Below are 144,179 nucleotides of genomic sequence, written 5' to 3'. Positions count from 1 at the left end.
GAGTTATCTCCTCACTTATACCATTGAAATATTGTGATAGGGTACACTCATCCTGGCAATTCAGGGAAGTCAATACTTGGTACCTGCAATCTAAATAAAATTCACACGTGTACATACACATATATTCTAAACTAAATAGGCAATGGCAAGAAGTGGTACATCATGTAGATCCTAACTAGCAAGTGACTATGAATCCCTTCCTTAACCATATCAGAAACATCAAACATAAAGAAAACATACACATACACCATACACATTTAAGTATGGGATAAGTAACCATAGAACTGCATATAAATCATTCCTCTAACTAACATCATGAAGTAACTAAAATCATTGTATGAACATACATACATCATCATTAAAATAATCATGAACATATGAAATAACTGAATAACTCAAGTAGCTCATTACATAAATCAACTGAGTATGAAATGACATATAATCAAATCCAGTTACTAAGTACTGATAATCATAGAACACAATCAAAAAATTGACCTAAAAGAATCTATCAATACAACAAGAAAAGTCAACTAGGGGTAGACATTACAAGAGGTCACACCAATGCATTTGTTTGCCTAAAAACTTTCCAACTTGTAGAGCAAATAGTAAGAGCCTAAAAACCCTTAAATTCGCTCAACTTGAGTTAGGGTATTGTATGGATGATGATGACGCCAAGGCCCCAAAAATCATTGAGAGGTTAGCATATGATCCAAGAATCCCAAGAAAATTTATAGGGTTTCTTTGAAATGATTGGGAGAAAATCCCTATTTTCTCAGAGTAACAGACCTAATTGGGGCTAGTAGCCTTTTAGGCATGTTTATGAAGAATTGGTGAAATCGGATGAAGATTTGAATAAAGTGGGACTCCTAAGACCCCTAGTTGGTTGAATTGAAGTACTTGGAGATTCATCTACACCTCTATAAGGATAAGTACAAGATTTGGAGGTTAAGAGGCTTTAAGGTGGTTTAAGGGCTATGGTTAGTGAAGCAAGGATGTATCAAGTTTGATTGGTGAATCTTTCTAGGTAGTTGGTTTGGCTAAAGAGACCACAGGATCCTTAAACAATAAAGATCCTATAGGTGACAAGTGGTATGGTGAAGACACCCTAATAGTCTTCCAAGAAGACTAATAGCATGAACCTTTGATTGGTTCATCCAACCTCCCTATTAGAGTCAGAAGCTTACACAAGTGGAGCATCCATATTCCATTTATGAAAAAGAGATGTTAGTCATCATGCATGAACTAACCAAATTATGGCAGTATCTGGTAGGTGTCAAGTTTTTTGTTCATACTAATCATAATAGTTTGAGATATTTTTTGGAGCAACGAGATCCAAACAAGAGGAAACAAAAATGGTAAGAAAGTTTCAGGATTTTGATTTTGACATTGAATATGTGAAGGGAAAGAACAATGTGGTTGTAGATGCCATGTCAAGAAAACTCTCTATATGTTTACTATCTCAGATTTCAGCTGATTGGAAAGCACAATTATTGGGGGAATATTCCAAAAACACATTTGCATGTAAGCTAATGGACGGTGACACTGGAGATGAAAAATACAAGGTGGTGGATGACATAATTTACTATAAGTATCAGATATACTTGGTGCCTAAATCCAAACTAAAGAAGAAAATCTTAAAGGAAATACATGCCTCACCCTTGGCTGGACACCCAAGTTTTCTCAAAACCTATAGACAATTCAAGGAGAGGTTTTCATGGAAGGGACTTAAAAGTGATGTATTGCAGTATGTACAAGAATGTGCAATCTATCAAGAAAACAAATCTAAACAGACTTTACCTCTCAAGTTACTGCAACCCTTGCCTATACCAGAACAGAAGTGGGAAAGTGTCTCTATAGAATTCATCACCAAACTTCCTAAAGTAAATAGAAGGATTATATCTTTATGGCAGTTGACAAATTGACAAAGTATGCACACTTCTTCACCATCTCCTTAGATTTCCAAGCCGCACAGGTAGTCGACTTATTTTTTAAAGAAGTTTTTCGTCTGCATGGGTTGCCCTGAAACATTGTTCATGATAGGGATGCTCAGTTTCTCATTATTTTTTGGACAAAAAAATTTTGGCTAGAAGGAACATAATTGTCACCAAGTACTACATATCACCCTCAAATAGATGGACAGATGGAGATTGTGAACAAGTGGCTAGAAGGCTACCTCTAGAACTACGTTTTGACACAACAATGAGCATGGGCCAAATGGATGCATTTGGGGGAATACCTATGACAATACCACTTATCACATGTCCATTGAGATTGAACCCTTCAAAGCACTATACAAGTATGAACCCCTTTCATTTATTGACATGATACTAGGTGATAGTTGCACACCAAGAGCAAGGGACTAGCTTTGGGATGGGAAAGACATCCTGAGATTCTTGAAGAACTTACAAAGGTCATAGAATCAACAAAATATCTACACCAAAAAACACTAGATGAAGAGAATTTTTGAAGTGGGAGACTTGGTCTATCTCAGACTCCAACCATACAGGCAGTCCTAATTGAAGGAAAAAGGGAAAGAAAAATTGAAGCCATATTTTTATGGTCCTTATCATGTAGCTCGCTGCATCAATGAAATTTCCTATGAACTGGAACTTCTAGAAGGAAGCCACATCCATAACATCTTACATGTTTGTTTAATGAAGAGAGTTGTGGGACAGAACATCGCAGTAACCACAAATCTTTCACCACTCAATGAAGAAGGAAAGCTCATGTTAGAAATGGTCGAGATCATTGATGTATGGGTGAAGACTTTGTAGAACCATACCCTAAGGGAATACTTGGTACGCTAGAAACACTTTTCATTGGATGATGCAAATTGGAAATGTGAATGCATTCTATAGCATTTGGCATTGCATTTTCTTAAGGACAGAAAAATTTTGGGATGGGAGGACTATAATGTTCTCATGATAAAATAATTAATTAATGAAATCATTGTTGATGGGTCGATTGATTTAGTATATCTTAGACCCATTTTTATTTAATTATTTTTGTAGGTGTGATCATCGGCTATCTTTGTAAACCCTCAGGGAATTCCTCTATAGGATATTTAAGCATGGCATGTAGGTAGTAGTTGGTATGTGAATTGGGATTATTTCTTTGTACTATTGATTCATGTTGGAGTTAAGTATTGTTTTCCCATTTTAGAAGTGAAATATCTTCCCTTCTTAGCTATTCTAGTTTCGGTGGGATTCAACCCTCACCCTACTTTGTCTTTGTATTACTTGCTCAGATCTAGAAAAATTTTGCACCATCTTGTTTACAAATATAATTACTATTTGGAGATTAAATGCATATAATTGTGATCTTTCTCTCTCTTATGTACCAAGTTGTCTATGTTCAATATATCATATACAATTCACTATGTGTTGGTGTCACTGAATTTCATCACATATCTTTTGTCATTGGAAAACTCCCTCAAGCGTACAAATCATACATCTCCACTTGCTACACTCATCATACAGACAACTCCTATCCATCATATGATCACCATTCTAGCACTGAAACCAGATGGCTACATCCTCTACATCTATCATGCACCTTCAGCCCCTCACCGTATGACCTTTTTCCCATTACCATACGACCACTCAATCATAGTTGTATGACCTGTCCTATGACAACTGTGTAAGAATTTGATATAGATCTGATACCATGAAAGAATTTTCCTTAGGGAAAAATGACATACCAAAATCAAGAGGCTCATTAGATAGCACGAGAGACTAATGATGATCAAATGGTAATGGATATCTGATGATTAGGTATGATAAGATTGGATGAATACATCATAAAAGTGCCTCGTATATAAAGGCAACTAATATGACTAGGAGTCAGCAAAGAGATAAGGATTACAACTCAACACATGTCCACCAAAGGTGGATTATCCTCTATTAAGCACAAGAGTTTGTGTGACGATGAGAGGATAAGTTTACATAAGTGTATCTCATAAAGAGATGTTGTAGACACCATGTGCTCAAATAAGTTTCCAACTCTTGTGTTGTCAACAAGACAACTCATATGACTATGCATATTCCTAAGTGTCTCCATGACAACTAATATAAAAATGCATTATCCTAAGTAAACTTAAGTAAAGTGTAATAATAATTAATTATTTACACTAACACCCCACCTTAAGTGAAACGTAGGGGAATGCACTTAAGCTCACAAAGCTATATGCAAGATGCAATGTGGGTCTCAGCTACTAGGCCATGTTAGGTACCCATGTACAAATGCAATGCTCTACGTACAATGTTATGCAATGCAATCTCTCTAAAAATGGAAAAAGAGGAAAAACCTCATGGGGAAAACCTCCTTCAAAAAGAGAGATGAAGAAATACAAGATGCATGCAAGGATGGAGTAATCAAGACCCCCCTAGTATGATATACATCATGCATGTACAAGCATATACCCCCCATAAGAAAAAATACATAATGGTATCCTCCCATATTGAATAATCTTCTGCAAGGATGTCATGAAGACAAAAAAGTATCCAATGCCTACAAATGGTATTTCTCCCTTCAGGAAGAAGATACAGCAAGTATAGGTGCAAATATACTTCCCATTATGGATAGCAAGATGGATGAGGAATTCATATGTAGTCTGTTATGGATGATGCCTCTGAAGTCTGCTCATATGTTGACAAGTCCTTGATGAATGTTGATGCCACAAGCCAATCTGGTGGATGCCCAAAAAAAGGTGGCAAACAAGGTAACATGTCCATGTATGAAAGTGAATCAAACTCAAAACACAAGGAATCATACTTATAGGAGGATATGGGAAGAGAAAAAATGTAGCCTCCCTTCAATGATGAATGCACACCCATGAAAGAAGCTCCTTGATGACTGAAGAAGTTGCACCATGAAAACTAAATGATCTTCCTCCTTGTAGGAAGAAGTGGTGTCATAGGTGTAGTAGAGAATGCTCTCCAAATAGTAGGAAGAATCCTCAAAAGATATGATGTCTAATGAAATTGGAGTACAATCTCCAAAGACTGATATTTATCCTTTGAATTAAAAGAGTCCTCCTCCAACTTCAAAGAAGTATCCACAATCATGTCAGTCTCAAAGGAAAGATCAAGTGGTTGAGGATCAGAGTGTTCCCTCACAACAAGTGAAGAAGAATTATCCTCAACAAAGAGAAGATGGATGTCATCAATAATGTCTCCCACATCTTCAATGTAAGACTCCACAAACAACACTGCAATGTCTGGAATGAAGTCATCCCATGAAGCTAAAATAGGAAGACATGGTGTTTCCTACTGCACTGAATCAAGAGCATTTGTGGCTAGAACTGGATTAGTAGAAGAAATAGGAGCATCAGGAGGTATGATCTCAACTAGAGTTGTAGGTACCACAACTAGAGTGATTGGAGGTAGAATTTCCTCTGGTAATGAAGGGACTCGCGGATCTCCATATGCTTCCCAAAGACACATCCAAACATCATGAGGACTACTTGTTTTACTAAGAGGAGAAAAGGATTCATTACTCATACTGTTATACATAAAGCCAAGAAGAAGAGAAATATGTCCTCAATTAGTATTAGGTGGAAATAACTTTGAATATACATAAGAAAACACTTCCTTATGTTATCTTAGATGATGAATCATCAAAGCACTTCATTTTTGATAGTTCCTTTTTGTCAATTTGAATCTTAAACCAAAGTGACACTTTTGACATGACTAATGTATGAATGCCCAAAATGCAAAAAAAAATCAAAGAAACCCCCCCTAATGCATGATTTGGCACTTTATATTTAGTGTGATTACAATGGCCACTTGCCAATTTAGGGCCTAAGTGGACTTCTGATTTTGCTAATTACAACAACAAATATGAAGCTATATCGAACTCAACAAGATAAGATACAAGACCTCTCAAGGATCTAATTAATTACAAGTACCAATAGGCTAAAATGAGATCAAAATTTGAAAGTACTATTTCTACTTAGAATTACTCTAAACTGGTACTAGATCTGGGAAGTAGACATAAAATCATGCACTTTTTTAAAAATTAGCACCGAATATGTGTCCAAATGAGACCAAACTAAGCCTTTGAAGTTGCAAAAATCAAGATTTGTGATTTGCAAAAAAATCCAAGAACAGAGATCTCAAACATCTTGCATCAATGTATAGATCATGAAATTCTATCCCAAAACGAAAAAAAAATTGCTCGAAAAAAGGAGTCTGTATGAGGGAGATATCGTTGTTTGAAAATCACATCTGTAATTATTTTTCCTGAATTGTCACCGTCATACCTAGTCAAAAATCAAATGAGTCTAGATTTCACCTTAGATGTCTAATTTTGATGAAACAAAAGTCAATTTGTGGGTTTTTTGACCTTTTGAATGTGATACCAATATTTGATTTACTCCAGCAAGCTCTAATCTTGACCTAGAAAAAAAAATCTCTCCAATGGCTATGCAATGAAGCTCTCGTGGCTCTGATACTATGTAAGAATCTGGTACAGCTCTGATACCATGTAAGAATTTGGTATAGTTCTAATACCATGAAATAATTTACCTTAGGGAAAAATGATGCACCAAGATCAAGAAGCTCAATAGATAGCATAAGAGAGACTAATGATGATCAAATGATAATGGATATCCAATGATTGGATATGAGATGATTAGATGCATACATCATAGAAGTGTCTTGTATATAAAGGAAACCGATATGACTAGGAGTCAACAAAGAGATAAGGATTACAACTTAGCACATGTCCACCAAAGGTGGATTATCCTCCATTGAGCACAGGAATTTGTGCGATGATGAAAGGATAAGTTTACATAGGTTTATCTCATAAAGAGATGTTGTAGACACCATGTGCTCAAATAAGTTGCTAACTCATGTGTTCTCAACAAGACAACTCATATGACTATGCATATTCTTAAGTGTCTACATTACAACGAATATAAAAATGCATTATCCTAAGTAAACTTAAGTAACATATAATAATAATTAATTATTTACACTAACAAACTGTATGACCCTTCAGCTTTCACCTCATTGCCTTTTCTCCACCACTACCATACGACCCTTTTCCATTGTGTATTATCTACTTCAACAATATTGTATGGCCTCCCTATTGTGCACAGAACACTACTCTATGGCCAACTTATCTTGTTGGAAATTACGTCAGGAATGAAACATTACAAAAGTGCAAGGGTGCACTTTAATTAATCCCTTAGATTTTGATCCCTTGACAAACATATGTGAACTAGCATGGTTCATTAATGCTAGCATTTAAAATATAGTAAGAAATAGTTGTCATTATATTATTGGATTATATCTTTACTAAAAACCTAGATGAGTCTAGTCCTAAAAAGTTAGTACCAATTAATTTGGAAGCTCTAAAGGACTATTAGGCCCATTTTAGTGTTCTTCATGATTTTGAATGCATTTTACTTGATTTTCCCTCTCATTTTTTCATTTTCCTCTAAAATTTAAGTGCTTCTAAATCGTACAAAATTTACCTTAATAATTAGCCCTTTTAGGTACAAATCAACTTGGATCGGCCTATGCTAGTAGAGGTCAAACTTAATTCAACCTACACCTCAGGAATTTAATTTTGGTGAGTTTTGAAGGCTGATCCAAAGCATTTTCTTTTCCCCAAACCTAGTGAAGCCAACCTTTGCAAAAACTAATCTTGAAATCACTATAAAAGGATGTATCTTCATCTCATGTATATACACAAGTACTAGATCTCAAGAAATCTATCCTCAACTAAGTTATTGTGAATTCAAGGAGTTCAAGAAAGAAAGAAAGAGAACATTCATTAAAGGCAATCCATCTATCCGTCCATTAAGAATTTCCTCCCATAGATCTAGCTTCTTTCTTTATAGTAGACAAAAGATTTGGCAATTGAGAGAGGAGAACTACATTAATTCTTATTCTTATCCATTAAAGAATATGAAGTACACATATATCTATGATCTATGATTTGGGAAAGTGTTGATCTATTGTGTAAGTGGAGACATCCCACATTCTACATTCCAAAGTTCAGCATACATCAAGAAAAGCATACATCTTTGTGATATAACAGATCTTGATGCATCTACAAGAGTTCGTCAAGAAAGGTAATACTTACAATTTATCTTTCTTACATGATTTACTTATCTAATTTTAAGGTTAATTCCTATATAGGGGATTGACCAAGGCAAGCCCCTTCCTCCCAAAAATTTTCCCTTATCTTGTATGTAGGTCCATATTCATGGAGTTTTATATAGAAGTGTAGACATGGAAGTGTAGTTACAGTTGCAGTCCCAAGACCTTTGGATTCAAACCTCTTAGGTATAGGTCAAACCACATTCAACCTATGTTGGCATAGGTTAAACCAGGTTTAACTTGTTCCTACAACACCCAATTTTTATAGCAGAAAGGTTCATCTCTCAAGTTTCTAGATCCTATTTTCCAGTTTAAGTATAGATAACAAGGTTTCTAGAGATTTTAAATTGCTTCCTCTACTATCCATTAAGGTGAGTATACATTATTTCCCCTTCTTTCATAGCACTTACTTTGATACACTAGATCTATTATCTTTTTGTCTATCATTTCATAAGTGTTTTCTTTACCTTTCTTTACTTGCATATACACTTCTACCTATCTACACATTTATTTCTATATATTAAATAGGAAAAAACACAAGGGGGTCCTAGATTTGTAAGAAAACTTGCAACCAATAAAACTACAATATCAACATGGCCCATAATAGATTTGTGTCAAATAAACTCTTGGAATCCACATTAAAGAGAATAGACAACATACCCATAAAATGTGGCACAAGATATACCATGGGAACCCTCATTGAGAGCAAAATCTAGCCTCTAAAAGTATCAGTCACCATGTATTATTCATCAAAAAACCATGCAATTCAACCATGGAAGCCTTCAAATTCATAGCCACAACCAAGAAATCCATGTGAACAAGCATAAATCTACACATCCCATGTCATGCTTCCAACCTTCACAAATGATAGTTTGGCTATCACATGTCTCATCAACAACCAACCCTGTGGTTTCTTTTATAGAAGAAAACTCCCACAAAACCATCAAGTGGTTTACATAAACCATGTGCTACCAAATCCCCCATTGACCTACATTTCTTATTGGGAATTTAATTTATTTTCTCTATTATTAAATAATTATATCAAATTTTATCACTACAACTCATCAAGAATATTCTATGAAATTATCTCCATATTGCACATCCATCTAGGTACAACATATACATAATAAAATAAAAAAATACAACATAAATTATACAATGTGTGCAACACACCTAATCTCAAAAATCTCACACTTGTATACATTGTATAGGGTCAATTTGTAGAATATAAATTAAAAAAAGAATTATCCCTCCTAGCACATCCACTATCATGGATCAAAGTACACCATGTGCTCCATCCAGGTACTTGTAAAAAATAAAATTATCCAGCATCTCAAACATGAATGATCCAACCTTCTATTATACCACTTCCACCAAACATATATAGAATCCATCCAAAGAGAAATCCACCCAACCTATCACATAAGAATGATAAAATCATGTACCAATTTAAATGTCAAGAATAAAGACCTAATCCAAAGGTAATTACATGTACCCATAGCTATCAAAACCATAGCTGAAATAGAGCCCATAGCAAGTGCTAACCCATCCAACTATTGATACCTCCAAAGGTATACTGAGTGAATCTCACAACATCAACATATCCAACATGTAACCTACAACCACAAGCCTCAAGAGAAATACCTTCCACATATACACCAAGAAGCTTTAACTGCAAAATGTAATGTCAAATCTATAACCAATCCACTCACAATATCTCATAGAAGTGAATTCATGTATTATCAAGGAAATCTACAAACGATAAACCAATAACTTGCAAGATCAACTATCATAACAAGTCATCTCTCCTATGACATACATGAACACAAAATAGCGATCATGAGATCTAGTCAATCCCAAATACAATACAAGTGAAACTAAACATCTAGGAAGATAACCAAGACCAAGGAGAAACCATGAAAATCAAAACCTATATCATTCTACACACCTTTAGATGTAAATTGTGCCAAGTAAGATCTCCTCTGTAAAACCCCAATCAAGAAGCCAAAACAACATCCAATCCATACCATATAACCAATCATGGATGTAGGCCTCTCACAATAAGATCGAACTCATAACCATTCCTAAATGTTTGAATATGATAAATAAAGCCATCTCCTAAACTCAACCATAATGAGAGCACACCATATGCATAAGAATATAACCAATGATAAGTCATCTCTCAAAAGAACCCTTCAGAACTAACTCATATTGTATCTCAAGACCCATATCTATGAAGGAAAAGCATAAACATAATGCACCTAAGAGAAAAACTAGGTAATACCTCTCACATAATAAACCACTGAGTAGACCAAGAGTGAGGAATGAGAATTCTCATTAAGATATCCAGGTCTCCAACTAACACTCGTATAAGAAACATCTCCTCTCAAGTCCATATTAGGTGAATACCCCTCGTACTTCATGTTGAAAATATTTATTGTCCCAACAAATACATCTTTAATCCAATAGAAATCAACATCACCACCATTTTGAAGTATCCATAAGAACCTATAAATGATCAATCCATGCCAACTCCAAATGTAACATAGAAATCTCAAGATGTATCCCACAAATGATCAATGAGATCAATGGAAAGAAACTAAACAAATACCAATGTCAAAGTTTCAACCATGGCCTCAAAAACATAAACATGACAAAATGATCCAACCATCTCAACCAAAGAGATAATATGCTCCATATGAACATACCAGAACATGTCAAACCTTTAAATGTGTATCAAGAGTATACCATGACATAATGATGAAACCATCCTAATGCTAAGGATAACATGTCAAATGAAATCATAAACTAGACCTCTATCAAGAACCTCATGAGTACCATGCAAATTTAAAAGACACTTATATAGAAACAGGATCTAAGACATCCTCCAACATCTACAAAACTCAATACATGTTGTTTCCAACAACTCCCACTCAACCAGCATTGTACTGAGTCACCCATGTCATCATTATATCCATCTTGTACATGAAGATCCTCCAAGTCTACACACACACAATCAAAGCATCGGTACTTAGTGAAACTGAGATCTCCAAAGCAAGACGATACAAATTAAACCAAGGAAAGATTCTACACTACTACATCATCACTATTGCATCCTCCTGCTAAACCATGTAGCCAATCTATACATGAAATCATGATAAAAACCATCCTCTAACCATGAGAATAAAAACCATCAAAGAACTCAAAGTGCACATCATGAGCTCTTCAAAATAAATAAAATAACCATGATCCTTAACTAAGAAGACACACTGTGATAACCAAATCAAAAATCCAAACCGATTAGCATCAATGAATTGCTTATATATCTAAACATGTCATTCCAAAATCCATGGCACCATGATCACATCCATAAATTGATCATTTAGCACTTAAAGTGTCCAACTTGTTAGCATAAAATAGTCAATCACAATTAGGTCCATTATAATCGTACCTAGTAAGAACATCATATCCCTTCTAAATGAAGAAAAATTAACAAATCATGCAATTTTTTCAAAGGGCGTAGACAAGCCTAATCCAAAAAATCAATGTAAATATGCTTGCATAATAAAAGCTCAATGGGAAAAGACAAACCATTTCCAATCCATAACTGCAACCTGTAAGAATAGACCTCTTACAACACTACACAACTTGTAGACCCAACAAGTCATCATACATATTCAAATCAAACACTGATAACCATGTCAAAATAAACCAATATAAAATACAACACAAGTATACAATGACATCACAATCCAAATCTTCAAAATATACATGTCATAAACTCACAATGTTACCATAGTCAATATAAATCATAAATAATTCAGATCAAAATATCACATAATAAACCATGACAAACCTACACTAAATCTAAACCAATATGTAGAGCTCTCTAATAACTTTTTGTTGACTATTTGAAGTTCAAAATATGACTCTCTATACCCAAATTATGTTCCAAACTATACAAAAAACATCATCTGACTTTTGAGCTTATAAAATATGACATGTGAAAATCACATAATCAAACCTATACTAAATTGTAGTGCTCTGAATTCACTTTTCAATAACTATAAGAAATCTGAAATCTAACATCCTAAGTGAATTTCATGTCCATTTGAACAAGACAACCTATTTTCTTATATAAATCAATTTTTTTAATTTTTTAAGTGACAAAAAAAATATGATGGTCTTCATGACCTGTAACTATTTTTTTTGCATTTTCTCTCAACATGGATAAACTAGGTAAATTATATATCAAAATTCAAGAAAAGACCAACCTGAATCCAATGGTGAGGTTTGCTTTTGTTTAGGAAGTCATTTCAGCAAGCCCCATTTAAACTTAGCATGAAAAAGAAAGCCTTTTGAGCAACAATTGTACATGCCCAAAATCTGTCAATAGTCCATCATAAAAGCAAATAGAAAACAATTATATCTACAAAAATAACAAAAAAAACTCATATATCTTGCAAAATATTTCAACCTTTCATGCATTCTCATAATTCAACCTAGCATTACAACTACAAAACCATAGCTCTAATACCACTTCCAAGGAAACTTTTGGATAATAAAACTATAATTTCTACATAACTCATAATAGATCTTAACCAAATAAACTCTTAGAATCCACATGCAAGAGAATAGACAACATTCCTACAAATTGTGACACAAGATATACCTTGAAAAACCCTCATTGAAGGAAAAAAACCAACCTCCAAAAGCACCCATCACCATTAATTATTCAACAAAACATCATTGCAATACAACCATGGAAGCCTTCAAAGCCATAGCAACAACCAAGAAATCCATGTGAACAAACATGAATCCATGCATCTCATGCCATGCTTCCAACCTTCAAAAATACTTCCTTGGATAACCTATCTCTCATCAAATATACCCTTGTGGTTACTTTTATAGAAGAAAACTCCCAAGAGGTTTACATAAATCATGTGCTACCCAAAACCCCATTGACCCACATTTAATATTGGGCATTTAATTTATTTGTCTCTATATTAAATAATTACATAAAATATTATCACTACAACTCATCAAGAATACTTCATGGGAATATCTCCATGTTACACGTCCATCTAGGTACAACATATACATAATAAAATAAAATAATTTAATTTAAACAATATTATACAATGCATTGCAACACATATAATCTCTACAATAATTAACACTTTACATTAGGTGTGGATCTTGCATTAACATATCTACATATACTTGGGTTTCGTTAATCTAATTTTCACCTAAAATGGGGCTATATTTTAGGATCCCCCTTTCTTTTCCAAATGTATTAGGTGTATAATGGGGGTCTATCATTGATAAAATAAATTACACTTTTTTACAGGTAAAATAGAAGCTTCAATAAGATATGTAGATATAGGATCTCCACTTGTCACTAACATTCAATACAAGACAAAGAAGGGGCTTCCAAACATAGCTCTCAATATAACCCAAGTTATATTAACAAAACCCAAAAGGATAAAGAGATGTTAGTGCTAAACTCAAATTATATCATGGAAGTATGCAAGAAAGTCCTCTTTCATGCATTGTAGGATTTGATTATAGATATGTAAATATAAATGTACAGTTGAGCTAATTGATTTAGTGAGAAGTGTAAGATAGGTCTAGGTGCTAAATGAAAGCAATAAATTGAATTAAGATATAAAAATAGTGATGGGGACACAACCCAAGAACAGAATGGACACAATAGAAAAAGGGAAATTGTATTAACTGAAAAATAAGCTAGTAAATTCAGTACAGAGAAAATAAACTTCAAAACATGCCCTAAGGGCTTACAATAGCATAAATGTGGAGATAATTTCTCTTTTCAGTACCTCCTCTCAAACTCCACTCCGAACTACCTTTTACAATGCCAAAAATCTCCTTAAATAGACCCCAGAGGGTTAAGGACTAGGAGTACATTCTAGAAAGTGCTAGTAGGCATCCACCGACCAAATAGAAGGTTCTAGAAGCTGCGTTAGAAGTCGACGCAAATCTAGAAGAATCTAGAAATGGTAATCGAACTTTCGGGAGGCATAACTTTTGAACCGTAACTCCGATTGACGAACCGTTCACATTTTTGAAAAGCTCTCAAAGTGCTCTATATCCCTGTGGACCAGCTTCACTCATCCCCCTTTTTTAGCCCTTTTTGAGGTCATTTAATGCCCCTAATATGACTTTGAAGCATTCTTAGGAGGTCTCCACAACCCGAAAAACTACAATAACTTTTAAACCGTGGGACCTTTTGACCTGATTCCTTTTCTAGAATGCTCTAAATTAATATTACATTCATCTACCCAATTTACACTTCCTAGTTCACCAAAATGATGGCTCAATTACATACTCCTATTTTTTTGAGATTTACACAAACATTGATAGTGGAACTGTGAGAGTTGGAACCTTTATTTGACCCAAATGGGTATCCAAAAATGAAAACACATGAAATAGAAACTAAGTCTAAGTTTTTTTTTTTTTGGGTGACACAAGATTGCCCTTATACCTCTGGATGCTCCTACATCAGACACCCAAGGTAGATTGAAAATTGACCCTATCACTTTATGAATGGTAGAGGAAATCCCAAATGGGAAACCTCAACTGCTAAAATCCAAGTTGAGTCCTCGATCGATCGTCCTTTCCATTTGACCAAATACTCTTCATACTGCCTATTTCTGGTACTCCTACCCACACGATGATCTAGAATGTCTTCTATCTCCTAAGAAGCAGGAATTGGACATGGCTCTAACACCAGCTCCTCATCTGCACCATCATCATGATACTCTGTTAAATCTGCAATGTTGAAAATGGGAGAAATGTGAATACCATCTGGCAGCTCCACTTCATATGCATTTCCTGAGTCATGTTTCTTCAAAATTTTGCAGGGGCCAAATTTCTTCATTTTCAGCTTGTTGTAAGTACCGGCTGGAAATATTTCTTTTCGTAAGTGCACCATGACTAGATCCCCTACTTGGAATTCCTTATGTCTTCTCCTTTGATCAGCCCTAGCTTTATACTCTTGATTCATCTTGGTAATGTGTTCATGAAACTCCTCATGTAGATCCTTGATATGTTCAGAAAATCCTTCCACTTCAGCACTTGTCCTCTCCCCTTGCTCTATCTTCCTCAATTCTGGTGCAGTCCTTGGGCTATTCCCATATACAATTTGGAATGGTGATTTTCCAGTACTCCTATTTATAGAGTTATTGTAAGAAAACTCTGCTTGTGGTAGAATCAAATCCCATCCCTTGGGCTTATCCCCAACTAAACATCTCAGCAAATTGCTCAAACTTCTATTTACCACTTGTGTTTGGCCATCAGTTTGTGGGTGATGCATGGAACTGAATCTCAAGTCAGTTCTTAACTTTTTCCATAATTTCCTCTAGAAATACCCCACAAATTTAGTATCTCTGTCAAAAACTATGCTCCTTGGAAGACCATGTAGTCTTACCACCTCTTTGAAAAACAAGTTTGCAATATGGACAACATCATGAGTTTTGTGGCATGGAATGAAATGTGCCATTTTGGAGAACCTATCAACCACCACGAATACTGAGTCATTACCCCTTTGTGTCCTTGGCAATCCAAAAACAAAATCCATACTTATGTCCTTCCATGGCCTTGATGGAATAGGCAATGGTTGATATAGGCTAGTATTGTGACTAAACCCCTTGGCAACTTGACAAACCTGGCAACTCTGTACAAACTTCTTCACATCCTATGAAATTTGAGGCCAAAAATAATATTCTCTAAGAATGGCAATGGTCTTATCTTGACCAAAATTTCCTGCCATCCCTCCACTGTGTTTCTCCTTAATCAGATTTTCCCTCATGGAACTCCTTGGAATGCACAATTGACTACCTTTGAACAACATGCCATCCTGAATCAAATAGTCTAACCACTTGGTTCTATCTACAGCAGCAGGTTCTTTACAAGCTTTCCATGCTTCAGCAAAATCAAGATCCTCGGGGTACAAATTCTTGAGTTCATCAAACCCAACTACTTCAACCTGCATTACTGTAAGCAACAACTGTCTCCTACTTAGTGCATTTGCAACCCTATTAGATTTTCCACTTCTATGCTTCAACACAAATGTATAACTCTGCAAGAACTCTACCCACTTCATATGCCTCTGATTCAATTTATCTTGGCTATTTAGGTACTATAATGCCTGATGAATAGTATACAAAAAAAATTCCTTTGGCAATAAATAATGCCTCCATTTCTTTAAGGCCTGAACTATCGCATAGAACTCTTGATCATAAAAAGAATAATTCTTTGCATCATTCAATTTTTCACTAAAATATGCAATAGGCTTACCTTCTTGGCTTAATACAGCCCTAATAGCACTGCCACTGGCATCACAATCCACCTGAAAAACCTATCTAAAATCTGGAAGTGCCAACACAGGCTGTTCTGTCACCTTCTTCTTTAGCAATTCAAAACTTCTCGCAGCTGTTGTAGTCCATTTGAACTCTTTTCTATCCCCTCTTATTGTATCAGTTAGGGGTGCACATATGCCACTGAAATTCTTAATAAACTTCTTGTAAAAACTAACCAAACCATGAAATGATCTTACCTCAGTAGTAGACCTTGGAGTAGGCCATTCCAAGATGGCTTTTACCTTCTCTGGATCCATTTTGAGACCTTCAGGTGATATAACAAACCCCAAATAGACTAACTCCCTTTTTGCAAAGATACACTTCTTCAAATTAATTAATAATTTCTCTTCCCTTAGCCTTTCAAGGACACTACGAATATGCAATAAATGTTCTTCCAAAGTCTTGCTAAAAATTAAAATATCATCCAAATAAACAATAACAAATTTTTCCAAGAACTTCTTAAGTACCTCATTCATGAGCTGCATGAAGGTGCTTGGGGTGTTTGTCAATCCAAAGGGCATGACTAACCACTCATAAAGACCCTCCTTGGTCTTGAAGGCTATTTTCCACTCATCTCCTTCTCGAATCCATATCTGGTGATAACCACTCTTCAGATCTATCTTTTTGAAGTACTGAGCTCCACTCAAGCAGTCCATAAGATCATCCATCCTTGGCAAAGGAAACCGGTACTTGATGGTTATCCTATTTATAGATCGAGAATCTTTACACATCCTCCACTCTCTATCCTTCTTTGGTGCAAGTACTACAGGTACTGCACATGGACTTAGGCTCTCTCGAATCAAGCCCTTCCTCAATAGCTCCTGAACCTATCTATTTAGCTCCTCTGTTTCAATAGGAGTCATCCTGTGAGCAACCTTGTTAGGAAAACTAGCTCCTGGAATCAGATCTATCTAATGACTAATTTGCCTTACTTGTGGCAATCCATTTGGAACATTATCAGAGATAATATCTCCAAACTGCCCTAGTAAATCTGAAACTTCAAGTGGTATTTCACTACTACCTTCTTTATCTTTCCTAGGAATCAAAGCATAGCACATATGTTGATGTTTCATGCCATCTAAAAACTTCCTTTCATCAACAAGACAAATCCTAGCACTGCTACATACCTTTTCACCTTCCTTTTTCATGGGCTCCAATTTGTGGCGGACTCCATCCTTTGTCAGAGAGTATGTGTTTGCATGTCCATCATGTACTACATGTCTATCAAATTGACATGGTCTACCCAACAATAGATGGCAAACATCCATCAAAATAACATCACAGAGAACTTCATCATGGTAACTCCTAATTTTGAATTTTACTAAATATTGTTCACTTACTAAGACCTTATGATCATCTTTTACCCAAGCAATCTGATAGGCCTGGGGATGTTTCTCTCTCTTGAGCTTCATCTTAGAGACCATCTCTTCTGATACCAAGTTATCAGTGCTACCACCATCAATGATCATGTCACAACATTTATCCTCATACTTTCATCTGGTACGGAACAGACTCCTCCGTTGTCCTGGTTCAATCTCACCACTTAGTAGGACTCTTTCATTTACCAATGTCTCTCCTCTTTCTGCATCCTTTGAATGTGATTATTGTACATCTTCATCCTCATGAGCAACCCTAGCTTGGCCCTCAACTCTCCTATCTGTCCTTCCTTATTATTGAGGGCAGTCAAAGGCACAATGACCTTCTTCATTGCAATAGAAACAGGTACCACAAAAGCCTCCTCTTCCTTGTCCATGTCCTCTACCTCTTCCTCTCTAATTTCCAAAGTCTTGATCATGGGAGCAGTTGAAACCCTCATTCTTCTAGTTCCTGCTAGTACCCACATCTTCATTTTTCTTTTGAGTTTCATTGTGGCCTCCAGATGATCTACCGCTTCCCCTTCCTCCTTGACTGTGCCCTCTTTGTCTTCCTTCAAACTTTTTATTCAGCTTCTCTTCAACTCGTAGGGCAAACTGGTATGCCTCTTCAACGCAGGTCATTCTTACCAGACTTAATTCCTCCTGGATGCTAGGTCGCAACCCACTGATATAATGAGCAACCTATTTCTTATTTGCTTCTGGATGCCCCACTCTAATCAAGAGTCAGTAAAATTCCTCTGTATATTCTTGGACTGATCTTCCTGCTTGCTTTAACCCATGCATCTTCTTAAACAAATCAAGCTCGTAGTCCACAGGAATGAATTGCTTCTTTAATTTGTCCACCATGCGATCCCATCTTGTGATATTCTCCTTTCCTCTTCTGTTTCTTTCAATTTGAACCTCTTGCCACCAAATTTTGGCATGGCCTTTTAGTTTGGCTTTTGCAAACTTGACCCTATCTGGGTCCCTGATATCCTCATACTCAAAGTATTCTTCCAGTTCATTGATCCAATCGATCAACTCATCTGGTTTCAAATTTTTTGAAAATACACCCACTTCAATTGTGGGTCTTTTCCCAAACTTAGTAATGGCCCTAAAAAGCCTTTCCTCTGCATGATTTAGAACTTCCCCATCAAATTCTCCGTCTGGTCCCATTTCATCTTCTTTGTTGTCATCTTCACTTTCATCACCTGCGGCCACAGTTGCTCCTCTACGGAGCTCCTCCTGCAATGCTTGTACCTACCTTTGGAGGGCTCTAACCTCCTCAGGATTAATAGCTCTAGCCCTTCTACCATGCTCTCTTCGTGGAGGCATCTTCTTAACTCAAACCCACAACCACACAGTCCTGGTGCAAACTGCCTCATAGTCAGCGCTCTGTCTACACACTCAAGAAAACTAGCTCTGATACCACTTGATGGGGAGACAACCCAAGAACAGAATGGACACAACAGAAAAAGGGAAATTTTATTAACTAAAAAATAAGCTAGTAAATTCAGTACAGAGAAAATAAACTTCAAAACATGCCCTAAGGGCTTACAATAGCATAAATGTGGAGATTATTTCTCCTTTCAGTACCTCCTCTCAAACTCCACTCCGAACTACCTTTTACAATGCCAAAAATCTCCTTAAATAGACCCGAGAGGGTTAAGGACTAGGAGTACATTCTAGAAAGTGCTATTAGGCATCCACCAACCAAATAGAAGGTTCCAGGAGCTGCGTTAGAAGTCGACGCAAATCTAGATGAATCCAGAAATGATAACCGAACTTTCGGGAGGCATAACTCTTGAACCGTAGCTTCGATTGACGAACCATTTACATTTTTGGAAAGCTCTCAAAGCGCTCTATAGCCCTATGGACCAGATTCACTCATCCCCCATTTTTTGGCCCTTTTTGAGGTCATTTAATGCCCCTAATTTGACTTTGAAGCATTCTTAAGAGGTCTCCACAACTCGAAAATTTGCAATAACTTTTAAACCGTCGAGCCTTTTGACCTGATTCTTTTTTTGGAATGCTCTAAATTATAATTTCATTCATCTAGCCAATTTACACCTCCTAGTTCACCAAAATCATGGCTCAATTACATACTCCTATTTTTTCAGGATTTACACGAACACTGATAGTGGAACTGTGAGAGTTGGAACCTTTATTTGACCCAAATGGGTATCCAAAAATGAAAGCACATGAAACAGAAACTAAGTCTAAGTATATTTTTTTTTGGGTGACACAGGATTGCCCTTATACCTCTGGATGCTCCTGCATCAAATAGGTATAGGCTAAAATAAGGATTAAATAATAAAGTACCCATCTTCAAATGTGTAGAGGAATATTTTTTTTCTTCTATGAAAATTTCATAACTAAACCTGTGAAGAAACTTCTAACTACATATTTGTGATCACAATAGAAAACTCAAAAAATGTTTTTTTTCCTAGGGCCTCAAGAAGACGTTGACCTGGTGGTAATGTGTCAAGATAATTTACAATAAATTCATTGTGTTTTTAGTACATTGTAAAATATTTTATCCAAGTTCTTTGAAAATGGTTTCATGAATTATTTTCAAATCTATTATTGCAATTATTTTATCATGCTTGTGCATACATAAAACTTGTTGTTTTTTTTTGGGTGGAAGAGGGTTGCCCTTGGTCAAGCCCCTGATTGAGGAATCAACCTTGAATTTGGAATGTAAATATGTAAAGGAAAGCAAGAAAAAATTAACTATTCACCTTGCTCACTACTACATTTGACCTCATTTTTCTACCAAAATTTTTGACCATCAACTAAAAAAGTTTAGGTTGGTCGGAATGTAGAAGGCAAATATTTCTTTTTTTTATATCTAAGCCCCGTTTGGTCAAAATTTTGACCAACACATGTTGGTCGTAAAGTGTTGGTCAAAATTTTGACCAACACGGGGCTTAGATGTAAAAAACAAAAACATTTTATGTTTGTTGTTTTTCACACACACAAGATCATTTGCATTTTGTTGGAGTTGGAAACTTGATGCGCCATCACCAGACAAAAAACTTGATGCCCTAGCTTGATTATAGTTGGAGTTGGAAACTTGATATTCTAAAGAGGAGGTGATCAGTCTTTTGGAAGTTTAGATTTGGAAACAACAAAGCCAAATGCATAAGGTAGGGATTCAATTGCTTTCTCTTTCTCATTCAATCACTTAACTTGGAAAATGGAAGGCAATTGAGGCCACTGGTGTATATTGATTCCATGAATGCAATTGTTGTTTGAATCATTTCTTTGGTTATGTATTTGAAGGGTTCTTCTAATCCCTTAGCACTTGCAACTTGTGCTTTGGATGTTTATGTTATATGCTTGAGCAATTTTGATGTTCCACATTCATATACAACACCATTGTAATTGCTAAAGTTGTAGTTGTATAGTGATTCCATGCTTGTAATGCTAATACATTTGGTGAATTTGGTCACTCGTAACCGATCTGCACTTGAATTCTCGATTCATGTATATGGGGGTTTGATCTTCTAAAGGGCTTCTTTATAAGGCCATGGCTTGCATCTCGCTTTGTATTTTTTTTTTTTTTCCTTGAATGCATGTGGGATTTTGTATAACCCATGGCCTTCATTATGAAGACTAGGACACCATTGTCTTGGTTGTAGATGCATTTCTTTATTGTGTTTCTTTGATCCCTCTCAAAGGCAATAGAGAGTGGCCTGCATAATTGTGTTTTACTTCATTTCTTCTTTGCTCATGGCTAGAGAATGCGTCGCAGCCTATATGAAGTTCGTGGAAGGCTTCAAAATTTGTCTTGCATCATGATGCATGCTTAATCTAGAGATCAATGATTTTTTGTTCTTTTCATGTTGTTGTAGCTTATGATTGCTTTGGACAAATGAAAATGCTTATTGCTTCAACATACATTTGAAGCTTTCCTGTAGATGTATCTATGCATTTGGATTACCTTTCTTGTTTCCTATCTACATATGGGACATGGGTTGTGTAATGCATTCATGCCCTTTTTTAGTAGGAAGCTTGTGATCTCTTTGGGTTGTTTAATCCTTGGCTTCATCGTACTCATAGTTCCATTGTATGGTGTTGCTGCACTTTTATTTCAGATTTACATGCTCACAATTTTGATGCATGAATAGAGGCTCTAATGCATGTCACAACCATATTTTTATGCAGAGATGTTTACTATGACTTATATGTTTTTCATGGCTTCAAATGCATGGCATTTGATGTGTTTAGCTTCTCATATGAATTTGGTGTTGTGTATGTGCATGAATGCACTTTACTTCACTACCCATAGCTACATGTTAAAATTTTTAGTTGCTTATCATGAATCCACTTACATTATTTTAATATTTCATGCTCAGATTGTAAGCCCAAGTGGTTAACACTATAGATCCACAATACTCCATTATTGCTTCAATTGAAACCCTAGGCTTACATATGTGATAGTATGCTTTCACCACTATTTTCACTATGATGCATGTTATTTAGCATTACTTTCCTTGAGATGCTAAATAGACTATTCTGATGATGGCCACAACCTATATGTGCATGCCTCCATTTTGTTGGCTCCATGATATTGGATGTATCCATATCTTGCTCTGTACTTTCAGCATTTTTCTTTATTCACCACCATGTTATTTGTGCTGATGAGGCAACAATATCATCATTATGAACATGCTTTAGTCTTTTAGGCATGCATATATGTATGCTTCTTCTGAAACTTGTGTATGTGCATGCATGTGTGAAGGTCTACAAGCATCATTTCCTTTGCATTCATAATAGCATGATGATTGGAAGCATCATTGGGGCTGATCTACTATGTTGTACTAAAAATGCAGCATTATGCTCTGTCTCTTTTCACAACATGGTAAAAGTATCTCATGGTATTGACTGATCCATCTTTACTATGCTAGAAGCTTGGTGCATTATGATTCCTTTTACTATATTGAAAACATAAAGTATGATGCATGCTGATCCACTTTACATAGCATACATTTCAGCCATCCAATAAAATTGATATTTTTGTGTACCTTGATTTGAAGTGCATCCCTCTGATGTTGGATTTGTCTTTGCATTCTTCTTCTTCCTGTAACATTTGGCTCATGATGAGATTTCTTCTATAGTTTTTTTTGTGATGATGTAGTACTTCTAAATGCATGATTGGTCCATTGTTTTCTATAATTGTGATCTCCCTAGGCTTGCTTCTCTGTCTCTAGTGTGATCATTCTGAAACTGTAAAAGTGAAAAATCTTTAGTGCTAGAGTCATCCTAGTAATTCCCAATGAAGGAGCTACCAGTCTACCTCACAGCACTAATGTGTAGCATTGAGAGGGACTTGGTACTTTCCCAAAAGTGTTCTTACCTAGTACATCCCAACATGAAAGGGAGCTCAAAAGAGACCCTCTTGCATTGTTGGATGACATTTTTTCTCCAGGTAGAGTTTCTTCATATTTTTGGTTCTTTTTGGTCCTCGAGTTCCCAAGGTCATATACAGTATGGAGAATATTGAAAGTGATGTTCTATCATTCTAGGTGAATAGATGAGTAACAAAGGAACATACAATTCCTTATTACAGTCAAATGTATGAAGATCACGACACTATCACCAAAAGGATACTTACCCTTGATCTAAAGGAAAGTTGGCTTTGTCATTCTTAAAGAGTCTAGGATAATGATTTTCAAACTAGTAAAGGTAGGCATATCAATGGAAGTAGAAATGTGTGTTTATGGATCAATATGAAGAACACCAGATGATTGTAGAATAGTGATGTAAACCCTTACAAAAAAACTATATGTAAACCCTTAAAATTAAACTGAGACACCAAGAGTGAAATGTAGAAAAATTCTTCTTAGTCACCATCTAGAGACCATGCATATTGACAAATATGTGAGAACACTAATAGCACCCACTTTATGAGATGGTTGTCAAATCCTACAATTGTAAAATTGAAATTTCTAAAATACATCATGAAATTGATACCAACATTATATGTATAGAAAGCTATGTCTACAAAGAGACCACATTTCTTTGAGGCATTCTATAAAATAGTTCACATGCCTTGCCTATGATTTGATATTTTGCATGCATCTTGCACTATGTCATCATGATGATGGATTACAGAGAGTGATCTAAAATGATGATGCTAAAAAACACACACAACCAAATCCAAAATGAACTTGCATTGCAAATGGATTGTGGAAATCTGATATTGTTAATTTTGCATGCATGTCCACTAGGACAATCACAACTTAAACATATATATAATCTCATTAAATCTATTTTGATGCATTTTTGGTAATCATAGCATGCCATGACCACACTTTGTTCATGAATTCTATCAAAAAATTCACATGCCTTGTCTATATATGCTTCCATTTTTCAAACATTTCTATCATGGCAATTGTGACTACAACATCTGACAAAAAATATTTTTGCTTTAATGCATGTCCATAGCTTATTCCAAAGCTCTTGTTTTGGCATAGGTAGCAATAATGTTGGCAAAGGTTGTGTGATTTAGCTTTATACCTACCAATTGCATTTTCTTGAATATAAACACACATGTTATATATGTGTTTAAACATATATACTTATGTGTACATATCTACATATGTATGTATGTATATATGTATGAATGCATATATATATGTGTATATATGTATAGCTACAATTTTGAAGATCTGAACCACAAAATGGCCATCAAGCTCAACTCCCCACTTCAATTGTAGAGTACTAACTAAATCTGTTGCAACAAAAATATGTTAGCTACTTTCAAAAAATGGTTTTTAACACCTTTTGTAGAAGTATCTACAGATGATTTTGTTCTTACCTAGACCACTGCATAAAGAAGCTGACCATTGACTACAATAGTAGCATTTCTAGGAATTGTCTAGGGGTTGTAGTCCAGATAGCCAAACCCAAACTAGGTAGAAGTCGTTTGAGCAAATCAACAGTTGTGTCTGCTACATTAACCACCTTGAAAATAGCATAAACACTTCTTGATATGTGTCCCTCTGGATACTCCAACTTAGCCTTAGCCAAAGCCATGCCAGATGAGGGACTCCAATGAATTAATTTCCAACCTCTATAAATGTGGTTCTAAAAAAACATTTTCCCAAATGCTTCAATATGTACAGCTTCATACTCTAGAGCAAGTGTTAGATAGGGATTGTCCCACTCTCCCCATATTTTGCATCTCCTAAATGATTTCCTTCTAGCATATAACTTGTTGTGCGTAGTTGTCGAGTTTGCTTATTGTATCAGGCATATTAATGAAGAAGCATATTAGTTACCAGGAAAATCACAACTTAGAAATATATATAATCTCATCAAATCTATTTTGATGCATTTCTGGAAATCATGCCACGCCATGACCACACTTTGTTTGTGAATTCTGTCAAAAAATTCACATGTCTTGTCTATGCTTTCATTTTTCAAACATGTCTACCATGGTAATTGTGACTACAACATCTGACAGAAATTATTTATGCTTTAATCCATGTCGACATAGCTTATTCCAAAGCTCTTATTTTGGCACAAGCATCAATAATACTAGCAAAGGTTGTGTGATTTAGCTTTATACCTGCCAATTGCATTTGCTTGAATATAAACACAGATGTTATATATGTGTTTAAACATATATAAGCACAAAATTTTCTTTGCAAATTGAGCAGCTTTCTTTCTTAGTTTCAATGGTGTGAGCTCTTTCCTTACCTCTTGGTCTATGGACTGCAAAACTTTGAGCTCAATGGGTAGCCCATGGCAATCCCAACCAAGCACATAGTGCACCTTATACCCTTCAAGCAGCATATATCTGTTGATAAAATATTTTAGTATCTTGTTTAAGGCATGCCCAATATGCAAATCTCCATTGGCATAAGGGGGACCATCTTGAAGAGTAAAAATATCCCCCATGTTCTTGTTTGCAACCCTATTTAATATCTATTTCTCATCCCACAACTTCTATATTTTTGGTTAATGTTTTGTTGAATTGGCTCTAAGGGTGAAGCTTGTCTGAGGTAAGTCAACTGTATGCTTGTTCCTTCATACTTTCGTATAGCTTCTATGTTGATTTATGCTGACTGGAAATGACTCAGCATATGACTGTCCATCAATTCAACAACACCTGATATTGAACTCATTGTTTTACATTTCTGCAATGCTAAGGAGAATAATAAATTGTTGTTCCTTTTTTTCTTTTGTCTGCCACTACTAATCATTGGTGCAAGTTAATCTCATATATATATATGTGTGTGTGTGTGTGTGTGTGTGTGTGTGTGTGTGTGTGTGTGTGTGTGTGTGTGTGTGTGTGTGTATTTGTGTGTGTGTGTGTATGTATATATATCTGTGTGTGTGTGTGTGCGTATGTGTGTGTGTGTGTGTGTGTGTGTGTGTATATATATATATATATATATATATATATATATATATATATATATATATATATATATATATATATATGTATATGTATGTATGTATGTATGTATGTATGTATGTATGTATGTGTGTGTGTGTGTGTGTGTGTATGTATATCTATGTATGTATATAAATATGTATATATATATATATATGTATGTATGTATATATGTATGTATGTATATATGTGTGTGTGTGTATGTATAGAGATTTATATATGTATATATGTATATATAAATTTATATTTATTTATTTATTTATTTATTTATATATTTATATATTTATATATATATATATATACAATTGTATTTATGTAGATATATATGTTTAAATGTATATTTCCATATATGTATATATGTATGTATGTCTATATATATATATATATATATATATATATATATATATATCCCATAAGTATATATACCTATATATGTATACATATGCAGATATGAATCATTCATACCTCTCCTCTATATATGTATATTTCTATTTGTGACCAAAGCTAGAAGTGTAAGGTGCTAAATAGTTTTACGGATTCCTATTTTGAGAATAGGTGACTTGTTTGATATTTTTTTTAGGAGGGTAAGACCTATTAACCCATTACCCCCCTTCTTTTCTTTGCCATGGAATATTTTTTTTTATTGTAGGTTATTCAAGGATTGCAACATTTACCTCTAGTGTCCACCATTTCTTTAACCAGACCAGAGATCTCCTCAAAATTTTGTTGCTCCAATTTCCTCCAACATTAATATTTGTAACCCTCTTAACTGTAGTTATTTTTAATCCCCAATATGTTGGGAAGGGAATCTGGCTGAGACGGATTTTGATCCAACCTTGTATTTTTTTTTGGAGGTTCTTCTATTAGAAATCCTCCCCTTGTATAAAAGGAAGTATGCCTTCTTAAAGACCCTTATAAAGGGCATCTATAATGTATACAGGACTCCAGTCCTAGGCTATACCAGGGGTTTTCTTTGCCCTGTTCTTTTTCCCCTAGTTCCTGCAGTTGAACAAGGCAAAACTTTTGTAAAATCTTCTGATAATATAATATAAAGTCTTGATTAGTATTGCATATTTAATGAATTTTATATCATATTAATGAATGTTATGTGATTGTATTGATTGAATGTTATAGTTCATAAATGGATGAATGAAATGAATGAAGTATGTAATTAGATGTTAATGGGGAATTTAGATTGATGTTAGGGGGAGGGGGGTGAGGCCAGATGAGCTTCCCCCTTCACATGGTTGGCCTTGTTAAGTAGAGAATATTAAAGTATTCTCGAAATGAAGTGAAGCTCAAACTAACATACCTTATTTCCTTTATTATTAATGTTTTTTTAGTTGTTCTCTTAATTTTGTATGAAAATAAAAATTATCATCTTCATCTTCAATTGGCTCTGAGGGTGAAGCTTGTTTGAGGTAAGTCAACCGTATGCTAAACTTGACACATCTTTTTGTTCCAATAAGTTATTGTTTCCTACTTGGATTCTATTCAAAATTTTCTAAATCTTTAGGCTCTCATGCATATGTATAGAGGACATTGTGAAGAAGGATGGTTTGGATAAGTACTATTTCTTATTCATAATGGACGATTGAAAGGTTTATGAAAGTGGAATGATGCTTTTCTCTTTGGTTTGGAGCATAGTAAATAACTAACATCATTCAATTCACATTGTAGGGCATATGGTAGTGGAAAGGAAGATAGTCCTTTGTGTGATGTCCCTAGATTTGAAAATGCACGCATGAAGCTTTTACGATATGTTTCATTTGTTGATTGCCCGATGTGTATAATAATAACTTATTTTAGTGATTTGTAATTTTTTTATGCAAATCTTCAGCATATTATTATTCTATAGGAAAAAATTGACCTAATCCAGGAGAGTGTAGCAAACAACCAGCACAAAGCAATTCAAAAATTTATTCAAGTAAGTTGAAATTCATTTTATGAATTTTAAATATATTTAATCTCAATGTTAAATGCATTGATGATTGTTACTAATTCTGATATCTGCATTTGTTTTTCCTTGTGACTCTAAGGTGTTGTAAATGTTTTGGTTCTATTAGGGTACCATTACTAATGGAGCTCTAGTTGTACCAATATCTGCACAACTGAAGTACAACATTGATGTTGTATGTGAATACATAACAAAGAAGATTCATATTCTTGAGCGTAATTCAGGTTTCTTTGTCATTAATATGTTTGTACACTTCTTCCATGATAATACATGAGTGTTCATCTAAGCTCTTGACAATTGCCACATTTTCATCACCCAAGACATCCAAACCAAAAAAATCCCCACTTTCTTCAGTAAACATTCCATTATCACCTACAAGAGATGATACTGGAAGCTTATATTTCATGCCAATCAAAAAATCTTCTTCGCCATGGCGTAGGGCAGTATGAACCAGCCCTATTCTATATTTTGTTGTTATGTAATCTCCACCCACAACAATAGGGCATTCCTATTTTCTAAGGGATGGATATAACTGCAATTTTTAAGATTTGAACAACAAAATGCTCCCAACACATCAAACTCAAGTACCCCCCACTTTAATTTTAGAGTACTAACAAAATCTGCTACAACAACAATATGTTGGTTGCTTTCAAAAATAGGCTTTTTAACACCTTCTGTAGCAATATCTACATATGATTTTGTTCTTACCTAGACCATTGCATAAAGAAGCTAACCATTGACTACAACAGTAGCATTTGTAGGAATTGTCCATGGCGTTGTAGTCCAGATAACCAAACCAAACTGGGTAGAATTCCTTTGAGAAAATCAGGAGCTATGTCAACTATGTTAACCACTTTGAAAATAACATAAACACTTCTTGATATGTGTCCCTCTGAATACTCCAACTCAGCCTCAGCCAAAACCATACTAGATGAGGGACTCCAATTTTCCCAAATACTTCAATTTGTGTAGCTTCATAGATACTCTAGAGCAAGTGTCAAATAGGGGGACCAGGCACATAGTGCACCTTATACCCTTCAAGCAGCTTATATCTATTGATAAAATCTTTTAGTATCTTGTTCAACACATGCCCAATATGAAAATTTCCATTGGCATAAGGGGGACCATCATGAAGAGTAAAAATATTCCCTGTGTTCTTGTTTGTAACCCTATTTAATATCTATTTCTCATCCCACAGCTTCTATATTTCTAGTTCATGCGTTGTTGAATTGGCTCTAAGGGTGAAGCTTGTTCGAGGTAAGTCAACCGTATACTTGTACTCATTTTCATCTTTAATTTTTCCTTGAGATGTTTTATGTGTTGCTTCCATGACAAAAACCTTCTCTCCAAATGAAAGAGTTGAGAAAGACCTATCATAAGCTAAAACAAGAAATGGGTTTTTTTTTTGTAGCAAATAGATGCATTGCCAAATCACTTGAGATTGGGGATGGATGTAGAGTTGTGTTTAAGAAAAACCCACAAAGAAGAAAGTGCAAGGCTAGAAGAAGCAACCAACAACCTATTTCTTCCTAGGGTTGTACATGTGACAGTTAAAGAGGATGCAATGCTACCCCTAATTAGGCATTGAAGAATTGCCCAGTTCATAGCCCTTAAATAAATAATGTTGACCTAGTTGAGATTAGAAACATTATTCAACACGCTTTCACTAATTTTTTTGCTTCGGCTTCTATATCAAAACTCACATAGGGGATAGGAGCCCACAACAAAGTTGAAGATTGTCAATCTATGGTGCAAGTTAATCAGTGAGGAGGAGGAGTTCTTAATCCATTTTTTGTGTATCCTGCAATCATGGCTTGCAAAGAGACCATATTTCTTTGAGGCATTCTATAAAATAGTTCACATGCCTTACCTATGATTTGACATTTTGCATGCATCCTACACTCTCTCATCCTAATGATGGATTATAGAGAGTGATCTAAAATGACGATGCTAAAAAATACACCCAATCAAATCCAAAATGAACTTGCATTACAAATGGATTGTGGAAATCTAATATTGTTAATTTTGCATGCATGTCTACCAGGACAATCACAACTTAAACATATAGATAATCTCATCAAATCTATTATTTGTGTGTGTGTGTGTGTGTGTGTGTGTGTGTGTGTGTGTGTGTGTGTGTGTGTGTGTGTGTGTGTTTAAGTTGTGATTGTCCACATAGACATGCATGCAAAATTAACAATATCATATTTCCACAATCCATTTGTAATGCAAGTTCGTTTTGGATTTGATTGTGTGTGTTTTTTAGCATCATCATTTCAGTTCACTCTCTGTAATCCATCATTGGGATGAGAGAGTGTAAGATGCATGCAAAATGTCAAATCATAGGCAAGGCATGTGAACTATTTTATAGAATTCTTGGAAGTTTTCGACCAAACATTGGTTAAAATTTTGGCCAATGCTTGGAATTTTTCTACCAAGCCTTGGTCAAAATTTTGACCAATGCCTGGTAGTTTTCAACCAAGAGAAATTACAATAGGGCTTTGGAAAGTTTTTGACCAACGAATTGGTCAAAATTTTGAACAACCAATAAGTTGGTCAAAATTTTGACAAGAAAAAATTCGACCAACCTGGGTCAAAATTTTGACCAATATTGGTCAAAAAATGATGTCAAATGTACTAGTGGCTTATAGAAACCCTTGTCAAGAAGAGTTTGTAATTCTTGTATATTGTAGATGTTGAATTTGTGATAAAGGATGAATGATGTAGGAAATCTCCACAAAAGAAATGGATCTACTAGAACCACATCATATAGCCATGGATGTGACTGTACATCACCGAAGAAGATGATGAGTTCCTCAATGTATATCTCCTCCCTTAAGGACAACAAAATGTTAGATCTTGAAGAGGAAAAATATCAAAAAGGATCCTTGAATCTAGAATGCTTGATGAATGCTTCAAATTTCTTAGGAAATATGCTAACTTAAGTGTTAGATTGCATGTTTAATAAAGCCTCATGTTATCTTTCATATCTTTTGATGTAACTATGAGGTGCCTGGACTTCCTTTTATACTAGATTTCCAGAGTGAAATCAAAACAAGCTATGAAATGTTTTCTTCAAGGGTTTATGCTCTAATAATTCTTAGAAAGTAATATCCACCAATATAATTGGGGGGAGGGGTGAATCAATTATGCACTTTAAATAATCTTTACCAAAACTTAAACATATAATCAATAGATATCAAAACCACAAGATGATAGCCATGCACAATGACACAAGATATGTTAACTAGGGAAACCCTTGATTAGAGTGGAAACACCGGTTGGAATGATGTGTACAAGATGATGTACTAATATAGAAAGCTCCTTGTGAAAGGATAAGACCTTGTTAGGAGTCAATCAAATACAATCTTTAAATATGAGTCCTTGTTAGGAGACTTTGAATCCCTACTAGAAGAATCCAACCCTACTAGGAGTTGTTTCAACCTTGTTAGGAGATGATAAGAAGTCAACTTAACCCACTATCCAAATCGCTTTAGAATTGTCCTCACTAAATAATTCATGATAACATATCCAAGAGTGAATTGACTGGAAAAAAAAACTTATCTTGCCAAAATAGTTCCTCTGATGTCCTCAAAATATCATCAATTGTTGGCAATGGGCCAGTGTCCCTGGCAAGATTTATAATGCCCCGCCAAGGAACCCAAAAGAAATTAACCTAAACTTTCACTAAGTTTTCCAAACATTTTTTTTAAAATATAATAACATATCAACAACAGGTATAAAATAGCAAAAGTAATAACATACACATAAACACATACCATACAATAGATTACAATTCTTAAGGGTCTCATGAAATTGAATCATATTTAAGTTCAATTAATATTAAATCTAACACGTAACAATTTCACATCATGAAATAGCTACAACTATGAATCCATTTTAAAAATATACAATTATCTCGAATGTCACTTGGCAATAATTAGAATGCACAATCATCCATTGTACAAGTCATGGGGTATGAAAGGCTAAAAGAATATACATCATAAAATAATATACATCTCATAATATCTTTGATAATCAAGTACAATACAATAGAGTATAACCATCTAACAAGAATACAAGATCAGACAAAAATGATCAATTGCATAGAAACATCTAGCAATGGCATCCAACAATGGGATCTCAATGGTATAAGAAAATGCACTACCACCCAACCTCATGAAACCCAAAAAGGTCCACTCCCACTGCACTGAGGAGATAAATTCAAGTCTCATACAAGTATCAAACTCCAAGATTAAAACCAACATCTAGGTCAAGGAAAACCTGAAAACAATCTAACTGAAAGGTACCAAGATATAAATGACATCTAAACCTAGAGTCAAAAAATACATGTAGGAAATCTACTATGTAAGTAGGCAAGTTTCATCGCATGAGCCAACTCTAAGGTTACCTGGCAGTCTTTAATACTCTGGCCCCCTAGTGTCTCTATGTGGCATCAGTATCCTTCCATACAGACAAAGCATACTAACAAGTCAGCTCTAAGGTTACCCTGGTAGTCTTTTAATACTCTAGCCCCCTAGTGACTTTTTGTGGTATCAATATGTTATTAATTTATTTTAAACTTATTTAATGAAATGTTATCACTTATTAAAATAACCTACAATGGGTTACCTGTCAGCCTCTTTAGGGCCTCAGCCTCCATTACAAGCCACTTCTCAACATGACATATAGAAAACCTACCCTAAGCTCAGCAAAAGAAAAAGATCCCAAATGACTATAAACCACACATTAGTTCTTAAACAAGCAATTGGAAAGAACTTAAATATCACTAATCATAACCATAGATTCTACCAATACGATCATCCTAACAAGACTGGTCCAAAATCAAGTACACATAAACCAAACCCATGTCATTACATGACATCACCAAAATAAATCATTTAATCACCTCAGTCCTATACAAGCATCTGGGAAGAAATCAAAAGATAATTAATCAAAGAATCAAAGGTTATATCAATAAAGACACATCATCCACCTCAGTTTTACACAAGAATTGGAAAGCACATCAAAACATCTGATCAAACTCATCATAGCACACAAATGATACATTACCATGGTCAGGTATAAAAGATCATAATCTAAACATCATCATAACATCATAGAACAAAACTCCCAAGCCTCTGGTAAAAATCTTGACTGGTCAAAGATCTAAGTCAATCCCAAACCCAACATACAAGAAAACATACAATAGGCAGTGTCGTTTCATAGTTTTGTTTGGTTTTAAAAACACACAGTTGAGTTAACATTAAGGTTCAAGTTTTCATTTCAATGAAATATTTTGATTCAATAAAGTTAATAAAATCCCCCTTACAACTTAACCCATATTCACTTTTAAATTTGATCACCCAATTACCACTAACTCACAAAATTATCATTTTTATTATGATCATATATTAAATAATTAACTAGTAATTATTTAAATTATTAAAAAAGAAAATAAATTTCATTAATCAATTTCCTTCTAGCATCCTCTTAAAAAATTAATTAATAAATAATTAAATTAATTGCTAATAACATATCTTTTTAAAGAAAACACTTAATAAATTAACATACTTTAATAATTAAAAGAAAACTACTAATAAAATATATCGATACTTAAATTAAAATTTGCATGAATTAAAATTTTAAATAGCTAAATTTTTAAATAATTTGAATTTTAAATAAAATATAAAATTAATTACAGCATATTTTAAGGTTCGTCGGCCTGCCATTAAAGGTCGTTGCAGTAGACAACTCTGCTGCAACTGCAGCAAAGTACTATTACATCAGCAACAGTACCTGTTTTGTGCGCAACAGTCTGTTTTCGCGAGCAGATATGGAGAGGGGGTGGGGATTTGGTGGTCCCAGCCCAAAACAATATTTTTTTTAATTTATTATTTTTTTTTGTAAAAACAAAACAACACAGCACCCCACCCCCACCCCCCGCATATTTAATTTTTCATATTTATATTTTTTAAATAATTGTGAACAATAGTCTTATAGGGAAACCTAGAAAAAAAGCATTCAAATTTACATTCAAGAATTTGATTTCTAATCCTGAACCCATTTGATTAAAATTTAAAAGAACAAGGGTTTCACAAACTCCATTTCTTAAACACAGATAACATTGAAATGAAAAATAAACTAAGATTCACAACAGGGTTTCATCAATGATATCAAACAAATCTACAAATTTCTGAGAATGGATTTATACAGACATGAAGCAGACAGAAGATTGGAAAATGAAAATCAATTGAGTAAATTAATCACAAGATTCTACCTGAATCTGATGCTAACACGCAAACACACAATCGCACGAAGAACGCAAGGAAACCCTTTTCTTTTGAAAACTTCCTGCTCTGAAAATTGCTTCTCCAAAACCTAGTCCTGTGCAAAATGAGTTCCAGATCTCTAATAAAGAGTTTGCCCCTAATTTGTGGCTTTGATTATGCAATCGTGCGAGAGAACTCACTGATCAATTTTTTAAATATTTTATTATCTTTTACATTTTCATGCACACTTTTTACAATTTGAAATATCTTTATTAAATTAATTTTCTTTCTCTCTTTAATTTAATATTCGAAGTGCTTTTGATAGAAATATTTATTAACTTAAGTAATAATAATATTTAGCATTTATTTAGAAATGATCTCCTAAATATATTATTATTAAATTAAATTAATATTATTACGCTCCAAAATTAGAACTATAACTTTATCTTTAAATTGAATTCTTTTATCTAATTGATTTCTCAATTAACTAAATATAATTAAATATTGAATTTTCTTAATAAAATTCTCATTATAATATTCTTTTAATTTTATTTAATTATAACAGAAAATGCACCAAAAACCCACAAGACTAAAATGAAAATCCATAATAAAGTACAGACAACTAGACCACACTCAAGGGTTATAATCACAAATTTACGTCACTTGATGAATTCAGAAGGGTAAACAACACAGGTACTTGTCCTACTTTTTAGGACAAATGGTTTAAGGATAGGATTTAGACTTGAGTTATCTCCCCTCTCTTACCATTGAGATATTGTGATAGGGTATGCTCATCCTAGCAATTCAGGGAAGTTGATACCCAATACCTGTAGTCTACATAAAATCCACACATGTACAAACACATATATTCTAAATTAAACAAGCAATGGCAGGAAGTGGTACATCATGTAGATCCTGACTAGCAGGTGACTATGACTCCCTTCCTCAACCACATTAGAAATGTCAAACATAAAGAAAAACAAAACATACACGTACACCATCCACATGAAAGTATGGGATAAGTATCCATAGAAAATGCATATAAATCCTTCATCTAACTAACATCATTAAATAACTGAAAGTCACTATATGAACATATATATCATCATCGAACAATCATGAGATAATTGAAATAACTAACTAGCTATATATATATATATATATATATATATATATATATATATATATATATATATATATATCAACTGAATATGAAACAATATCCAACAATCTGGAAAAAAAATGTCGCTGATCATCAAGCATAAACATAAAGCTGGCCTAAAAGAGTTCAACAATAAAATCAAAAAAGTTAAGTAGGGGTAGGCACTATAGGATTTGTGACATGGCTTAATTGCCTCATGTAGTTCTCTAAGACTATTGGTTGTATCAGGCATTGATAGGTCAATCTTTTGGTGCCATGGCAACCTTATCCTTTCTAATAATTGGTACCAGAGCTTGGTCATAGGTTCAAACCCTACAAGCCATGGCGAGTGATGCTAGGAGGGGGATTGTTGGCAATGGGCCAATGTCTCTCATAGGATTTGCGACATGGCTTAACCACCTCCTATGATTCTATAAGACTATTGGTTGTATTAGAATTGAAAGGTCGATCTTTTGGTGCAATAGTGACCCTGTCCTTTCTAACATCAATGTCATCCTCTTCTCCAACCTCATCAGTTTGCATCCAAATCTCACATACAATAATGATCATACATTACATCACATATAAAAACTTATAACCAAGGAAGACATCTTTCCTTTATACCAAGTCCTAAAATAACTAATTGAGTCATCCTTGAGGCTTCCTTAATATAAAATTAATAATATAGGACAATCATAAGATATTAAAATTATGTTCCATGCACTAAAATGCATATTACATCAACTTACAACACATGTCGACCTGACGGTGAACATATGACATGTTACACTTCAACAAACACCTCTAAATGATCCTATGATTCTGCTACCTTGAACACATAACCATGAACATGTCTCTAACCAAAATCCTAGTCCACTAAATAAACTTCAACCTTGCCAAAAAAATACAACTTAGTCTTCAACATATTGTTTCCTGCAAACTAACCTGCAACCAGTCTTCCGTAAAACTATTGTATCTGACTCAAATCTTCATAGTTCTTTTCACACACTTAGAGATATCCAACAACCCCCTACTAACCATGCTTAATACAACTATGCGTCCTTGAACCGCACTAAACAAAATTGTCTCTGCTACTTTGTATGTTCAAGTCAGAAGGCCAATATGTTGAGATCAATGACAAACCATGTCACGAACACACCACAAAAGCACTCAATCATCTCTCCAAACATGCTAATAGACGCCGCAAAGTAATGCCATCAACATTCATGCTAACATTATCTTATTTTTTATCAAATTTAAAAGGATCAAAAGTAGAAACTTATAAATCAAGGGGAGGCAAAGACACAAACATAATATGAATGATACCTTCCTTCATGTTGCTAGAGATATCATTGAAAAAAAATTTCCAACCTAGGTGATATGATCATTTTCATCTTTAATTCGACATCAAAATTCATCATCTAAGCCTTCTAATAACCAATTCAAAACAAGGACAATCTTGTTTTCATTTTACCCTTCTCCTTCAAGAGAGTTAAACAATTTTTCTCTCTATTGTACCTACATGTGTAATGGAAAAGGTTTCAATTTATTATATTTTCATGATAGTAACTCCTTGATGCCGATTTTGAATCCAAGGTACTGATGACTCTATCAGTGTTGGCATAAAATTTTACTCACCAAGAATGAAAGATTTACAAGACCCCTTGTTTTCTAATTCTTCTTTTTATCTCTTTACCATTGCTAGTAATTGGTAAATTTCTTGTTTAAGATTATTGAGTCAATAAAATCTTTGGTATACACTTTCTAACAACAATAGAAAATTATAATCTTCAAAGATATTTAAAATTTTCATGTCATCTTAATATGAAAGAATCCCAAACTAAATGAAGTATTTGGTCATCCTCAGTAATTATTTCTTAAAAAGTTGGTGCAATTCACTTTCCAAACTAGTTCCTTGGTTGGACCTAGCCTTGAACTAAATTTTCCAAGATCCCTACAAGAAATATAGTTGCCAACCTTTACAAAGGGAAGCCACCATGAGATATCTAAAATAAAGAAAAAATTGGTCTTCATTTTATTCATAGTAGTTGCCAAAAATATGCAAGTTCATATTTTTTCCTTTATAAAATAAATTCAAGGATGACTCCCAAATGCCTCAAATTAAAAGAAAAAACTAAAAACAACAGTTGCATAGATCTTTGTTAAACAAATGATCTTCCTCTAAGTTTTAGAGGTAAAACTCCCTCTCATTATTTGGTTTTAACTACTTGGATATGCTCTTAATAAAGGAAAACTCACATCTACATGTAGGTATGTTATAGATACTATTATATATTGACAAAATGCTTTGAGAAAATAATTTGGCACATAGTTCAACTCCTTCACAATACAATGTGAAAGAATATGAAAAGAATCCGTCTCAAACCAAAATGTAAATTTTTTGATCGAAAATCATGATAACAATTTCATGTAAGCAAACATCATCTAATACTATCATAAACAAACTTAATCCAAAGTAAGGAAGAACATAAAAAATACACAAATTTGAACATATGCATTCCTATTCTATGATAATTGCAAAAAAATCATCACACAAAGTTTGATTTATTTATACCATAAAAAATAACTACATTTTGAAATTTATCCCTTGTGTCATTTGTTCATAAAAATAAATTCTTTGGAAAATTTTCTCCTCTTCACTAGTCTCTTTAAGGCTTATACATACAAATAAAGCAAAAATCATTTTAATCATGAAAGTTGTTGTCTCAAGACTAGTATCAAGATAGGATTTTTATAATGGAAATAGTTTCACCAACCCAAACATATTATCAAAATATCATGCATAATAAAATAAGGGAGATCAACATTTCTAAATTGTAGAAGCCCATTCATCCTCTAACTATATTTTAATAAAAAGTTGATGAAGCTCAATGTATATTTCCTCCTCTCCCAAGACGAATATGTCTCTATTGTATTCTCATAGATGGTCTCTTCCTTTGTGGTTTGTGTTGAAAGAACCCCTAAAATATATTAATTAAACTAATACCTATGTATTTTTGGCATCTATATGTGTTGATCCACAACATGATTGCATAGCTTCCTTGGGTAAGCGTGTTGATTCCCTTGGTGATTGCATTGAATCCCAATAAGACTAGTTTTTGGGTCATTTTTGTGTCTTAGGCCTTGATTGGTTACTAGAGGTTCTTAGGGTCTAATTTCTAATGCATTTAACATCTGAATACACTAAATGTTGTTGTTGTTAGAAATAGGAATTACGAGGAGGGCGAGGTGGGGGTGAATCAGTAATATACAAACTTTAGTCGCTAACTGGATATTATTTATTACTTTGAACCATACATAAGAAAGTAAACAAGTAATGTTGAATAGTAACAATAACCATGCACAAAGATAACTCATAACACCATATTTTGTTAACTAGGGAAACCCTGACCAAGAGAAAATCCTAGTGGGAATGATGGCTACAAATATATAATGATATATATGTTCCTTGTTAAAGGACTGTTCAGAGTCTATAAACCACATTCAGTACATAGGAATCTCTATTAGGAGACTTTGAATCACTGTTAGGAGTTGAGGTACAAAGGTATGCAAGAAGAGCTCACTATCCAAACATTCAATTCCAATTACAAGATGAACTCACTGCTCAAACAAGTAATTAGTCTTCCAATTCCTCTAATACAAAAGTGAGGATGCTTCAACTTCTTTTCAGGTGATCTCTAACCTCAGCTAGATCTCTAATCACAAAAATAAGTTCTCAAGAACTTCACTTCACAAGATACAAAAGTTCACATTTGTAATTTACATTACAAAATTTATTCACAACTTCTCCAAGTAAACTCGCAAGATGTCTTTGCATAAATACCATGCCTATTCACAAATTGTTGTTGGTTGACTAAGACCAAAATAAATTTTTCCAACTTAGAGTAAACATCTAGGATGTCAGCTCTAATTGGTCAAGTAACTATTTTGTAAACAAAATAATTCCTTTACCTTTAATTCTATTGTTTTGTTTCACTAGTAAAACATGATTATCTCTTTTACGTATTGTATGTACTAATGTCTGAGGTTATACATATCATCGTCAACATGTATACTGTCTCCATCTAACTTCGCTAGTCATAATATGATAGAAATATTTTACATATAAAATAATACATTGTTGTTGTACACAATGTGAATGTGTATTCATGAAACTTTAATGTAGAATGCAGATAAACTGACGACGAACTAGACTAAACCCAAGATATCATCATCAGAATGTAATCTCTACAAGTGTCTCATGTTTCCCTAACTAAAACTACTAAAATAGCTCTCAGATCAGCATCTTAGTGATAGTTCTAGAATGGGAGTATGCTAAAAATGTAGATATACAAGGATACATGCAAGATCTAGGACTAAAAATGCAGATTATATGCTATCAAAAGGGACATGCAATAAATGATGCTAAATAACAAAACAATGCTAAAATACTATGAATTCACTAGAATGATAATGCTAAAATGATAACTCAGAATGTGCCTATAGTGCAGATGCCTAAAACTTGGGTACCTTGGCTCTTGGATTTCCCTCCTATTTATAAGATTTCGGAAGGGGTTGGGGTAAGAATCAGAATTTTCACCTTTGACTGATGGGTGAAAGTAAAATTGAAAATATCTCATAAGAGACCAGGAGGAAGAGTCCAACAGACTTGGTTCTGAGGATAATTAGGGATATTTCTAATTATTTTAAAATGAAAAAGGGAGATTTTCAATTTTGTGAGGATAAATGATTTTTTTGTTTTAATAAATGTCTTATTTATTCTCAGCTCTTTGTCATTTTCCTCCTCCTTTTTTGAATTTCATTTGATGAATTTGAATTGTTTTTCTCCTCTTTTAAAGTTGTTTTAGGTTTTGTTGATTTGATAGATAATTAATGACCTAATGTGATTTTTGATTTGAAAGTTTGTTGTGTTTCTTTTGATTTTCTCTTTAATTTGCATTGATTGATGGAAATTGTGTGGTTTAGGTCTTTTTTAATTTTTTGGGTGTCTACAAATGCCCCTCTTTGAGCTAATATGGGAAGCATAATAGTTCAAAGACTGTCTTTGATTTTTTGATTTTAGGTCGGCTTCTGATGATTAGATATTTGTTCGATGATATTTTGACATTTCGCCATTATCATGGTGTCTGTCTGTTGATGGTTAGATGTTTGATCATTTATGATTTGATGATCTGATTGTAGTGTTGATTTGATGTTGCAATATTTTTTCTTGGATACCCTAGTTTTGGTAGACTTGATGTTTGAAATTTTTGGATGGGTCAAGACATTTTTTATGTTTTAGAAAAATTTGATGCTTTAGATTGAATGCCCCAGTTTGATACTGATGTACAACCCCCTCAAAAATGTAATTGGAAGAAAATGGAAGTGCAAAAGTTAAGTAGGTTCCAATTTTATTTCTAAAATGTGGGATAGTTGATGGAAAAGTATGATTAGGTTGGTTTGATACAATACCCAATTCGTGAAAATGGGCAAAAAGATTCCAATGGTGGGTAAAAAGGGTTTTTTTTAATGATACAAATGCCCCTTAGGGGGGTTAAATAGGTCAAAAAGCCCTTTTTCCCTTGTCATTTTCACACTCCCCTTTTGCATTTGGTGATTTGGAGCTCTGATTCAACGAGGATGGTGGTCCCTTTGTGAGAGCATAGATTCAAGAGGGGTCGTTGGTATGAGCGTCCAGCAAACTATGGTGCCCCGGTAAGTCATCAAGATTTGCCATTTTTTAGATATGTCATGCATACTTGAGATTTTTTCGAAATTTTGCACGAAATTTTGTGAAAAAAAGTGATAGTATGAGCCTTTTAGCACATTTAAATTTTCTATTAGCACTTTTGAAATAGTTTAGCGCATTCGAATTGTCATTTAGCACATACATAGGGCAAAATAGTGCATTTAAAAACCTATTTTTGAGGTGAATTAGTGCATACAATAAAAAAATAGTGCATATAAGCATTTTTTATGGCACATTTAAAAGTTTGCACACATCTGCCCTGTCTTATAGTGCATATGTCTAATGTTTTAACGCTTATGAAGTAAATAGTGTGTATGCACTATTAAATAGCGCATTTGATCATTGAAATAGTGCTAAGGCATGTTGTAGCACTTTCGATGTAGAAAATAGTGCTTTGGAATGTTATAATACCACATTTTTCTATTTTAATAGATTTAATTAATTGGGTAGTGCATACGTCTTAGGAAATAGCGCAAATAGGTATGGAAGTGTGAAAACTGGGTGTAGGGTCGTAGTTGAGCGCAAGATAATGCAAAAGGCGAGAATCTAAGTGTGTCACCCAGAGATCATCATAACGAGTAAGCAATAGTAATCAGGTATTCATGAAATGATATTGTAGGATTAATCTGATGATAGATAGGTGATGCCCTAGCTCAGGTTATAAAGTAGGGAAAACAAGCAAGTCTGACTCAAGATAGAGAGAGATGAGTAATAGGTCTAAGATAGAACCAGTAGCTAGGTGGCTAGATATAAATATGAGATTGATGTGTGATGATCATTGTGTGATGAAAACTGACACTTTTGTTTGTCTGATGAAAAGCATGTATGTGGGTGAAAGCTCATGGTACGAGGGTTGTATCTGTGGTCGTTAGAGGAAGTGGGCCGATTGATGGGAGTAGACCGACAGGTGATAAACAGATGTAGTTTCACATATTTGTTACAAATGCCCCAATTCTAAGTAAACCAAGGGCTATTGATAGTTGTGGCCGAGCGATGGCACTCAAACCACAACACCTTTCATTTTCCACTAGGGGAGATGACAATGATTCCCAAGGATGTATACAGGATATTGTGGATCCCGACAATAGGGGATTTGGTGTATTATGGTTAGATTACCGATGGCACCGCATTTATAGATGTGTTCGGAGATGACAACATTGGGGATGATAATGTATCTTGGTTCCAAATGCTACAGTATGAACCACTATTGGCAGTATTGGTAGGATTGATAGGAGGGTTTTTGTTGCCAGATTGATGGGGGCAGGGATGTCCAGTTGGACGAGGTCAATTAATACAGGATATGATTCATCAGCCATGAAGATTTGTATGGGGCAACTGCATTTTGGCCCACTTATATCACAATTTACATTAGGTTGTATATTCTAATGTGTCGTTATTATCAGCAGGGGTAATTTTGTTATAGCTATAGACATGGGAGCATTTTCCCATTACTCGTCTAGTGTGTGTGTGACAACGATCTTAATGTATGCCATACATGTATACTTATTCTAGTGTGATCATGCAACCCCATTTGGGAAAGACAGAGTATTGGCAGCGGATTTTAGATGATATTGATGAGGTAGTGTGGAGACCGTACTAGTTTACAAAGCCATGGGCAGAGGATGGTGATGAGATGGTATAATTCTTCAGTCTGAGGTATTTGTTGGGCTGGATACCGACAGTGAAAGAGTGATTTTGTTTCAGGCGGGTGGTGAGGCAGTTCGGTCGGTGGTAGGGCATGCAAAAGGGATAGCACATTGTGCTCAGGTGCAATCAAAGAGAGCAATGTAGGGGCTAACCTTGGAGTATGAGGTTTGCCTGGAGGCCATTTTGCAAATGATAAACATGTCACAGCCATGGGCCTTGAGAGATGGGGTGGGAGATGCAAGGATGGAGGGGGATTATGCATGGTGGTTTCGAAAGCATCCCTTCCCTAGATACACAGATCCAACTGAGCCTATTATAGGGATCGATGAGCCATCAAGCGGGGGAGAGGATGATGATGACGAGGGTGGCTCAGGGAGAGCCAAAGGGAGACAATGGGCTAGAGTTGGGGTGAGGGGTGTGATCAGAGCGCAGGGGAGGGGAGGCTGAGTAGCCATGGTACCACCACATAGGGGAGTGGCACAAGGCCTAGTGCAAGGACTGGTGGGTGCAGGGAGGGTTGGAGGGATCCGAGGCCATGGTGGGGTGAGGGTGAGAGGAGGATTGGTTGGTGGTGCAGGTGATGGTCGGCGAGATAGAGGGGCGAAGCGGGCCACGGAAAAGCAGGTGAGGGCTAGATTACCAGAGGATATGCAGTTTGTCCAACACCAGAGACCATGGGTACAGGCTCTAGCTAGGGATCTTCAAGATGTACAGCAACAGGGGCCACAGCAGGGGTTAGTAGAGGCACAACCACAGGTACAACAGCCGGTATCATTAGATGCATAGCCACCACCAGAGAGGCCAGGGGGTTCTACGAATTTGGAGACTCGGATGAGTGCCATAGAGGCTCAGATGGGTGAGGTTTTGAGTACCCTAAAAACATTCATAGCTATGATGACACTAGGGCCACCACCACCACTGAGGATAGATGCGGCATTGACGAGTCAGGCCGTTGTGATCAGGCAAGTGACAGACATGCCATAGATGCGATAGGGTGCACCTATGATAGATGCGAGCAGGTGCCTCGAGAGGGGATGAGTGCCCCCAGTGAGCAGGGACCATCAGATCAGGCACCTATGCATGGATAAGTGTATATTATGTGTTGTAGCCTTTTTCCTCATTATGTATGATTATTCTTTTGATGTTCATTTGATATTTATGTTGATGTACTTTTGGATGCTCATATGGATAGACGTTTTGCAATTTATTGATGTTTATGTTATGTGATCCTTTGGATGTTCTTGTTGGTGTAGTCTATCTTATATTCATGTGGATTTTGGCCTTTGGATGTATTGTTCGATTGTTGTTTTTGCTTTATGAGAAATCCAAGCTTATTGATGTTCAGATGTGTGCACTTGTTATATCATGGACTTATGTATGCATGTGATGGTTTGATTTGATGATTATGGTAGTAGTGGATGCAGATGTGTATACATATGTGTGAATGATTAATGTAGCATGAAAAAATGGATAATGACTAAAATGAATGACATGGTGATAATAATGTAATGAAAGGGTAATGTGATAATATGAGTGCAATGACATAAAATGAAATTTTAATGAAATGAGACGTAATGGAATGTAATGAAATGGCATTGGGTGTAATGTAACGTAATGTAATGAGATGTAATGTGATGTAATAAAGTGATCGTAATGTAATGTAATGAAATGAATCGTGAAAAATGAAGTGTAATGGGATGAATATTGTGGTAATGTAATGAAATGAAATGAAATAAAATGAAATAGGTAATGAAATGGAATAAAATGAAATAGGTAATAAAATGGGATGAAATGTTCAATGAACAAAATGATATGTGATGACATGAAATGACATGAAATGAAATGAAATGGGTAATGAAATGGAATGAAATGTCTAATGCAAGAAATGATATGTGATGAAACGATAGGTAATGAAATGATTAGGGCTAATGTAATGAAATGAAATGGAATTAGTAAGTGAATGAGAGATGTGATGAAATGGCGAGGAAATGAAAATAATATGATGTAATGAGAGGAAATATGATATGAGATATGATAAAATAGGATTGTATGGGATGGAATAAAAATAGATGTAATGCAATGTAATGTAATGTAATGATATGTAATGAAGTGAAATTTGTTGTGATGTAATGCAATGTAATGGTATGGTATGAAAATGGAATGAATATGTAAATAAAAAAATGTAAATGAACGAATGTGTGGCAAAGTGTCATGGAATGGAACATGATGAAATGAGAAATTTAAAAAAATGAAAATGTGAAGATGGGATGAAATGATATGATATGATAAACAAAAAATGGGATAAAAGGTAATGTGACCAATGAACGTGAATGAAAGTGAAAAATGGAAGGAAATGAAATTGGCTGAGATTCGAAAGTGATGAGATGGGATGTCAACTTTTGAGATTCAAAAGCCACGAAATGAAAGAGATGAAATGCATGAAAAAAAGGTAATGTGATGATGAACACAAAATGCAAGCCATAGAGGTAGGAAAATAGGGGAAGTGAAATAAAATGAAACAAACTGTGATATGGAACGAAATGAAATGGAAGGGAATGGGATGTGATATAGTGAATAATGATAGATGAAAAGGAAATGAAGTGGGACATGATGAGTTGAGATTATTTGAGATTCTTAAGCCATGGGATGAAGTAGATGATGGGGTGTGATAAGGAATGAAATTTGATACAAGGCAATAGTGACCAAAATGGTTTGAGATTCAAAAGCCACATAATGCAATAGGTGGGATGAAAATCTAAGACGGTGATGTGAAATAATGAAGTGTAATGCATGTTGGTGATATTGTAAGCAGACAAAGTCCATGTTAGTTGAGCACTAAAAGCTTGTATGGATATTGATGTTGTTGCTTGTTATTGGATAACCAGTTGTGATTTTGTTGGGTGATGTCGTGAAGGTCATCTAGTGTAATCCTGACTTATGTGCCAACCATTTGTTTTCAAGGAACCCAAGATGAAAATGCAAACTAGATGAATCCAACTAACTATCGCTTTGTGAAGAGATGCAAACTAATTGTCATCATAGAGTGTGTGATAAAAAGTGGCTGAGTACAACCACCACTAGCTTAGCTATGGTGATATGAACACTATGTCACGTCGAGAAGTACTAGCAAAGATTAACAATGTACATAAAAATATGACAACTACTAGAAAACAAAAGCTATAGCCATAGAAGAATAAAAATAGGCATGCAAATAGTCACAGGTCAAATAAGAGACTTCACCTAAGATAGCACACAAAATTGGTTGAGGTACACATGGCTCTCCAAACAAGAGGAGGCACTTACAAGTGGACACCAATAAAGCACGAAACCAAAGGATCACTAGAATTAAACAGTGAAAAACCAATAAAAATATCATGACTTCATCCTGGTACCTCTAGTCAAGCACATCATCGAGGTACTAAAAGCACATGATAGCATAGAAAACCATTATTTGCAAATCAAGAATGCTTCTAGTTGTGCATAATAGTATCGAGTTTGTTCAATTCTGCTAGGGAGCAACTGTTCTACCAAGCGAAAAAGAAAGTGTGTGATGTGTCAGCAGTGTTTTAGCAGCAAATTCTATTGGGCCAGTGTGCATCGACGACAATTAGGGTGGTTGAATGTCAGAGCCAAGGGTGAAGTGAACCGAGTACTAGTGTGATGAGGTGTAGAGAGTAGATACATGGAAGACTAGTAAAGAACAAGTCTCAAGTGAGTGATGGCTATAAGGAAGCGAATAACATGGGAATGGAAAGAGGTGAGGTGAAGAGTAGAATTTGATTATTGGATATATTGAGAAGTTGCAGGAATTGTGCGAGTGAAAGTATGTCAGGCTCACCAAATCAGTCATAGCAAGAGGGTGATGCTAGCCAGGGAAGGTGGATGAGGCAAGGGCGAAGAGAAAAGCGCGTTTGGAAAACTTCTGAGGAGCTGGTGGATCAATTGAAACTCCAAGTGTTAATTTTGGGGCTAAGTGAGGCAAGTCAGGCAGGACAAGGGTCAACGCAACTTGAAGAGGTGGGGATTAGGGCAGAGGAAATGCCCTTGTAAGCTTAAATGATGTTGTCAGGGACTACAGTGCAACAGGTGTTGCAAGTGATATTGGATGACAAGTCGATGATGCAAGTGGAGAATAGTCCACCTGGGATGACGAAGAGTATATCAAGAGCGAAGGAGGAAGCGGGGGATATAAAATCTCCTGAAAAGTCCATGAGAGAAGCTCTGAAGGATGTAGTACACATTAGCAGGGGTGAAGTAGTGAGTGAGACGCGTTGGTTGATTAATCTCGAGACACTAAAATAAAGGATAACAAAAGGGGGAATGAGCGGTGCAAATGTGGATGAGCCACGGCTAGAGGTGGGAAGTGGAGATCAATTGTCACGAGATGTGGCCCAACGAGTGAGCATTGCACTAGGAGTGAACAAGTTGGTGGAGAATGTGTTCATAGAAATGCACCAGAAGGTGAAGGTACATCAAAAAGATGCTTATTGAATGGGATGTTATTATTAGGCATTCTCGAATGAGAACAGGTGAGAGATGCAATTCATAGTTAGGGAATTTACAAAGGTGTTCAATGCACAATTACACGGTGAGTGGTTTCCAATTCCTATGGATGCGGCATGGGTATGTAGGGGGTTGACACCAGGGGCTTTTTCTTCTGGAACTAGGCCAAAAGAGACACCATTGATTGGACACCCTATTTTGCCACCTCCCTCAGGGAGGCCAGAATAATTAATTTGCTAGGCACTGTTTAAATGTAATGTTGTCATTGTCATCATAGGAGAATGAAAAGTTTGTGCTTGTTGTTGCGGCAATCAAAGGGACAATAGATGTTGATTGTAATGCATGGTCATGTTTTGTTTTTGGTATTTTGTGTAATATATTTGGATGTGTTTGTGTTTTGTGGAATATGTAAATTTTTTTGGATTTTTGATAAGTATTTGAATTTTTTTGTGTTTTGTGACAAATATTAGAATGGTTTTAATCTCTGTAAAAGTGGGAATAATATGATCCATAGAGTAAGGGTAATTGTTACTAGTAGGCGAGAACATCTACATGGGATCGTAAGGGAGGAGGAATACAGATTTATGTAATATATGGGGAGTCGTGATGTGTAAGGCATAATTCTGCGTATATTAATAGCCATTACAGACAATTATAAGGCCAATGTTGGGATATTCCTCTAGGGATGTGTCGAGACAGAGATTTGCGAGGCCTATAAAAAGGCATTTGGGTCTAAAAAGGCATTGGAGGGGTCCGAAAAGGATACTCGGGCCTTGAAAAAGGTGCTTGAAGGGCCTAAAAAAGGCACTGGAGGGGTCCAAGAGGGACACTTAGGCCTTGAAAAAAGGTGCTTGAAGGGCTTAAAAAATGCACTTTAGGCCTAAAAAGGCGCTTGGGCCTAAAAAGGCACTTGAGGGGTCCAAAAAGGACACTTGGGCCTTGAAAAAGGTGCATGAGGGGCTTGAAAAAGGTGCTTGGGCCTAAAAAGGCACGGGAGGGGGCTAAAAAAGGTGCTTGGATCAAAAAAGGCACTAGAGGGGTCCAAAAAGGACACTTGGGCCTTGAAAAAGGCACTTGAGGGGCCTGAAAAAGGTGTTTTGTGCCTAAAGAGGCGCTAGAGGGGGGAGCCAAGCTCTCATGCTTACACTTACTTATTCTGTGCCCCCGGTTGAGTGAGGATGAAAGAGTCCAATGGATATCTGGGCTTTCAAGATAGCATTGATATATTTGTTGAAGGGGGCTAGACTAATCATGGCCATTGCAACATAAATAAGACTAATGATCCGAGGGGAATTGTTGCTCGTGACAAGAGGAAGGGAATAGGGGTACCTCTTGCACTATCTGCATTGTGCCAGATTTTCCAAAGTCCAGCGAAATGTTTCAAGACATTACTACGCTACTTCTTAGTGAGGCGTATCGGGTTCAAATATTTTATGTCCTATTGTATAGCCTAATTGAGCTAAAGTGAGGCAGGATTTGATAGGAATTTTGGAGTGTTGTTAATTTTTCAAGCGTTCGTGGCTATGTTCAGTAATTATGACCCCCTTTTGAATGCATTTAGCAATATTCGAAAAAAAAAAAAATTGATAATTTTGGACAATTTTTAAACTTTTTTGGTAATTTTAGGCAATTTTTGAATATTTTTTTGGTAATTTTAGATGATTTCAGAATTTTTGAGAGTGGAATGAGGATGTGAGTGAAATTTGTTGGATTACGATGGGCACCAATTTGTACACGATGTAAATGCATATTCATGAATCTATGTAGAATGCAAATAGACTGACAACAAACTAGACTAAACCCAAGATATCATCATCAAAATGTAATCTCTACGAGCATCTCATGTTTCCGTAACTACAACTGCTAAAATAGATCTCAGACCAACATCTTAGTGACAGTTCTAGAATGGGAGTATGCTAAAAATGTAGATCTACAAGGATACATGCAGATTCTAGGAGTAAAAATGTGGATTATATGCTATCAAAATGGACATACAATAAACTAACATGCAACAAATGATGCTAAATAACACAAAACAATGCTAAAATACTATGAATTCACTAGAATGATAATGTTAAAATGATAACTCAGAATGTGCCTATAGTGCAGATGCCTAAAACTTGGGTCCTTTGGCTCTTGGATTTCCCTCCTATTTATAGGATTTCGGAAGGGGATGGGGTAGGAATCAGGATTTTCACCTTTGACTGATGAGTGAAGGTGAAACTGAAAATATTTCATAAGAGACCAGGAGGAAGAGTCCAACAGACTTGGTTTTGAGGATAATTGGGGATATTTCTGATTCTTTTAAAATGAAAAATGGAGATTTTCAATTTTGTGAGGATAAATGATTTTTTTGTTTTAATAAATGTTTTATTTATTCTCAACACTTTTTCTTTTTCCTCCTCCTTTTTTGAATTTTATTTTATGAATTTGAATTAATTTTCTCCTCTTTTAAAGTTGATTTAGGTCTTGTCGATCTGATAGATAATTAATGACCTGATGTGATTTTTGATTTGAAAGTTTGTTATGTTTCTTCTAATTTTCTCTTTAATTTGTACTAATTGATGAGAATTGTGTGGTTTAAGTCTTTGCCATTTTTTGGGTGTCTATAGTTGTAAACCAATTTCATACTTCGACAATTTTCTGGGTACCAAAAGGTAAGTATCTTTATTTCTAAGGTTTTCTACAAGCATATACATCATGTGTTGCCATAAATGACAACAATTACATATCTTCATAAGCCAATTGTCAACAGTTGTGATATTAGGTTTGGTATATTTTGATGTCTTATTATGTATTTTGAATCAACTTGAAAGTTAGGTTAGGGTTTAAGATTGTCAAAAGGATAAGGTAAAACTAATGATTACCTAAACTTGATTAATTAATGTTGTGATGTTATATAGCATATTTTATGTTATAATATGACTCTTGATGCATTCATAATGTTGTATATAGGTAGAATCCCTAGGTGCACTAAGTGAGTGACTCATAATGGGGTCATGGCCCTAGCATGGCTTGCCAAGATAACTCATTTTATGTTGTTTTAATAAATTAATAATAGATTAAATGGGAAAGGGGGGTAAAACACATTAAACAAGACTAAGTGATGTCTTTCCCATGTTGCTAATGCTTGTATGGGTTAGGGATGAGAGTTGAGAAGGTGTCTTCATGAGATACAATCAAGCAACCATGTCCTCAAGTAAGGTGCTTGATTCAACATCGGCCTACTTGGCAGTTGATGTTCAAAGAGGTTAGCTAGAATAACCTAGGGAGTGAAGGCTATATGATGAAACTTCCCTAGCATGTGGTCTAGACTTCCTACACTTGATTGCTTATGCCTCTGGTAGTTTTGTATGTCTCTTTTTTCTTTTTGTATTCTAAACTTGTTTTCTAGTTTTTGGGAAAAAATTACCACCTAAGGTGTGTCTTAGTTGTTTCATCTTGTGAGGCCCTTGGATTTTACCTCCTAGCTTGAGGAAATTGACCTAATGCTCCTATGTGGTTGGGTGGTTAATATTTATTATATCGATGTATTGTATGTGTTCTTTTGGATGATCTCTGCATGTGTTCCTTTATATTGTGATGTAGGAGCATCTTAGGTGTAAGAGCAATCTTGCATCACCCAAAAATATTTTATTTTCAAACTTTTCTATTTTAATAAGGACTAGTAGTCAGGGTGGTTATTATTTATAAGAACATGTTATTTTTAGTAAGTTTTTCATATGAGCTCGAAATGTTCTCATTTTCTACAGGAAGGTTCATTTTAGAGTTATAAGCCTACCATTAAAATCTCATTGCTCAAGCTTTAGTATTGGAAAGTTATTGTGGATTTTCGATGGAAAATTTTGTAGAAAAATCTTCAGTCTCACCGTTGGAGGCCTTAGAGTGCCCGAATGAGGTCTGAAAACTCAATGAAAGGGTACTAGCGCAATTTTGAGCCTACAGATCAAGAGCTAGAGTTTCCGAAAGGTGGTTTTAATAGTCAATCGGAGCAATGGTTTGAGAGCTATGGCCTTCCGAAGACGGGCTACTCGAAATATCTAAAATAATTGTCAAAGATGTATTTGGGCAACTCTATATGTATTGTTAGGGTATGTCGGCCCTAGGTATTAAGTTTAAATGTCTAGAACATTCCTAGGCGACATAAAATTGTCTATTTAAGAAATGACCAAACATTGTCTAGAACAGCTCTGGGTGATAGTTTGCAGCTTGTCTTGCATATTACTGTAATGAAGGTGCCCATGTGGGTTAGCATATTGTACTTGTGAATTCTATAATTTTGTATTTTCGATGCAAATAACAAGTCCATATTTTGTTCTCGCATTTGTTGTTTTTTTGTTTCTATTATGAGTTTATGGTATTAAGGGGGGCACCCTTCATCATATTGTGTATTGTTTGATGGTGAGATGTAGTGATGTAAATGTATTCAAATAATTGTAAGCTTTTGAAAGGGGTCATTTGTCTATGATATAGTAATGTGTTTTGATTCAAAGGTATGTAAAAAGGAAGGGGTAGTTCTAGGGGGAAAAGAGAAGGGAAAAGATTATGTTGTATATTGGACACATTATTCATATTATTAAAATAAATTTGTTTATGTCACTTGTCAATAGTTCTTCTCTCTTCTTATGTTATACATTAAGAAATTGTTTATGTTACTTGTCAATAGTAATTTGCTTAGTAATGATATATGAATGGTTATGTTTATGAAGAAAGAAATAGGAAGTTTGATTTGGTGCATTAAAATGAACATAGACTCGTAAAGTTATTAAGTTAATGCATACCTTAATGAATAAATAACTAGTTAGATAATGTTGCTTTTAGTAGCAACTCTAGGGACCTTATGGGGAACATAGGATTATATTTCAATTTACATTCATATAATGTAAAATCATTTTGATTGAAACCTAGTAACAAATGATGCATTTCATATTAGTCGATAAAAAAATTACTTGCAATTTTAGTGCTTTGAAGCCTTGTCCTTCTAGGTTCTCTAGTGAGGCATTACAGGTTAGAACAAAATTGGTTGGGGGGTTATGGGTAGATAAGATTGGGAGGTTAAGAGATAAGGTGAGGTGGAAGAAAGGTTAGATGGATGTTGGTTAGTGGGCAAGTTTAGAGAGTGGTTAAGGTTAGGATCCATGTGTCGATCAATTGGAATTAAATTAATTATTCTAATTCCAAGGTAGAGGAAACAAACAAAAGTTAATTAATTTTAAAGACATTTGTTTGAACCTATTGAAGATAGAGGAATTAATTAATTAAATGGGTACGAGTTCTCACTTATTAATGAATTGCGCTAAAGAGACTATAGTTAAATTATTTTAACCCAAGTACATAGAATAATATTAATTAATTAAATAATGTGTAATTATTTAATCAATAATGTCATCAAGATAGGAAAGCACCCATAACACATTGGTAATTGTGAGACTCTCAATTGGGAAGTCTTGGGTTCGAGTCTACTCAAACTTGATGCATAATAATAATTGATATTCACAAATAATAATAAATACTCGAGGCTTTGGCCCACTACGTGTCAAATTAAAGAAAAATGCCATCAAGTTAGTGACAAGATGACTAAATTCAATTGATAATTAATCAAATTTAGATACGTACAACAAAGAATAACTCCCATCAAAGGAGTTTTTAAAAAATCTAAAAGTCCTTTCATTTTGGAAAAAATTCAAAGAGAGCAATGCATCTCCCATATAGAATAGTATTCTTCACTATTTAAATCATTCCCTAGTCCTTGATCAAGTCTCTCCCAATATTGTGCTTGAACACTTCTTTTGCCTTGCTTTTCCAAGCATAAAATGTTTTCTTGGCACTCTTATGTGTTAAGGGCATTAAATTAGTGTGTGATGTTCCTTTTTCACCACATTTAGAGTATGGATCGTAAAGTTTTTTTGGTTTTTTAGGTAAAATGTGAAAATATAATGTAAAGTAATATGTCCAAAATATCATCTCTTTGTAACAAAACTTTTTTAAATTAATTCACAAAGAGCTAATGATTGCCCTCTACTATTTCAAATAAGATTTTGCATGTATATCTGTTTTGACGTTTCTAAAAGAATAAAGAAGAAAATTGTTAGTCTTTTGTTCTAGTTTCTCACTACCTGATAAAAATCAAGACAAGAGATAAACCCATAATATGAGCTCTAATTATCATTGACCTATAGCATTCAATATATAGAAGAAATCACATAACAAATGTTATATATAGGAATAGGGTAGTTGTGATATCAATAGATGTAGTTGATGAAGATGGCAAAAGTCAATATTGGGTGGCTATGGTCGCTTGAAAAGTGGCTACACATGAACATGTTTTTAAAATGTGTCAACAATCTATGGCTAGTTGGAATAATTAATTTATCCTCCTAACATCCCCCCATCAATTAATTATCAAAATGTTTATGGATCCCTATCATAATCTAGAAATGGTGGTTCCGAACTTGTAGCCTTGCTAGGTACCCATTTACAATCACTTATCCAATTTCCTCTTTCAAATCATTTCCCTTCATCATTTTCACTTTGGATTTTGACAACTTACCCCTAACTGATACAATTTTGATGTGGTTTCAAGTTGAGTGCAAGCTTTGCACTCAAGTGGTTTTGGCTAAGCACAAAGCTCACATGAAAGTGGTTTTAGATTGTCGTGAACCTCTCAACAAGTGGCCTTGGATTACCACAAACCAAGTACACATGGCTCAAATGAACACAAATCATCATGACTAAGAAAGCATCACTCTAGGCTTTTCTTCTTCTATACCTACACCAAAAATTATTATTGTGTCCATATAAAAGATATACATCTACCAAGATACATGGGTACCCATTAGTAGTACTCATTTTCTTTATAAGATCCTTTTCAAATATATAGTTCATCAATATATCAAACAAAAAAAAATTAGGGTGTCACGTACAACTACTAATGCACCCTTACAAAAAATTAGATTGGAAACACGCTTTGGTTTAGCCTTCTAACATGGGTAAGTATAACACAAACATTTCTGCAAATACATATCCCAATAACAACCAAGAACTTTCTCAAGTTTATAATTGCAAATTGTTTGGGCTGACCTCTTCTGAACAATCGCCTAAATACAGTCAATAAATTTTTTAAAATTAAAGCAATAATTTTTTAAGAGGTATTTTTGAATAGCCAACAACCTTCTTCAACTCAAACAACAAACTTTAGAATGGTGACTTCCTCCAATCAAAACTCTTTGCACTTAAAGCAATCAAAACTAACACCTTAATGAGGGTATAAAATATGAGACTCGGAAGGACACAATGAAAAGAACATAAATGACCTCTATTATCTCATGGAAAGAAATTTTCATTCCAATGAAATTATAAAACACAAGCGTAAATGGGTTCCTTATTCTTGTCTCTCAACAACTTACACAGAATTCTGGAAAACCATCCTATTCCACAACTCCACTTCTTCCCTCCAAAACTACCCCAACCTTGAAGGTGGGTTCCCAATCTCCTATTTTCAGTCTAGAGACCCAAAAGTCAAATTTGAATCTTGAGATTTTGATGATTGGGCACCAAAAAAGGAAATTTGAGATTCAAATTCAAGCTACATTTGAAAACTAGAAGTTACCCAAAAAAACGTCCAACTTTTGAGAGGCATTACATTTGATCTGGGTATTTGATTGGTGCATTGTTTGAAGCACTGAAAAATCTCTCAGGGTGAATGTTCCCCCTATGGATGAGCTCTGCATGTCCCAACATTTTCAAGGTCCTAGAGGATTGTTTAGTGCCTTAAACTTGAGTCAAGAGGTCTCAATGGATTTTCAAAAAATTAAAACCTTGATAACTTTTTAATAGTAAATATTTTTGACCTTATTCATTCACCAAAGTACTTATTTTTGCATCTTGAATCTTCACATTAATTTTTGTCCCCGTCTTCCTTCAAATTAACACTTATTAAAATAATAGGTTGCAATAGAATTTTGAGAGCTGGATTTTCTATGTTGTCCAAATGGATATCCAGAAATGCAAAAATAATCTAAAAAACTAACAGAAAAAAATAATTTAAGTTATGTAAGATTGCAAATATCATCTAAAAACCAACAGGAAAAAATAGTTTTAAGTAATGTAAAATTACCCTTACACCCTTGATGCAGACATTGGAAACTCCCTCCTCTTTTCCCATGCAACTTTGCTATTGGGAATGCGAACATACAACTAAAAACACCTTGAATGACAACTCAACAATTGCAATTACTTATAAACACAATACCATGTTTTCATATGACAAGATCCACTTTTGACTGCGGTCTACTACTGTCTCATTCACAGCTACAGCTCACACTTCCACGCCTACATCTCTGATTTGTTTTGCACAGATTTTATTTTGCTGTGATCTTCTTTCAATCTGGGCACTCCACCGATTTGTCTTCTTTGGCTCCAGCAAAGCAAGCTTTACCAATAAGCAAACAGACTCAATCTTCAGGATGTTGTTCAAGATTCTTCATCTGTGCCTATGATAAATAAACATCTTGCAGACTATTTTCTTACCTTTAAGCTTTGATGCCATGATAAAAATCCGGACACCAAGGAGAAACCCATAATATGAGCTCTGATGAACACAGGTCCTTAGCATTCAATTTGTATAGGAAATTACATATAAAATGTTGTTTATATTGTAGCAATGAGGTAGCTGCAATATTGTTATAGGTAGTTGCTGAAGATGTTAAAAGTTAATGTTGGGCGGCTGTAGTCGGCTGAAAAATGGCTGCACTTGAAACATGTTTTTAAACAGCACCGACAGTATATGGTTAGCTGGGATAAATTACATGTTAAAGAAATTTGTTTAAGGATAAATAAATAAAAATTATAACTCCCATTCTTATATATTCTTCAAAGTTTACTGTGATACAATGTTGTCAACCGTCTAATATTTAATGTTTGACATGCCTATAGAACCATAAGATGCCACTTAAAAATTTCTGACTTCATAAAATACATGAAGCCTGAACAAACAAACTCTCCTGATGTTTAAAGAAGCCTTTAGAAATCTAAAATAGACCATATTATATATCCAAGCAAGTTTAAATTAATTACAAAATATATACCGAATATAAAAAGTGCTCCATGGTGCCAGACACATCATCATCACACGTTAAATTTTTTTTTGCAAATACTATAACAGTGCAATGATGAACCAAATAATACCATGTGTAGGTACATTGGCAAACCTATTCAAGAAATTTTGAAATACCCTCAAATCTATGTACGAACTTTTAGCACTAGTAGGTAATGTCTTAAATACTTAATTCTCCTGAGAAGTCTAATTGGCATGCCACGTGAGAACACAAATTTTGAAATAGGAACCTCTGCCATTGTTCTTCAGCCACAAAACTTTCAGATGAGTTTCCCCTTGTACACAGACCTTGCATTGAGAGACTGAACTGGACGGGAATTGGCACGCTACAAACACCAACATATCCTCAACTTTTCTACTAAATATGATAAATCCCTCAGACATCCAGTCCAATCTACTAAAATACATTTTGTACTGTATAACCTCAAAACCATTCCAATGAAAGAGAGACACCAGATAAAATGTAATTAAATTGTACTTTACCTCAAGAGCAGCATGTAACAGATCAGTTGCATTGAAGAGAATTTGTATATCTGTAACAATCAAGATATAATCAATAAAGAACTCTTTGCTGACATTTATTCGGCCAAATAGTTGTTTTTCATCAAGTCGACATTTAACAAAATAAATTTTAAAAACAGCTTGCAGGTCTTTTCAAAAATCTGCATATGCGCATCATATATTATATACAAATTTCTCCCATAATGCATGTATTACTTCAATACTCAAAGATTTAGTCACTCGACAAGACTTATGACCAACTATTCTCTATCCATAGTTTCCTCTACGTACCATACTCCAAAAGGATGTTCTGGCATTGAGGCCTAAATCTTATTTCATGATAACTTTAAATTCAAGAATTAATATGTTATCCAATCCCTCTCTTTATGCGTGTGGATGCGTCTATATATATATATATATATATATATATATATATACACACACACACACAAAGTCACAAGGTTTGTCGAATTTTTGGCTACAGATTCGAAATCCGGCGAACCTATAATTTTTTAAAAAAATCTGTATAAATTCAGTTAAAATTCGTACGGCAGGAAAAATCAGGTCTGCTTTTCTTTGAAACATATTTTATCAAGCATTTTTTTATATGTTTTCTACTCATTTTGTTGGTAATAATGCCCTCGATTCAGTAAAATAATAGTCTGTTGAAGCTGTTTGTTGCTCAGAGTTTTGAAAGATGATCTCCCTCTCATCGAAATCTCCAAAATTGCAGAAAATCTAAGCTAACTTCGAGATCATCTCAATACAGTCATGGCTTTTTGTGCATCTCGGAAGCTCTCCCTTCACTAGCAACGAATTTGACTTTGAAAGCGATCTCCGTCATTGCCTTGTCAAGCTTTCCTGTCACCACCAAGCAAAGAACTAATAGAGGGAGGTAACCAAAAAAATTCAATTTAATACTTAGTCTTTTTTTTAGGTTTCAGTTTTTACTTCTTAATATTTTAAGATTACATTTATAATTATGTTACTTACTTCTTAGATGATTCATCGGATGGATGTATGAGTGATGGTAATCACAGCCAATAATCTGCCTAACTGGCCTTGGCTTAATAAAGAAAATTTTGAATTCAAAATCATATCATGCATAGCCAATTCTTCTGCCTTCCTGGTGTTGGCATTTCAAAAGGAAATCTGAAAATGATTAAGCATTCATATAACAGCCAGAATATCCGCCATTCTAGCATTGACAACATAATGATAGTTACCTTTAATCAATTCAAATTTCAGTCATTCTGGCTTGGTAACACACATTGCTATAGAACTTTGATCTTTTACAAATCTGAATCTTCAAGGTACAGAATTCTCATCACAGGAAGTATATTACAAATACTCATGTATAAGATGCACCCGTGCTGGTTTATATTTCAATAAAACTTTCAAAAAAAATATAAACTTTGCAGTTTGGCACAATCATGTCATTCATAAGGAAGATTATCATTTCATTCGTAATCAATAAAACAACATAGGAAATCTTTAAATGGCTTCAGCAATGCCTTATGATCTATTTGCAAGATATATCAATACATGTGCAGAAGTAACAACATGACTTGGTTAATAGTCGGATTGCACGGTATGAGCAACTCTGACTGATGCACGGAATGCCCACTCCAAGAGGCTTCGATATGCAGTGATTGATTATGCACTGATATAAGAAGCGTTGAATGCAAATGCCCGTAAGAAGTGGCCGCAAGAAAAATATTGAGTAGAACATGAAGAGCACACAATTATACTGAGAGGAGGTGAATCAGTGTAATAACAACTTTGCCAATTGAAAACTTTTATCCAAATAATTAACTTCAAATGCTGAAATAAACAATTTTGCACATGAACACAATAACACGGAGATTTATGTGGAAACCCAATACAAAAGAAACCCACAGCAAATAAATGTTTTTTCTATAAACTTTGTTCTTTTACAATGTTTTGTAGGCAACGACCTACTAGAGCCTCCAACCCCTATATTTATGAGCACCAACTCACTGGAAGCTCCAACTCTCACACTTTGCAAGCTCCAACCTACTGGAAGCACCAACTCCCACACTTTGCAAGCTCCAACCTACTGGAAGCACCAACTCCCTCTGCTTGTCTTCATGAGCACCGACCCACTGCATACAAACTTTTTTTTCCACCTTAACAATGTTGCTATCTTCAACAGGTGATGGATCTTGTATTTGCACAAATCTTCAAGTAAATCTGCTATATGGATGGAAATATATTTCCTTTATTTATTTCACATACTCTGCCATATATTTATATATATCACATTTTTAATCTGAATATATATCTCACCTTTAACACATCTAATACTTCTTACTTTTTTTATTTGTTCCCAACTCTTCCTCTTTATATATTTAATGAAAAGGGAATATGACACTTCAATTTCAAGAGTTACTTCTATTGAAAAAGAAATCGCACCTCTTCAGTTAATCTTTTGGTTAACATAAGCGTAGCTTTTTAAACGATAGTTCTTTTTATATCATTAAATAATATTGACTTTAAACTTGATATCATTCTCAAATATGTTTCCATCTCATAGCCCAACTTTGGCATCAACGTGGATTGCTTTGACTGCCGTAGACTTCCATCATTTTCTATCTCTGATATGGATCAGAATATCACCAAATATGTTAACGCTACATCCACTTCTAATATTTTGTTTTGTATTTATGTTGACTGGCATGGGCACAGTTTAATTCCTACTTATTGGGTTGGATGAATTTGAAATACATTCTCTAGCAATTCCTCCATTCACTTTTACGCTGCTGCTTGTACATATATACGTTGCCTTTATGCCTTCAATATTCTGGTTGAACTAGATGTCTCTAATGTGCCATTCAAAAACAAAAACTTCATACGTTGTTCATACAAATGTTTAATCTTATCATCGGAACAGGTTTCACAAACACATATGCACGATAAGTTTTATTGCCACATATTACTGCTTAATCAGCATGAGGATATCGTGGCTGTTTGTATATTTACCGTATAACCATTGTGGCTTCTTGTGCTGCTCGAATGTCTTTTACAAAACTTGTCCCGATGCCATCTTTGTTCATTTCGATGTGCATATATTTTAATTTATCGTTGTTTGAACTTTTTCATCCGCAGACCTTCCTTTTCTATTCACCGTTTTTGTTCAATTACTGTATAAGCCATGCTAGCTCTTTTTATCGGACCACTGCTATCTATACAAATCATTCGAATATTCCAGTCCACCGCATCAATATGAACTTTTGCTTGAAACCTTCGCAGTCTTAATAATATTAGATGTATTCTTTTACATACGCTTTCGTGTCTTTTTATCCATCACTGGTTGCCATTTCTTTCAACGTTGTATGTGATAGAACAAGAATAAACGTGCTTCTCTGTTTCTCATATATTTTGCTGCTGTATATGTTTATAACATGGCATTTTTCATATTTTCATCTTCCAGTTGTATATCTCATCTTTATTGTCCACTATGAAATTTGATGGAGGTATTCATCCTCTTGCATCTTAGTCGAAAGTTTAATTATTTCCAGAATCTTTATGTAGTTTGATATGTGTATCTATGATAGGAGCTTCTCTCTATCTTAACAAGCAAGATGCAAGGGTGCCAAGAGTTACAAGATTCTTGGCCATCGGTTCAATGTGGCAATAAGAATATTAATAATATGGCCACCCACAACAAAATAACGAAGGGCCCATGAGAACATATGGAATGTAGCCGCTCAAGGTGAAAGATAAACTATTGCCTAGAAGATAATATTAGAACATATAATAATATTAAACATAAGATAGTATTAAAACATAAAATAATATTGCTTAAAGGTAACTATTGTTCTCAATTTGATTTAAGCTTGAGTACTTATTAAATTATATTGGACCGATTAGCTCATGGTTTTCCCTTAGCATATCTTTGCTTGACTAGCCGTTTTCCTTGGCCGTGGTGGTTTAGGACTTCTACCTATTTACTCAGTAGTAGGTGGTGCCCTCATCCCCAATTCCTTTTTGCAATGCTTCCCCCCCTTTGACGTGCTCCTACAAGGAAGAAATTCCCCATGGGAATATCATATTCCTCAACATAATCACAATTACCTAAGTTGTCGATTTGGATTCGGGTTCGTGGGTTTGGGCAAATTTTTTTTTTTCCCATTTGAGTTCGTTAGTGTATATATATATGCATTATAATATACAAAAAATATATATATGCATTACAGTCCAAATGAAAGACCCTACTTGGACCCGCAGCGAACCCGAGCACAAACCCAGATCCGGGCAGTAGGGTTCGAACCCGATAACTAAGACAATTACTATATAAAAAGTTATTATTTATAAACCATCATAACAGCTAACCACCATTTCACTTCCCACGAATTTATGATGAATAGCCAACTTTCCAAGATTTCAAGATAACACTATTATAACATCATAACAATTAACTAGCATTCATCTTCATTAGAAATTATAACGATTAACCATCTTACCATTTTACATGATCATAACTAAATTTACCTATCAACTGACTTCACATGAAACCTCAATGGTTATATGAATCTTTTTAGAATGAGCCAAAAATTGGGATGAAACATCTAGGCTAGGGGGCAAGCAAGTTTCCAACTAGACTTTCAGACCATGGACCATATCTTGACTCTCAAGGCTATTATTGAAGAAGCTCATCATCGCTCCTCGAAGGTTTATCGTTGCTTTGTAGATTTTTTGCAAGGTGTTTGACTCCCTCCCTAGGACTACCCTATTCCAGAGACTTTGGGACATTGGTATTTTAGCAACTCTCCTGAGTGTCATCATGAGATTGTATGAGGTAGTGGTTGGTCACATCAAGACCCCTCATGGGATGTTTGGCTTCATTCATGGCACCAATGTGGTGAAGCAAGGATGGCCTCTTTTTCCCACTTTGTTTGGGCTCTACGTCGATGAGTTGGAGGAAATCCTTCTAGTGCACCTCCTTCCCGAGGACGATTGTTACTTACACCAGGTGTTGATTTATGTCCTACTCTTCGCTAATGATGTGGTCCTCGTGGCCTCCTCCCATGATGGCCTGCAGAGACTTTTTGATGGCCTTGCTTCATTCTTGACCTTCGACAATTGATGACGAACCTAATCGAAACCAAGGTGAAGGTCTTCAATTTCCTTAAGATCCCCCCCCCCCCCCCCACCTCCACTTTTTATTCTAGGGCAAGGAGATCAAGAGTGCTTCCTCCTACACTCCTACACCCACTTGGTGGTCAAGTTTTTAAGCCCTCACTTTAGCCTAAGACTGATAGTCCAACCTCATATCAACAAGGGTTATGGCTCTCTTGCCCTTGTTGAGAGACAATGCTTCAGACATCACTTGCAAAACACCAGGTCCAAGCTAACTCTTATGGATACTTTGATCCGACCAATTGTGCTCTATGGTTTTGTGTTGTAGGGGAGTCAAATTGGGTCTCTATTGAGCAAATCCAAATATTGTTTTTTCCAAGTTTGGGCCCATTCTTTTAGACTTGATACCATCTTCGATTTTGTCTAGTTCTTATATCACCTATTGGGCTTCGTAGACTCCTTTGAGGGGCGTCACAAAAATTTCTACTTGGCTTATGGCTCCTCGAAGGTTGTTGCATGCTTGGACCCCACCGGTTGGGCCCATTGTTGGTTCACCCAAGCCTCGACTCTAGTGAGGCCTATTAGGATCTATATTGATCACCTTTCCCCCTTCCAGTACTCTCTGGACGCCTCCTCTCGTCTTTTTCCATTCCAAAAGGAGTTAAACATGCATATCTGGACAAATATTTATAAACAGTATATTCACACTAGCTGGAAATGTAGCCTAGGGGGCTTCATCCTAAGATGGCTTTTGATGCAAAGCATTTTCTTAAGTTACAGGACTAGGTCATTGTGCATCCCTCGTACCTATCTCATGGTTGGGCTCATGCTCTCTACATCTCTCTTGGTTCGTTCAAAGTGGGTTCTCATTGGCCCCGCATCCAAACCAACCACAATTTGGCTAGGTAGGATAGGCTCTAGGATAGGTTTTCATTTCATCTTTCGCTTCCCCATTTATTATGAGGTTAAGAGATAGATTTTATTGCTTATGTAGAAATGAAGTCTCTCCCAACCTTCTTCACATATACAGATCAGAGGTGCCTTTCACTTTATCTGCAGGAGACACGAAGGCTCTAAGACCTCACTCTACAGCAAATTTTCCCCATGAGATCATGGTCAAACCAGCTCGTCACCTCATTCTTTGTCGTGGTTCCCCCCATGCAGGGCACCAAGCGAGCTTTGGGTCCCCTATCACAGTCTCCCAAGGCTGTGAGACCGCACAAATCCTCCATTCAACAGCGATCCTCTTTTGCTTCCAGCTCTTATAGGGGCTCTCATAGGCATCTTGGGGTCTCCTATCTTACGGTATCCATTGATTCTAGACTTCTTCCCAATTGATGTGAGCATTTAGCTGACAGTGATTTCTAGTTTGGTGGCTTGTGCTTGCTGGTTGTTTTGGTTTCTTGGTTCTTTTATCTTTGCTTTGTATTTTTTTTGGAGACTATTTGGTGCTCTAGTTGTTTGCTAGACTACTACTTGGTTTTTGGCAATCCCTTACACCCTTTTGTTGGTCTTTTGTTGGACATAAATAAAATTATCTTATCTTATAGAAACAATTTGATCAAGTCTCTCTCTTAGCTAGCCTACTCTACTCTAACCTTCTATTATCTAGCTAACTTCTCTCTAGTCTCCTAATCTCTTGAATCCAATCTTCGAACCCTTTACGAATGGGAATGCCTTGGCCTTTTGTAGTTGTCCAATCACAATGAAGGGCCAAAATCAATTCAAGATCAAGGGCTAAGGTTAATCCATACAAACCCTAATTAGGGTTGCCACCCTATCATCCAATTACATGAAGGCACCATTTTGTGGGCCAATGAGAAAATTACAATGATTTTGAAAACCAATGAGAGAATTGTACACTTGGCATGATTTGATTGAATGTGCTTGAAATTGAAATTTCTTTGATTGGTAGAAGACAACTAGGTACCATCTCAGCGTCCTTATCTCATAGAATTGATAAATCCTTTTGATGAAGAGAAAATATATCTCGATACTCAGCCTTGTCAAGCTCTCCACCATGATGGCTTATTCCCAAATTTCTTCTTCTCAAATTCTATCCACCTTTTGAGACTTTATCATTGCTTGACTCAAGTTTGCATTTTTAACTTGGAGACTTGATTTGATTTTGTCCTCCAATATCCTTGACTTGAAACTTCTTATCTGAAAATCTTTGTGTTAGAGTTTGCCCTTTGGCAGCATCCACTCATTTGGAGTTTTGGTTATCACCCTGCTATCTCTCCACCCTTTAAGACTCTCCTTACTCAAAATTGACCTTGCAAATCAAGAAAAGAATTGCAATAAGCTCATGGGATTACTCGCAACAACTTGTAAAAATTCTGAAAATTTCATGAAAGAAACTATATCTTATTGCACAAGAATAGATAAAATCATCAAAAAAACCATGCTAAAATCCAGAAACAAGTTTTCAGGTCAAGCGAGTTCCAGATTTTAATCTTACCGCCTTTCTCATCTGAATTATCAACCTCTTGCATTACTTCAGTATGTTGAAATCGTTTTTAGGCTGTTTGAGTAATAAATTTGCTGCCAATGAGGATACAATTTGCTGCTTTTTTAAGGATAGAATTCACTGCGCCTTGAGGTTCAAATCACTGTCAAGCAAGAGGAATTATCTGCCAACCTTGGAGAGATTTTCTGCTATTCTGGATGCAGTTCGCTGCCCTTAATTGCAAAGCTAAGTTCGCCTTGAAATAATGTTGGAATGAGGTCCTTGAATTTCCTTAAATAGGCAATTCAGGATGGGCTCTACAGAAACGAACTGATGTTAGTTATTAATGTGCTTGATTTCTTACTGTCATGAGCAGGAGGGAAACTCCAAATTGCTCATTATAGGCGAATTATAGATAGTTGCCATTTGATTTTAGCACCATTATTTCATGGGCAAGTTTCTAGTGTATGAATTGGGGGAGGGGGCCATTCCAGATGATTCTTAGCAGGTGTTGAGGAAGTGATATAATTATTGATTTGGGGAGGGGAGGTGTGGAGGGGGGAGGGCAGCGAGAGGCACGACCACCTAGGAGGCCAACCTAAGCATTATAGGTCAAACAAATTAATTATATTAATTTTTTTCAAACCTTTATCTGGGTAGACTTAAACAAGGGAAAAAATGGCCTTCTAAAATTCATGTCCAGTTCACTGCAGATCTACTCCTGGGCGGAAAATGCCAATGTGTGGCGATTTCGAGAAGGGCGAAAAATGCCCACTTTCGGAGAATTTTTCCCTCTTGAGTTCGCAACACTCCACAGCCTTTCTACATCATGATGTAAATAAAAAAATTGGTTTTTTAAAGACCTGATTGCTCTGCCTTAGGTTCTGATCTGATTTATTCTTGCATCTCTATTCATCAAAAGTTGTCTTCCATTGATCATATCATTTCTTTCAATCACCACCATGCACAAAACATGTTTCAATCTCTCCTAATTCATGGCAGACGTCAAGTTACCTTTAGGATTTTGGTTGCACTTGTAGAGTGATGAATGCCTGGAGTTGGGAATTTCCTCAAAAAGCCAGTGGAAAATTCCCAGAGTCAAGAAGCTAGAAGAAAATGCTCAAAGTTGGGGAATTTCCCCTTAATCATTTTCCTTTGAAACTTTGCCAATTTAAACCTCTCATAACTCTCACTACACCAAATTTAGCTTGAAATAATCATGGGCTTGACTGCATTTGGTAGGTTTCTTCACTTTGTGGGGGGCAGAGTTATGGCTCATGTTGGGATTCAAATCCCAAGGAGAGGGCAGAAAATTCCCACTCTTGGGGAATTTTCTCAGTTTCCATTCAACCTCAATTTGCCTTGGAAGTTTGCCTATCCCTTTGTTTCATCAAGTTAAGAAAAACTCCTTTATCATTCAATGCTTTTAAGCCCTGATTGGTAAGGCAGAAATGAAGGGGAGTTTGGGATTGAAATCCCAAGGAGAGGGCAGAAAATGCCCACTCTTTGGTAATTTCCTCTACTTCAACCTTTCGTCCCCCACTTTATCTTGAACTTATTCACCTCAATCGGCACCCTAAATTCACTTTCAAAGGCAAATTTCATCTTGATACAATTCTGAATCCCACACACTGAAATTTGATCTCTCATGCTTGTCTATAGGTTTGATGATAAAAAAGGTGTTAAACAATTAAGCCCCGTCTCTTAGACAGAAAATGCCAAAAAAGGGGATTTTGAGAAGAGCAGAAAATGCCTGTGTATGGGAAATTTGACAAGGGCAAAAAATGCCCATGTGTGGGGATTTTCCTCTTAAACTCATTGTTCCATACACATTTTCATAGCTTTCAAAGCCCTCCCTCTTGAACTTGGAATTAGATTCAGGGACTTGATTAACTTCCCACTTTCTCCTCCGAATTAAACCTCTTTGCATCCTCCTCTTCTAATACTTGGAGGTTCAAAGTTGCAACCAGACTACCTACTCAACAAATGAAGTGAGAAGAGGGGTCCCCATTTGCAGCGGGGAGATCAAGTGAAAACCTTACAACAGGCTGCCACCACTCCACCTCCACTAGCAGCAACTAATGCCACTACTAAGCCATCTTCTTTTGTGGTTGCTACCATACCAATGAGTTCACCTACCATCACAACAAAAGTTCCATCTTCGTCATCTGGGCCAAGAATTTTTCCTTTCATAGTTAAGCTGCCTAAGAATAGTAAATCTTCTCTTGTGAAAGGAAGGGTCTATAAGAAGATTAGGGAAAGGGCCATATAAAGGGAGCCAGTCATTGAGGTTCCAAAGGAAATAGAAGAAGAAGAAGAAGACCTTGGGCCTCAACTTGTCCCAAGGAGGACTAGGTCATCTACAACCACTGTCCAAGTACTATATAACGAAAACCCTTCTTCATAGGAGAACTTGTTAGAGCATGCTCTTCAGGAAAAATATCAACAAGTTCCATCAGCTGAGCAAAATGTTCTCCAAGAAAAAGGAAGATCTATTAGGGCCAAATGAATTCTATGTATCAAATTTTTCTCACTTAGAAGGAATGAATGAACAAGGTCAAGATTCTTTCCGAGACACACCAAGAGATGAAGGTACACAAGATGGACTTGAAAATCTAGATGTAGAGGTAGCAATAGACAAGCTAGAAGATATTCCTACAAGTACTGATGAAAGAACTGTGGAAGAAGAAAATGTAGAAAATGATTAACTCAGAGAAGAAGAATTGAATAAAGGTGAAGAATTAAATGAAGAATAAGAAATAAATAAAGAAGAGGGAATAAAGGAACAAGAAGAGGAGGGAGTTGAAGAATGAGTACAAAAAGGGAAGACTTCATCTCCTCAAAAAGACAAAACTCCATCTCCTCAAAAGAGGGAGTGGAACAAGATACTGCTTCATCCTCATAGCATGATTCCACTCCACGAGTATCATCTTTAGTACAAGAAGGAGAAGCCCAAAAAAGCTTGTTTAAAATGGACAAATACAGCCTCTCACTACAGCATATACCACTTGGTTGACAAAGTCCATTCAACCAACAAAGAGGACTTATAGGGAGATTGAACATGACAACTAATTGGTTGGAAGGGGATCCCAACAAGGAGGGCTCAGTCAAAGAAAACCCAATGGTATCATATGTGACAACTGATAGACAAGCCCAATACATGACCTAGGTAGAGAACAGCATAGTAAACAACCAAACTTGCTGTGAGGTTTTCATACCATCAGCCCATTGCAAATGGGGACCCCTCTTTTCGCTTTGGCACTAGGAGTAGGTTTCTTGGTAGCCTTAGTTTAGTTGCAGTCCCAAAGCCTTCAAGCCAAATGAGATGACTTTAAGAAACCTTGAGAGCAAGTCATGCTTGATTAAGAGTCAAGTCAATGAAGAAATCCATATTTAGCCAAAGCTTTTGAAAAGAGTGAGTCTTAGCCAAAATCTGATATAGAAGTGAGGGATTTGACTTGAAGCCTTAAAGCTGATCATGAAGAAAGAATAGAAGTGTGATAGGGGTGAATCAATGATGTCTCATAAAGATGAAGTGAACAGTCAATAAGGTATGAGTAGCAGTCAGATTTGAATTTGAAAATGGTAACATTAAATTTGAACTTTTTGCCAAAACAGATCTGAAAAGATTAAGTAAAAGCATGCATTTGTCGACCAAGGGGATCAAGTTCCAAGCATGAAGGTTGAATGAAGAATGAATAGACCAAATTGGAGTTTAAACCTTGAAAGAATAAGTAGAATGTTAACTTTTGAGCAAACTTTGGGAACATGTCCAAAGGAAGTCTAGAATCCACACTTCCCTTGGACAGGGCTGACAAAGGCAAGTGCAGAATCTGCACTCCTCATGATTATGTTTGTCAAACTCAACCCAAAATTCCGCCCTTCAACCTTCATGAAACATCAACTTCAAGTTGATTCTAGCATTCAATAATGAGTATTTGAACTATCCCAACAATTCCGAGAATATTTCATTTGAACAACCGATCATTTTGCATGCCAGCGGCCAGAAAATTGGAAGTTCTCCAAATCAAACAAAAAAATGGCAAGTACATTTGAACTTTGGAAGGACATACCAGGATCCCCTACATAAGCTTTTCACTCCAGCATTCCAGAATTTTGAAATATCCGACTTTCTGTAAATTATTGACATTTTTTGACAAGCATCCAATATTAAAATTTCTTAAACTGGAAAAGACATGACTTCAAATCTTTCTGCACATTCCACATAGTACCTCCAAGAATTTCCCTACAAAAGGATTTACTCAAGTCCTCGAGGGTTTTCAAAAAACAATTTCTGATAACTGTCTATGAAGTCCAAAATGTTGATTTGACAAAAACAGGAATTGGCAAATTTGACTACACAGCTGAGTTCCTTATGCTGCGAGATGACATCAGATAAGCAGGTACAAACAAACACCAAAACAGTGAAGTAAACTTGAAATATTGTTTTGGTTGATGTTGATTGCCAGTTTGTCTGAATGCTCATGCAACATTCCAGAAGGCTTAGTCTTAGCGAGTTTGTGTAGGCTTTTAATCAAATTTTATTTCAATTAGTTTTTAATTTAAAGTATTATATTTTTAGCTTTTTGTAATGTCCCCATTTTAGAAGTTGACCAAGTGTGTGCGCGTTAGCCTTGTTCTACATGGTCCCGAGGGCTAACGAAGGGTTTAATGGGATCTTGGAGTGTTTTGGCCTAGTCATTTCCAGTTTGGGCCAAAACGAAGTTGATTTACTTAGTTTCAGGCATACTTACTATTTTTAGTAAGTCGGCAGGACACAATGCAAGTCAATTTTGGTGATTGGACTCGATACTCCTCGGTGAGAGCTTTCCGATGAGCTATCACTCGCATTATTCGGAGTCCGATTGCTAATACATTTTAATGCCTGAAGTTTTATTAAAGTAACGTCTAATTTAATTGTAAAATATTAAAGTGTTACTTTAATATATATTTTATGGTGATGTGTACCCAAGGGAGACATAAGGGGTATTTTAATATATGTTTTATATTACACATCTTTTATCCCACATTGCCCATATGAGTTGAGGGGACGCGTGGGAATAGAATAAAAGGAAGCATTTGTGGCTTCATTAGACAGGTGGAATATGAGAAGAAATTGGTGTGTGAGTTGCAGCTTTGTTTTCGGCATTTGAGGACGTCTATCCTCTCTTGTAACATTCTAGACGTCATTCCCTTGGGGTTTGGCCTTTGGAATTCTTTCTTATTGGCTTCATTATCAGGCAGTTTAGTTGCATTTCCGGCTACAGGCAGATTTGATATTTTGCTCATATCTTCTTCACTACTTGTCCGACGCTTATGCCGCTTGGAGGGAATGGTATTATGAAGGTAGTGGACTGATTGGAGGACAAAGTATTGTAGCAGCAAGTTCGTAAGCATGGGCTGGAGTATTATGACAATATTGCTGAAGTAATTAGTGAGTTGATAAATCTGCTATGTATTTGATTTTATGAATTCTGAAAATAACATTTTATTAGCAGCAGTTCATTTCCACTTTGCATATCATTGTAGTTGCTTTCTTGTTTATGTTGTATGATACCAATTCCATGCACGAAACACAACAAACAATAAATGTTTGATTTCCGGAATTATAAGGGGTTTAAAACATTAAACGGAGAAATAAGAAGTTGAATGCAAACTGTTTGACATAATTCCTTTCAGCAATTTGGTTTAGTTTTTTGGGACATCCAGGGGTGCCCATTATAGTGGTATCAGAGTTATAAGTCCTGCCATCCTGTGGAGGTCTTATAGGGAATTTGGAACAGCCGGATAGAGGGAAAAAGTAAGTAAAAAAAACACAGGCTAAGCATTTATGTTTGAGCATGCGACAGGGGTCTTATAATTTCCGCGATACCAGAGCAAGACAAAATAGGATTTCAGACTTGCAAAGCAAACAGTCTAGTACATCCGTGCAGGGGGACATTGAATTCAACCATACAGACACAGAGGAGATATTCTGTGATCAGGACAATAATATGGGTGATCGAGATGACAGGAATACAGGATTAGGCGGAGGCAGAAATGCTGGTCCAGATCAAGGGGAGGTACTGTTCCGACAGTTACTGGATACATTAGAGCAGGGGCAGCGTATGCAGCAGGAGCAGAATAGGCGAATGGACATGATGTTGCAGCTCATGGCTAGACAGATGGGTGTCAATATTAATCCAGGTGATGCCAACAACAGAAAGAATAACAACGAGGGAAACAATAACAACGGGGGAAACAATAACCATGAAGGCCAAGGCAACAACAATGGTCCTGAGAATAACATTAATGGTAATAATGGACACGGCAACAATGGGAATGAGGCTGATAACTTTAGACACGTTGCACGCCCAGCACCGACTGTGAGCTCGAGACCTCTTCTACCCACTTTTCCACCCAGAGATCCGGTTCATCCAGTAAACGAACCGCAGATTACCGAGTTACAGGATCAGTTCAGGAGGGACTGGGAGGCTAGTGGACCAAAGTTTCAGGCGGATATTTCTCTTAGAGATTATATGGACTTGAGGATAAGACACATGCCTAAAGCAGGAGGGAGGAATCAAAACTTTGAGCTGAGGAAGAAAGTTGGAAAACTTTCTTTACCTTATTATGATGCTTCAGGGAAGATGACTGCACGAGCTTGGGTGCAGAAGGTAGATACATACTTGCAGCTTAATCCTATGCCTGAGGAGGAGGCTATCGAGTATGCGGCTATGCACTTGGATGGCGTTGCACATGAATGGTGGCATCATGGCATGGTGACTTTGGGGCATAATCAGATTACATCTTATGAGGAATTCACCGAAACATTGATTGGGAGATTTGACACTAAGGATCCCGAGTTACATTTCAAGGAGCTAGCACAGTTAAAACAGTCAGGTTCTGTGGATGCTTACATTGCCGAGTTTCAGCGCTTGTCTGTACTTGTTACTGATATCTCTCCTAGGAGATTGGTGGTGTTATTTTGTGATGGTCTTGCTGATCCATTACGAGGTTGGGTGAAGGGACATGATCCACTCACGTTAGCTGAAGCAACTAAAAAGGCACGAGATTTAGCCCCTTCGGTATACAAAGGAAAAAACCATTCAACAGATTCTTCCTACCGCAAGGACAAAGACAAAAAATCATTTCAGAAAGAGTATAGCAAACCCAAAGAAGGATCAAAAGGACTAGACAATGAAACCTTGAATGAACTTCGAAAGAAGAAGCTGTGCTTCCATTGTAGAGAGCCTTGGGACTTATCTCATAAATGTTCTCTCAAGGCTAAGGCAAATCAAATGGAGTATTTTTCAGCAGAAGAGTCAGAGTCAGAAGGGGAGGATCAGCACTCCGATTCAGATGAGGGTAACACTATAGAGGAGAGCAACATTCCTAAGGATGATAGATCGTTGGCACGCTTGACAAGGGCCCAAAAGGCAATCACATTTAAGGTCAGGGGTACTATCCAGGGGCAGAAAGTGATATCTCTTATTGACACTGGGGCTACACATAACTTCATAGATGCACAGTTGGTAGCCAGGAGAGGGTTACAGATAGAGGAGCATGATGGGTTTAGAGTCATGGTGGCTAATGGTGATAAGTTATTATGCACTCGGAAGATATCTAATCTTCGCATCAGGTTTGGAGATGGCTACGAGTTGGAAGATGAGTTCTATGTTGTGGACATGGGAGATTATGATGTCATCCTCGGCATGACATGGATGGCTTCACTAGTTGAGTTCACACTCAATCTAGCGAAATTGGAGATGAGATTCCAGCATGAGGGGAGAACTGTGGTACTTAGAGGGCTTTCAGATGGAGGTTGCAGAATAGTGTCCTTGAGGAGAATGCAGAGACTTTTTCGTCATGATGACATAGAGTGGGCGGCAAAGTGCCACATTATGCCAACTTCACCAGAGCCACAAGAAAAGAGTCATCCACTAGATGTCCAGAAGATACTTGATAGACACGCTAAAGTATTTAGCAATATTCCTCATGGGGTTCCTCCTGACAGAGGGATGGAACATGTTATTGAGCTCGAGGAGGGAGCCAAACCAGTTATGATTACTCCCTATCGTCATCCTAAGAAACACAAGGATGAGATAGAGAAGGCGATTAAGGATTTGTTGGAGATGGGGCATATCAGGCCCAGTAAGAGCCCTTTTGCTTCAGCAGTAGTATTGGTAAAGAAGAAGGATGGGACAATGCGCATGTGCATCGATTACAGGGCACTGAATAAGAAAACAATTAAAAACAGGTATCCCATTCCTAGGATTGATGAGCTGATTGATGAGTTGCATGGGGCATGCTTCTTCACCAAAATTGATTTGCGATCCGGATACCATCAGATCAGGATGAGAGCAAAGGACATTGAGAAAACAGCCTTCCGATGTCACTATGGCCACTTTGAGTTCATGGTTATGCCATTTGGTCTAACCAATGCACCTGCTACATTTCAAAGTTGTATGAACCAGGTATTCAGGAAGCAGCTGAGGAGATTTGTCTTGATCTTCTTTGATGACATCTTGGTCTTCAGTAAGACCTGGGAGGAGCACTTACACCATCTGGAGGAGGTGTTATCTATTCTGGAGAGAGAGTCATTGTATGCCAAGGAATCTAAATGTGAGTTTGGCATGACTGAGCTCCTTTACCTGGGGCATATCATTAGTGCAGATGGCGTTCGGGTTGATCCCGAAAAGATTAGAGCTATTGTAGAGTGGCCTACTCCCACAAACCTTACATAGCTTAAGGGATTCTTTGGTTTATGTGGTTTTTATAGAAGGTTTGTTAAGGGATTCTCATAGATTGCTACACCCTTGACAGATCTTACCAGGAAAGGAGCCTTCGTGTGGACAGGGGCAGCACAGAGGTGTTTTGAGCATTTCAAGCAGGTAATGTCTTCATGTCCAGTTCTAGCTCTACCGGATTTCACAAAGCCTTTTGAGCTTCATTGTGATGCATCAGGTGATGGGATTGGAGCAGTATTGATGCAGGAGAAGCATCCCATTGCATTCGAGAGTAGGAAGCTCCGAGGAGTTGAGAAAAGTTATTCTGTCTATGACCGGGAGATGTTGGCCATAATGCATGCATTGGCCAAATTTCGATCATATTTGGTAGGTGGACGTTTTGTGATCAAGACTGATCACAACAGTATTAAATACTTCATGAGCCAGCGTGATCTTAATGACCGGCAACAAAAATGGGTGACTAAATTGCAGGCTTATGACTTTGACATAGAGTTTGTCAGAGGTAAGAAAAATGTGGTGGCTGATGCCTTATCTCGGAGACCTCACTTATGTGCTCTGGCAGAGATTTCAGGAGATTGGAGAGATCGGATTATAGCAGAGTATGTCGGAGATGCTTGGGCTTCTGGATTGATTTCAGGTACCATACAGGATGATCGCTATGAGGTGATAGATGGATTGATCAGAGTTCAGGACAGGGTTTATTTGATTCCGTCATCACATTTGAGAGAGGCGATATTGAAGGCATTTCATGATGCACCCACAGCAGGACATCCGGGGGTCTTCAAGACCTACAGGCAGATCCGAGAGCGGTTTTCATGGAAAGGGCTCAAGGATGATGTTCAGAGGTATGTCAGGGAGTGTATGGTTTGTCAACAGAATAAGGGAGAACACACATTTCCTGCAGGTTTATTACAGCCCTTGCCCATTCCTGATAGGAAATGGGAAAGTATTTCGATGGACTTCATCACTGGTTTACCACGAGTGCAGGGAAGGGATTGCATCTATGTGGTGGTGGACCGCTTGACGAAGTTTGCTCACTTCTTTGCTATTCCGTCCACTTACACAGCAGCACAGGTGGCAGATCTTTTCTTTAAAGAGATATTCAGGTTACATGGGCTGCCCAGATTCATTGTCAGCGACCGGGATAGTAAGTTTATGAGTGTTTTTTGGCAAGAGTTTTTTAGGTTGTGTGGTACAGATCTTACACCTAGCACTAGTTATCATCCGCAAATAAATGGGCAAACAGAGATTGTGAATAAATGGGCGGAAGGATATTTGAGGAACTATGTAACTACACAACAAAAGGCTTGGATCAGATGGTTGCATATGGGAGAGTATTGTTATAACACCACTTATCATATGTCCATCAAGATGACTCCTTTCATGGCACTCTATGGTTATGAAGCACCTAGCTTCATGGATTTAGTTTTGGGGGACAGTAGAGTGCCCAAAGCCAAAAACTTATTGCAAGATAGTCAGGACATCCTGAAAGTGCTCAAAGAGAATATACAACAGGCCCAGAATCAACAGAAATTGTATGCTGATCAGCACCAAATAGAGCGTAGCTTCGAGGTAGGGGATATGGTTTACTTGAGGCTACAACCATATAGACAGTCATCGCTCAAGAAGAGCGGAGCTGAAAAGTTGAAACCTAGATTTTATGGTCCCTACAGGGTGATTCGCAAAGTGGGCAAAGTCGCTTATGAGCTTGAGCTTCCAGAGGGCAATCGAGTGCACAATGTGTTTCATGTGTCTAGGCTTAAGAAAGCCATTGGTCAGAGTGTAGTGCCTTCTGCAGATTTACCCCCTTTGGATGAGGAGGGGAAGCTTGTGTTAGTACCTGAGGCTATTGTGGATACCAGAGAGAGGAAGCTTAGAAACAGGATAGTGAAGGAGTATTTGGTCAAATGGAAAGACCTGCCGGAGGAAGATTCTACATGGGAGAGTGAGCAGGTTATTCAGCAGGCTGGACTGAGGTTGCTTGAAGACAAGCAATTTCAAGGGGGGCGGACTGTAATGTCCCCATTTTAGCAGTTGACCAAGTGTGTGCGCGTTAGCCTTGTTCTACATGGTCCCGAGGGCTAACGAAGGGTTTAATGGGATCTTGGAGTGTTTTGGCCTAGTCATTTCTAGTTTGGGCCAAAACGAAGTTGATTTACTTAGTTTCAGGCATACTTACTATTTTTAGTAAGTCGGCAGGACACAGTGCAGGTCAATTTTGGTGATTGGACTCGATACTCCTCGGTGAGAGCTTTCCGATGAGCTATCACTCGCATTATTCGGAGTCCGATTGCTAATACATTTTAATGCCTGAAGTTTTATTAAAGTAACGTCTAATTTAATTGTAAAATATTAAAGTGTTACTTTAATATATATTTTATGGTGATGTGTACCCAAGGGAGACATAAGGGGTATTTTAATATATGTTTTATATTACACATCTTTTATCCCACATTGCCCATATGAGTTGAGGGGACGCGTGGGAATAGAATAAAAGGAAGCATTTGTGGCTTCATTAGACAGGTGGAATATGAGAAGAAATTGGTGTGTGAGTTGCAGCTTTGTTTTCGGCATTTGAGGACGTCTATCCTCTCTTGTAACATTCTAAACGTCATTCCCTTGGGGTTTGGCCTTTGGAATTCTTTCTTATTGGCTTCATTATCAGGCAGTTTAGTTGCATTTCCGGCTACAGGCAGATTTGATATTTTGCTCATATCTTCTTCACTACTTGTCCGACGCTTATGCCGCTTGGAGGGAATGGTATTATGAAGGTAGTGGACTGATTGGAGGACAAAGTATTGTAGCAGCAAGTTCGTAAGCATGGGCTGGAGTATTATGACAATATTGCTGAAGTAATTAGTGAGTTGATAAATCTGCTATGTATTTGATTTTATGAATTCTGAAAATAACATTTTATTAGCAGCAGTTCATTTCCACTTTGCATATCATTGTAGTTGCTTTCTTGTTTATGTTGTATGATACCAATTCCATGCACGAAACACAACAAACAATAAATGTTTGATTTCCGGAATTATAAGGGGTTTAAAACATTAAACGGAGAAATAAGAAGTTGAATGCAAACTGTTTGACATAATTCCTTTCAGCAATTTGGTTTAGTTTTTTGGGACATCCAGGGGTGCCCATTATACTTTTTTAAGTTATTTTTGTCGGTGAGATTTGAAAACTGTATTTTTGCGATTATCCATGTTTACGCTAAATCCCAAAAATGCCATTTTGCAAAATTACAAATAAATGCATTATGCATGAGACTTTCTAACTGATAGTTGATGTTATGCTTATGCGGTGGAATTATTGTTCAAGTGTTCAATTTGAGTTCAACTTCATATGTCTGATATATTTGTGTTTAAAATTCATTGATCGAATAGAAAGTGAAGAATATTGGCAAGCTTACTATTGCCATTGTTTTTAAACTAACTTTTAATTTTGTTTGCAGCTCCATTTGTTCAAATTCTGAAATATTTTGTTATGCGTGTTAAGAATAATTCATTTTTTAAACTTTCATATAAACAGACTTAGGTTTCTCCTTATAGCTAATAAGATAACCAATCATTGTGTTTATGTCAGTTGTTGATCCATACAAAATATGGTCCCAAAATGTAAAATCTTCTTTCTGGAAGATAAGCTGATTTCAGTTTTGTACCCATACCCAAGGCAAAAAAAATATGGGCAAAATTAATTTGATTTGTTTCACTTCACAGCCAAAAACCCAGATAATTATTGTACATGATGCGAGGACTTGGAGAATTTGTCCATAGTCTAGCAGCGTCCAGGACTAACTTTATTACATGGGAGCTTCCACTTCTGATTTGATGAGAGATTTATCCAACACACTGTTCCATTTGTGTTGTACAGAAACATACAAATTAAAATGCTAAAACAGTTCTGATATATTCAATTGTAATGAAAACATTATGCATAAGATACGAAAGGGCATATCATACAAAAAGCAAAAGGAAAATATACAAGAGATTTGGTCATGAACCTTCTTTATCACTGCCCACATCACTCCTTGTGTGCATGGTGGAATCGTTAGAGAGCCCCGATACCAATAGAAGCTCTTACCATTCAAATCCAGCTCACTTGGGTTCACATATGTTATATCCACTACTTGATCCCACTGAAAAGTGGGAATGTATGGCCAAAACTGTCCATGTAAAAGAACATGGAATGAAACAAAAATTATTAAACAGCATCGAAAAAGGAATTGTAATTAAAAGTTCAAATAAAAAATGTCATAAGTGAAAAGTGCACAAACCAGGTTAGATATACCCTCTGTCTCAAGTATTGTAGGCTACACTGCTCCAAACTACACTAATTTGAAATGCAAGACTGATTAAACCTATGTAGACCTAGTTAACCTATGTTATCCAAAGTTCCCGGGATCGGGAGACAGGCAAATGGGTTTCCAGGATATGGTTTTTCGCCTAAGCAGGGGAAGGCAGGGGACGAATGTATATGTCTACAGAAATCTGAAATTTGAAATATATTCATGAATTGTATGACATTGTAACATTCATCACTGCAACAACATTTATAAATCTGAAATCAATTATCATTCATTGAATTATAATAGAAATAGCATCAAATGAATCAAATCAAAGTGTCATAGAATAAGAACATAGGGTAGCATCAACTGAGTCAAGGCTGCAAGTTTCAACAAAATCAGAAGTTAAAGACTTAAAAGTATCATATCATATATCAAGATTCAATTATCATCGGATCAATGCATCATATGATATCAGAAGACTCAAAGTCTCAAACTTCAAAGTCAAATGAAATCAAATATAGTATGTTACTGCCCCTAAGATTTGGTGAGAATACAGATTTACACTCTCAGTTTGCAGATTTTCACCAAAGACCTTCAGAATTCACAAATAACACTGTTCACATTCTAATAGCAGCAAGAGAAAATGATTCTTCACTTGATCATAGCTTTGTTCACTCAGGCCAATCTTTATGCAACTTGCAAGGAATACACAATTTGATATTTTCAATCATATGCTTAAGATTTGATATTAGTAATTGTTAGGAATTGAGGCTGTAATGTTCCACAATGGCTATGGACTGAGTCAGGGTACTCAACGAGCCAAACTTGTGCTCCTGAGAGCTAGACTTATTAGAATATTATAATGTTTCTTTAATGGTCATCTTAGTCTTTAGTTCACAATTGTTTTAGAAACATCGTCTTTGTAAATCTATATAAGTAGTTTTCATCTCCTTTGATAATACAACTACAGCAACATCGATTTACCATAATGGTAGCAGAGTAGATCGGTGGGATTTCATAAAATTTGGCAGATTTTTTTTTGAAAAATCTGACTCTCTTTTGATCTGGAATTTTCCCATAAATTTGTTTTTTCATTTTTTCAGAAATAAAAATCGTTGAGGTATTTTATGAAACTTTTGTGGTTCATCTTTGATTATTTTTCCTAGAAATTGCAAGCCTGGTTAAGGGTTTTGATCCCGCAATTTCTTGGTTGCACCAAAAGTCTATTTTTTTAGGATTGCATGTACTTGCATGTTTGTTGCATGTACTTGCATGTGTTTGTTTACCATGTGAAGTCTCGTGTTTTGCTACCTTTAAAAATTTATGATGGGTTTTCATAAATTTTTCCCTCAAAATTTTCTAAAGGGTTTTCATAAGATTTTTCCCTCAAAAATTTTCTGATTCTATAATTCGCAAAGTTGTGTGGGATTCCTTTCTAGGTTTATAATTTTTTCCTCAAAAATTATCTCGTGGGTCTTACCGTTTTTCCTAAAAAAAGAAGCTTTGTATTGTCCAATTTCGATTGATTTTTCACCTCAAAAATCATGTTGGGTTTTGATCGATTTTTCACCTCAAAAATCATGTACAATTTTTCCATTTTTTCTCCTAAAAAAATCATGCATTTTTGCAATCTATTTTGGGACATCGTGCTCATTTGCAAAGTTTAAAGGTTTGTAAATTTTTCCTCAAAATCTAGCTAATTGTTCTCAGTGTTTGTCTATGTCTCTAAGGAAGAGCAGCTCCATTATCCAACATCAGGTTGGATAGTTTATGATGATTTATGGTCAGATGTTTTGTTGATTCTAAGAGGGTTAGTGGCAGACTCATCTCAATGGCAAGCTCTTATCTCTTGTTGCAAAGCATTCTAAAGAAGGGGGCACCCTTCTTCGTTCTTTTATAGGTGAATTTTGGCTTCTTGGTCATTAACATTTTGTAGATCTAGGGAGGGTCTCAGCAGCAACAAAATCTTTTGAATAATTCGTGACCAAAAGACAAAAGTTAGACAATGACCATTACGGGAGGGTATTAGAATATTATAATTTTTCTTTAATGGTCATCTGAAATTTTAATTTTTAGTTTATTAGATAGTTTCTACTTCCGTCTTTAGTTCATGATTGTTTCTTTTAGAAACATCGTCTTTGTTAATCTATATAAGGAGTCTTCATCTCCTTTGATTAATACAACTACAACATCGATTTACCATAACAGGACTTGTCATACAGAAAGGCAGTACAAAATCCCAAGCTGAAAATTGTTGTACAAAATGGACAGTACATGGTGAAATTCAAATTTACCGTACAAGCTCTTGAGTGAAGTTGTCATACATGGAGTAGGTTGTACAAGTGTGCAGAAGGGTTGACCATATGGAGTCTAAGGTCTGACTGTACGATGAAGGTTGGGTGTGGTCCGTATGGCGGGAGGTGAGTGGTAGGCTATACAATGTGGAAAATGGTAGGGTAGCCTACGGATAGTGTTTGAATGTAGGAGGGTGGGTGCAAAGTCTTCTTCGTGCTGTTGGAGAGAGAGATTGGCTAATGCCAGGGAAAGATGCAATGGAGTTGCCAAAATAGAGACGAGTCAACTGAACATAATATATGCCAAACACAGGTATGTACACCAACATAGAGAATTATGCAATTTATTGCTTAAGAGGAGAAATTATATTCGCAGACAAAGATGGGGCTCACATTTGCCATATCCAAAAAAAGTATAATAAGAAGAATAGGGTAGGCCTGAATCCACTGAAACTGCACTAGCCAAGTAAGGAAGGTCTTTCACTTTTGAAATGTCGAACAAGTAGGACTCTCGAGGGAATTTGCAGTACAAATAAAATAAATCAAATCACATACCAAAACAATCCAACTCGGCGGACATGTATACACCGTCCGAGGAGAACTCTCGAGGGAAAAACTAAGTGCCGACACGACACAGAAAACACCTAAGAGTAATGAAAATAGAAATGGGCCCCGAGATATACAAAATCAATCGGTTCCCCATACAAATTTTCTATATTTTATTTATTTTACGAAAAGGATATTACAAAGCCCTTTGTTGGCACTTGGATGTGTTGTTGAGATGTTGTATTGATGATTAGTTTTGTCATTGATGATTGTTAACTCCAAAATTTGCACCCTAATGCCAAGCTATTGATACTTAAGCAATTTTGGAGCAACACAAGATCAATCAAAGATTGTGGGTATCCTACGACCTAATTGAACCTCTGGGTTCTAGGCCGGCTCCTATATGATTAACTTGATGATTTCACCTATCCTAATGAAAAACATAAGACTTGGATGGAAAAAGGATGAAGAAAGAACTTATAATGGAAACAGCTTCGAAATGCAGAATCATAAGGTGATACACCAATCAATTTGACTGTAACAAATACTTTCCAAGCACAATCTAACAACTTGCAGCATTCTAAACAGATACAATTCCTGATTATGTACTTTTCACATAAATATTTCAGAGGAAAAATCAGAATCCTAAATATTAAAAGGAATTAATCATAATCAATATCTTCAAACACTTGATATAACCCCTGACCTATGCACAATACTTCAAATCATAAAAGCTGCATAATGAGACATAATTTTAAGGTTTCTAACAAGAAACACAAGAAAACTACATCAATCACTATCAAGGCATACAAGTGTAACTCCAGAAATAGATCCAAAATAAGCTGTATAAACTGTCACAGCCTCTGAAAATACATGCTACAAATCTGATACAGTAGGATAATAAACACAATACTTCAAAATGACAAAGGCCCTCCTTCCAAAAACTGAACCCCTTAGAAGTATATAACAACATCAAGACTCAATTGTCTCCCCTCAAAAATAGGGAGTGGGTCGAATATCAGAAAAATCTCTCCAAAAAGGACCCTAGGAACTAGAGAAACAAGCCAAAAAGCCTCCAAACTGTGCCTCTACCAAGTCTCCATGATGATCACTCAAAGACAACTCGAAAATCTCCAGAAATCTCTCCAAAAATAACTCAAAAGTCATCAGTCAAGACCCCTGGTCCAAAACAATCACTAAGACACATGGCAATTTCGAATCCAGCCATGTCTTAGGATTAACAATCCCAAGAATCCTTGAAATTCCACCCCTATTTGAAGTGAGTTTCAAGTGCAAATTGATGAGAAAAGAAAATGAAGAATGCAAAGTGATGATTTTTGGAGGAATTTGCCAAGTTAAAATAATCGCAAGGAGAGGGCGGATTCTGCCCTCCACTTGGGATTTTTAAACCCAACAAACATGAAATTTTTGCCATGGTATAACTAGCTAAACCTTGAGTGATAGAAAGGAAGGATTACTCTCATCACAAGCATGTTGTAATGGACTTAGAGAGAGTTTGAAACAGGAAAAAAAGGGCAAAGAATAAGGAGAAAGAAAAATCAGAGAGGATCGTCACCAACTTGAATTTCCTCCAGAAATACAAGTTCATTTTGGAGAATCCAAGTGCATGAAAATCTCATCACTTCAGAAAGATTGACATCAAGGCACCGAAAAAAGACATCAAATTTGCAAGTACAGTCAAGCTCGAATCATTGCAATGAGAAAATTCCCAAGGAAAAAGATGGACAAAATATCATAACATGAAGCAATTTGGAAATATGCCAACATGATTGAAGGCTGAATAATGTTGAGTATCAAGAGATATTTTCTCATCACCAAAGAATTGATCAAGTCTACAAGATAAGGATGTTGAGGTGGCAGACACTTGTCTTCTACCAATCAAAAAACTTTATTTATACATGTTCAAGCACACTTAATCATATTATGGTAAGTGTACAATTTTCTCATTGGCTCTCAAAAGCATTGTAATTTTCTTATTGGCCCACAGGGTGGTCCCTATGTGTAATTGGATGATAAGAATGGCAACCCTAATTGGGGTTTGAAATAGGTAAATCTTGGCCCTTGATCTTAAATTGATCTTGGTCTTTCATTGTAATTGAGCAACTATAAAAGGCCAAGGCCTTCTCATTTGTAGGTGGTCAGATTTTAGATTCCTTAGAGAGGAGATTAGTTCTAGAGGTAAAGTAGGAGAAGGGACTTGTTGAAATTATTGCCATAATGCTATCACTGTAATTTTTGATTCATTGTGGGACTTCATGGCAGATTACTTGTGTTGCTTTGGAGTATTTCATGGTTTCTTCAATTCGTCACTTAGAGAAGATTAGAAATGTATTTAAATAAATGGAAGAAATTTTGGATGTTTCTTTGGTGAACTTGCCTAGACCAAAGCACTAGCTGCTTGTGGATTGTGTTTTTACCTTGTGTGGTTGAATGACATTTATATGAGCTTAACTTCGATTATTGCTTGCACGTGTATATGCATCAATGGGTGGTATTAATGGAATGATGATAGTTTAAGCATCTTACATTTACCTTCGGAGATTGCACTAGCTTGGTTCATTTCGATGGTTAAACCAAGTCTAGCAGAGTCACAAAGACATTAAATTTCTTACATTCTAAGAGTAGACTAGCTTTCTAAACCTTATCTCTTTGCAGTTTATTTAGTTGGAAGTGGTTGAAAAAATTGAAGTTAAGTTGCTGTCCATTGATTGAACAACGTAACTCCATTTGTGATAACTAGCATATCACATCATAAAACTGAGACAAAATCCACAATAAAGAAGGAACCTTGAGGTTGTCTCATTAGATCACACAATCCATATATATTTTTGTTGATGGTTTTTGTAGCTTCAGTCAGATAAATCCCATGAGACTAAACTGAAGAGATATATGTACCTAAAATATTGTTAAGAGAAATTAATATAATAATGATTCAAAGATATTATATGTGTGTATATGTGTGTGTGTGTGTGTGTGTGTGTGTGTGTGTGTGTGTGTGTGTGGATACATAATCATTTGTCATTATACTAATAATAACAAATGGGACTTGTCTCTCCTTGCCTCATCCTCAATATAAATGCAAGAGAGATCACTGCACTTGAAAAACGCATAAAAACACAGGCAGTGCCATTATATTTGCAATGATCTCAAACTTAACAAATTTTAAGCATCTGAGCATCTTTGTTAAAGAGAGAGCTGGAAATTTGGGATTTCATCTTGGAATATTAAGTATTCGATTTTGTATGTTGTAGTGGAACAAAACTCACATAAACAAACAGGAAGAGAAGTTGGACATTGGGAGATAATTTCTAGAATTTATCACACAAGACCAATGGTCTTGCAAATTGTTCAACCATATGTGTGACAAATATCTTTACTTAGATTAAACCAACTAAATCACTAAGGAGGTGATTCAAGTAGTAACTGGATTATGGGCACAAGTGAAGATTCCTCCAAAAAAGGCTATCAAAAACAATGAGCTCACAAAACTGATCAAAGCAACATTTGATGGAATAAGCCTTGACATTACTAACATCATCAACCCAGCCATAAAATATGCAGTGTTGGCGATACAAGATCTACTTCACCAACTGACACGACTAAGCTATGGCCATTATTATCCATAGTGCCTATTAGACAATGATTGAGGGAAAATATTTTGATTTGTGTGAAATCCTACACATTGAGAATGCAACATGCACAAAAAGCAGATGTTATAATTTCTGCAATATACTAGTAAGTTTCCAAAGCCTTTCAATAGGAAATGAAAAAGAGGGAGTAAATATCATATGACGTGGTCCATAAATATATAAGTAGTATTGTGTTTCTCACAGACACAGAGTACAACATGATGGAAGCAATAGAACCCCAAACCTCCTAGACAGTACAACAAACATATGAAATAACCAGTGTGGAAAGAGAGCAATGTCAATGACTTTGTCTCCAAAGGACCCAACAACAGAGAAGCATCCCGCACTAAGAACTCCTTGATCAATCTGGAAAAGCAAGGCTGATGAACACATGGAAAAGATGCAGGAGAAAAAAATCTACAAAACTAGGTGCTATGAAAAATAGAACCAGAGAAAATAAGTGACTCAATTCCTAGGAGGTCTAGAAGGTTGCAAGTGGGGTACCCTCTCTAAAGAGCATAAACAAGGAGAAAGTGGTAGATCTGAAAAGAGAGAAATTCTTGATCCCACTACACCTCCATCAAGAGATCCAGTCAAGAAAGAAGCAACAAAGGCCCTCTTGCAAATGAGTTTAGAAAAAAAAAAAAAAGAGAAGAAATGAGAAAGCACAGGGATAGGTCTTGCCACAAACAATGGATAAAGACAAAGGGACAAAAGAAGGTCTAGGGGATACATTGACTCTGAAATTAGTACAAACACTGCTTGAATAAAAATTGCATAGCGAGCTTTTCAATAAAAAGGTAACAAAAGATGCATATCTAGAACTGATTGAGACCAATAGAGCACTTTAAAAAAATGTAATTATTAGAGAAATGAAACATTAGAAGAACTAATGACTAACTTCTAGGACTTCTTGGTCGACACACTAAAATTGTGGAGGGAAAAAGCAAGAAAAGAAGAGGAAAAGTTTAAGACAATAGTGATTAAATAAGTGGTTGTTGGCAATATGGTCAGTTGGATGTCTAGTGAGTTGTTATTTATGGCAACATGTATTCAGCATTTCATTTATGCATTTACAGATAGAAAATTGTCTAAGTGTTAGACAGTTTGCAGCAGTACAAAATCAGATATGATGTGTACGAACGACACATTTCAAGTTAGCTTATGCACAGTTGAGGATAGCTTTATGACAATGTCATAATGACGTGGTTAAGTGCGCAGATGTGTACAGTCAGTACAGCGCAAGTTATAGTCAAAATACCAGTACAAGTATTTATAAAAGCAAAACAGAGCATAGCAGAGAATTGAGTTGTACGGCTTAAGGAATTATTCTGGTAACAAAATAAATACTAAGTCATGAGCCAACTTTGTGGATATTAATCCATAAGATATTTTATATTATGTCAAGCGTGTGAAGACATGAAGGCTGACTAAGCAGAGAATTATTAATTTGTGAGCTATAAGTAAAGATCTTACCTTGCACAAAGTATGTGAAGTTAATGTGAAGATATATGATATGCGAACTATTATACAAACAACTTGAAAGATATATGAGCCTTATGTGATGCAAGATCTGATGTATGATCAGAGAAAGTGTGAATTACAGCAATGAGAAAGTATGGTATGTATATCTATTCTTGTGAAGAACTTTATTGTATAATTGCATGTTAGGGTAGTGGGATCTTTTTGTATATATTGTATTTGTTCTACCAACTCCTAACAGGGTTGAGGCTTCTAACAAGGCATAGTCCTCTAACATGGACTTGAGATGCTATATGTACTTCATAGACTCCTAACAGGGTCAATATTCTTAACAGGATTCTTTTGTTTAGTGGATCATCTAGTGGGTATCATTCCCACCGGAGTTTTCCATTGGCCAGAGTTTCCCTAGTTAACAAACAATGGTGTTATGAGTTCTCTTTGTGCATGGTTATATTTACTGTTCAACATTGTTAGTTTACTTTTATATGCAAGTTACAAAGTAATTAACAATATTCAATTGTGGGCAAAAGTTTGTAGAATACTGATTCACACACCCCCCACCCCCCCCCCCCCCCCAAGTATTATCTATTTCTAAAATTGATATCAGTGCACAGTTACTCTGAAGAAGCTAAACAGCTTGAGTAAGATCCCTATGGATATGGAGCAGTTAAAGAGAAATCTTGAAGAAGCTTTTGAACAAATTGACATTCTTACAAAAGAAAGAAATAACCTGAAAGATAGGTATGAAGATGCAAAAGTTTACATTGGGAAACTGAAAGACAAGATTGATGATTTGAAATCTGGTAAGGAATCAAATGTGCAGACTAGTGACAATGATGAAGTAGGATATCTCAAGAAAGAAAATGATATCTTGAAACATGAGTTGAAAATTGTGGAACTTAAGCTGAGTCTTAAAAAAGATAGTAGTAAAAGTGACTATGATCTGAAATCTGAGAATGCAAACCTTAGATCCCAATTGAATCAAGTAACATTTGAATTAGATTCTATTAAGATTAATCTAATTAAGATTGAGCATGCAAAATTTTAAAAGTATAATACCATTATGAAAGGAGAATTGACACAAGCTAAGTAGCAATTAGAGAAACTTTATTCCAGTAATGAGAACATTGATGAACAGATATTTCACTAGAGACCTTCTTATGATAAGACAGGACTTGGATATCTTATTGGAGAGAAATCAGCCAAGAAATTTGAAATTAGAAGAGAACCAGATCCAGTTTTTGAATCCCCTAAAGAATCTAATCTGAGTAAAGTAGAATCAAGCACAACTACTGAAGTATCAAAAGAGATTGAACTAGTTGATTTGTCTGCAAAACATGATGATCCTAAGAAAATTGAGCAAGTTGATAAACCTAAGCAAGATGAACCACACAAGGAAGTCAAACATGAGTTCAGAGGTAGATGTTTCATATGCAATGAAGTTGGTCATATGAAAAGAGACTACACAGGTAAGTCTTTTAAACCTATTACTAATTTCTATTGTTGTAATTGTCATGGTTATGGACATAAAGCAGTAGATTGTAAGAAACTTAAGTTTGATGGTAATAATGCAAATAGTAGAATGTTTAGGAACACTAACCCTGCAAGTAATGAAAGAAGAAGATCACAGAGAAGATCTAATGATGGAGGAAGATCTGATGGAGAAAAGAAATAGTTTGTATGTTACAAGTGTAACAATCCTCAACATATTGCAAGGAATTGTAGAGCACCTGATAGTCAAAATGGAACCAATCAGAGAAGGAATGCACCTATATGTCAGTTATGTAATAACTTTGGACACACAGCGAGATATTGCAGAATGGATAAAAGAAACTTCAATAGGAATCCCAATCACAGAAGAAACAACAACAGAAATGATAAAAAGAATGACAACAACAATGATAATAGTCAAAAGGAAGCAATCAAGGAACATGTTGATGAATTCAAAGAAGCATTTGTGAAAGCCAAGGATCCATAAAGTTCTTATACAGTTTTGGAGGAACAGTATTTCGATGCACCTGATGAGAGATTGAGGTCAGCAATTGTTTGTGACTCATCTTATTTGAATTAAAGCATTAGCCATAGAGGCAAAGCATCAGTTGGTCAGGACTGATGTTAGAGAGAAAATGAGAAGTTGCGCAGAGAACAGAAGATAGAAGACATAGAAAGGAAGCTATGGTTGTGTGCGCAAGCAAAGATATGATCTCAGGAAGCTATGAGAAAGAAAACAAGGTTACTGGTAAATAGAGACAATTTTTGAATTTGTGGTAAATACGCATTTAATGTGGAATCTGATTTGAAGTGATTTAAAAATTGCAAGAAAGATTGTGAGTACCATTTGATCACGCGAAGTGTCTAGAGCAAATTGAAGAGCGATTTAACAGTGAATTGAAGTGCAAAAAGAAGTTCTTGAAATACAAAGTTGCAGAAGCCCTAAATGCAATTTTAAGGTATTTTACGGAGCTGGAATTAAGTTTTCAGTGTATACAATTAGAGATTCAATGGCTAGTCAGGCAATATATTATGGTAGTGAAAGGCAGAGGTATATGTTCAAGAAACATCCATTTGTTTCTCTTGCGGATGATCCATTAGGCACACCTTTGCAAATCCCGCAGAATGTGCTTCACGTAGAAGATGTAAGGAGTTATATCTATTGCAAGATTGAAAGTATAGGAGATGAGGATATACACAAGGACTTAGGAGTCATGTGTAATAATGTCCTAAATTTGAAATCTAGGTACAGGCACCTGAATGAGTTGAACCTAGTGAAGTATATGTTCTATACTAAGTTTGATAATCATGACTGGACCAGAATCATTCTGAGTAGGGTCCATGATGAATGTTTTGGCTAGGTGATGTGCTTGTCGCAATTGACAATGACCTAATTCACAAGGTCACAGGTCTAAGTAATGAGGGATGCAATCCTGTAAATGAAAGAAATGTAAGGAAGTTGGTTGAGACAAACCTATTTACTAGATTGAATGGAAGAAATATGAAGGTGGACTCAATTCAGGATAAAGGAGCCAAGGTATTAAGCAAGATTTTAGGGTACAAGTTTAATCATGGTTCAAGGGTTAACTCAGTACCAATTGGATTTTTACATGCAGAATATGTAATGGCAGTTGAGAGGAGAAGAGTGAACTTATGTGAAATAATCAAAGTTCAGTTATTGGACCACACTGCAAAACTGAAGAAGACCAAGAATGCAATCTTCAGATTTGAGTCCTTATTAAGCATTTGTTTTTCTATGCAACAAAGTTCCCAGGGATGACTAATTGGGAAATTAATGAGTGCGAAATGAAGTTAATGACTCAATGCTACAGAGCAAGGCTGGAAAATGTCAATGATATGACATAGATAGAATAATGAAGAATTTCCAGACGGAGATGAAACAGAGGTACATAATACCTCCTTCCATGGTAGAGAAGTACAAAGACGATTTATTCTTCATGTTGTCTGGCAAAAGGGGTAGTTAGACAATTACCAGTGCGGACATGGTAGTGTCGTTTCATTGGCACAATTTCGGACATTATAAATGTCGTGAATACTTATGTATTTTGGCATCATTATCATTGTATGAAATATCATTGTTGTGTACTGAAAGCATTTGATAAATGAATAGTATTTTGCATTAATTATATGTTTCTTTCCTATTCACCTACGAGCTGAACATTTGGCGCCATTGCTAGTTCGAATTTAGAGTAGTATGGAAGGACGAAGATAAATGGGAAGAATAGTACAAGACAACTAGAAGACAAATGAGGACAGTGAAACAAAAATATTTGAATGAGAACACAAGGCAGTACAAAACTTTCACATCTCTACCTCATAGGCCTTGAAACTTTCGTACAGAGAGAAGCCACGGAGAATGGGATTACGACAAACAATGTGTGGGATGCTATGCACACAAGCCCAACCACGAACAAATTTTTAGACCAACTTCCCCATTTGATCGCACAAGCCTATGTGGCACAAAAGAGACGTCAGGAGGAAGTAGAACGCAAGGAATGTCATGAGGAGATCCTCAAAAAATTCTATGAGGAGAGAGATGCACGGCATCAAAAAACCGAACCATGAGCTGTTCCACCATGGTGTCAAGGGCACTCAAAAGTCTGTAATTGTTGTCGCATAAGTCAACACATTATGTATACAGAGTAAATAAATAAAAGAGTGTTATGTTTTGTTTTGTTTTGTTTTATAATGGTATATGTCAAATGCCCAATCTTTTAAATAAGAATAGGAATTTGAGGGAAGAAATCGACAAATTACAAACTGTGCGTGGTGAAACCGAACAATGGCGGGGAATAAGACAACTCGCCGAGGAACGGACTGAAGGGCAACCGGAGGAGTCACCTAGTGTGGTGGTCATAGTGGGGTTCACAGAAACTAACAAAGGGTGCCGCAGTTCGTCGAAACGGTGGGGACAGAGCAACGAGGAGTTGCTCGAGAAAACACAACATAGATTAGCAGTGCTTGAGGAGACAAAGCAGCAATTTTTACATTCATCACGTACACCACTATGAAAGGGAACATGTGAAATAGTAGGAGAGGAGGCAAGGCCAATAGAAGACATCGGGGCAAAAGGAAGTGTTGGAGCGGCACCGCATGGTGTTCAGAGTAATCCGCAACGACCAACTTCAAATAGTTCAATGACATTGTCTAGTGGTAATCAAAGGGCAAGAAGCACAATGTCTCAAAAGCAAAAAACTCTCAAAGTTCACAAGCAACGGGAAGGAAGATCCAGTGCAGCATTGTCGTACATGTGAAATGATATGGACTGCCAACTTGGTCACGGATGCAGATGAATAATTGAACCAGTTTCCGGCCAGCCTATGGGGAGTGGTGATGGATTGGTTCTCCGACATGGACAAAGCAAAGATCTCTACATGGGATGATCTAAAGAAAGAATTCTAAGTAGAATTCTGATTGCTTCGGGACGACAACAAGGTTGTAGCCAAAATCTACAACTGTAAACAAGGGAAGGACACTATTCAAGCCTACAATCAAAGGCTCAAAGATCTTCTTAGCCGGATGGGTACTCAACCTACGGATGAACTAAAGAAACATTGGCTTGTAGAAGGCCTCCGCAGGGCATTGAGAAGGAAAATGAATATAGTTCCACTCACATCATACACAGATGCATACAACCGTGCCTTAAATCTAGAAAGAAAGAGCAAAACAGCAAAGAAGAAGAAGAAGAGAAGTAATTCATCCTCTTTCGAAAGTGATGAATCCTCTAACAAGAGAAGCAATGCAGACAGCAAGGAGGAGCCCAACAAGAAAGTACAAGCACTCCAAAAAGACTTAGAGCAGATGAGAAAGGAATTCAAATCCATGATGGGAACCAGTGGCCGCATGGAGGAAGGAGAAATCTGGTTTACAGATTGCAAAGAGAAAGGTCATTCAAAGGGAGCATGCCCCAAAAAGGCAATGTGTGATATCTGTCAGGTCCTAGGTCATTCTACAAAGGAATGTTCGTTCAACATGAAGACTAGAAGCCAACAGATATTTTTCACGCAGGAACAACCATCCACTTCTAACACAAACAATAAGACCTAGGGCAACAATAATGTTGCATCTGGCAGCTACCGAAACAATCGCCAAGGAGGACGAGGCAAGAATGACAATAGGAATCGGATACAATGTGATTCCAAGGGAAGGCCCATAATCCAATGTCGGGCATGTAACCAATGGGGCCACTTCGCCAAAGAGCGTCCGAAAAACAACACTCCGTAGAAATTATGTCGATGGTGTGGTCTAGGGGACCACGAAGATGCTAACTGCCCGAAACAAGTAAACCTCATTAACATCGACAAGGAAAAATTTATGGTTGTCACCCGCAACCAGGCTAAGCAGGCCACCTATCCTAACCCTTGCACGAAGAAGCAAAGGCTACGGGAGGCACGAGAAGACATAGAAAGGGCAATGAAGGCTACAAAGGATATGAAAGAAACTATTCCTTGGCAATCAGAAGGAGAGAACAACTTGCTCAATCAAATTCTGCAAATGGAAGTGCCCGTTAGAGTTCAAGACCTATTACAAGGGGTACCGCACTAAGGACAGCATTATTGAATGCCCACGCAAACTCGTCGGAGACGAAGGAACAACCAACAGTACCAGGAGGGTCGGCGATAGATCTCATGTTGCTAACTGTAAGCAACAACCATCATTCGACGATAGTCGAGATGGGAATCCTCAGAACCATCCTAACAAACACCATAGTTGATGGTGGGTCCAGGGTGAATGTTCTTCCTGAGGAGACGTGGAAGAAATTGGGAAAGCCTACCCTATGGCCGTCCACATTCAACCTACTCGGCACCAACCAGCAAGGGATAAAGCCCTAGGGACCCTAGTGGCTCAACAAGTAACAATTGGGACACAGCCATTTGTGATGGATTTCGTAGTAATTCCCTTAAAGAAAAAGGGATATGACGCCATTCTTAGAAGAGGATGGCTGGTGGCAGCAAAAGTAAATCACAACTGGATGAAGAATATCTTGTCAATGGAAAAGCGGAGGACACAGTTTGCCATTGATCTCTGAACTCAAATGGTAAGTGAAGAAATAGCATCGCCGTGGGAGTTTGAGTCAAACGAAGAGCATCGAAGAGATGAGGGAAGAATGGATCCAAATGACAAAGGCGTTTTAGAACTGGAGGAGTGTTCAAGAGACGAGACCAGTTCACTGAATGGACTTTTTCATTGCCAAATGGAAGACTATGAACTCTTCTATACGTACATGCTTGACGTCAAGGAACTTGAAGATGAGGAGGTATTCTCACCACAGTTCGTGGAATATAGAGAAGGAAATGCGGAGATCAATGAGAGTCCTGACCATTGCTTTGAAGGAAAAGAGATAAGATACGAAGAGTCGGCCGTAGAGGCTACTAATCTTGGCGACGCAGAGAATTTGAGGAACATACTCGTGGAATACAAATGGAACCCGGTATTGAAGGCCACAGCATTCAAAATCTTTTTGGAGTACAAAGATGTATTTACGTGAACTTACAAGGATTTAAAAGGAGTCCCGCCGGAGATGTGTGTCCACCGCATATAGTTGGTACCCGGAGCCATACCTATGCGGAAGCACCCGTACAGAATGAACAAAAACTACGCAGCCCGCGTAGATGAGGAAATACAACAAATGTTGGAAGCCGGCATAATATTCAAAATTCAAACAAGTGAGTGGGTGTCACCAATTGTGATATCGATAAAGGACGGGATCCAAATCTGGATATGTGTGGACTTTCGGTGCCTTAATGCGGTCACAATAAAAGATCCCTTCCCAATTTCGTTCACCGACACGACTCTGGAAGAAGTGGCCAGACACAAGATGTATTCCTTCATGGATGGATTCTCTGGCTATAACCAGTTCTCCATTGTTGAGGAAGACAAACTGAAAACTACTTTTGTGGTGGAGGATGGAGTGTTTGCATACAACCGAATGGCCTTTGGATTGTGTAATGCGCCTACCATGTTTCAGAGGATCATTTTGCACATATTCGACAAAATGTCGGTAGGCAACTTTCGAGCATTTTTTGATGATTGGTCCATTTTTAGTGGACAAGACAACCACTTGAAGGCACTCCAGGAATGTATGGAGGGGTGTCAACGTGCAAGGCTGACATTGAATCCAAAAATGTAGGTTCATGGTTCCTCAAGGAAAACTACTTGGGCACATTGTTTACAAGACAGGATTAAAGACCGACCCCGATAAAGTAAGGGTGATAGTGGAAATGGAAGCCCCGATAGAGGTATCTGGAGTCAAGTCTTTTCTCAGGCACATTGGGTACTATAGACGGTCTATAAAGAACTACGCCCGAATTGCTCTGCCCCTAAACAAGTTGACACAGAAAGGAGAACCATACATCTAGATCCAACAGGAGACACCTTCACAGAATTGAAGAATAGATTATTGGGGGCGCCCATATTGGCATATCCAAATTGGGACGAGGAGTTTCACGTCCATGTGGACGCTTCAAACTTTGCCATAGGTGCAACGTTGGCTCAGACTAGTGACCATGGCCTCGATCACCCAGTGTATTTCGCAAGCCGGCTACTGTCAAAAGCCGAGAAAAATTATAGCACCACTGAAAGAGAGGCTCTTGGGATGGTGTACTTGATACAAAAGTTCAGACATTATGTAACAACCAGTTTTCCTGGGTCTTAATTAACAACTAACATACTCAAAGAAATACAGTTATTACTTCATATTTATAGGAAGACAATTAAATCAATTTCGTTCATATGAATGAGATTTACAGTTAAAATCAGTTAGACAAAAATTTCTTAATGAAGAATTGAAATATCATAAATGAATTTTCTATGGAAGTAAGTTAAAATCCACATACCATGGAATTCGAAATCAAAAATCATGGTAGGGATGCTTTTGCAACCACCCAAGTTAGTCCACAAATACCACTATAACAATATCAAATAACAATTACCATCCAATAATGCTATATCAAAATCAAAATGACAATAATCCTTAAATACCACTAAATAAAATTAGGGCATCACGTACCACAATTTCAATTTGGGCATCGATTACCATTGAATCATTTATGGCATCAGTTACCACTGTATCAATTAGGGCTTCAAATACTATTGAATCAATTAGAGCTTCCGATACCACTGTATCATTTAGGGCTCCAGATACCACTGAATCAATTAGAGCTTCAGATTCCACTGTATCATTTAGGGCTCCAGATACCACTGAATCATTTAGGGCTTCAGATACCACTGTATCATTTCTTTCCTTCTAATTGCTTAACTGTGGCAATTACATACGATTAGAAAATATGCTCATATTTGTTATTCATATAAATGAAAAATTGATATAACAATCCATCAGATAAATCTTTCTCTCGCAACTAAATGTAAAGTAACTGCATCGATGATAAAACTCAATTAATCTTACCTTAGTCTTGCATTTATATCATAAAAGTAAAAATACTTGTTTCCGACAAATAATTGAATGTATAGCTTATCTTTGTCTATTGTACATACGACAACTTGGGGAGAGGTGAAACATTGTCAGGGGCTTAACCACCCAACCTTGGACCATAACTTATCCCCACACAATCTCTATCGAGAAAGGCCCTCCCTACTTGGAATAGACATGGATCATCTTATCATCCACTGAGCATCGCGATATCTAAACACACCATTCGACTTGACAGCAGGAGGGTAAACATGTTCATGCATGAGCTTTTAAATGATTCCTTTTTAAAATGATAAACATTGTTATGTCATAACTGATATTGTTCATGTTATTGCAAATTTCTTTCTCTTGCCTCATCACCCATTTCCTTGGCTACACAGCTGGGTGAGTCCCAGGTGTTCAAAATTCTCAGAACAACCGATTCTTTCTGTTGATTCTCAACTATTTCATAATTAACATATGTTCCAGCTTATCACAATCTGTGATTACATGATTATGTTTTTTAAAGATTTCAGAATTGATTGTTTAATTCTAATATCCAGTGACATAATGATTTATGGATCCATACTATGGATTACTTGGTTATCACTTGCCATGATCTAATCTATTTTAAAGAGAATTAATTCTGTAACATCAACCAGATATCAAACACAATGGTATCATGCTCATTTATGGCATGATAAAATTATTGACTCAACCCAATCAAGCAGCCAAGTCAAGTAAATTATTATTTGCAAGAATTGTATTACAAGTAATAAATGATTATGATGTTAACAATTCATAATCGAAAAGGCACTATCAAAGATTGAAAATTAATATTATGAAAGGACGTGTCTCATCCTTATACTGATTCATTGACAAATGCAAAATTTATATAAACGTGATCAGTTTATTCTCTCAAGGACCATCGAAGATTTCTTATAATATATTTCATTCCTTATTGGAACTACTCTTATGAGCTGCAGCTGCATAGACTACTCGCAGGTCACAAGTATATATTGCCTCTTCAGAGATGACACCATTTTGCAGTAATTATATCATAATATCAGACACAGCTTTATATATTATTGCAAGAGCAATAAATAATAATCAAAGACAAGAATCATAGAATGGAGGCCACAATTTGATCGGCTCCCTCTCATTTTTTAGCGCTTATCCTCAGTGCCCTAGCCGAAAATGCTTGCTCGGCTGAGTTGGAAACACACAAAACTGAACAGGGTCAGAAATTACAAATTATTAATGGTAGATTGCGGACGTATCGAGGGCATTTGCAGACGTTTTAATAGCAATTTGCAGTTGATTCAATGGCAAGGTGTAAACGCATCAATGCAGGGTCGAATTGTTTTATGAAGCAAAGGAAATCTGAAACGTAGCAAGGTGGAGGAAGTTCGGGCACCAAGGAGAATGGTGATCCCGTCTCTCCCTCACGGCTTCCTTTATAAAGAGCTAGCCATGACTTCTCGGCTTCCATCGGTTTCAAAGAAAGAAATCCATTTGAATTTCAATTATTAATTCGATTTATCATGCCAAGTGTTAATCGGTTAAAAACAAAGAATATTAAAATGGAAAGAAATAGAAATGGAAGATTATAATTCAAATATATTATTATATCTTAAATATTATCATAATTTATATATGCATAAATGTACATGTGAATATATTAATTAGGCGACATCATTTTATTAAATTATTATAATATAATGGTGTCATTTCATTTTTATATCTATATGTACGTATATAGATATATCTATTATAATAATATGGTAAAAGATCATATTAAATCCTTTGAGGTACGTTTTATATTTTAACCCAATTATTTATGTTTCTCAAATTATTTATTTAAATAGCTCATGCGGTTCCCACAGATGTATCATGTTTTCAAGTCGCTAAGTCCTCAACCCATTTGCCCAGTGATGGTGATGCTCCTGCCGAATTCTTTTCTGACATTGCTTCCACCCCTTTAATGTGCTTCCTACAAGGAAATTCTCCGTGATTAAATTATATTATCATAATAAATTATTTAATCATAAATAACCATAATGGTTAACCATCTTTTCAATTCCATGAATTCGTGATAAATGATCAACTAGCATGTTATCTTCACTTGAAATTATAATGACTAACCATCTTACCATTTCGCAAGATTAAACTGTCAACTGACTTCATGTGAACCTCAACAGCTATATTTTAAATTAGGTCAAAATTTGGGATGTAACACATTACCTATTGGCTACACCATTTACCCTTTACGTGGATCACCAAGCACTACCTGGTGAACAAACCAATTACCCAAGGCAGAATTAGCAGATGGTTGTTGCTACTATAGGAATTCACCTTCACCATCATTATGCGACCCAGGAAGAGTCATGTCATTGCTGACCAGCTCTCCCAAATCAAGTCCGACGAGCCGCTAGAAGGGGTCAATGATGATTTTCCGGATGTACACTTATTCTGAATCGCCATTCTTCTAGAATGGTACAAGTCTATAGGGGAGTATATATCAACCTCTTAATTTTCGAGAGAGATGCCGCCAGGTGAGCGGTAGAAGCTAGTTTTAAGGAGCCGGACTTTTCAACTAATAAATGGTCTTCTCTATAAGATGGGTCCTGATCAAGTACTACGGCGATGTGTAATGGAAGAAGTGCAAAGTGTTCTAAGGGATGCACATGAAGGTCCGGCAGGTGGCCACATAGGACTCGACACAACAGCACGGAAGGTTTTGCTTGCCGGGTTATGGTGGCCCACACTTTACAATGATGCACGGGAATGGGTGTTGAGTTGCGATACATGCCAGAGAGTCGACAAACCACTCAAGAGGGACTTCATGCCATTAAACCTGTCCCATGCCCAGGAGTTATTTGAATGTTGGGGACTAGACTTCATCGGTCCACTGAAGGTGAGTAGGGCTTGGCGCTGTCGATACATAGTGGTAGCTATGGAGTATTTAACAAAGTGGGTAGAGGGAAAGGCACTACTCGACAAAGCATCACACGGTATGACATACCTATTCAGCTGACAAGTGACAGAAGGGGTCACTTTGTCAATCACGTGATCAAATTATTGACAACGAAATTCAAGATCTTCCATTCGTTGTCAAATCCCTAGTACCCACGAGCCAATGGTCAGGTGGAAGCCACAAATAAAATCCTGGTGGCCATTATATATAAATCATGTGGCGTCAAACAAGCAGACTGGGAGGAAAAGTTGCCTCCGGCGTTGTGGGCCTACCGTACCACATTCAAAGTCACCACTGGACAGACGTCGTTCTAGTTGATGTTTGGCCAAGAGGCTGTGGTACTAGCCGAAGTTATGGTCCCAAGCCTGCGAATTGTAATTAACAATAGACTCGGAGATATGGAGAGTTTACGTGAACGCCTATATCAATTGAATAAACTGGATGAACGCAGATCAACAGCGCAATGGGTGATAGAGGTGGCGCAGACCAATCGAAAGGCGTGGCACAATGAACACTTGAACAAGACGAGGTTCCAGCTAGACCAACTCATGCTTTGATACAACAGCCGCAACGAGATAAAACCAAGAAAATTCAAGGTTAAATGGCTTGGACCATATAAAGTGAGAGAAGTTGACGACAATGGAACCATAAAACTATGGACCCTGGACGAGCACGAAATTTCCAACGTCATCAATGAATTGAAGTTAAAAATTTATCAAGAATGACAGGGAGGCGAAGTTAGGAATCATCGCAAATTAGACTGAAAAAAATTAAAATAATAATATTTATAAATTAAAAAAAGGCCAGGGACATGTTTCCACGGCAACCAAATGTCCCATGGACATATACTCCGCGGACACCAAATGTCCCACAGACATGTCTCCGCGAACACTAAGTGTCTCGCGGGTATATGTTTCTGCAGACAGTAGTGTCCCATGTGTATATGTTTCCACGGAGAGAGTTGGGTAGCCACGAACTGTGGTGCCGCACAACAACAAATATTAAACACAGCGAGCATAATGAGATGGAAAAGAGCCACAGAGAAGGAAGGAAAGAGAACCGTGGAAGTAAGATAGTAACCTGTTGATGTCAGTTTTGTACCACTACATAACATATAGGAATTGAACACCTGATATGGAATATCAAATCCTCAATTCCTCTCTTGAAATGTTAATACTCATGAAGACATAAGCAAAACTCCAATGTTCCTTACACCTGTGGATACTAACTCACTATATCGATGTGATTTGTTGGTAATCACATGGGTAGCCTTATGCTATTTGTTTGAGGACAACTTGGACTTTTGGCGGGATGGTGGTGACGATGGTTTTGTATGAGTTCCAGATGATGTTGATGGAGATGGTGATGGTGACGATGGGTGTAGTGCCAGATAATGTTGATTGCGCGAGGAGGCAATAATGCTTCTAATGACTCTTACCTTCCTAACTTTCTAGAATGAAATTTGACTGCTCAACTACTTGCTATTCTACTCCTACTCCTATGAATGGAAAAATTAGCAAATGGACAGGGATCGAATCTAATGAAAGCTAACCAGCAGCTCTACCTCCATAGATGCAATGATTCAAGGGAAAATGATTAGATTACCACGCATGGCTTCCTAACAAGCTGCTAGGATGCTAGTGGCCTAGTTATAGATCCCTATCAAACATCCACTAATATCACCATGCAACTATTCATCTACTCTTACTCTTAACAACTTTCTTGAAATAAAATCCACTTTAGCAACTTCAAATGAAATCTAACTCTAACTATTGGAAGTAGAAACCATGCAATAACACCAAATGTTCTTAATCACCATGCAAGTCATAACAATGATAAAGAAAAGTGATTTTGGCATTATCTTAGCAACAATTTTCTTCAACCCTTTAAAAATGAGAGCAAATGGCCTTATATAGAGGCCAAAATTTACAACCGACAGTAGAGATAAAGAGGCAAAACCAACAGTCCAGATTGGATCCTAGAAACCCTAATTAGGGTTGCCACCTCATCGGCCAATAAGAAGACGCCACCTTATCAATGGACCAATGAAAAAAAAAGCAAAAGTGGCAACCAATGAGAAGGCCCCAAAATAGTAGCCAATCAGAATCAGACACCTATCCTACCCAAGAAAAAGGAAAATTTGCCACTTGGGCTTACATCAAATGATCTCCTAATATAGTTCTACCCTTTTCTTTCATCTTTTTAGCCAAAGTGATGAACTTGGCTAGCTTGTCGCTGACTTCTTTCATGGGAGGGCAAGGTGTATGCTTCATCTTGAGCTCAGCTGAATTCATCATGCTGCTTGCTGCTTGCAGTGTCTTCACACGGTCCTTCTCATACTCTTTTGCATACTTGATAAAGGCATTGAGGGAGGCAAGGGTACCCAAATGTTTCCTCTTGATAGCAACTTTCACCATCTCATCCAATCTCGATCCAAATTCTGTCTCATTGATGTTCTCCTCTTTGATATCTTCAAAATCAAGCGCAACCCCAACATCGCTCATCATGGTTGAAATGGAAGTGTCAATGCCCGAGCTATGCTGTGCAATCTCATTCTGTATTTCCTCAAGTATTCTCAATCTGGTAGTCAAGGCAACAAACCAAGACTCCACAGTGCTCAATCCTCCTTCATCAACCAACTTGGCTCTTTCCAAATATTTCTCCGGTAGCTCAATGAATGCCTGTAGCCTGCGAATGACTAAGTCCTTGACTGGAAGGAAATCCTTCCACTCACCTTCAAATGTTCTAAGTTTATCTCTACTAACCACTAATGACTTGAATGTCGAGATAAAGGAAGGCAAGAAATTTCGCCCATCTTGGATTGTATCATAGATCCAATCCTTGACTTCACGCAGTTGAGCCGATATCTCTTCCGTGTTGCTCCCGTTGTCTTGAAGAAGGGCTGCTTGGTGCAACTGTTGGATAGGCTAGCAATCTCTCCAATACTTGTTCTCGGCCTCCAACTTTACAATCTTTTTGTTTGCCTTCCTCAACCTTTCTCTAATTGAAACGATGCCTTCTTGGATCTCCTCACATTCCATGTCATTCGTGATTCTTCCCAAGTTATACTCAACTATCTCATATTCTTGAGCTACAATTTCATCTAATGCCTTGCTAACCGTTAGTATAGCAATCTGAACCTTTCGTTGACCATCATTGTCGCTCCTAATTACCTTTGCCATTGTTTTTGCAATTTGTTTCTAGTTCTCGCTATCTCCCTTTTCTCCTAATCCTTCGATGTCTTCAACTATTCGGACAGTCACTACCTCGCCCCTTGGCATAAGCATTTGCCTTAACCATAGTGGTGTGGTGTACCTCCCCAAATCTGGATTTGGTTCAATTAGCAAAGAATCGCCAACAGCCTCGGGCGCCTAGCTCATTTCATCAATATCAATTGGTCGATCCTCTTCTTCACTAGTGACTATCACCTCTTCTCCATGTTGGTTCTCCAAGAGAGGAGAGTACTCGATGCTGTCGCTGTAACCACTTGATTCTGAATCAGAGCTCACCTCTACCGCAGCCCCTTGTCCACTTGTATTATCTTCTTGGCTTCTAGCCTCAATTATGCTCTCTCTTGATGGCACTGCATTCTGTCTCTTTGTTGGGGGTTCCTAATGTTCTTTTACCCTTTTCAACTTCCAAACTCCTCTTCTTGCTTCTAACTATTCTTCGCTGCCGGCTACTTCCTTCACTTTTTTGTCCGACTGTTTCCCCTGGATCTTCCTTTGGTTTCATTTTTTCATAGGGTGTACCTTTTGACTTTGTAATTTCCTTAATTTCCCATTGCACCACGACTCGGTGTGCAAATCAACTACCCTTGTAACTGCCTCCAAGGAAGAATCCTGATAATCGTTCCAATCCACTAGATTTAACTCTGTTCCCTCCACTATATTATAATCTTCTCTCAACACATTTTCATCATCCTCCAGTTGATCGGGAATATCAAGGCCTCTCCATCTGATTGTCTTCATCATGTTCACTGACAATCTTGAGAAAGCTAGCTTTCTCACGCGAAAGTCATCCCGTGCATTGGCCTAGAAGTCTTCTATAGTAGGAACATGTTTGAATATATCTCCATGAGATATCTTGATAAAACCATTAGGATCAAATCCTTGCCTTGCTCTAGACCATGCTAGATGATACCATTCCAATTCTTTCTCCGCAGTTGCAAAGGTGACAGGATTGAGGCAACTATTATTGCCAATTCCAAATGAGAAGGTAATCTTTGTCTCACCTTTGAGTTTCATCATTCTGTCATAATGCTCAAGTTGCCCAGCCAATTCCATCAAAACTACCTTGTCAGGTAGGTACCTTGGAAGTCTTTTGGGACATACTGTGCTTCCTGCTACTCTAATATAAGTGAATTGTGGAAATTGGATGAACCAACTCCCATATTTTTTGACTTTTGCTTCTGCTTCTGATGAAAGCCTCTTAGCAGGTGTCCCTTGTAATACCCTTACTATCTTCATGGCAAAGGCATCACAAAACATCTTATAGTCCTTGTTGTTTTGCAAATGAAACTGTGGATAGCATTCATGCACTAAACATTGCCCCGGCCCATTGCCAATTACTCTTAAGGCCTTAAGTCTTGGATTTTCATACAATCTCGCAATCAACTAGAACAGATAGTAGTGTAGAGCACCTAACTTTCATTCATCAATATGTTTGTAATAAGGTCAAGGGATAGATCTCATTATCTCCCTATGACCCATCCATTTTGTTAAGGACACAAGACCCCTTGGTGTGTTTATAAACCTTGGGCATCATTTGGTCCTAATGGATGATATGTTAGTCATTTCATGTCTTTCTAAGTGTGTCTTAGGGGTTTGGAAGCCTAACAAGGTTTCTAAGTGTTAATCAAGTTTAAATACAACATTTCTTACTATAGCGGCAAAAGTTGCTTAAAAGTTGTCAGCAACTTTTACAATTTGCTAAGCAACTTTTTGGTTTAGAAGTCCCAACGGCTGAAATCATTTGATGGTTGAGTGGAACGGTTGGAAACAACCTATTTAAGCTTGAGACATTCGAAAATAGATCACGAGAGAAGATCCAATTGTAAACTTGCTTTCAAATCAATAAAATTTACCTGTTTCAGTGCAATTTCTTGACATTTTGCAAGTACAGTACGAAAGAATAAGGAGTGGATGATGACCTTTTTGATCTGAAAGTTGATGCTAAGTGTCTAAAGGCTTTTGGCGATGGTTTGAAGTTTTCATCCTTTTTCATTCAAAAGTAATTGAATTTATAAGCTTGCCGGTCTGAGAAACCCTCAATTTCAGGGCTTTGGCATTCAAATAGCCCTAACTTGCTGATCCACCAGTGGAATTTCTTCTCCACTTGTATGAAGCAAGTTAGGGATGTGTACTATAAGATTTTTGCAGTTTTGGAACAGGAATTGAAGGCACTAATTTTTGGGAGCAAGCCCTAGGTCAAATATCACCATATATTTGACCAGTTTTAAGGTGATCGGATTAGATAAGGAGATGAGGAGACTTTGAGGACTTGGTGGTTGAACAAATTGCCTTTGTATGAGTTAGTAGAACACCCTGGAAGTGGAGTTTTGGTTCTATGCACCCATTCTTAACCTCTTGCTTTGAAACCCAAGCCTAACCGAGCTAATTAGGCCTGTGGACTTAGTCAGAGTTATGATATGCTGGAGTGAAGTCAATCTCTACAACTTTGTAGTTTGAGAGAACTTGGAAAAGGGTATCTGAAAGTGTGATTTGTTCCTCGAGTCTTTTGGAAGTTTTGAAGTTATTGGCAAAATTCAGGGTTTGGAGACCTAATAAGATTCTAGATCCTTTCTTGCAATTTGTGTTGTGGGTTGTTGGGAGTGCAACCAATGGTGGATTTTGCTTAGTTGGGTTTGTGACTAAGTAGTTTCTAGCCTTTGTTGGAAGTTGTGAGGCCTAGAACCATAAAAGCCCTATTTTACCCAAATTAAGGGAATTTGTCCTTAAAGGTTTGAATTGGGTCAAATTGTTTTGTGTCATATGTGTATGGGAGTCTTGAAACCATCATAGTGGTTCCTTGCAGAGGTATACACTTTTTGAAGTGAAACAAACCAATTGTTCAATCCTTTGAACATCTTGAGAGTTGGATTTGGGGTTGGGTCTTAAGGTTGTGCTTCCATTGTTGCGCTCTGCATCAGATAGGACCCCATATAGAATTGTTTTTTATTTTGTACGGTCTTAAGTTGCAATTCTAGATTCTCGCTTATGATGCTAGCCCAATCAAATCTTCTTTTTCCTTTTTCAATTTCATCAATAAAGAAGTACATCCAGTTTTTGAATTGCATACCTTGAGCTAGGCCCATGATCCAGCTCAGAAGCACAATGAGATCGCCATATTCTGATTTGAAATCTGATACGGTAAGCCTTGATGATCTGGTGACTCCCTTCTTGCCCTCATGTAGCCAATCTTGCTTTAGATGAATGAAATAAGCCTCTTGGTTATCCTGGAATAACTTAGCCCCCTGATCCATCATTACCACTGTCATGCTTTTGTACAGGGGGATATTGAATGCTTTTTCGATCACTTGTCCTCCAATGTTAGCTAACACCCTCTTCCCTTCATCAAAAATGATGGATTTACTAACCAAATCAAAACGAGAAGCACATTCCTTTACCAATTCTGGACAAGGCAAGGTAGGAGGGAAGGCCGCCGCATGTACAATTCCACTTTTGTAAATCTTCTTTGCCATAGGAGATTGTCCTTCTTTCAGTCTGTCCTTTAGCTGTATCATGTTCACTGTACCGATATTGGTATCACTTATTCGCCTCACTTTCGAGAAGAAGGTGATCTTAGGTATCATGTCTTCCTTGTCTTTTTTGGTGTTTGTTCCCTTTGGGTTCTTGCTTGCACTAACATCTACCATCCTAAACACTTATTTCTGCCCCTTCGTTCTAAGTGATATGGACTACCCTTATCAATCTCCAACCTTTTTTCTATCGATAGATTCTTACTTATTTCTGCCTCGCCAACTCCTATCACTACACTTATCAATCTCCAATCTTCAACCTAGGGGTGGGACTACCACTTATTTCTGCCTTGCCATTACCTTTGGATGGACTACACTTATATCTCCCAACTTTAACCTAGGGTGGTCTAGCTCATTTCTGCCTCGCCAAGTGTCCTGTCATGAAATCTACACTTATCTCTCCACTCTCCAACCTATAGATGGAATGATGAAGTGGTGGATGATGAATGCAAGAACAACATAAGGGAAACGTAACCAAGCAAAAACAAGGAGTAAAATCCGCCTTTGAGACCAATCTTCAGCTCTAAAATGAATTGAATTTTATTTTGATTTTTCCTTTACCAATAGTCGGACCTCCTTTTGAAGTTTGGATCAGACTTTGAAAATTCAAGCCTCCTTGTGAAATCAGAATTTTAATCTCTTTGAAACTGCCCACACTTTGCCAAAAATCTGACTTTTGATCATGTGTTTCCTCCTCCAAGTAAAATCACCAAGATCTGAGATTAAAATCGTAGTTCTCTAGCAAGAGAAAAATCAAACTTCCTTTTTAAAGTCGCCAAGCAAGGGGAAGGTGTTCAGATCTGCTCTTCTAATTGTCTAGGGCAGAAATTCGTAGCCCTAGTTGGAGGAAAAAAATTGCCAAGTAAGAAAATATTCAGATCTGCTCTCTTTTGGAAAAATCGCCAAACACTTGAAATCTGCCCAAAAATTGGTAAACACCACAATCTGCCCTTGCAAAATCGCCAAAGCATACAAAATCTGCTACTTTAAGAGAAAAAAACCAAGCATGAAGGCTGCTCCAAGGAAAAGAATCGCCAAAGAGAAGAAGGCTGTGATAGAATGAGAAGATGGGAGAGTGAGGAGCCCTCTTATACCATTTTCCCTTCGCTCCTCCAAGCTGTCCGACTCGCACCTATAGGAGAAAACAATTAAATTAGTGTCTCATTAATGGTCCCAATTTAAATGCCACGCCAAAATTAATTTTGCCTATAGTGAAATTTGCACATTTAATTGCCGGTTAGGACCAAAAATTGCAAAATAAAATTAAGAAAGCCTTAGAGATGTTAAAATTTCCATTTAATAATATTTTAGTAATTAAAATATCATTAAAATCCGATTGAGATCGATTTTCAATTTTAATTCACCAACCTCTTTAAATATTTTAAATCTTCTAGGCAATTTTAACCAATTTAATGCAAAATTTTGCAATTAAGTCCACTTTCCATTTTGCGATGCATTTTAAATTTTTTCCAAAATACATCATTTTCTCTAGCATCCAAAATCGATTTTCCAATTTAATTTCACTATCACAAAATTTTCCTTTTCATTGAAAAATTTAAGATTTTCCAAAACAATTAAATCTAAAGAATTTCATTTTGAAAATTCTCAAGATTATACAATTACATCCAATTTTCAAAATCTGTCTAAGTCCAAAAAAGTTAGTAAATTTATCCTGTCGGGTATTGTTCTAACCATCGAAAAAATGTTATCTTTGAAATCGTTTGGCCTAAGGATAAAATTACAAGTTCTGGAAAATCAAGTTAAGACCGGGTGAAGAAGGAAATCCAACCACATCCGTCCTGGCTCGAAGGCATCCAAAGTGTAAAATTTTCAAATCGAAAACTTTTGGACAACTCCAAAAAAATTTGCTAAGGCGATCAAAAAAGGGGTCTCCAAAATTTTGGGGTGATGATGTGAGAACCTCATAACATAACCTAGACGCTAATTGCCAAGTATAGAGCATCCACCATGGAGGAGGAGGGGCAGTGACGACCAAAAGAGGAAGCGGAAACAAAGAGTTCCGCATCACGGGAGAAAGGGAGTCTGCGGTGAAGAAAGAAGTAAGCCGCAAAGGAAAGATATAGCCTAGAAAGAAAAGAGTTTGCAAACAAGTGCCAATGGACATTACCAAGCGGATAGCTACCGCAAAGCTTGAAAGAAAGGAAACCCTCCGCGGAGAAAAGCACTACCACGTAAGAGCAAACCCTATCTGTTTCTTTTGGTTACATTAAAGACAAAACAAGAGACCGTTACTTTGGAGTCCACAAGGAAAAGAAAACAATGGAAAAATCAGTTGAAGGTAAATATGGAAAAGAATGCCAGAGTGTTGGCTTCTAGAGTCCGAATTGCAGGGCCGACATCTTCCAACAACAAGAAACAGAAGGTGAAGGCTGACCTGTCACACCTCACAGTTCAGTTTGAAGGGTTGAATGGCAATGAGTGTTGGAAATGGTGGCAAGAGACTGCAGATATAGATTTAATCAAACAAATTCTGGTACGAGTGCAAGTACATTGGGCAATAAAACTCCCGGTATTTTTCATTTGGCTATTTGAATTGATCTTAAGAACTATGATAGAAATGTACAACAAGAACAGCAGAACAAGAACTTTTTTTTACAAGAAGCACCATATGATAGTCTCTCAAACCACGAAATTTCAGTAGGGTGTTTGGCATTCTTGGCCAAGGAGATTGCAAAGTGGAGACTAAGAATTACAAGTTGTCACAAGAACGTAAGCAATATTGGGTAAAATTGGTGGGCTGTGATCTCACAGCAGAGGAAATGGAGTTTGTGGTGAAAGGTGCCAAGAGCCGAGGACTATGGAGAGATTTCATTCGAGAGGGCCATTGGAGATGTATTATGGATGTAATTAAAAGCAAGTTGATGGGGGCAAGTAGGGCCTTAGATATAGCCTTGCCTCAGATTACATTCATGAACGACATCATGAATGGTACCATGTATGATTGGGCCATGGTCCTCACAGACAGGATGGAGGAGTTTATGACATTACAACATCGAAAAATTTTCATGCCACATCATGCCATCGGCTTGTTTCTGTAAGCAGCCCTTCATCAAGTTCTAGTAGACGATTTTGAAGTTCCACCGAGGGGGAAGTTGGCGCCAGAAGAACCTCCAGTATTCTACTAGAGGCATTTAGATACGGGTGGAACCGCGGTTGGTCAGAAGAAGGTATTGCAAGAGTTGGAAGCATACGGGGACATAGACGATGAAAGGGAGGAAACCACAAAGAGCAGTGGAGCTGATTTCGAGGAAGAGAGTACCTCGGCAGAAGTTGGGAGCGACACGGCGGTTGGAGGGTCCACATTTTTCACCCCTCCCCAGTTGTCAACTTCGGCACACTTGACAGCCACTACCTCGCTTATTCCTTTGTTTGGCCAGAGGCATGCGCCAATTATCATGACTCCACCAACGGCCACGACAAATGTTATGACTCCACAGACGGCCATGGCAGATGTTGTGACTCCACAAAATGTTTCACCAGATCCAGTTGCACCAACAGAGATAGTAGAGATGCGTACGCCAAAGCCCAAACCTCAGGTTCGACTAGATGTGATTGGCTCTATAGCTGTGGTCACCATATCTTCATCTTTGTTGGCCGAGGCCCAGCTAGCACAGCCAGTCAAGAGCATTGAGACGAAACAGGCAACACAACCCGAGAAGGTTGAGGTGATGACAAAGCCAGTGCATTCTTGCGACAACAATTCCGACTTATTCCTGCAGAGGTCGATCCCTCCATTCAGTCCCTGGGGCATGGAGAGGTATCCCTAGGAGTAGCTGCCATATTAGAGCCATAGGAACTGGGAGTACCACAGTCTAAGGAGGAGGCAGCACCGGATGTGAACGTGGCTACCGCAGGAGAGGCAGAGATGGATATCAATAGGGAGTGGAATATCGATGATGTGGGAAGAGGATTATGGGTCGGATGAGGATAGATGCAAGGCATACATTAGAGCTATGGAGGTTGTGATGGAGAGAGGACGCATCATTGCATATCAGACTTTGACTCGTAGGAAGGAGTTACATTTGATTCGAGCCTATATTCAGGGGGTCTGTCCTGAGCGTTTTTGCTCTTACTTTGAGGCCAGGGGATGGCCAACCATGGAAACACCGGAGATGGCTGATTGGGCTACAGAGCCTAAGTTGGGACCGTGCAACACTCCTATGGAAAAGCTAGCACACGAGATAGTGGGGGCATATAAAGGCATCTACTATGCTCTTAGACGTGCAGAGGCGAATAGGCCATCGGAGAGGATTGCAACTAAGAGGTCTATGACAGTTGAGAGGGAAACTAGAGAGAAGTTAGCTGCTGAATTGGTTAGCCATCAGACAGCTTGGGCAGCCAAGCGCGCAGCGCTCTTGCGAGATAAGGAGAAGGCCGAACAAAGATTACAAGCGATAGAACAAGAATTGCAGACAGCTAAGGCCCAGGCCATGGACGTAGCACTTCTCCTGAAGGAGGCAGGGGAGGTTAACACACGGACACGAAAGATTTGCACATCCGCATTGATCAAGTGTATGAGTTGTGCCCACAGCAGAGCACTTCAAGGACACAACCTCCTCCTTAGTCTATATTGTTTCTATGTTTGTATGTTTGTTGTCTCCTACTTTTGTTAGTTTTGAGTCGCCAGGAGATGACTTTTCTTTTTTGGGGGAGATGATGTTGTCTGGCAAAAGGGGTAGTTAAACAGTTACCAGTGCGGACACGGTTGTGTCATTTCATTGGCACCGTTTCGGACATTATAAATGTCGTGAACACTTATGTATTTTGGCATCATTATCATTGTATGAAATATCATTGTTGTGTATGGAAAGCATTTGATAAATGAATAGTATTTTGCATTGATTATATGTTTCTTTCATGTTCACCTACGGGCTGAACACTTCATGGTGGAGAGTGATAACACATGCATGGAGCTAGTAGAACCAAGGATAAAGTTTATTAAGCCCATGGGATGTGAGATGAGTGCAAAACTCATTGAAGGGTATGCGCAGATCATACTCAAATCAGAAAGGGACACTGAGTGCCCTAGATGGAGTACTTATGAAGAGAAAGTGAGGGAAGTTCACATGCATGGAGACTGATAACACATGCATGGAGGCAGTAGAACCAAGGCTAAAATTTATTGAGCCCATGGGATGTGAGATGAGTGTAGAACTCATTGAAGGGTATACGCAGATCATACTCCAATTAGAAAGGGACACTAAGTGCCCTAGATGGGCTACTTATGAAGAGAAAGTGAGGGAAGTCCATTCTGAACTTCATAGCAAGGAAAGCAAGAAGAAAGCTGAGAAAGTGATAGATTCTATCCTTAAGGAGTCAAGCATGACTCGAGAGGAATTCGATGAAGTCAAGGGAATTGCACTTGAAATGAAGGCAAATGGGCAATCCGAGGTGATAGCAGCAACACCTATTGTTGTTGCAGCACCTTCTATGGGTGTAACTATTGCTGATCCAAGTGCGTAGGCACCATATGCAATAGTTGTGCAAGTGCAACCAATAACAGTTCAAGCACCCAAAAGGCAACCAGAGGTCAAAACACTTGTTGCGCAGAGCAAGTCAGAAAGATTGGTGAAGGTAAAGCAAGAACCTACACCGTCCACTAGGAAACGGGTCAAGCAAACCTCTAGTGGACCTAGCAAAAGGCGGAAGACTCTACAAGTCAGTGATTCAGAGGAATCTGAAGATGAAACTGAGGATAGACCAATAGAGCAAGTACCTCAAGAATGAAGAACACCAAGAAGAAAGAAAGCATGGAAACCTAAGGTAGAAAATCTTACATGCAAATAATAAATGATGATAATTTTGTACATTTAAATAAGTATTATAATCTATATAGTAATATGGATAGAAGGCAGCTAGAGAATGTCATAGTGAGGAACATGATCTTAAGCAACAAAAGGTTTGACAATATCCAAAATAAGATTCTAGAAGACCTATATAATAGGTTATTGAACAAAAAGAAGAGTGACAAAAGAGGATACTAAGTTGAGAGAAACTATGATTAATAAGTTGTGTGCAGTCAACTCTAAGGAGAACATGGACAGAATTTTGAAGGGTATTGAGCCCTTACTGAGGAACAAAAGAAGAACAATTCTTCTGATGGAAGGCAATTATGAGGATGTGAGAAAGGAGACAGAGGAGGCCATAGTTAAGTATACGACCTTAGTACCTCCAATAATAAAGGTGAGTGCATAGTCTAAACCTGTGAGTCCAATATGTGTGCAAGCAAGTACACCTTCCAGTAATGAGGAAGAAGTTGAGAAGACACAAGCAGCACCATCATCACCTCACATAGTTATGGGTGCCGAATCCATGCAAGTGGATAGTACACACATAACTGTTGATACAAAGGAAAATCCATTTGCAGCTTTTGGAACAACCATTGTTGGTAATATCACTGCCTATTCAAGCTCAGATGAAGAAGAAGAAGAAGCAACAAAGAAGCAAGTAGAGGAGAAGAGGAAAGAAGAAGCAAAAAGACAAAAAGAAGAAAAGAAGAAAAAAGAGGAAAAGTTAGAAGAGGAAAAGAAGAAGAAACAAGAAAAAGAAAGAAAGAAAAAGCGGCAAGAGGAAGAGGAAAGGAAGAAAGAAGTAGAGAGACTAGAAGAAGAGAAGAAGAAACCTAAGGAGGAGAAGAAGATTGCCGAACTGAAAGTAGTTACTCATTCCAGCAGTAACTCCAATAGCAATAGCAGCAGTAGCAATACCATCTAATGATGATGATGACCAGAAAGGGTTAATGAGCTCATTGAGCAAGTTATTTAAAAAGAACAAATCTAATAAGTCTTTGGAGAAGACGTTATCAAAAGTCTTGGATAGGATGCAGAAAACAGTTACTTCAACTGTAGCTAATCTAGACTTGCAGATGAAGGCCAAAGAACTGATTAAGTCTTTTGATTTACAGTTCCCAACTTTATCTGAAGCAGCTTCAACGCAAGCTCAAGCTGATGTAGGAGCATCTTGTACAAGAAAAAAAATAGAGAAAAAAATAACTTTTAAAAAAAATGGAGTGATAAAATTTTGAGGAAAAATAATTTTAAAAAATGAAAAATAGAAAAAAAAGAGAAAAAAAGGAATTTCTATTTTCAAGGTGCATAGGTGGCATAAATAGAAAAATAAATAAAAATTGTTGATCATTCCATTTAACAAGGTGTGTAGGTGGAATTCTAGAAATTTGTGGGCATTTCCTTAAATCATGAATTTAATATTTGTTGGGCCACATGGTGGTGCTTAGTTGTATTTGGGTGGGAATTAAATATTTGTTGTAAGGTAGTTGCATTTACCTTTTATCCCACATTGGTTGTGTTTGTAACATCTTGAGTGGTAAGTACCTATTTAAGCAAGGCATATGAGCATTTGTAATCAAGCTTCAAGGTGTGATCTCTTCTTAGTAGTAACTTGGAGAGAAGGAGGAAGCGAAGAAGTGAAGTTTTCCAGAGTGTGTAGACAGAACGTCGAATGTAAAGCAGTTTACATTTGGATCTTGGATAAAGTTTGAGAAGGGCTAATAGCTGAGGCTTAGGAAACAAGGAGATTGCTTGGTGGGCTTGCAAGCACAAGTTTATATCTTCCTAGGAGGTTTCTACCAAAGTGTGAATCTGGACTGGCTAGTGTTTGGGTTGGATCTTGAGAGATCTTGCAAAACTGCTATTGTAATTGCTATTGTATTTGGCCGTAACCGGAAAGGCCTTACAACCCGGCACATTGCATGTGAACAGTTTTTTATGAACAAAGAGTTGCATTTGGTATCAAATTGTGTATCTTGTGTTGTGTTTCCATTGTGTGGTTATTTGTTAGGGGCTAGGACATCTCCTTTCGAGATTCTCCTACCTTGCACTGCATCAAGTGGTATCAGAGTGAAGGTTTTTCCTAAACGTGTAGACAGATCGCCGAAGTTGAGGCAGTTTGCACCAGGACCTTGGGAGGACATACAAATAGATCTATGGTTGCGAGGATGGAAGGTTGATCTTGTTTGGGAAGATTGATCTGTTGGGGATTTGTTGCTGAGGGTTTGCAAATATTTTGGAAGATGGCTCCGAGAGGATTGGACCCTAGGATGATTGTGAATCTCCATGATGTGGTGAAGAGGAGGCTTTTTGAGATGTCTACTCGGTTTGAAGCTAGATTGACCAATCGAGTTAAGAAAGGGATGGTTGATTTTCGTAGAGATTTGTGGAGTTAGAGTCTACCGATCCGGAAGAAAGTTGTCTGGTCGATTAGAAGACTTGTTTGAGAGAGAAGATGGCATAGCAAGGTCGAGATGGAAGAGGTTGGTTTTGTTGATCAATTTGTGGAGTCTAATACAGAACCTGCAAAGCAACTTGAGGTTGTTGCTGAGGATATTCCTAACCTTGTTGATGCTGGGATGGAGATTGGTTTTCATGTTCAATTGGTTGAGTCTGATATTGAGACTGCAGAGCACTTAGTCATGGATGATCCGGTTGCTATTGGTGGTGACTTGTATGTTGCAGAGAATCTTGTTGTTAGCAATGAGATGGTTGGTGTTGAGAGTTTGACATATGTTGCTGAGGAGTTACATATTGCTGCTGATATGGAGTTTGATGTTGTTGGTGTGGATTCACTAGTTGTTGATGTGGATAAGGGTTTGTTGATGAAGCATTATGTTCAGTTTGTTTTTGGGAGTCAGCGTGCTAATTGGATGGTTGAGATTCTAGTGTTTGATAGAGTGATGTAGATGTGGATGATTTGCATGTTGGTTTTCTTGTCCTTGTTGAAGTGAAAGCCTTTAGTGAAGATGAAGATGGTTGTAGATCTTTCTTTTGGCGTCAAAGTGTGCAACACACTTTTCTATCTACCTAGGGAGTCTGATGCAGGCGCATCTTGCATAAGAAAAAAAAATAGAGAAAAAAAAACTTTTAAAAAAAATTTATGGAGAGAGAAAGTGACGAAAATTAGAGGAAAATAGTTTATAAGATAAAAATAGAAAAAAAAGGAGAAAAAGAGGAATTTCTATTTTCAAAGTGCATAAGTGGCATAAATAGAAAAATAAATTAAAATGGTTGTCATTCCATTTATCGAGGTGTGTAGGTGGAATTCTAGAAGTTTGTGGACATTTCCTTAAATCACGCATTTAATATTTGTGGCCTTAAATCACGCATTTAATATTTGTGGGGCCACATGGTGGTGCTTAGTTGTATTTGGGTGGAAATTAAATATTTGTTGTAAGGTAGTTGCATTTATCTTTTATCCCACATTGGTTGTGTTTATAACATCTTGGGTGGTAAGTGCCTATTTAAGCAAGGAATATGAGCATTTGTAATCAAGCTTCAAAATGTGATCTCTTCTTAGTAGTAGCTTGGAGAGGAGGAAGCAAAGGAACGAAGTTTTTCAGAGTGTGCGGACACAACGCCAAATGTGAGGCGGTTTACACTTGGATCTAAAGTTTGAGAAGGGCTAGTAGCTAAGGCTTGGGAAACAAGGAAATTGCTTGGTGAGCTTGCGAGCACAAGTTTAGATCTTCCTAAGAGGTTTCTACCAGAGTGTGGATCTGGACTAACTAGTATTTGGGTTGGATCTTAAGGGATCTTGCAGCACTGCTATTGTATTTGGTCGTAACCGAGAAAACCTTACAGCCCGGCACATTGCATGTAAACAGTTATTTTATGAATAAAGAGTTGCATTTGGTATCAGATTGTGTATCTTGTGTTGTGTTTCCGCTATGTTGTTATTTGTTGGGGACTAGGACATCTCCTTTGGGGATTCTCCTACCTTGCACTGCATCACAAGCCAAGCATGGTGCAACACTTTTTGACACAGTGTGCATGAATGTAAGAAATAATTTAAAGGGACTTGATGTATGCATCAAGGAATTAAGGAAACATATTGATGAGGGAAACAAGTTGTAGGGATAGGGCACACTGTCATACAAGTACCTAACAGACTTTGAGAATCAAGTAAAGCATCAGATGAGTGAACTTCATACACTGTAATGTCCCCTCTTTAATTCGACATGGCATTAATCATGGATTTGCCTATTCCAGACTCTCGTAGGCAAATAGTGTGGAGAGGGAGTCAATTTTGCGGATCAGATGGTCGTATCTTGCTCTTGAAGAAGTGTTAAGAAGTTATATTTCATTATTATTATAAGTTGAGCTGCACTTTTTATTTTATAAAATTACTTTATTATAAAAAGTGCATTATAATGAGATTTTATAAAGGGAGTTTCCAGAAGTTCTAGAAAAAGTGCATTATAATGAGATTAAAGGATGTTTCTAGAAGTTCTAGCAACTTCTTAGAAAAGTGAATAAATAGGGGGCTGGGCCTCTCATTTGGAAGTACGGGAATATGATAAGTCAATTACATCTTCTATGAGCATTTGTGGAGCTTGATGGTCTGCAAATATTCGACATAATCCTTGAGAACGATACCTCTCAAGAGATTGCATAACTGAGGGAGTGAAAGACCTTCTGAAGGGTTGCACAATGGGAGTGGTGCTCTGCCATTTCATGTTGAGCTTCATGGTGATTTCAGATTAAGGTTGGAAGTGAACATTTAGGGAGTCATTTCAGAGAGAAGATTTCACTATACTTGTAGAAGGACTGTTGCAAAGAGAGGGGCGGATTACACATACAATTCTGATACAAAACTGGCTATTCTAGAAGATCAGATCGGGAGCGAACTTGGAGACAATAATCCCTCATTTTCGATTTGGAATTCAACTACCAAATTTCCTTGAATTTAAAAGACCTGGACGACTCAATTTCAGCAAGAATCGGCATCCATTTGGCAGGGAATTAATTCATATTAAAATCGTACAGCAGCCGTACAGGTGCGGCCGTACCTGCAGTCCGTACAGTCACTGGTTTTGGACAGAATAAAAGTCGCAGGCTTCCAGTGGGATCTCCAGCACGTGAACATAAATTAATAACAATTTCCAGGTTCTTCTAATCTGATTTAATTTGCCAAATCATTGATAAATTAGTAACAAGGGTTGGCATTGCTGTAACAGTCCATAATAATCAGTTGCTATCTGAACTTATCTTATGTAACAAGCATTGATTGTCAATTTATATCATAAGTTTTTATCTGCTGAAGGAATTTTGGAAGTTGTATTTAGGCAATTGTTTTGAATATTCTATATTATTTCTTGAGTACGGAAACTAGTTGTATTGCCAAGTGTTTGACAGAATTCCTACTTCAGCCTTGGTAGTTTATTTGGTGTTTTTAGCAAGGATCTTTACATACACTCACTACAAAGTTACAGCTCCCTGAGGCCAGCATTGAAGAACGTGGAACAAAATTGGAGAAGATCCATAATACAATCAGAGGTTTGGAGTCTAATAAGGAAAAGGTAGTAAAGAGGTTCTTACTCTTAGAGAAATCTCGTCACCTAAGATCAGCATTTTGTAGAGGCAACTGGAGGAATGTCTTGCAGCAAAGACTTCCTATGATAAGTTTTCCTATACTGATTTGAGTGCAATAGAAGTGGCATCCTATGCACTATGTGCATTGATCAATATCTCTGATACAATTAAGGAGAACTGGAAGAAGGAAGTGGAAAGACTGAGACTTGTATATGCAAATTGTTTTTCCAGGATATCAAGTTGATCAGTAGCAGGCTACCCAATTTTTATATAAAGTTTTTGACACCTTTGCCATTGATGTCAAAGGGGTAGTAATATATGTAAGGAAAATTGTATGTAATGTAAGGAATTGTATACGTAAGGGGGAGTATACTTATGTATCAATGTAAGGAGTGCTAAGGGATGTAATGATCCATCAAAACATGACTAAAATTGTTATGTTTTGAAAGCAATTTTTATATAGTTACTTTTATTTGTTTTGTTTTGTATGACATCATTTTGGGACTTAGCCAATTTTCCCAAATGTTGCCATCAATGCCAAAGGGGGAGATTGTTGACAATATGGTCAATTAGATGTCTAGTGAGTTGTCATTTATAGCAACATGTATTCAGCATTTTATTTATGCATTTACAGATAGAAAATTGTCTAAGTGTTAGACAGCTTACAACAGTACAAAGTTAGATATGATGTGTACGGACGACACACTTCAAGTTAGCTTATGCACAGTTGAGGAAGGCTTTATGACAATGTCATAATGATGTGGTTAAGTGCACAGATGTATACGGTCAATACGGCGCAAGTTATAGTCAAAATACCAGTACGGGTATTTAACAAAGTTAAACAGAGCATAGCAGAGAATTGAGTTGTACGGCTTAAGGAATTATTTTGGTAACAAAATAATTACTAAGTCATGATGAGCTGACTTTGTGGATATTAATCCATAAGATATTTTATATTATGTCAAGCGTGTGAAGACATGAAAGTCGACTGAGCAGAGAATTATTAATTTGCGATGTATAAGTAAAGATCTTATCTTGTACAAAGAATGTGAAGTTAATGTGAAGATATATGATATGTGAACTATTGTACCGACAACTTGAAAGATATATGAGCCTTATGTACTACAAGATCTGATGTATGATCAAAGAAAGTGCGAATTACAGCAATGAGAAAGTATTGTATGTATATTTATTCTTGTGAAGAACTTTATTGTATAATTGCATGTTAGGGTAGTGAGCTCTTCTTACATACATTGTATTTGTTCTACCAACTCCTAACAGGGTTGAAGCTTCTAACAAGGACTCGAGACACTATATGTACTTCATAGACTTGTAACAGGGTCAATATCCTTAACAAGATTCTTTTGTTTAGTGGATCATCTAGTGGGTATCATCCCCACCGGGGTTTCCCCTTGGCCAAGATTTCCCTAGTTAACAAATAATGGTGTTATGAATTCTCTTTGTGCATGGTTATATTTACTGTTCAGCATTGTTGGTTTACTTTCATATGCAAGTTATAAAGTAATTAATAATATTCAGTTGCGGGCAAAAGTTTGTAGAATACAAATTCACCCCGCCCCCGCTCTCAGTATTATCTATTTCTAACAGTGGCCCCAACAATCACAATCTTGTAAAAGCAAGGAATTATAGAAATACAAAGAAAAGAACTACAAACCAAGCAATGGGTGGACAAGAAAATGTTGGAAAAATTGAAGATTGCAAAAATAATCAAGAAAGATATAAAGGAGCCACTAATAAGTAGGGAATATCTTCCACAGCAAGATTCAAGTATGTAATTTTCAAGTCAAACTCATTGATCCATATATCAAGAGTAGTGATTCACAAGAACCCAAATCTCGTGAGAATTAATTGTACACTTAGCACTCATTGCATCTACTTGATGCTCACAAAGGTGAAGCATTGAGCCTTCTTTCCAGAGGTCACCCATCCCAATATTACTCTAATTCAAGCGTGCTACATCATGGAGTTTCCTCCAAGATTAAGTCCACTTAGCTAGCTACCCTATTTAAAACCTTCAGCAAGCGTTGTGCCTTATGAACCATTCATTATAGAGGCCCTTTAGCCTATTCCACCAGATCATGGGATGAATCCTTCAATGAACCCATCTTGCAATCACCATATTTCAAAGAATGATAAATTTGGTACATATCAATTGAGTAAAAGCAAAATTACGAAATAGATATGGAAACATCCCTATACTAATACATTTCGGACTGGTCAAAGTCCTATAACCAAAAAGTTCATGAACTGATAACCCACATGTCAATACCAGATTGTTGATCTTCATAATATTAAGACTCAAAGAACTGCCATCAATCAACAATCAACTGGTAAAGAATATCCATCTTTCAAAATGGTGAATCTACATTCCCAATCATTAGTATAGTAACTTTGCATAAAACAATGTGGCTGATCAATAGTGGTGAAGACGGGTGGTTTCCAACTAATCACTTTGGGACAATTCTTCGTCGTTACTGAAAATGGGTCAGTCACCAAGCTGACATCCAAAGAAACAAAATCAACTATCAGTAAGAAATCGAGCACCACAACCCTTCAACACCAAGAAGTAATCTGGAATTTCTGATGAACAACTATTTAGTCACTGTAATACAACAACCCTCTAGAATCATGTAGCTAAAAAATCACAACATGTCATCTACTCTGCATGTGATAAAGCATAAGCATCAATCTGCAATATCATCATTAGGTGCAAATGAAGCACTCACATTTGTTAAACTTTGATATACAGACACAATTAGAAATTGTAAAAAGTGCAACTTTGTCTGATCTACAATGACAACCCTCCACTATATTCCCTATTTGAATCTGGCATACAGACAAACTTTCCCTCGCAGATGACAGAAAGAATACCCACAACATTCCCCTCCCGAGGGAGAAAAGAGTAACAAATACTTTATGGAGCACCCCCAAATGGGAAAGTCCCAAAATAAATGTTTGTTTGAAGTAATGATCATCATTGCAATAACTTGGTAACGTCATATTTCCCCCTGGTGCCATTCTAGATTCGTCTCTCACTGATTCTGTGAGCAAGGGACATGGAATGGGATAGAGAGAATTAACTATTTTCAAAGATTCAATGACTATCGTATAAGACATATTCAGTAGTTAAAAGTGATGCATGATTGTCATCAAGACAGAGGTGAGACTTATCAAGAAAAGAGAAACGAGCTGTTGTAAAGACAGTGATGAACCATAGAAGAGTTGATTGTTACAAGGTGGTCATGAGCAGATAGTGACAATATAAATAGTAGTAGCCAAGATGAGAAGACACACATACTCACTGTCATGAGCAAAAGAGGATCAAACACGTTCAACAGCAGAAGTGCCATAACAAGCAGGGATATAGGCACTGTCAAGAAAGCTGAAAGAGAATAGCATATAAAGTGTGAACAGGTGAAACAATTAGAGGACAGCCTTGCATGAAAGAGAAGAGGGCAGGGTCCTCTTCTAGAGTGCCATGACATTGAGCACTAGCAAGTCCCTCTATGAGTGAAGTTCATGAGAAGCATGAAACAGAAAAGAGCATCTGTTGTAGAATGCCTTAGGCATGAAGAGCATAACCAGCAACACTCTGCTACCAGGAGTATAAGCATAATGACAATCTTTTGATGGTATCAAGCAGCCAGAAGTAGTCAAGGGAAAGATAGTGTTGTTCATTGGGAAACCAACAGTGAGGACAGCCATGCTAGACGGCAGTCTATTGCATATAAGAGATAATTACATGAGAAAATGCATGACAAGGACAATCAAGGCATATGGAAAAACCCAAGACACATGACAGTCTCTATATATCATTGCTTGGAATTGAAGAAAGCACAGGTACCATTAGAAATGCATGAAAATATATTGTTGGAGGCAAATCTGAGAAAGGAAAGACATTGTGTTTGAGATGCTTAGAACAGTGTCTGATTGAGGATAAAACAGTGGCCAAACATGAACAGAAGCGATTAAGTGCCTCAAATCGTATGAATGAACAGCAAAACATGAAGTAGTAGTTTGAGAAGAGAAAGAAACAAGTATCCAAAGGTGCAGTTCAATGGCTCTTAGTTGGTATTATAGCATGTGAGAGTGTTCTAAAACGATGGTAGGCATTCAAAAGATAGTTTGGTGCCACTATGAGCCAATTTTGGGGCAGTTAAAAGGCACTTTGTGACCCCAATTCAATCACATCCGATTCTGGATACTTGTGAGCTTCTTCCTAGCTTTAAAGAGAGTGATGGGGCAGGTGGACAAAGTTTAGAAGATATTTAGGAACCAAAAGAGCAGATATGCAGCAGTTTGGGAGAGCTTTGAACAAGTTCACAACAAATTACAAGCATCTAGGAGCTCTTTAAAGCCTATGAGGCAACTGTATTCTATAAAGCAGCTATTAGGCTCTATTTAGGGAGTTAGTTCTTATTATTTAGATCATGTTTTGTAACTTGAATAAAGCTCTTCTTGGTCTAATTATGTATTGTAATTCAATTTTCAGACTTATAAGCTGTTGTAAACGCTTCCTTTGTCAATAAAAGATATGTTGTATTGTCTCCAACGAAGCTGGCTCGTTGTGTGTCATTGTATGGTTGATGTCTCTTCTTGTGCTTCATTAAAGATCCTTGAAAATAAGTCTCACCATCCACACCATTAGGCAAAAAATGTGTGCTTTGTGCAAGTTAAAGGCTGTGTGGATGACATGAATGGTCATAGTTGTGAAGAAATAATTTTTTCCCTTAAAAGATATTGAGTGTCAAAACCTTCTTATGAAATGTTGATGCATGAGCATGTGAAATTTCCAAGTTGTGCAGAGGAAAACAATATCATTGGTTAAGTTGTGTGTCCAAAACAGCAATGTAGGTTCTAAAAAGCAATTTGGTGCATCACCTAGGTAATATTAGGCTTCCTTGTAAGCATTTATCTTCCCTTTTCCCCAGAAAAAATAGTTTTAGGTAAAGTACAGAAGGAATCTGACCTTCTCAAAAGGTTGATTTTTGTTTATCAAAGCCCACACTTTAAGAGGTCTCCATTATTTCACTAAATGGTTGAACTATGTTAAAAAAGGGTGCACATTCTAGTGATAATGTGTCCTTAGCTTATCAAATAAGACAAAGTGAAAAACCCATAGTCATAGGGATTGGTGGAAAATCCATGTCCATAGGGTCTTTCCCATTTCAACTCACTCTCTATAATTTTCAAAGTATTTGCCTAGTGGTAAAAACGACCTCCATAGGAACTTTTAGTGTTTTGACCTTAATCCTTGTGTCCAAGAGTGGGAAATTGATCCTCATGGGGACGTTATGGGTTTTTAACTTGAATTTCTTTTTTTCTCACTACCTAGGAGTGGGAAATCGACCCCTACAGGGACTTTCCATCACGACTTGGTGAAAATTTTATATCCATAGGGACTTTTGTCCCAAAAATGTGGAAAATCAATCTTCAAAGGGACTTTGCACTATACTTGCAAGATTTCATCATCTAGGTCCAAATTTATAGGTAAAATAGGACATTAATACATCATGGAGACCAATTAACCAACCAAGACACCTCAACATTTAGGGAATTTCCCCTTAGAATTTTAACAACTTCTACAACTTGACCCTAGTGCCTTCAAACTTTAGGACTTATCTATGTTTACAGAAGGACCCTAAAACCTAACCATACCCCTAAGAAAAAGCTTACTATGGAGCTCGGAATTAACAATCTACTACCAAAACCTTACAACTAACAAGTGAAAAGAGGGGGACCCCATTTGAAATGGGGTGCTGGTGCAAAAAGGTCACAACAGTTGTAATAACCCGACTGGCTCTCAAACAATCTATGTTGAAGAATTGATTTCTTTTTTTTTTTTTTTTTTGTTCTTGAGGTTTTGCAATTTTGATACAACAATATAGTAGCAAACTAGAAGACTTTGCAATAATAATTTCAACTCAAATATTTAGATATTACATAGGGAATATACAGCTGAAAATTTTCAGATTTCAATATCAACTTAGATACTGAGTATTTTCACAAAATATCAACAACCAAATTGATAAAATATCCCCTATTATCTAAATCAACAATACCCAAAAAATTAGAAGTTACAATCCATGAACTTACAGGTAAGACATATCTTGAAACCCTCTGAAATGATGACTTACAGCAACAAAGAATTCTTCAACAAACAAATGCAACTGCAGACTTGGAAAATACTGCTCCCAAAGTGCAGAAAGAAAATAACACCCAGCAACCGATATAAATTAGTGCTCAACCAACTCCAACTTAACCAACACACGATTTGATATAACAGTTCCAATGAATCCCTTCAGAAATTCTAGAACAACCTCCAGCAACAAGAAAAATTAAACTTCTTCTTAGCAATAGTTAATACAGTAGGAGAAATGACAAATCGTATACCTCAGCACAATTTGCCAAGCAATCTCAGAATTGTATCTACAATATTTCAGCTGTAGATCCCAAACCCTTAGACTTCAGCAAAGGCATAAAATTTCAGAACTTCAAAAGTGTCACAAAAACAACAAAGAAAGATGAGATAATCAAATAATTGGATGTTTTTCTCATCAAATGTCCTCATATTTATAATCTCTTAATGGCACCACTTTCCCAAAAGAAACCAACTTAAGAAGCTTTGTCTACACAACATTAAAATATAATAAAGTGTCATTAATATAATGTATTAATTGCTTTTGGCTCCAAAAATGGTCTTTTCCGCCATAACTTAATATTTTGATATGCAAGGTCACTGTTTCTTGTTCCCATGATTTAAAACTTTTTGTCCCAATTCCAATGAGCTATGATACTAAAGTGACCAATCAACAATACCAACAAAAATAATAACCTCAGCGTATTTAGATGAATAATAATAATAATTCATCTGCCTTGCGAAAACAACTCAAGAAGCATCTGAATCGAAATTTGACAACACCAAAGTGATCCTGATGATGAAAGACGATGAATAAACCTAATGGGGTGACTTACTATAAATAAAAGCTACCTCCAAGATTCTTGGAGCCCAAACCGAAAGCCTGAAATAAAAACTGAGAGCATCACCCAACTCCTTTAACTCCACTGTGCTCGTTGGAACCAACAATTTGACCCTCAATTGCAGCCAAAACACGACATAGGCCGCTGAAAAGCCTATAACACCACAATTGAGACCCTCAAATCCCACTGTCAGCTCATGAGGGTCACAATAGTGAACTAACCAAGCCAACTACAAGAACCTACTAAAAATGGGGACATTACAACAGTCACATGATACAATCATTAATGATAGGTACCTTAAGTGTCATTATCTTACTATAGTTAAGTTTACTTGGAGACTTTTTCACTTTATCCCATTTCAGTTTTTGGGTGGTAAGTGCTTTATATACTCACCAATTGCTCTTATATGAGCAATCCCATCCCATTCAATTGCATTGTTGCATTCTCCTAATGCTATTTTTGCTTCCTTGACATTTGCAATTCATATCTTTCTTGTCCCATTTTTTAAATTTGTTCTTTATACATCTGCAAGTTATATTCTTTCTTTTCCAGCTAAATTCAAGCCTCAAGGTGAGCTAAATTTTTAGGATATTGGAGCTCCATAAAATGCTACATTTTGGGCATTATTACAAGTTCAACATAATTTCAGTTTATCCTAAGCTGCAATGAATCCCTTAGAATTTTCCTGCAATTCGGAGCATACAAAACTGCATATAAAGAGAACCATTAAATATTTGGATACTACCTGATCTAGAAACGTGTTTAATTTTTCATCGATTTTGAACAGTATTGCCAGGATAGCCATGCCGCCATTATTTAAATCCCTATGCATCATCTGCATTTCCAATGGGTAGCTGCATTTGAAGAGTGTGGATTAAAAGAACTGTCTATAGCTACATTTCAAACAACGTAGTAACCTGCAAGAATCTGAACTTACATATTTCCCATTGATAGAATGCTCCGATGGTGTATGGAATCTAATCTCATAAAGCTCATAAAGAATCCCATCAATGTACAAAGAGCCACCCTTCCACTTCAGCTGGAAAGAATTACAAACGATAAGCCCAAATTTCACAATGAAAACATTCTGAATATATCATCCAGATATTCACAGATCAATAGAGTTACTTTATAAAACATGTTCAAAACACATAGGTTAGTATGCTTCTAAATAAGAGACCTGCCCTTGAAACTTACACATCCTATTCTTGGGACCAATTCTTGCATTAAAACCCTACTTAGCGATGCAAAGCAAATACTAAATACTCTTTGTATGAAAGAATATAGTGTGTGTGTTGCCTCTATATAACATCTCGTATTCTCTACTATCTAGTATCTGGACTGATTCTCACATAAATTTATCGAATAGGGGAAAACTAACCTTGACAAGATTTCCATCGTTGATAAGCGTGGCAGATGCAGTATGATACATTATTTGTAGATAGGTAGTATGTAGATCCTTAGCAACATCAAAGGAGAGTATTCCGATGGGAGATTGTTCTGTTCCATTGCTACAAAGCACCCAGTCTGAGGATTGTTCTCCCATTCACTGGGTCCAAAACAACTATCACATCCATAATCCCACTGTATCTCTGCACAATGCTTGCGGGTACATTCTCAATTATTCTCTAATGGTTAGAGACCAAGTACATGTGTTTTTCATGTGCATACATACTCCATCATCCGACAGACGCTTAAACAAGAGTTTTTCACGTGGGTATATTCTCGTTTATTCAATTCAAGGTTAGAAGCCAATCACAGAACTCCTCCCCTTTTGTTTACCTGAGACTTTTCAGGAAAACAAAGTAGTTGCAACTCGAGTAATACTATCATGCTCGTTTCTTACCTGTTTCGTTGCTTTCTGAAAGGATTAAATAGAGAATGAAAATGTTGCAATAAGAAGAAATACACAACACCGGATTTATCCTGGTTCACCACAATAGTGGCTACGTCCAGACTGCAGAGTATTGAATTAATAAGAAAAAGTTAAGTTACAAATGAGCAGGAGCAGCATATAAAAGGGCTCCAATAATATTACAAATGAAGAGTCTTTGGAAACCAAGAGACTCGATTATTGGAGGGAAAAGAAGACTTGACTGTTGGCCTTCACAATATCAACAAACTCCCACCTGAAGGACAACCAATGCTGCAACTGATCACCCAATACCCTGCTCAAAGAATGATCTATCTTTTCTTCACAAGCCCAAGAGAAGTTCTAGCACATTCGAACTTCTCTTTGGCAACAACCTTCGTGAATATATCAGCCGGATTTATCTTGGTGTCAATCTTGACAACATTCAGCTTTCCCTCTTCGACTGCATGACGAACAAAGTGAGCATGTGCATCAACATGCTTGGAGCGACGTTGTGATGACTGATTATGTGTCATGAAGATCGCACTACGGCTGTCACAAAACAGATTATATTCATTTTGATGAACTTTCAATTCACCAAGTAACCGCTGAAGCCAAATCATTTCCCTTGCACCTTCGGAAAGAGCTAAGTATTCAGCTTCAGCCGAAGAAAGAGCAATGCAATGTTGCAACCGTGAAGCCCAACTGATCGCAGCTCCAGCAAATGTGAAAGTGTAACCAGTGGTAGACCTTCATTTGTCCAAGTCTCCGGCAAGATCAGAATCAGTGTAACCTTGTAGTTGAACTTTGTTTCCGCCAAAACATAAAACATAATCTGAAGTACCTTTTAGATACCTTAGTATCCATTTGACGGCTTCCCAATGAGCTTTGCCGGGATTGCTCATGAACCTGCTCACAACTCCCACCGCATGAGCAATGTCAGGGCGAGTAGAAACCATAGCATACATAATACTACCAATGGCTGATTTGTATGGAATTTTCTCCATAAATTCTTTTTCTTCCTGTGTTTGAGGACATAATTCAGAACTTAATCGAAAATGACCAGCAAGAGGAATAGGAGTTACTTTTGATTCAGCCATGCCAAATCTTTCAACAACTTTGTCAATGTATTGTTTTTGAGACAAAGTGATTTCCCTCTTTTTCTTATCCCTTGTGATTGTCATGCCAAGAATCTTTTTAGCCGCCCCTAAGTCTTTCATTGCAAACTTGATTGCCAATTTTTGTTTCAACTCATTAACTATTCTTTTGTTTGAGCCAGCTACTAACATATCATCGACATAAAGAAGAAGGATGACAAACTCACCGCTTGGAAGTTTCTTGAAGTAAACACATGGGTCTGATTCACATCTTGTGAAATTATGCTCAATCATGAAGCGATCAAATTTTACATACCACTGTCTTGGGGCTTGTTTGAGGCCATACAAGCTTCGATTTAATCTGCAATAAAGATGTTCATGTCCCTTCTTTACGAACCCTTGAGGCTGCTCCATGTAAAGTTCTTCTACATCACCATGTAGGAATGCGGTTTTTACATCAAGCTGTTCTAACTCAAGATCCCACGCTGCTGCTAATCCCAAAACAATTCGGATGGTTGTCATCTTGACAACTGGTGAGAAGATTTCATTGAAATCTATCCCTCTTTCTTGATCAAATCCCTTTACCACCAATCTAGCTTTGAAGCGTTTATTTCCTTCCGCTTCATCTTTCACACGATATATCCACTTGTTCCTAAGTGGTCTTTGATTAGGCGGAAGAGATACCAAATCCCAGGTTTGATTCTTGAGTAAAGAATCCATTTCTTCACGCATCGCTGTTTGCCATTTATCACTATTGACATCTTTGAGAGCTGCTTTGAATGTAGACGGTTCTGAAAATTCTGAAACTAGAATTGAAGGCTCTGCTTCTTCAGCGTACAATAATTCATAATCAGAGAATTTAGCCGGCATTCTCCGTTCTCTAGTGGATCTTCTCATTTGGGGTTCTCTGTTCTCTGGTTCAACCAATTCAAATGGAGAACCGGTTACACTAGTTCGCTGGTTTAAATGTTGAATGCCCTCTCTACTGCTTGAGAACAGATTATTATGAAGTGTGCCTTCTCCCTGTGATATATTTGTATTGGGTGCCTCAAAACCAGTATTACCAAGATGCTGGTCTGTGCTCTCACCATGATTACCCTGCACATTAACGTCCTGCAAATCAATTTGCACACCTTGCGAATTGACTTCTACACCCTGCGAATGCAAATTAACATTTCTATCCTGTGGATTTGCTTGGTGTGCAGCTTTCATTGTTTCAGCTGGATTAACTTCAGTATACCGCATACCATTTACCACCTGCAGATTACTTGGACCCAGCGGATTACATGGCATATTATCTACACTCTGAAACTGCCCTCGTATATTGCCATGGATGTGATCTGTATTCCCACCGTAGCATATGCTCCCACCATAACCCTGCGGATCAGTTTGTATACCATGTGTAATGTCTGTAATGCCCTGCGCATTGTTATTCTGCGGATCTAGTTGCCCAGCCTGCGTTTGTGGATGGGCATTAAAATTGGACACATAGTCCCTCCCAATGCTATCCTGCAGGTTTTTAGTGTTGCCCACACTATGTTGTGCATCCCATTCATTGTTTGGGTGCATTTCTTGGGGAGTTACAAAAGACCGCAGGTATGAAGGGTCATCCCTTGACTGATAGCCCAACGCAGTAGAAAGATCCCTTGTACTTTGGTTTGAAAAACTTTCACAAGCTTGATTGTGATGGAGAGACAAATTCCTGTCATGAGAAGAGATATCAAGCAACTCTTGTGTAAAACTATCATCATGTCCTGTGTCCCCAGGAGTGGAAGAAGATGATAAATTTGGAAATAGTACAGAGGTGGGACTATATGAAATAGTGTTAGAAACTGTTTGTGGATTCAATCCAACATTCCTTTGTGCAGCGATTGGTACAAATTCTTTTTCAGACATTTCCAGAGAATGTAATGCTGGAAATGTTTTCTCATTGAAGACAACGTCTCTGCTTCTAATAATTTTATGATCAGTTAAACTCCAAAGCCTGAAGCCAAACTGATCCTCTCCATATCCAACGAATATGCAAAGCTCGGATTTAGGATCCAGTTTGCTTCTCTTTTCTTTGGGCACATGTACAAAAGCTTGACAACCAAAAACTTTAAGATGAGAGTAAGAAACTCTTCTACCTTGCCATTCCTCTTCCGGAATTCCGAAGTTCAACCTTGAAGAAGGACTCCGATTAATGAGATAGACGGCTGTATTACATGCCTCAGCCCAAAATTCTTTGCCCAATCCTGCATTTGAAAGCATACACCGAGCTTTCTCCATTATTGTCCTATTGAGTCTTTCCGCTGCCCCATTTTCTTGAGGGGTGTAAGGTACAACTTTCACCCTACGAATACCATTATCTGCACAATAATTGTCGAACTCCAACGAACAAAACTCACCTCCATTATCTGTTTTTAAACATTTGATCTTATGACCCCTTTGGTTTTCAACCAGAGCTTTGAAAACTTTAAACTTAGAAAAAACTTCAAATTTATTTGCCATCATGTATATCCATACTTTCCTAGTACAGTCATCAAGGAATGTAACAAAAAATTTTGAACCTCCTAAAGAGCTTACCTCAACCGGACCAAAGACATCCGAGTGTACAAGTTCCAATGGTTTCTCCTTGAGATCATGTCCATCTTTCAAGAAGCTGACCCGCTTTTGCTTTCCGTAAAGGCAATGTTCACAAAATTCCAAATTTGCTGATTGGAGACCCGGTAGTTGATCCCTTTTGAGCATTATCTCAAGGACCTTTTTGCTCATGTGGCCTAATCTTTGATGCCAAAGTGTTGCATCGCTGCCCATGACTGTCATAGTAGCCCCTATTTCAGTAGGCTTCTCAAGAAGATAAAGATTACCAACTTTGTTTCCCTTGGCAATTAATCTCGAACCCTTGGTAACTTTCCAAGTATCCAGATATAAGAATGGATAATATCCTTGGGCAAAGAGCTGACTAACCGAAATTAGATTTCGCTTTAATTTGGGAACATGGCGAACATCTTTTAACAACCATTTCCCTCCATCTTCCAGCAGTAACAAAATGTCACCTTTGCCAACTATTCCGCAGGATTTGTTGGCTCCAAGAAATACCTCTCCAAATTGACCACCATGGTAGTTTGTGAAACAATCCGTACATGAAGTAGCATGGAAAGAAGCTCCGGAATCTATCACCCAAGAATCTGATTTTGTATCACTTGTAAAAAGAACTAAAGCACATTCATCTTTCTCATAGGTTGTATTTGTTTCCATGTTTCTCACATTTTCTTGTGCTTTCTTGTAAGCCCGACAATTTCTCTTTGTGTGGCCAGGCTTACCACAAAACCAGCATTCACCATTCCTACCTCTTGACCTTGAACGATTGGATGACTTTGATCTTCGCTGATAGTAATTATTATTTCCTCTATGATGGCTTCTTCCTCTTTCTCAGTGCTGACCATAGTGAGAGCATCACCGGATGAGGAGTCTTTGTTACTCCTTCTCATGTCTTCACTTAATAAAGTGGCAACAACTTCATCATAGGCCAGCTTTGACTTCGTAGAGCTTGAAGTACTTACAGCTGTAACTACAGGATCCCAACTATCAGGTAAAGAACATAACAAGATGATTGCTTTGGATTCGTCATCTTGAGTCATACCAACCGAGCTTGCTTGACATAATAGGGTGTTCAAATCATTTATATGATTTGACATTGCAATCCCTTCTTTCATTTTCAGTTTGTAGAGTTTCTTCATAATGAAGATTTTGTTTGCAGCCGACGCCGTTTGATACATATTCTGAAGTTTGTCCCAAACATCTTTTGTTGACGTCTCATTTGAGACATTGAACAAGACATTTTTCGCTAGTGAGAGAAAAATGGATGCCATCGCCTTGTCATCCATCTTTTGCCAATCTTCATCAGTCATTGTAGACGGTTTCTTAGACTTTCCTTCAATTGCGAGAGCCAATTCTTACTTAACCAGCAAGGAACGCATCTGCACTTTCCACAGGCTGTAATTCTTGCCTGTAAATTTCTCTATTGTCAAATCCTCCATCTTTCCGGAAAATTCAACACTGATTTTCCAACCTGCACACCTCGTGCTCTGATACCAATTGAAAGGCTTAAACAGAGAATGAAAATGTTGCAATAAGAAGAAATACACAACACCGGATTTATCCTGGTTCACCACAATAGTGGCTACGTCCAGACTGCAGAGTATTGAATTAATAAGAAAAAATTAAGTTACAAATGAGCAGGAGCAGCATATAAAAGGGCTCCAATAATATTACAAATGAAGAGTCTTTGGAAACCAAGAGACTCGATTATTGGAGGGAAAAGAAGACTTGACTGTTGGCCTTCACAATATCAACACTTTCTTCGGAGTATTGATCACGCATTACCGTTGTTCTGAGGTAGTTGAAATTGTTCTCCTGAAAACTGTGAAAAGATTTTAGTCCCATGGAGACTATATAGTATAAGTAGAATGGAAAAAGGAAAAAACGCAACAGAAAGATTAGGAGCTCAGTTAACCTGTATGGAGGTGGTATTAGTGATAAATAATGCATAGCCTAACAGACATATTAGGGACAGAACATTCATTGTACATGGAGAGCTAGAAATCGATTAATTGCTCTGAAGATTGTAATTTTTTTTTTACACAAACACGAACGAGGAGGGAGAGGGGGGTTTGTACAGACACCCGTGCAGGTGAATCAATAGATCGTAATCCTGGCTACTTACCTTGACAATGCATGTCATTCAAATTTTGTCTGTGTGCAGAGGCTTTGCGTAAACTGGCGTACCTCATAATGAAGATTCACCTCCTGATGTTGGCGGTTGATGGCGCATCCTAAATACGTTTTAAATACTGAGCGACTCCACCGACGATATTTCAAATATTGAGCCATTTTACCGGACGCCAACCTCTCCTTTTACTTCAAATATATTTTTTTCCACTTTAACATTCTACTTTAAATAGTTTTTTTTTCCATTTTAACATTCTTTTCTTCTTTGCGTGGGAAACTTTCAGTTTCTTGGAAATTTCTTACCTCTAAAATTTTAAGATAGTTTATTTGGCAAGTCTCATGCTTATAAGTAAGGTTTGAAGCGTGTATCATCAAATATGACGTTCAACACAGGTTAGAAAAGGAGTAAAACCAATGATTGTGTAACAAATACACTAATACTTGAATAGTTGATAGCATCATATGATTGGTATTTTTTGAATAAAGAATACATTCCATTCAATTATGGGTAGTCGCCATCACCAAAAAATAATTTTAAAGTCATAACTATTGGTGCAATGCTGTACAAAATAGCAGACATTAACTCAACAATTGTGGGTATTAAATTAACAAATGTAGGTATTGAATCAACAATTGTTATCACAGTCATTGGAGCATGTTCAAGTATTGGGTCATCTCCCTTATAAAGTTATTTTGTAGGATCATAAGGGGCATTCATTCTCTCAAATTCACCAAATCCTTACACTCAACAAGACTTCATCCTTAGTGGACTCATTAAAAAACTTTCAACTTCAACATAACAACAAGGACTCATTGTTTATATGTAACTTTCACAAACAAAAAGATGTTTTAAATTTTTATCCACTTAGCAAACACCAATAGCAACATACTTTATCTACCCTTGTGTCATCTCATAATGTAAACCCCATTATGGTTATCTTAATATTAGTCTCTTCATTGGAGCATGTTGAGGTATTCGGTCATCTCCCTTATAAAGTTATTTTGCAAGATCATAAGGCGCATTCATTCTCTCAAATTCACCAAATCCTCACACTCAACAAGACTTTATCCTTAGTGGACTCATTAAGAAACTTTCAACTTCAACATAACAACAAGGGCCCATTGTTTATATGTAATTTTCATAAACAAAAAGATGCTTTAAATTTTTATCCACTTACCAAACACCAATACCAACATACTTCATCTACCCTTGTGTCATCTCATAATGTAAACCCCATTCTGGTCAACATCTTAATATTAGTCCCTTTATCAAGTACAAATTCACACATGTAACCTTTCACTAGTACTTCTCCTTCTTTGCAACCTATTAGCATTCCCCTTATTGCATTCAATGTTCTTGCAACTAGTCTTACAAGTATCGTTTAGACTCTTTGCTAGTTCATCATCAACCACGAGTATATCATATTTCATGCATCATTCCATTCTCTTAAGACACTTTCTAACATGTCGTCATATATTCTCATGTCCCATTATATTTATCATTCCAGTCACCCTTATATGTCTCATGCCCAACCTTCCTTGATGAGTTATTTTGTAGCTCCTAAATATACACATCCTAATGGAACCAAACCATCTTAGGTTAAAAACCATTCCCTATACTACCTTAGATGTACTATTTCAAAATATTAATAAAAATGAAAATAAACAGAAATTCATTTAATTCACAAGATTACATAAAATCAAGTATCAAGATTAATGTCATGTGGTTAAATATTCCAAGCCAATGATTTTAAGTTACATTCAAAATAACGATTTAGAACAAGAAGCATCAATAAGCATAAACATAAAACACACACACACACACACACACACACACACACACACACACACACACACACACACACACACACACATTTCCATAATATACCACTAGATTGAAAGCATTGAATACATAATGTACAAAAACATGAAGACCATTCATGTTGGAAACAATTCTTCAATTGTATATTATCATTAATGTTTACACAAATGCCAATATTAAACTTGTATATATCAATATTAACCGAGCAATCGGATAAAGAAGACTCTTTTAGTATTAGTCAAGCAGTTGATTAATGAAGGGATTCTTGCTTGCAGTATTGACCGAGTGGTTGGGCATCAAAGGACTCACAATCTGGACCGAGCGTTCAATCCTAGTATTGACTGAGTGATAGCAGATTGCAAATTGTCTGATATTTAATTAATTGAGGTTGACTATTTGGATGTTTATTGATTACTTGGAAGGATATTCAAGCCGACTTGTCTAATCTTATGATATATAATAAAGGTCAAGTTGTGAGGATAAGAAGAAGAAATCAAATATGAAATAAGATGGACATGTGAGTGAGTGAAAAAGGAGAGCAGGAAAGTGAGGAAGATAAGCTGCAAAGAACATCTGATCAGTAAGGATCCAGAGGTCAAGCCAGAACATAGATGAATATGCAAAGGAAGTTACTTCATTAATCAAGTCAAAGTTATTGTTGCTTTCTAACCATTGTAGTAGTAAAGAAATCTCTTAATAGAGTTGACTTAACAGTCATTTTGTAAATCCTCTAACAAGGTGACGTTTCAAGATTGAAGTGTTTAAATACCTCTAATAAGGCCACTCCTAACAAGGTGATCTAAATCCTCTAATAGGGTCATACTTAACAGTATGTTTTGTGACCTTTAACAAGGTTGGCTCCTAACAGGGCTCACTTCAGAAGAGTGAAAAATATTGTGAGTAGTTGCATGGTGGTTTTTTCCAAATTGGGTTTCCATGTTAAATATGGTGTCATATGTGTTCGTACTATTTTGTCAATGCTTTATGTTTCTACAACTAAGTTACTAAAGGTTAAAATAGATTGATAAATCTTAAGATTGCTCTATTAACTTAGTGACAATAAAATTCTAATGTTAACCGAGCTAGTTAGTATTGCATGAGTTTGTATTGACATCTAAGGGACACATATTTGTTTCTGTGGTAACTAATTCACTCCTCCCCTCTCAGTTACATTCTTACATTTTCAGCAATTGGTATCAAAGCAGTTGGTGCTTGCAATAAAGGTTTTAAGGATCTAGGCTAAAGATCAAGATGTCTTACAAAAGGGAGATTCCTGAACTTAACAAAGATAACTTTTCAGCATGGTAGGAGTTGATGAAGATGCATCTATCAAGCATCGGTGATGTTGGTCTATTCTACTAGGAGAATAAATATGTGCCACCACCCAAGCCTATGACTATGGAGCAAATGAAAGAAGCAAAGGATCCCAATATAATGATGATTGATATTGCATCCTCTTTGAACTATTCTGAGTTTGATGAAGTCAAAGATTGTCCTATTGCATTTGATATGTGGAAAAAGTTGCAAAAAGTCTATGGAGGTGATAACAATGTGCAAAGAGCCAAAGTAGAAAGTTTAAGAGGCAAGTTTGATTGATTGAAAATAAAAGAAGGTGAGTACATTTCTCAATACAATGAAAGAATGAAAGAAATTGTAAGTGCAATCAAAGCTTCGGGAGGAACAATTGATGATGAAATAGTAATCGACAAGCTACTAAGAACTTTGCTTCCTATTTATGCAATTAGAGTGTCAAGTAATCAAGAAAAGAGATGCAATCCAACAAATGATTTAACCTTAGATGCTCTTGTGGGAAGATTAATTATTTTCGAGTCGAAAAACTTTGATAAATATTATCCTACTTCTAGCAATCTTGAATATGCATTCAAAGTCAAACTAACTCTTGGTAGAAAAGGGGGAAACTCAAAAGGAAAACAAGTTGATAGTGATAAAGAAGATGATTCAGATAAAGACCTTGAATTTGTTGAAGCTCTTCTTGCAAAAATAGTAGCAAAAGGAAAAGGAAAATTCAGTGGCAAAATTTTGTTGATTTGTTTCTCATGTGAAGAAGTTGATCACATTGTTGCAAGGTGTCCAAACAAAGAAGATAAAGATGATAAAAGGTTCAAAAAGTTCAAAGACAAGAAAGGCTTCAAAGGCTACAAGGACTACATAGACAAAGGTAAGAAATCATGTTACATTGCAAAAGATTCTAATAGTGAAAATGATGAAGATGAAGTAGTCTATATTGTTGTTAAAATATGATAGCGAGGAAAATGAAAAGATGACACTTATTTCTCATGTTAGAAAAATGATACATGGATCATAGATAGTGATTGTTCTCATCACATGACTGGTGATAAAACTAAATTTGAATATTTAGAATACTATGATGGTGGAAGTGTTAGATTTGGAAACAATGGACCATGTTATGTATAAGGAAAAGGAATCATAACATTAACTGGTGGAATCAAATGTGAGAATGCCTATTGGGTTGAAGGATTAAGACATGAACTACTCAATGTAACACAGCTAAAAAGTATAGGATGCAAGGTAGAATTTATGAATGGCAAAGCTAAACTATTGGATGAAAAAGGAAACCTAGTTGGAACTGGCAATCAAACAAAAGGTAATATTTTATACCCAAATCTCATTGAAAATACATCTTTACTAGCTCAAATAAAGGAAAGTTGATTATGGCATAAGAGGATTTGTCGTGCTAATTTTGATAACCTAGTTATGATAAGCAAGAACAGAAGAGTAAGAGGCATACCTTATTTGAAGAAACCTGAGATAGGCATGTGCAAACAATGTAAAATTGAGAAAGTGAGTAAAAGAAGTTTCAAAAGTAAGTCTTACAATTCTCAAGAAGTATTGGAACTAGTTCACACAGATCTTTGTGGGCCAATAGGTGTGGAAAGCTAATGTGGAGACATATGTTTCATTCTATTTGTTGATGATTATTCTAGGATGATTATTGTTATTTGTTTGAAAGATAAGTCTTTTGCTTTTCAAAAGTTCAAATGGTATTTGGCTAGAGTTGAAAAATAAATAGGGAATAATCTGAAATGCCTAAGATCAGATAGAGGAGTAGAATTCATCTCGAATGAATTCAATGAGTTCTACAATGAAAGAGGAATAAGAAGATAGGTATCAACACCTAGAACTCCAAAGAAAAATGGTATAACGGAAAGAAGGAATGGATCCATCATGGAATGCGCAAGAACACTACTAACTAAGAAGAATGTTGCACCAAAATACTAAAGAGAAGCAATCAGCACAATAGTTCCTACACTGAACTAAGTTCAACTAAAGAAAGGTACAAAAAAAACACCTTATGAATTATGGTATGGATACAAGCCTATTGTTTGTTATCTCAGAGTCTTTGGAAGATAATTTTATATCCTAAAAGATGTAAGGAAAAGAAAGCTTGATGTGAAAAGTGATGAAGGGATATTCCTAAGGTATTCCAGTAAAAGCAAGGCATACAAATGTTTTAATCTTACTACTCACAAAGTCATAGAAAGTGCACATGTGAAGATTGATGAGTTTGTAGAAAGAAGTGAAGAAAAAAGTAGCAAGAAACCTAAAGATTATAGAAAGTTTGTTTATTACGAGGAGGAACCTGAGACTTTACCTTAGAAAGTTGAAGCCAATCAATAACCAAGTGTACCTAGAAATTCGCTAGTAGTCCAACTCAAGTCACAGATAGTTCAACCCAAGTTGCAACCTCAGATAGTGCAACTTGAGTTGCAGTTAGACCAGTCAAAAGAGCTCGAGCAAAAGGATGAAGATAAATAAAGAACTAGGTGAACCAAGTTCAAAATGAAGTAAGAAAGATCCAAGACTTGCAAAGCTTTTCACAAGGCATCATGAACCTAAACAAATAATTGGAGGAGAAACATAAGGAATATTGACTAGGAACAAATTGAAAGGTACATGTTTGCTTAGTGAATTTGAGCCTAGATCTATAAAAGATGCTTTAGAAAATGAAATTTGGATAGAAGTAATGAATGAAAAAATTGAGAAAATAGAAAAGAATAAGACTTGGTCTCTTGTTACTAGACCTAAGGATTAAAATGTGATTGGTACAAAATGGGTATTCATAAATAAGTTAGATGAGAAAGGAGAAGTGACAAGAAACAAGGCAAGACTTGTATACAAAGGATATGCTAAAGAAGAGGGTATTGATTATGGGGAAACATTTGCCCCTATTACAAGACTTGAAGGAGTCAGAATACTTTTATTAGATGCAGCATAAAAGGGATTCAAAGTATATCAAATAGATGTTAAATTAGCTTTCTTGAATAGAGTCCTAGAAGAAGAAGTCTATGTTGAACAACCTGAAGGTTTCATTGATCCAAGCCAAAGAAATATGGTATGTAAACTCCATAAAGATTTATATGGATTTAAACAAGCTCATAGAGCATGGTATGAAATACTACATGGATATCTGATAAGAATTGGTTTTGAGAAGACAAATGATAATAGTAACTTGTATATCAAAGAAGTGCCATAAGACAAGATATTACTTGCAGAAATATTTGTAGATGATATCATATTTGGAGGACATTAGATGTTATGCAAGAAATTTGTTGAAGAAATGAGGAAAGAATTTGAAATGTCTATGTTTGGAGAAATTAAATTTTTCGTGGGTCTACAAGTTCATCAGATAAAGGATGGGATATGCATTACTCAATCAAAAAACATCAAGGAAACTTTGAAAGTATTAGGAATGGAAGATTCCAAACCGGTTGGAACACCTATGCCTACTAGACATAAGCTCTCTAAGAATGATTATTCAAAGGAGCTAAAATAGACTACTTACAGATCAATGATTGGAAAACTTCAATATGTGGTACACACTAGACTTGATATTGCATTAGTAGTTGGCATAGTTGCAGGATTTTCTGCTAATCCTAAAGAAAATCACATGATGACTATCAAAAGAATTTTGAGATATCTAATAGGAACTAAAGAATATGGGTTATGTTATAAGAAAGGAGGAAATCTTGAGTTGAGTTTTTACTGATATAGATTGGACATGAAGTATTGATGATAGGAAAAGTAATAATGGAGGGACATTCTTTCTTGAAAAAGGCTAGTGTCTTGGACAAGCAAGAAGTAGAATTATATCTCACAATCCACAACACAGATAGAGTATGCTGCTATGACAATCAATTGTTCTAACATAATATGGATCAAACAATTAATGTCAAGAATAAAGAAAGAAATCAAGGAACCAGTGGTTATCTACTGTGATAACACCAGTGCAATCAAAATATCCAACAATCCTGTAATGCACACAAAGACAAAATATACTACAATCAAATATCATTTCCTAAGGGAATTAGTTCAAGACAAAGAGGTGAGATTGGAATATGTGAACACCAAGGAGTAGATAGTAGATATATTTACTAAGGCTTTACCCGAGGATGCATTTATGTATCTAAGAGGTAAACTAGGGGTTATTCCCCTATCTAATGGTCACTAAAGCAAAAGATAGTGAGACATCAACCAAGTTTCATTGAAGATCTATCAAGTTGATGTAGTGCAATATAGAGCATATTGCATATGAATTAGTACAAAAGGTACATTTTAACTTCAAAGTGTGTATCCTTTGGCATTTGGTGTTAAAGAGGGATAATTTAGTAATGTCAACAAAGAATATTTGAAAGGAAGAATGAAAATTAAGCTCAGTGGCAAAGAGAAAGAGGAAGAGTTATTATACTTTAGAAGGAAGATATTTATATGATGGAATGTATAGAAAAAAGGGAGAAAATGATAGAAGAGCGTTGACAAGAAAGCAATAGAGACAAATCCAAGCAAACTCTCAAAGGGATTTGGAATGGGTGAGAACCAAAATGAAACTAAGGATATTATCTCATTGCTCATACTTTTATCAGTATATGCTATCATGTTGTGTTTCCATCAATGCCAAAGAGAGCGATTAATTCTTCAATTGTATATTGTCATTAATGTTCACACAAATGTTAGTATTAACTAAGCAATGAAGAGTTTGTAGTATTAACCTTGTATATCTCAGCATTAACTGAGTAGTTGGGTAAAGAAGACTCTTTCGGTATTAATTGAGCAGTTTGGTAATGAAGGGATTCCTACTTGCAGTAGTGACCAAGTGTTCAGGCATCAAAGGACTCACAGTGTTGACCGAGCATTCAATCCTAATATTGACCAAGAGATAGCAGATTACAAATTGTCTGATATTTAATTAATTAAGGCTTACTATTTGGATGTTTATTGATTACTTGGAAGGGTATTCAAGTTGACTTGTCTAATCTTATGATATATAAGAAAGGTCAAGTTGTGAGGATAAGAAAAAGAAGTGAAATATGAAATAAGAGGGATATGTGATCGAAGGAAAAGGGAGAGCAAGAAAGTGAGGAAGATAAGATGCAAAGAACATCTAATAAATAAGGATCTAGAGGTCAAGCTAGAACAAAGATCTAAATCTAAAAAGGAAGTTTCTTCATTAATCAAGTCAAAATTGCTATTGTTTTCTAACAATTGTAGTGGTAAAGAAAACTCTTAATAGAGTTAATTTAATAGTCATTTTGTAAATCCTCTAACAAGGTGACATTCAATATTGAATTGTTTAAAGAACTTTAAAAGGGTCACTCCTAATAGGGTGATTTAAATCCTTTAACATGGTCATACTTAACAGTATTTTTTATAACCTTTAACAAGGTTGGCTCCTAATAGGGCTCACTTTAGAAGAGTGAAAATATTGTGATTAGTTGCAAGGTAGTTTTTCCCAAATTGGTGTTGGAAATTTGATTGAAAAGATTATTGTAAGAAGAAGATTGATTGGAAGAGGGAGATTGTTGATAAAGAATGTTTTCAATCATTGTTTTTTCATTAATGTCAAACCTACTATTTGTTGGAATGGCAATTGCTTATAAGATCCAAGAACTATCACTTAGTTGATTGATGAAGAGGATTTAATCAACAAGATGTAACAAGAGTACCTTAGGGAAAGGTTGAGTTATGGTTTTGTAATGAAGTGCAAGGATCAGCTAAGACAATGGTTAAAATAATGTATTGATAACATACTTGAAGATACAAAGGTTGGTCACACTTAGAAACATTGGAGGAATAAGTTGGAACAAGGTTGTCTGCAAAGCCTAAACTAAGTTCATTAGTGAGTGCCGAGCAAGCTAGTTCAAGCCGAGCAAATTTTCAGTTAGTGTCGAGCAAATGGAAAATCTAGTGTGTGCTGAGTGATACAGAAGGAGCCGAGCATGTTCAGGTGCCAAACAAAGTAACAAGTGTCGAGCGTCAAAAAATCTTAGTGGATGTCGAGTGAATTCACAGTAGGTGTCGAGCATCAGTAAAACGTAGTTGGTGCCTAGTAACATAGTATGTGCCAAACACCAGAATTTCAATAGTGTCAAGCTACTGCATTATTGGAAAAGTCAAAGATTCACCAAATCTGAGCCGACAAATTTGTTACCTTGAATTTTGTGAACCAGTTGGAGGATAAGAACGATGAGTTGGTGGCACAAAATTCTATGTAAACTATTTTTGAGTAAATTCAAGAGGATTCTTCATGATGTTTCTAGAAGAAACAAAATGTGGATTAGATTCAATGAATCCTACCTAATCCATTATTAAAGGAGGAAAGAATTGAGCAACAAAAGCAATTCCAAACTTCTATTTAAGGAGCCATGGGCCAAGAAGCAAGAGTTGTTGGAGTGCCAAATTGCAAAGTGGTTGAAGGGTGTCAAAGAGAAGACATCAGGAGGAGAAGGAAGAATAGAGTACAGAGACTCTGCTTCTATAAGTGGTTAGAAAGAGAGGATTGCACTGGTACATCAAGCATGAAGACTCAACGAGACAAAGCTTGAAAGGAAGACAAGTTGTCAGAATTGTAGAGACTGAAACCCAAAAAATATTATGAGCTGAAGAGTGATCTGAAATCTACAAGATAAGTTATATGTTGTAATCAGGTCAAAACCCCCTTATTGTTACTCTTTAGCAATTGTATCAATTAGGATAAAAATCTTATTGACTTAGGTTGGTTTAACAACCATTTGTAAATCCTTTAACAGGATGACATTCCAAGTGAATGTTCTAAAGTCCTCTAACTAGGCCCACTTCTAACAGGGTGGTTAAATCCTTTAACCAAGTCAAATTTAATAGTGTGTTGTAGCCTTTAACAGGGCGAGCCTTTCACAAGGCATCACTTCAGAAGAGTTAGAATTGAGTAGCATATTACCAGTGGTTTTTCCCAAATTGGTTTTCCATGTAAATCACTATGTTATGTGTTGATTCTTCATGTGTTATGCTTGCATGTTGATTTATTGTAACTTGCTAAATAGAAAAGTTTAAGCTTGGATGAATGAATAGTTTAACAGGCTCACTTTTCTTGATGAAAAAGTTGGACATTTGGACCTTCAATAACTGATTCACCCCCCCTCTTAGTTATTCTAAAGCATTTCTAACAATTGGTATCAGAGCCATCTGTTGATTTAGTTTAAAGGTACTAGAAGCAAGAAGATCAAGATGTCCAAGAGAGAAGTTCCCAAACTCAATAGAGATAACTTTGCTACATGGAAAAGCCTAATGAAATTGCACCTTGGATCAATAGGTGATTATGCAAAAACCTATATTGAAGTGGAACATGTAGATCCAGTTGGACCCATCTCTAGTGATGATTTGAACAAAAGGAAGGAGCACAATCAAACAATATTGGAGATTGTCTCTGCACTCAGCTATGCTGAATTTGATGACATCAAAGGATGTGAAATTGCATTCAAGATTTGGAAAGCCCTATCAAATATCTATGGAGGAGATCAAAATGTTCAAAGAGCAAAAAGAGAAAGCCTTAAAGGAAAGTTTGATGACATGAAAATGGAGGAAGGTGAAAATGCTGCTCAATGTGCTGCTAGAATGAAATAAGTGGTAAGTGCAATAAGAAGTTTGGGTGGTCAATTGGAAGATGATACTATCAATAAAAAATACTTGAGAACCCTACTCCCTATCTATGATATTAGAGTTTCAGCCATCCAAGAGTTAAGGTGTGTACCAAGAAACACACTAACCTTTGAAGGAATAGTGGGAAGACTTACTACATTTGAATTGTCCAATTTTAATAACTACAAACCTGAGAATCTTGAATCTGCTTTCAAGGACAAGCTAACATTTCAAGACACTGAGGAGGTGAAATCAAAAAAGAAAAGTAGAAAAGGAAAAATGCATCCAGTGACAACAACACAAATGAGGAAGATGTGGAACAGTTGGAAGCACTATTGGCTAGAAGATTCCATAGAGGCAAAGATAAATTCAAAGGTAAGTTGCCAATCATATGTTTTAATTGCAATGAAGTAGGACATATTGCTACAAGGTGTACACAAGAGAAGAACTACCAAGAAGAAAACAAGTACAAGAACAAAAAAGAAGATAATAGCAGAGATTATAAGGACAAAGGAAAAAGATGCTACATTGTTGAAGAAGATTATGATGAGAATGATGATGAAGTAGTCTATGTAGCCATGAAGGATGAATTAGATGAAGATGAGGCAACAACACTGGTAACTTGTGTGAACAAAAATGACAAGTGGATCATAGATAGTGGATGCTCACATGACATGACATGAGACAAAAGTAACTTTATTACCTTTACTCAATATGATGAAAACAGTGTTAGATTTGGTAATGGTGCTCCATGTCAAATCAAAGTAAAAGGTTCAATTAAACTTATAGAGAAAATTTCATGTGATAATGCATACTATGTTGAAGGATTGAAATACAATTTGCTGAGTGTATCACAATTAGACAATGTAGGTTGCAAAGTAGACTTTGAAAACAAAACTGCCAAAATCTATGACACTGATGGAAATCTAATAGGAAAAGGTGAACAAACTAGGAGTAACTTGCTTTACCTAGATATGGAAGATGCAACATGTCTTGTTGTTACACTTGATGATGTGTGGCTATGACATAAAAGATTGTGTCATGTTAACTTTGACAATTTGATTAACATCAACAAAAAGAAGAAAGTTAGAGGTTTTCCTAAGCTAAAAAAACTTGAAAACACAATGTGCAAACAATGTCAACTAGGAAAGATGACTAAATCTAGTTTCAAAAGCAAAACATACACTTCCAAAGAAGTACTAGAACTAGTCTATATAGACTTATGTGGTCCAATAGAAGTACAAAGCTACCAAGGAGATAGATACATAATGTTATTTGTGGATGACTACGCCAGGATGATGACTGCTATGTTTTTAAAGCAAAAATCTAATGCATTTCATCTGTTTAAGTGGTACTTGGCCAGAGTTGAGAAAGAAACAGGAAAGAGTCTAAAGTGCTTGAGATCAAACAGAGGAGGAGAGTTTACATCAAAAGAATTTGAGATATTTTGTAATGATAAAGGAATCAAGAGAGAAACATTAGCACCAAGAACTCCACCTTAGAATGACATTATTGAGAGAAGGAATAGATCAATGATAGATTGTGCTAAAACCTTGATGATGGAGAAAAATGTTTCTCTAAAGTACTGGAGAGAACCTGTAAGTACTACTATTTACACCTTGAATATAGTCCAAGTCAAGAAAGGAACAAATGCAACACCTTTTGAATTATGGTATGATCACTCACCGAATGTAAAACATTTCAAAGTATTTTGTTGTAAATGCTATATTCTTAAAGATACTAGAAATGGTAAGTTTGATGCAAAGAGTGATGAAGGCATATTGCTTGGATACTCCACTAGAAGTAAGGCGTATAAGTGCTTGAATACTAACACTAACAAGATTGTGGAGAGTGCAAATGCAAATTTTGATGAGCATGCAAAAGTCTAAGTTGATGAAACCAAGCAACCAGAAGATTATAGATCCTTTGTATAATTCTATGAAGGTATACCAACTGAAGATGAAGCTACCAATCAAGTTGGGAATCAACAACAAATTTCAGTATTAGCCGAGTAACAAGTAGTGAATGTCAAGCTACATTTAGAAATGAAGTTGTAGAATGAAGATAATGTACATTCTGACTCTGAAAATAGTACACATGGGAGAGATGATGAAATACCAAACAGTGATGTTCAAAGTGATCCTGAAACTGAAGAACCAAACATGGAAAGAAGGATAAAACCAAGATGAGCCAAGTATGTGAGAAGACATCACCCTGGAGAACAAATCATTGGTGACAAGGATGCTAGACCAATGAAAATGAACAAACTAAGAAATGAATCATGTCTGCTGAGCAAAATTGAGCCCAAAATAGTGAAAGATGCACTACAAGATGATAATTGGCGTAAAGCTATGGAAGAGGAGACAGACTAGATTGAGAAGAACAAAACTTGGACTCTAGTTCCAAGACCAGCTGATAAAAATGTAATTGGTACCAAATGGGTCTTTAGGAACAAACTTGATGAGAATGGTGAGATAACAAGAAACAAGGCCAAACTAGTCTGCAAAAGCTATACACAAGAAGAAGGATTGGACTATGGGGAAACATTTGCCCCTATTGCAAGAATGGAAGGAGTCAGAACATTACTTGCATATGCTACTTACAAAGGTTTCAAAGTCTACTAAATGGATGTAAAGTCTACTTTTCTAAATGGTATATTGGAAGAGGAAGTCTACATAGAACAACCAGAGGGATTTGTTGATGACAACAACAACGATATGGTTTACAAATTGCATAAGGCGGTCTATGGCTTGAAGCAAGCACCTAGAGCATGGTATGAGAAATTACACAAATACCTTGTGAAGATAGGATTTGAAAGAACAGATGACAACAACAACTTGTATATCTAAGCAAAAAAAGGTAAAGACATTTTGATATCTGAAATCTTTGTTGATAATATAATATTTGGAGGAAAAGATGCTCTATGAAGAGATATTGCTAATCAAATGAAACATGAGTTTGAAATGTCAATGTTTGGAGAAATCAAATTCTTTTTTGGTTTGCAAGTACATCAATTGAAGCATGGTATATTTGGGATCCAATCAAAATATATCAAGGAGATACTCAAGACATTTGGA

General features: G+C 36.6%; 1 long non-coding RNA gene across 1 annotated transcript; it reads right to left on the bottom strand.

Annotated features, from left to right (window-relative positions):
* Window positions 1–55,539: 55,539 nt before the first annotated feature.
* Window positions 55,540–130,497, bottom strand: LOC149570943 (uncharacterized). Its single transcript, XR_016358379.1, has 3 exons — window positions 130,407–130,497; window positions 56,056–56,272; window positions 55,540–55,957 (listed from the first exon to the last, which is right to left on the bottom strand). It is a non-coding gene; the product is annotated as an uncharacterized LOC149570943 (long non-coding RNA).
* Between the last annotated feature and the right edge of the window lie 13,682 nt (window positions 130,498–144,179).

Source organism: Cupressus sempervirens, chromosome 2 (genome assembly GCF_028749045.1).
Source record: "Cupressus sempervirens isolate cs-2001-9-10 chromosome 2, ASM2874904v1, whole genome shotgun sequence".
NCBI classification, from domain to species: Eukaryota; Viridiplantae; Streptophyta; class Pinopsida; order Cupressales; family Cupressaceae; genus Cupressus; species Cupressus sempervirens.
This window is presented reverse-complemented; position numbering and strand designations above follow the sequence as displayed.